The sequence below is a fragment of the Oryctolagus cuniculus genome, chromosome 9, assembly GCF_051225735.1.
Source record: "Oryctolagus cuniculus isolate XC-2025 breed Fujian yellow rabbit chromosome 9, ASM5122573v1, whole genome shotgun sequence".
Lineage (NCBI taxonomy): Eukaryota > Metazoa > Chordata > Mammalia > Lagomorpha > Leporidae > Oryctolagus > Oryctolagus cuniculus.
Window position 1 is genome coordinate 32,690,476 of NC_142875.1, and position 121,896 is coordinate 32,812,371.

The window sequence follows — 121,896 nt, forward strand, 5'->3', positions numbered from 1 at the left end:
TCCTGCAAGGGGTAAACCGAAAGTTAGCTTCAGCATGAAATTATCTATGTGAGTCATTTTACCAGCAGGCCTCACCTGGCTCAAATTTGGGTCGTGAACTGAGGCTGAGCCAATAGCTCCTGTGGACACAAATTGACTTGATTGGCATGTGGGTTCTAGGCCTCTCTTCAGAGAGAAAATGAGGAATGGGACTAAAGAAGGAGACAGAGGTTATGTTTTTGGTGGGCTGAGGCTCCTGAGAGAGGGAATAGAGATTTAGTATAGAGATGCGTACCCGTTTTGTACCACAGGCCCGATTCTGAATCTCACTGAGAAAGTAGATTGAGAAGCAGAGTTAAGTTCTGCGGTTACCATGTTGGTTCTCATCGAATTGATACATTCAAAGTCTATTTTTTTATGGTGGTAAAATATATATAACAGAAGATTTTCCTTTTTAACCATTTTAACTGTATTGTTCAGGGACATTAAGTAGATTCAGTATGCTGTGCAACCATCTCCACTATCCATCTCCAGGATAGTATCATATCCCAAACTGAAACTCCCGACCCATTAACAATAGCTTCCTATTTCTCCTTCTCCCAGGCTCTGGTAACTACTGGTCTTTTTATCTCCTTAGATTGGACTATTCTGGGTACCTTGTATAAGTGGCATCATACCACATTTGTTCTTTTTTGTGGTTCATTTCATTTGGTATAAAGTCTTCAAAGTTCACAGATGTTGTAGAATATCAGAATCTCTTTCCTTCTTAAGAATAATTTTCTTTAAGGGAAAGGGTTTATTGGGGGAAACCTGACAGACTGGAGAGATGGGGTGAAGAAGGAAAAGAGGGAGAAGGAAAGTGTAAGAGAGAGAGATCAAGAGAGAGAGAGAGAGATCAGGAGACACAGAGAGAAAAGTGAATAATTTTTGCATGTACCACGTGTTGTTTATCTATTCATCTCTAAATGGAAATGTGGGACACTTCCATGTTTTAGCTATTGTGAATATGCTGCAGTGAGCCTGGGTGTGCAAATAGCTCTCCCTGTCCTTCCCTGCAGTTCTTTTCTGGCCTTGTACTGTGTGGTGCATTCCTTGGATAACCTTCTCAGGAATTTCCTCAAGTTCCCCACATCTCCAGTTGTTCAGACTCTCCAAGCAAAACCTGACCCCAGATTCCACGTCATCTTCATGGCCCTTCTTGTAGACAGCTGAGCTTCTGGGATGGATCTTACAACTCAGATGTTCTGGAGTACAAGACTCGCGTGTCTCCAGCATCAACTAGGGTCACACCACTGCCTAGATTTTTCATTATCCCAGAACTCTGTTGCCCACCCTACAGTGGATATCCCAAACTCTCATCACATTACTGAAGCTCCACGCCTTCTAGGGCTCTCTTATCTCAGTACTTCATTTCATCGCTTACACCAAGGGTCCCAATCTCCACCATTCATATAGTCCCTTCATGATTCCTGCCCTAATCATTGACTCTAAGACTGCCATTTCCTCAATGGTTTTCCTTAAATTTATTTTAAATTTTGGTATCACTTCATCTATGTTTTCATTGTGCTATGCTAGATGTTTTCATTATAATAGAATTATTAAAAATGCTCATTCACATACCACCTTACTATTACCTTCAGTGAGTATGCTACAACTTGAAAAACTCTAAATGAGATTAAAGCTATCAAGCAAGTGCCTGCCCAACTTCTACAGGCTCTCCTATACCTATACCCCACTTTCTTCCATCACTCTATGCTCAGGGAATGGAGGAGGTGTTCCTCTTTGCACTCAAGTGGTATCTCATCATCCGGCCTCTTGATTCTATCACTAACTGTCCTCTAGAAGCATGGTCCATTGGGAGGCTTTCTACCACTGATGTTCGCTCAGCAACACCACAGTGCTTCAGATTTTAACATGTTGAAGGGGCCTTCAAAAAGATCATGGAAAATAGAATTAAACTATTATTTTAGTACAAACACTTCTGAAATCCATGCATACAAGGAGTCTTCAAAAAGCTCATGGAAAAGGTATATTATGAAAAAAAATGCATGAATTGTGGATTTTATATGAACAATAACATTGTCAAGTCCAAAAATTCACTTCTGACTTAAAGGTAAAAGAAATTCTGAGGGCTGATGTTGTGGCATAGCAGGTAAAACTGCCCCCTGCACTGCCAGCATTCTACCCGGGCTCCAGTTCAAGTCCTGGCTGCTCCACTTCCCATAAAATTCCGTGCTAATATGCCTTACAAAAAAGTGGAAGATGGCCCAAATACTTGGGTACTAGCACCTATGTGGGAGACCCGGAAGAAGATCCTGGATCCTGGCTTTGGTCTGGAAGTCATTTGGGGAGTGAACCAGCAAATGGAAGCTCTCTCTCTCTCTCTCCCTCCCTCCCTGTCTATTTATCTACCTCTCCCTCTCTCTGTAACTCTGTCTTTCAAATAAAAATAAAATAAATATTACAAAAAAGAAATCTCTGGGGCCAGGACTGTGGCATAGTGGGTAAAGCCGCCACCTACAGTGCCAGCATTCCATATGGGTGCTCCACTTCCAACCCAGCTCCCTGCACCTGGGAAAGCATTAGAGGATGGCCTAAGTACTTAAGACTCCACACCCATGTGGAAGACCCGGAAGAAGCTTCTGGCTCCTGGCTTTGGATCAGACCACCTCTAGCCATTGTAGCCATTTGGGGAGTGAACCAGCAGATGAAAGATCTCTCTCTCTCTCTCTCTCTCTCTCTCTCTCTGCCTTTGCCTCTCTGCAACTCTTTAAAATGAGTAAATAAAATAAATCTAACATATATACATAATTATATGTTTTATATATAACATATATTTATATGTAACACAACTTAAAGCTGTAAGCTGTATCTGGCTACTAAAATATGAGTACTCTCTAATGTGACCAATAGATATTAGGAAATGTAAATATTGGAGAGTTTTTGATAATATGTTGACCTTTGATTATGAATTAATAATTATAGGATTACTCTTTATAATTAATGCCTTTTTTTTCCAAATTATTTGACCAATGTCAACCTTTCCTTCAAGACTTTATGTGGGTGAATCCTGTTATTAATGTTTTTCTTCACCATGTTTTCCAAAAAAAAGAAAGAAAGCTAAAGGCCAAACTCAACACTAATTTGAAATATCTTGACAATGTTTATCCCAATGTTTGTCCCTTACAGAAACATCAGCCTCCTGAGTATTATATAAAATTTCTTCCCAGGTTTTATTTTCCAAGTGTCACAAGCAGGATCAGAAAATTTAGTTTACTATCTCAGGGTCCAAATCTGGTACCCATCAACAAGCTCTGTTTTTTGTTTGATTGCAACATTAAAGCAGAAGAAGGTATAGGAAGTTTCTTTTCTTCTGACAAAATTTCCATCAATCCTAGATTCTACCAGATTCTGGGCGGTAGTTATTGAACAAGGTGCATTCAAATAGTACAGATTTATTTCTTATATAACATGGCTATAATAATATAAATCATTTTAATATTGTTCATAGTTACCTTGAAAACTGGTAAGCTAGTAGTTTGTTAAGAAATATCCCATATTTTGTGTTTCAAGGTTCTAAATAGTGTTTTATATTTTTGTTCTTCCACCTCTTTTTTAAAAAAAAGTTTGAGGGAGAGAGAGAGAAATCTTCCATCCACTGGTTCACTCCCAAAATGGCTACAACAAACAGGATTTGGGCTGTGCAAAATCAAGAGCCAGGAGCTTCATCCAGGTCTCCCATGTGGACACAGTGGCCCAAGGACTTGGGCCATCTTCCACTGCTTTCCCAGGTACATTAGCAGAAATGGAGCAGCCAGGACTTGAACCGGCACCCATATGGGATGCCAGTATTGCAGGTGGAAGCTTAACCTGATACATCATAACACTGGTCTCAGCTTCCCCATCTTTTATACCACCATAATCCTGAGTGGTTGTGTGCTAGGTGCCCTCTACCCGGTCCCCACTTTTGTCCAAGAGAATCTTACCATGGTTCACATGTTGGGAGGCCATGTGCTTCAGGGTAGCTGAAGGAGTCCTCATCCCTTTAGCCCAAGTTGGGTCCTTTGTATTGTCCTGCCAGAGTCTGGTTTAGGAAAAGCAAAGAGAAGTGCAGAGAAGTCGCCTAGTGGCCGCTGGAGGTTTTTTTTTTTTTTTTTTTTTTTTTTTTTAGTTTTATTTATTTGAAAGACAGTTACAAAGAGAGGTAGAGACAGAAAGAGAGGTATTCCAATATACTTTTGGCTTTGTCAAAATACTGAGTTTATGGATTAAAAAGGCTTCCATAGCCTAGGCAGCTCATGTCAAGAGCCTTGGGTGGTCATACGTAAAAGTGTCATTTGTTAAATTAACAAGAGTCACTGTGCACTAACTACCCATGCAGGACCTCTATCCTTGAAGAGTTGTATTATAAGAGTTAATTTTAAAACTAGTTCTCAAACAATTTTGTGTGTGTGCATGTGTGTGCAAATTGTAGAAATATTTACTTAGTATAGAGTTGGTCTTCTGTGTACAAAGTTTATTGAAAATGAATTTTAATGGGGAATAGAACTGGGAAGGGGAGAGGGAGGAGAGGATAGGTGGGAGTGTGGGTGAGAGGGCGGGTATGGTGCAAAGAATAACTCTACTCCTAAAGTTGTACTTAAGAAATTTGTGTCCCTTAAAAAATTAATTAGTTAATTAACAAAAAAGAAAGAAAGAAAGAAAGAAAGAAAGAAAGAAAGAAAGAAAGAAAGAAACAGAAAGAAAGAGAGAGAGAGAGAAAGAAAGAAAGAAAGAAAGAAAGAAAGAAAGAAAGAAAGAAAGAAAGAAAGAAAAGGAAGGAGGGAGGGAGAAAGGAGGGGAGGGAGGGAGGGAGGGAAGAAAGAAAGGAAGGAAGGAAGGAAGGAAGGAAGGAAGGAAGGAAGGAAGGAAGGAAGGAAGGGAGGAAGGAGGGAAGGAGGGAAGGAGGGAAGGAGGGAAGGAGGGAAGGAAGGAAAAGAAAGAGGTCTTCCATCTTCTAGTTCACTCCCTAAATGGCTGCAATGGCCGAAGCTGTGCCAATCTGAAGCCAGGAGCCAGGAGTTCTTCCAAGTATCCCATGCAGGTGCAGGGGCCTAAGAACTTGGGCCATCCTCCACTGCTTTCCCAGGCACATTAGCAGGGAGCAGAAATGGAGCAGGTGGGACTCAAACCGGCATCTATATGGGATGCCAGCGCTGCAATGCTGGCCCCTGGAGAAGGTTTTAAAGTGCAACTGGGCAGAACCTCTTTCTTGTCCTGTTTCTGGATATTGTAGTCACAGAGGAAGAAAGTGAGCCCATGGGAGGTTAAGTGTGGGGCTCGAGACCTACATATTAAAGGAAGTGACCAGGAGAAAGTAAACAAAAAGAAAAAAAAAAAACAAAGAGTGAACAATCTACATAAATATACATGTTACAAACATATAATATATAAATGTGTACAATAGCATGCTGACAATAGTGCTTCCAACAAAGCTACAAAGCAATAACACACCTCAACAAGAAAAACTTATGCAAACGGAAAAGACAAGAACCCACCCCACCCCCCATCTCCTCAAGTTGAATGTGGAGTCCTTCCCTGCCTCACACCATCCTCTGGCCATCTCTTTTTCTACTCTCTTTCTTCATACAAACTGTGGTAACATCATCTGGTCTGAGTAGGGGCCACCCAGATCTACTCATTATTCTCCTATGCCTCACTCAGTGGCATAACCTCAATTTTTTAGAGTTCTGGGTTTTTTAAAATATTTTATTTGTTTATTTGATAGGCAGAGTTACAGAAAGAGAGAGAGGGAGAAACAGAAAGATCTTCCATCCACTGGTTCACTCCCCAGATGGCTGCAACAGCCAGAGCTGGGCCAATCCAAAGCCAGGAACCAGAAGCCTCCTCCAGGACTCCCACACGGGTGTAGGAGGCCAAGCATTTGGGCCACCTCCCATTGCCTTCCCAGGCCATTAGCAGGGAGCTGGATCAGAAGAGCGGCAGCCAGGACCAGAACTGGCGCTCGTATGGGATGCCGGTGCCACAGGCAGAGGCTTAGCCTACTATGCCATGGCACTGGCACCCAGAGTTCCATTTTCTGATACTGACTTTCTTCCAACTCAGACCTTTTTCTCTTCCACTGTTGCCATGAATGTCAAATGTGCATTGGAGAACATGAGACTGAGCACTGACTTTTTGTTGGTTAAGATCCTAACTTGTTTGTCTTTGTGGTGCTTTTATGATCATCACACTCAGCACTGTTGGTACCACCTTCCTGGCTGCCTGACTAGGGAGCACATAGGTGGGGCTGAGGCGCCCATGCTTATTAGTCTGCACCTCACACGCTGACTGTCAAGTAAGGTTTTTTAAAGGGACCTCACTGAATGATGACTCAAACTTACTCCAAAGAGCTTGACTATCGGAGCCCCTTGAGCTGACCGAAGGGCCATGATTAAAATGATCATTTTTCTGGCTATTGTTGAAAGCGTATTCAACACCATATTCCATCCAGTTTCTAGGCCATGATTTACCACTGCTGGACATTAATTATATTCACTATTTCATTTTTATGTATGAGGAGGCTACATCTTTTTTTTTTTTTTTTTTTTTTTTTTTTGACAGGCAGAGTGGACAGTGTGAGAGAGAGACAGGGAGAAAGGTCTTCCTTTTGCCATTGGTTCACCCTCCAGTGGCCACCACGGCCGGTGCGCTGCGGCTGGTGCATCACACTGATCTGAAGCTAGGAGCCAGGCGCTTCTCCTGGTCTCCCATGCGGGTGCAGGACCCAAGGACTTGGGCCATCCTCCACTGCACTCCTGGGCCATAGCAGAGAGCTGGCCTGGAAGAGGGGCAACCGGGACAGAATCCAGCACCCCGACTGGGACTAGAACCCAGTGTGCCAGCGCCGCAGGCAGAGGATTAGCCTATTGAGTCGTGGTGCCAACCAGAGGCTACATCTTTATAAAAGTATTTTTTCTGCTGAATTTTTTCCAACTGATAAATGACCATAAATGATGTTATTAAAAATTTTAGTTATGGGGTCAGCACCATGGCTCACTTGGTTAATCCTTTGCCTGCGGCGCCAGTATCCCATATGGACACCAGGTTCTAGTCCTGGTTGCTCCTCTTCCAGCCCAGCTCTCTACTGTGGCCCGGGAAGGCAGTGGAGGATGGCCCAAGTACTTGGGGCTCCTGCACCTGCAGGGGAGACCAGGAGGAAGCACCTGGCTCCTGGCTTCAGATCGGTGCAGCATGCCAGCTGTAGCGGCCATTTGGGGAGGGTGAACCAACAGAAGGAAGATCTTTCTCTCTGTCTTTGTCTAACTCTGCCTGTCAAAAAAATTAAGTTATGACAAAAAAAAAAAGTTAGGATAAGGGGCCAGCATTGTGGCGTAGCAGATTAAGCCTCCACCATATGGGAACCTGTTCAAGACCCGGCTGCTCCACTTTGATCCAACTCCCTGTTAATGTGCCTGGGAAAACAGAGGAAGATAGCCTAAGTGCTTGGGCCCTGTACCCATGTGAGAGATGCAGAAGAAGCTCAGGAACCCTAGTTTCAGTCTGGCCCAGCTCTGGCTGTTGTGACCATTTGGGAATGAACAAGCAGATGGAAGTCCTCTCTCTCTCTTCAAAAAAAAAAAAAAAAAAAAAAAAAAAAAAGGATTAAACACTGTTAAGAAAAAAGAGAGGGGCTGGCACTGTGGCATGGTAGGCTAAGCCTCCACCTACAGTGCTGGCATCCCACATGGTACTGGTTTCAGTCCAGGTTTCCCCTCTTCCTATTTAGCTCTCTGCTATGGCCTGGGAAAGCAGTAGAGGGTGGCCCAAGTCCTTGGGCCCCTGCACCTATGAGGGAGACCGTGAAGAAGTTCCCGGCTCCTGGCTTCAGATCAGCCCAGTTCTGGCCATTGAGGCCATTTAGGGAGTGAACCAGCAGATGGAAGACCTCTCTCTTTCTCTCTCTCTCTCTCACTCTACCTCTCAAATAAATAAAATTTTGGAAAAAAAAAACAACATGGTAATATAAAAAAGAAAAAAGAGAATAAACAATTGCCTGGCTTGGATTATGCCAAGATGAAAATTGTATCAGTATAATGGGATTTTGAATAATTTCCTTTTTACTGTCAAAGCCAAAATCAACTATTGGGATTGCATCAAATTGAGAAGTTTCTGTACTGCAAAAGAAACAGGAGAGTGAAGAGACAACCGACAGAATGGGAAAAAATATTTGCAAACTATGCAACAGATAAAGGGTTAATAACCAGAATCTACAAAGAGATCAAGAAACTCCACAAAAACAAAACCAACAACCCACTTAAGAGATGGGCCAAGGACTTCAATAGACATTTTTCAAAAGAGGAAATCCAAATGGCCAACAGGCACATGAAAAAATGTTCAAGGTCACTAGCAATCAGGGAAATGCAAATCAAAACCACAATGAGGTTTCACCTCACCCCGGTTAGAATGGCTCACATACAGAAATCTACCAACAACAGATGCTGGCGAGGATGTGGGGAAAAAGGGACACTAACCCACTGTTGGTGGGAATGCAAACTGGTCAAGCCACTATGGAAATCAGTCTGGAGATTCCTCAGAAACCTGAATATAACCCTACCGTTCGACCCAGCCATCCCACTCCTTGGAATTTACCCAAAGGAGTTTAAATTGATAAAGAAAAAAGCGGTCTGCACCCTAATGTTTATTGCAGCACAATTCACAATAGCCAAGACCTGGAACCAACCTAAATGCCCATCAATGGTAGACTGGATAAAGAAATTATGGGATATGTATTCTTTAGAATACTATACCGCAGTAAGAAACAATGAAATCCAGTCATTTGCAACAAAATGGAGGAATCTGGAACACATCATGCTGAGTGAAGTAAGCCAGTCCCAAAGGGACAAATACCATATGTTCTCCCTGATCAGTGACAACTGACTGAACACCAAAAAGGAAACCTCCTGAAGTGAAATGGACACTATGAGAAATGGTGACTTGATCAGCATAGCCCTGACTGCTAATGGACAACTTAATACATTATCCCTCATAGTATTTTTTTTTGTCTGTTCTACTTAATATGACTGGTTTAATTCTGTAATTATCACACAGTTATTCTTAAGTGTTGAAAATTAACTGAAATGTGATCCCTGTTAAACATGAAAGTGGGAATAAGAGAGGGAAGAGATGTATAATTTGGGGCATGCTCGGGCTGACTTGTCCCAATTGGTAGAGTTGGAAACATACCAGGGGATTCCAATTCAATCCCATCAAGGTGGCATGTGCCAATGCCATCTCACTATTCCAAGTGATCAATTTCAGTTCACAATTGATCATAATGAAAGGACTAAGAGTCAAAGGAAGCACATAAACAAGTCTAGTATCTGCTAACACTAACCGATAGAATAAATAAAGGGGAGAGTGATCCAACATGGGAAGTGAGATACTCAGCAGACTCATAGAATGGCGGATGTCCTAAATAGCACTCTGGCCTCAGAATCAGCCCTAAAGGCACTCGGATCTGGTTGAAAAGCCCATGAGAGTATTTCAGGCATGGAAAGCCAAGACACTCTGGCAAAAAGATCTCTGTGAGTGAGATCCCAGTGGAAAGAACAGGTCTTCAAAGAGGGAGGTGCCTTTCTCTGAAGGGAGGAGAGAACCTCCACTTTGACTATGACCTTGTCTAAACAAGATAAGAGTCGGAGAACTCAAGGGGCTTCCATAGCCTTGGAAACTCATGACTGGTGCATAGGGAGATTACTGATGCCATAAACAGGAGTGTCAATTTGTAAAGTCAACAACAGGAGTCACTGTGCACTTACTCCTCATGTAGGATCTCTGTCCTTAATGTGCTGTACACTGAGGCTTAATGCTATAACGAGTACTCAAACAGTATATTTCACTTTGTGTTTCTATGGGGGTGCAAACTGTTGAAATCTTTACTTAATGTACACTAAACTGATCTTCTGTAAAAAAAAAAAAAAAAAAAAAAAGAAATTATCAATTCCCAACTTGACTCTCACTGGGATTAAACATGACAATAGGTCTGATCTGATTTCATCATCATTTAAAAAAAATCATCTATTATTTTTCACTTTATGTTTCTGTGTGGGAGCAAACTGTTGAAATACTTACTTAAGGTATACTAAGCTGATCTTCTGTATATTAAGATAATCGAAAATGAATCTTGATGTGAATGGAAGGGGAGAGGGAGTGGGAAAGGGGAGGGTGGTGGGTGGGAGGTACGGTATGGGGGGGAAAGCCATTGTAACCCATGAGTCGTACTTTGGAAATTTATATTCATTAAATAAAAGATAAAAAAAAAAGAATAACACACAAAAAAATTTCCTTTTTACTTTTGAAAATTATAAAATAATGTCATTTTATTGGAATTCTAAAAAAAACTGAAGTTTACTAATTTTAGGAGTACATTAGTTTCTCACTGAAAATTCTTATTCTTCAAAGCATATGTGGAAAAAGAATACCTTTTCTTCAGAGTATTACAGCTTTTTAATGGCATGAACCATATTTTCATTGTCTGCTGGAAGTTCTATTAGTTGAAAAATAGCTATAGAACAATATCCAAAAGATACAGTGCCCATTTTTATTCTGTTACTCTTGGCACAAATATGAACAACTGGGGAGGAGTGGGGTGTTAAAATAGATGATCTACTGAAACAAATGAATAATAATATTTTCACATTTTAGTACTCATTCAGATATCGATTTAACTGACACCTTTTATGTAAATTCCAGAGGAAAGAAAATAAACAATGGAAGGAAATAACACTGAGAGTTAAGTAGTTTTGCTTTATGTGGACAAATGAATATTTCCTCTGTTTGTAAAATGATCTTAAAAGATATCTAAGAGGCATTCATGTGTTCTAATTGCTTGATTTGAATCAAATATAACAGGCCTCAATTCTTTCTTCTTGTTTCCAGGTATCATTATCCATCAGTTTATCCTTACTTCAGCAGTTGGGTTGCCTCTAGCATTTAATAAGAAGCTTTCACATTGAACAACGTCTACACAGACTAAAGCAGATATTTTAAAACCCGAACTGCCTATTCCATTGCATTCTGAAATCACTATATTAAAATGCTTTAGATTGTTATTGTGAATGCAAAATACTTTTCTTTTTACTTTTTAAAAAACCTTTTTGGCTGATGAATTTATTCTGGGGGAGGGAAGGGGATTCCCACTTTGAAAACAATCAACAGGATGAAATACAAGGAAAAGGAGCTTAGTAGGAGAAAAGGCATTGGGATGCCCCATTGACTTAGATCTGGAAGGGAATGTTGCAAACAAATCCCTCAGTAAAAGTTTATAGAAGGCAAAGCTGGCCTTGTGAAGAACAACAGGGAAGGTTTTATGGAGCATTCTGGCTGGGCAGAACCCAGAGTCTCCCACAAATCATTTCTCTGCCAGGTACTCATCTGGATACATAAGAGGCACGCAGTTATTACTTACCTTTAGGTAAATGCATTTAAGTTTGTTTTCTTCTTCTCAAGAGTGAAGAAAAGAAAACTTTGGTGGCCAGCGCTGCGGCATGGCAGGTAAAGCCGCCACTGCAGGGCTGGCATCTCAAATGGGCCAGTGCGAGTCTCAGCTGCTCCACTTCCGCTCCAGCTCTCTACCATGGCCTGGGAAAACAGTAGAAGATGGCCCAACTCTTTGGGCCCCTGTACCTGTGTGGGAGACCCAGAAGCAGCCCCTTGCTCCTGGCTTTGGATCAGCCAAACTCTGGCCATTATGGCTATCTAGGGAGTGAACCAGCAGATGGAAGACCTCTCTCTGTCTGTAACTCTGCTTCTCAGGTAAATAAATAAATCTTTAAAAAATAATAATGAAAGAAAGAAAGAAAACTTGGTTATGATTGAATATACTCTTTTATAGACAGAGGAATGCTAAAGAACATCAGACCCAGGGGCAGTGGAGAGGGATGTAAAATAAATTATTTAAGGAATTAGCAGTATTTTTTTCTGCACTTAAAAATATCATCTCCATTTTAAAAAATTGTAATATATCAAAAAATATCTATAGAATTTATCAATAAAACTTTACTAGAAATGGAAATGCTGTACATTTTTTAAAAAGATTTACTTATTTGTTGTTTGAAAGGTAGAGTGACAGAGAGAGAGAGATCTCCCATCTCTTGGTTCACTCTCCAATTGCATACATCAGCTAGGATTGGGCCAGGCTGAAGCCAGGAGCCTGGAACTCCATCCAGATCTCTCACATGGGTGGCAGGGACCCAAATACTTGGACTATCATCTGCTGCCTTCCCAACTGCATTAGCAGGAAGCTGATCAGAAGCTGAGGCAGAACTCATTCCCAAGGATGGGATGTGGACACCTCAAGTGGCAGCTTAACTTTTGCACTACAACACCACCTCCAAGAAAAACTTAAGAGTTTTCAAGTATGCTTAATTTTATTAACATAAACAACTAATAAATAATATATCCACTTAGGAAAACATAAAAACTTGCTCTAAAGAAAGCTAAAAATACTTACATCTCCAAACATATTGCAAGCTTTGTTTTCCCAAGTTTTGTAGAGAAATTGCCAAATATATAAGTCCCATGTACATCTCAATGCTTTAGTCTCACAATTCAAGACCACCACCATCGTGGTTCTCTGGATAATCTTGCTCCCTTCACTTTACTCTCCTCCCATCTTCACGAAGGCGCCACCTTCCGTCTGTTCAGCACAGCAATAAACTCAGGGTGTAACAATCATAAGGCTTTATCTGCTTCTCTAACATCTGTAAAAGACATTGGAATAAATAATGTGTAACTGTCATCACTAGCAATTAGTTGCTTGTATGATTAATGAATTAAAAGTCACGTGAGCGTTTACTGATATTTCTTCACTGGTTTCAAATTTTAGTAACTGCACAGCTGAAGCCCTTGCTGTGATGGGTGATTTTTGAAAGAAACCTGGCCATTTCGTATGATGCCATCAGACATCTGGACCTGCCTGACCTGACTTTCTCCAGCGCTGGAAGGAAGTCGCTGCTTCCGTCAGTCTCCTACTCAGCTTATGTTGATCCCCAAAGAGGGGCATTCTTGGTTCTGGAGGGAATGGAAGGGAGGGAGCTCCGCCCACTGCCTGGTCTCTGGTGACCCTGGAGGGGTGACTGGTGACCTGGAAGTGCTGATTCGCCGGTTGGCCTCCTCAGACTCCCAGTCCAGTTCCCTTACTTGGCCTTTTCACTCCAGCCGGGGGGGATGGGGTCCAGGCTTCTCATTATGTTACACTGGTGGAGAGTGGTGAGACTGCGGTTTTTTCTGTCTGGTTTAGCTGTAGTAGAGTGGCTACTGTCCCAGTTTTCTGTGTTGTTTGTCTGCCCCTTTTCTGGTCTTTAGATCATAGTTTTGCAGGTTTTTTTGTTGTTGTTGTTGTTTGTATCTGTGCCCTTTGGGTTTCCGGATTGCTAGTTTCTTCAGTTCGAGGTCTGGGATAAATGAGGCAAAAAAAATTTAGGGTCTTCGCTCCCCATGTTGAATCCCACAGTCCCCCCATAACCTGATGCATTCCCCCCACCTTTTGACGTCTTCCTACGTTCATTGTATGTAAAATGTCTAGGCTGTCTAGTAATACTTAGTGGAAAGCAACAAAAGTACATCTACTCCATCTCCCTTGAAGCAGAAATTCTCAATTTAAATCCTTTCGTCTTATCCTTTTATCTAGAACAAAAGCTGACAAAGCAGTATCATTGTGGGAGGACCACACTTTACTCTGAAACTCTACTTAATTTCAGGACCAAATAATCTGTCTCAAACTCAGTTGTGACCAAGTATATCAAAGCCCATTCCAGGTAATGTGGATCCTCCTGCGTGGCAATGTTTCTAGGGGTATGCAATGTGGTAAAGCCCCTTTCTACACAAGAATCTTTCCCTGTCAATACCATTTAAGCGTTTTTGCCTATTGTTCCTGTTGATTTACAGCTTAGTTTATTCCTTAATGCCATCAATGTGCATCCTTTCATGTCTTTCAGAAAGGGGTGTGCTTGGATGAAAGTTAAAGAATCTTACCCGGCCGGCGCCGCAGTTCAGTAGGCTAATCCTCCACCTTGCGGCACCGGCACACGGGGTTCTAGTCCCGGTTGGGGCGCCGGATTCTGTCCTGTCCCGGTTGCCCCTCTTCCAGGCCAGCTCTCTGCTGTGGCCCGGGAGTGCAGTGTAGGATGGCCCAAGTGCTTGGACCCTGCACCCGCATGGGAGACCAGAAGAAGCACCTGGCTCCTGCCATTGGATCAGCGCGGTGCACCGGCCGCGGCAGCCATTGGAGGGTGAACCAACGGCAAAGGAACACCTTTCTCTCTGTCTCTCTCACTGTCCACTCTGCCTGTCAAAAAAAAAAATAATAATCTTACCCTACCATGGTTCCAAATAGAAGCAGATACAGGGGCTGGTGCTGTGGTGCAGTAGGTTAATCCTCTGCCTGTGGCACTGGCATCCCATATGGGCACTGGTTCTAGTCCCAGCTGCTTCTCTTCTGGTCCAGCTCTCTGCTGTGGCCCGGGAGGGCAGTGGAGGATGGCCCAAGTGCTTGGGCCCTGCACCCCTGTGGGAGAGCCAGAGGAGGCTCCTGGCCCCTGTGGATCAGCCCAGCTCCGGCCGTTGCAGCCATTTGCAGAGTGAGCCAGGAGGTGGAAGACCTTTCTCCCTGTCTTTCCCTCTCATTGTCTGTAACTTTACCTGTCAAATAAATAAATAATCTTAAAAAAAAAAGGCAGCACATACAAACTGCCCTTCTTCCAGCGCCAGTGGCACTATGTACAAGTTCAGGTACATGTGTAGCTGGGAAAGAAGCATTCCAGATTCTATCTCCTGGGAGTCTGAGGATGGGACGCAGAAAGACTGCCTAAGTTAGTGTCTAGCAAATCATGAAGTCATGTCAAGTGGAATAGAGCTAGATACTTGAAAATGGCTATCTTGAGCCAAGCACTGAAGAAATCAATCTTCAGAAGGAAAAAAAAAGTAAACAAATCAGCCACTCAGAGAAGCAAGGTGATGAGAAACCACGGAGGTCTGGAGAGAGTTTGTGTTTCTGACTTGGCTCCCAATCACTATTCAGTTGCTAGTTCCAGATCTTTGTGCATATAAGCTATATGACCTGCACTCAATTTTCATATCAGATACCCCTAGTAACCCTGATAGTAACCTGCTTAAGGTTTCCCATCTTTGCACGTTTGCCAACCTCCGCAGAGTGAACCTCTGTGCAGGACTTGAGGTGAGCATGGGTCTTTGGTCCTGCTGCTGCACTGTCTGAATGGAGTCTGTTTCTCATGATGGCTGCCAGAGTCACGCTATAGCCTGAGTTATTGGCACACTGTGCCTTCCTTCCCACACACTTGTCTCCTTTCCTTCCATACTCCCTTCAAGTTTTCCTTCCAGCTTCCTTTGCTCATTTTCTCTATTGTTCTTCAGTATAATTATTGAAATTTGAGAAATGTGAGTTTAAGAGAATACAATGATCCAAGACATACAACTGAACAAAAGTTGCCACAAAGCCTCCAAAGAAGACAAGCCAAAATTAGAAATCACTGTAACACTGGTAGAAAGCAAAATATTTATAAAAGAAGGTGCAGCAGCCAGGTATGGAAGTTCAGAGGAGAGAGATACTAACTGGAATCTCCTTCATCACTAGACTGGAAATCATGATACTGCCTGTAACAAGGACCAGCTAGTACATGTTTGACAAAAGTAACAATAGACTGGAAATGACACGGTGGAACACACTGATTATAGGGCAGACTGAATCCAAATGACTGTGCAGAAACTGCACAATCAAGAAACTGTCTTGGTTCAATTGGTTAAATTATTTGGAGAACAGGTTATTTTTGAGAGGATAACTCCTTGACCTTCTTCTGTACCTCCTACAAAAATGTACATGCCAGGAGGTGTGCTTGTTGCTCCTGCAAAAGGAGAAATCTTATACAAATTTTGAAATATAAGAGTTGAGATAGGCTTGTATTTGAGTCATTTACATAGAAGGTGGCTAATGGGACCTCTGTGGTCAACAGCAGGTCTAGTGGGATGTGCATTATGAGTTTCTAAGGTTACCGAATACAGCGCCTTCGTCATCTGAGATACGCAGAAACAAGTAAGGAAACAAAGCATTAGCACATGGAGATCCCAAACATTAACGTTATTAGCGATAAACCCATATTGGAGGAAATAGCCCAGCTAAATTTACTCCCGGTACTGAACTGGCTTCCCTGGGCAAGGGCAGAGCAGAGCCTGACCTGGAGAACAGAGCACAGCTGGAACTCTTGTGAGCTGTCAAACCCCAGAGGAAGAGGAGAAGCTGAGCAGAGCATACCCAGATATTTACATTTCAAATTTACCCATCAAGTAAATGAGTCCCCTGGGAAGAGCTAATAAAGAGGTAGAGAGAGGTCAAGAGTTACACTAATTACATTCCCTCCACATGGAAGAAACATCAGAAGTAGGGGAGGCACTTCCTCCACCCCTTGTACCTTCCTACAGTACATAAAATCTAAACAAAAACAAAAACCTCTAGTACACAGGCATGTAAGTTCTTAGCATTATAAGAAACAATGTCCTAAAATTTAAGGATGCAGAGATTTGTCAATGTATACGAATTACTGAAGTTAGTACCCTTCTATGACAAGGAATTTCTCTTTCAGTTCTTTTCCAGAATTTCTTACAGGTGGGTTGTCGACTCTTGACTTTGGATAGTGATAAACTAGGTTTATGTGAGCAAGGAGATGGTGAGAGAGAGAGGGAAGAATGGTCAGTAGGGGAAGGAGAACAAAGAAGACAGAAGGTAGAGGAAGAGGAAAGGAAGAGATCACTGATAACAAGTAGGTGCAGACAGTCCGAGACTTCTTCAGCAGAGAGAGCAGGCTGTTTCAGACTCTTAACAGGCAGGCGGTATCTATCTCTGTACTTCATTATATTTTCTTTCCTTCACTCATCTGAGGAGAAACTATTTTTGTCTAGGGAAATAGAATTTGGGCTGGGGAGAAGTGTATTTTTTTAAGATTTATTTTATTTATTTGAAGGGCAGAATTACAGAAACACATACACACACACACACACAGAGAGAGAGAGAGAGAGAGGGAGAATCTTCCAATCACTGGCTCATTCCCCAAATAGCTGCAAACACCTGAGCTGGGCCAATCCAAAGTCAGGAGCCAGGAGCTTCTTCCAGGTCTCCTATGCAGGTGCAAGGACCCAAGCACTTGGGCCATTTTCCATTGCTTTCCCAGGCACATTAACAGGGAGCTGGATCAGAAGTAGACATGAACTGGCATCATATGGGGGTTGGTGCCACAGGCAGCAGCTTTACCCACTACACCACAGCACCGCCCAAGATGCGTATTTCTAATTAGTACTAAGGGGCAGGGTGAAACAGCACAGGAAACCATGGTAAGCACTGCCAAGAGATTATGGGGCAAGTGTCTATGCAAGGCTCTCCACCAATGACTAAGGGTCATCATGCTGCTCCTGACCAGAGGGCAGAACTCACGGCAGGTGGAAGTGAGGGTTCTTTGGACCTACATAAGCAGCAAGGTCTTGAGCCAGAACTATCCTTGGGTCACAAGAATAATCAGACTTTGTTTCAATGGAGGCAGGGAGGTAGCTAGCAAGAGGAGCTATGGATAGCCAGCTCCTGCACCACCCACACCTCAACCCCTTCTGTGCAAACCTGCAAACCGCAGCTTCCAGGGTTTTTCTGCATAAGATCTGGTGCCAGCTGCATCCCACCAATGACCTTTAGTTCATTATAATGTCATTAAAATAAAACTACCATGACCAACACTCCCACACCTATCACACACCTGATGCCAGGACACTTCAGAGATTTACAAAGATGGCAAGGAAATGGGCAGTACTCCAGCCTGCCCCAAACCCCACCCTCTTTGAATATTCAGGTAAGTTTCACCCTAGACACCACTCCCTATGCCCCCAGATCACATAAAAAGATGACCCTAAACCCTGTTAAGTGTAACTCACTTTCTCCCAACCTGCATGCCTTCATTCTTGAATGTGTTCTCTCACTTTAATTCTTGCTTCTCAGCTGACTGTTACCTACTTTCTGCATTGAGATACAGTCTGGACCTAGCCAGGGGCTACTCCACAAGTTTTCACTTCTGAGAATACAACTGAGATCATGCATTTGAGAGTTGGATTACTGTAAAATGGAATGCCTATTTCACCTAGCCATTCTCATATGTATTTTCACCAAGCAGAGATTTGAAAAAGGCACCAGCTTCCCTCGGCAAAGACTTGGTGGTCAGTTGTGTGTAGCACTGAGTGGTCTTTGAGATAGCTGTTGAATATGGCCACTGACTTTTCGCTGAGCTTATCTGTAGAAGCAATTTGGAAGTTAGTCACTCTGTGGGACTTGTAACTGGAGAGTAAAGAGAATGAAGCGGGTAACAGTCAAGTAAATGCAAACCAACCACTTACACACTGCCACTGTAGTGAGTTGACTAACAATCAAACCAGGAGCTCGGGGAGGGTCCTGTGGCACAGTAGGCTAAACCACAGCTTGGGATGCCTGGGATCAAGTCCCGCCTCTACTCCTGACACAGCTTCCTGCTAATGCACCCTGGGAGGCAGCAGATCAAATACTTGGGTCCCCGCCTTCCACATGGGAGACCTGGATGCAGCTCCAGGATCTCTCTTTCAATTTAATAAAATAAATAAATATAAAAATAAACCAGGTGCAAGCAGTCTGAATGCTCAGTAACTCCTGTGGGAAGACAAGATTTGTGACTCTTTACATGTTGGTGCTTCTGAAGGCCTGAGCATCGGTCCCATCACTTCTACAGAAAGAGGGTTACTGTAAACACCTTTAAAGAATTGAGTGAAAAATTTCCCACAGCCTTGTAACCACACACTTTGCCAGTGCAGACACTATGAACCTCACAAGTTAAGAGCAGTTCAAACCATGTCAGGACACAGTACACAGAACCTAGACTGTATTTGTGTCTTACTCCAGTTCCAGATGTCATATGAGAGTGCAGGCAGGAAGAATTAGGGGAGAGGAAAAAAGGGTCTGGTGACAAATGTGTCAACTTTGAGCTAAGGTGGGCACAGATAGCTGATGAAACATTTCTGATTGTATCTGTGAGTGTCTCCAGAAAAGACTAACATTTAAATTAGTAAAGGAGATTTGCCCTAATCAATGGGGATGGACATCATTCAAACAATTGAGGGCCTCAATGGAACAATTTTATATACATACACACACATATATATGGGTAAATTTGCTCTATCTTCTTGGAGTGGGACATCCTTCTTCTTGCTCTGACACTGGAGCTCCTGGTTCTCAGAGTTTTGAACTCCAGGACTTACACCAGTACTACCCTAGCATCTGCTTTTGGAGCCTGTTACACATCAGCTCCCATGCTTGTCAGATCATTAGACTCACACAGAATTACAGACTACAGATGGTGGGGCTTCTCAGCCTCCATAACTGCCTAAGCCAACTCCCATAATAAAATGATGGACGACAGATGCATGCATACATACATATGTAAACACACATGTACACATGTACATAAACCCAGGATAATTTTGGTTTTCTAAATACACCCAGGCAGATTTTCTGGTCAGTCCTGACCCTGTTCTCCCAGTGACCTGGTTCCACAGAATTCCTCACCAAATAGTTATAAGAGGATCACTAAGCAGGATGTTTAAATGCTGCAAATATCAGATTCTGCAACAGTCCAGCTCCCAGAGGACTTGAATCCAGAGATGCAAGGACCAAAGAAATAAACCTTGGTTTCTCAGTAGAAGTAAACTATGTTTGCAGAAGGAAATAGTGCTCTCCCCTGAGTGCTGACTCCTGGAACACAAAGAAAAAGGTACACATTTCCAGACGTCGCACCTGGGATCCTCTCATCTTTATATGAAACCCGAAATTATGCTGACATCATAGAACACAGGATCATCCTAGTAAAACATTTATATGGGAAAAAGCCTGTATAAGAGTGTGTAATAAATTGAGAGGTTACTTCTGGAGAAGGAGATGGAGTTGGGAAATGCATAAAAAGAATGCTCACAATTTATTCTCTATGTTTCTTGTAGCAGCATATTTGGAGAATAGGATGCCTACCCTAATGTTGATGTCTAGTTGGTGGTAACTGGCAGGGCCAAAGTAAGGGACTCACAATTTCACAAAAAATCTTCAACTTGATCTTTTAGAGGTGTTCATTATGTGCCAAACTGAAGACTATGCTGTTACACCAGACACAGATCCTGCCTGAAGCGTAAGTGATGAGGCTCGAACACAAATTGCTGTGACACAACAGTAGAAAAATGGTTTAATAGAGGCTTAATGAAGTGCTATGAGAATTGAAAAGATAATTACTTCCTTCTGAGGAGGATCAAAGGTGGCAGAGAATTGTGTAAAAGATGGAAAATAGGGAGATGTTTATGAAATGTTTAAACACATTGCACATTTCCAAATATTCTTAACAACTACTGTCAATATCACTTATATAGTGAAGGGTGCTGCTTCTTCCAGAATGCAATTGGTCTAAGCCATGATTTTGTTTCTACTTCAACATTAGTACTTTTTCCTAATTATAAATCTTCCTGTGAGCTGCAGGCCAACAAGCATTTCACATACCTGGTGCACACCCTAGCACACACTGGCACTAGCATCCATCCCATACATCCATTCAATTTACTGAGCTTTGTGCTAGGTGTTAGGGAGGCATGCAAAATGGAGTATGATGTAGTGTATCTACCACTGAGGATAGTTAACACAAAAATCAGGAATTACAGCAGCATCTCCTAAGCGTCTTGACAGAAATAAAGCAAAGGGCTTTGCAAACCAAGAGGAATTTCAAAGAGGAGGAGAGAGAATCAGTTATTTAAACAAAGTAGGGAAAAAGGATAGGATATAAAAAGAATTACAAGTCAAAGTTAACAGCCTCAACTCTTCAAGAACTATAAGTAGGTGCTCAAAAATATATAAATAACCTGAATTATGATCAAGGCAGAGTCTAGGGGACTTGACTCTAGCAAAATTTCTTTAAAAATAATGGATCTCTCTGAAAACATATCAAGGTTAGTTTGTGATTAGAGGAAGAGTTGGTGATGTGGTTTATCCTAGAATCAGACTCAGCCTTCTCACTAACTTATTATTTCCTGATCTTCCTTGACCTGGATTTCAGTGCACTGGCTCCCTAAGCCAAAAAGCAAAAACAAAAACAAAGTCACCAATTTTAAAGTAACACAACCTAATCAATTCAGTGGAACTCTGAGGAACTGGCCTGAGCCTTGTAAGCTTCTGCCTGGAGAGATCTGCGCTAGGCTTTAAGGCTTGGTAAACAGGCAACTTCCTTTCCCCTTTGCCTATTGTGTCTTTTAAAATCAAAGGTCACCCAGGCAACTTTTGCTTTAATTCCACTTGCTGTAGAGAGGCTATAAGCAGCAAACTCTTAAGTATCTTTTTCAAAGGGGCTGGCAGACACAACACCCACATCAGGTAAGTGCCCATTTCATCGCCTGGAGGCATTTGCAAAGGCTAACAGGCAGCCAAGTCAGGAAACCCAAAGGGAGAAGTAGTAGTAACAGCTACCTTTTTCGGGAGCATAAATCTCATCTAATCCTCAGGCACAGAGTTTGCTTCCCAATAAACAGGTGAAGAAACTGAGGCTGCAACTTAGCAAACTGCCTGGGCCTGTATGATAGCTGAAGTTCAAGTCTAGAGTTAATAGGGGTCTAATACCCATTCTTAAACACAAATTTCCCTCTCAGTAATCCATAGGCTCCTCAGAATGAAGAAAGGAAGTTACTAGTGGAAAGCAATGTTTGGTGAGTGAACAGGAAAAACTGACTATATGTTAGGGTAATCCAACACTGCTCATTTTCCAGGATTATAAAGTTAACTCAGCACAAACTGTTTGTATCTAAGTTCGAACATATTTAACTTTCTATCACATCCATACAAGGAGCTAGATATAAAGAGGACACAATGATAAGAAAGGAATTGACACTTCTACTCGACCAAAATCCACCACCTCCAACTATGAAAGGAAAAGATACTATCATTGTGGTATTTTTGAATTGGAACTTCTGGAAATTGAGACTGGCATGTGAATTTTCCCCAAAACTTCTAGCTGATTATGATGAATCATATTGAACAGTAATCTGGTTTGGTGGGGGCTTCTTTAAAAATTATTCAATTAAGAATTCATCCTGGGGTGGGCACTGTGGTGTAGAAGGCTAAGCTTCGACCGGCAGCACGGGCATCCCATCTGGGCACCTGTTCATGTCCCGGCTGCTCCTTTTTTTTTTTTTTTTTTTTTTTAAAGATTTATTTATTTATTTGAAAGGCAGAGTTATAGGCCAAGAGAGGAGAGATGGAGAGAGGTCTTCCATCTTCTGATTCACTCCCCATATGGCTGCAACAACTGGAGCTGAGCTGATCTGAAGCCATGAGCCAGGAGCTTCTTCTGCGTCTCCCAAGCGGGTGCAGGGGCCCAAGGACTTGAGCCATTTTCTACTGCTTCCCCAGACCACAGCAGAGTTGGGTTAGAAGTGGAGCAGCTGGCACCCATATGGATGCCAGCACTGCAGGCGGCGGTTTTACCCACTATGCCACAGTGCTGGCCCCTGCTCCTCTTCTGTTCCAGCTCCTGCTAATGCCTGGGAAAGCAGTGGAGATGGCTCAAGTGCTTGGGCCCCTGCACCTGTGTGGGAGGCCAGGAGGAAGCTCCTATGTCCTGGCTTCTGATCAGCTCAGCTTTGACTGTTGCAGCCATTTGGGGAGTGAACCTGTGGATGGAAGACCTCTCTCTCCATCTCTCCTCTCCTGGCCTATAACTGCCTTTCAAATAAAGAAATAAATTTAAAACAACAACAACAACAACAACAAAAAAATAATAATTCATTCCTGAAGATCCCATAGGATTAGGAAAATGCAAGATTCAGATGTCTTTTAAAAGTTCACAATCCCCAATGAACTGAAACTACATGTTTTCCATGGTCTGCTTGTCATGTTAAAGTCTGGAACTTAGAAAGTGATACTTCACACTTATTCTATCACCACCTATTATATCAGGATGAATGGTCACAAATGCTTGCTAGCAATTAAAGTCTTTAGATCACCTCTCTGAATAAGATGGGAATTAGAATTTTACAGCTCAAATCACCCAGACTGCACAGCCAAACAAATCACTATGCCGGAATTCAGATGGCTGAAAAACTGAATTTCATGGAAAAGAAATATATTTCCACACTAGTAATTTGAGCACACATATTGTTCTTGCAACTTTCTCCGCCTGAAAAGTTTATACTTTCCAATAAGGTTATTTGCTTTCCAAATTCTAATGGCAGTGCCTGCCCTCCAGATTTCTTTGGAGCTTTGAGAAAAATTCTGGTTTATTTGCAGATCTTGCTACATTTCTGGAAAAGTTAAGAGAAGAAACTATGCTCCAAGGAAGGATAGTTATGCTCCTCTTCTCTGACAGTGATCATGATGTGTTGATTTAAGCACAGTGTGCACATGCACCCACAAGCACACACACATGCACACACGAGAAGTGGGAAAAGTAATAAAGTGGCTCTTGGCAAGCATGAAGAGATAAGAAAATCTCTAAGAATCTGGGAACAACAAGTGTAATTTTGGCTTGCCACAACCTTAACTGTTAACAGGGTAATACTTAACTGCTTCTTTATTTAGTTACCAGCATTGAGTGTTATTAAAATTAGGTGAGTTTTTTAGAAGCAGGAAGCTCAACCTCTCAAAAACAAAAACATGAAATCTAAGCTGGAAACATCTAGAAAGTAAAACAAGCAAGTATGTTGAGTGCAAAATAAATATTTTCCTTTTAATTGTTAAAAATAAAATGAGCTATTTTTTTTTCTTAGTAATACAAAGGAAATACTTGCATTTGAAGTCATACATCCCAAAGAGGAACACAAGTCCATAAGCAGGTGTGACTTATGGTGACTATGAGTCTTTTACAATGTAGAAATGAACATAAACTATTTTTAAAAAGCTGATCTCTACATCTCCTAAAATTAAATTGTAATCCACCTCCTACCACTGTGACAAGTTCACTGATGTATATTCCCACCTAATTCTATGACACAGTTGTTTTCATCTCAAATCTTCAAAAGTCTGCCATATAAACATTTTAGTGAGGCTAACATGATGGTAATATAATGAGGATCTTAAATTGATTTTCAAAAGGATGCATCACAGGATCACACTTCCACATCTACACAACTTTATTAGTAAGTAAAATACATGCCAGCATGTTTTATATATGGACATTCCTGTAATAATGAATGGAACATTCTGAACTTCATCAAGAATAAGGTTTTAAAAAACAATAATACACCAATATTTCATGATTCTTTGAAGAATAACAATTAAAATAACATTTAATAGCAGTTAAAAATATAAAAGCAATTATTTACTATTTTCTATAAGCTGGAATCATTCAAATACAGCAACTTCTATTAAAGAAAGAAGGAAAAAAGCTATTATGCCTCTTTTACAGATCAAATAGCTGGATAGAAAAGGCTTAGAAAACAATCAGTTCTTGTCTTCTTCTCAGTTCCTTCTTTCCCAGGGCAATGAATTAAGGAAATCATTACTCAAAACAAATGTAAAATTATATATAGGTGATCATATAACTTATTCTTCAAATCAGGGCTTTAAAGAGAGAGAAAACTAGGAAAACAGGAGTAACTATTAGTGTTCTAAGCAAACTCAAGATACATGGCACTTGTTATGTACAGTATCAGTATTATCATTACATGTGTGCTTTTTGAAATAGTACATATCAGTTGAAAAACAAAAACTGTATGAAAATTAAGAAACCCTTATTTTTTCTCCAATTGGATATTCTGGACTGTAGTTTTCTTACTATAGGAGGTATTACTAAAAATATTAGCAATTATTTAAACAGGTTAAAACTTACAAACTTTAAAGGCATGTCTAAAATAGGATATATATCTTACTTGAGTCTGTGTTTTTCTATTAAGCAGAGACTTTCATTTTAACTGTGTAAGAGAATTTTAATTATCTGTTCTGAACACTAAATAGAAAAATGTATTTTGCATAAATATGTAAAAATGGATTATCCTAGCCATAACTAGCTTATTCAAACAATAGAAATAATTTAAGAAACTTTTGCATTAATTCCCAAGCCCCAATTCACAATCATTCAAAAACATTTAGACTCTAACAAGGGTTTTGATTTTCAGTCTTTAAGGCAGAGTGCAAAGGTGGTCAAGTGTCCCTAAAACACAATAGCAACTATTCAAACTCATAGAAAATAAAGGGAAGTATGTAGAATTTGATGAATCTGAAAGGGAATGTTAAATTTTTGAAAATAATGTTCTGATTACCCTACTTGGGTGATGAGATGGAAGGCTAACATATAACTATAATTACAGAGGATAACATGCACACTTGAACCTTACAGATTTTGGAAGACAATCAAAATAAAAGGTGAAGTTTTGATGCTGGGTCAAAGGAGACTCATCAATATTCAAAAACAAAGTATGAATACCATAAACTACAATGAAATTTTAATGAGTTTGATAGCTGAGCTTCCTAGTAATTTAAAACTATCATGTATCAAAGGCTAATTTCATCTAAAAATTATTAAAATTATATAGGACTATGGGATATAAATGATACAGAAGAGATCCAGCATGAGTTTGTATACATATTAATACAATCTAATTATTTCTAAATTAGGCAACTAAATTGAATACTTTGCTTTCTTTACCTCATATAATTGTTTTACTTAAAGGGGTGTAACCTAGATACTTTGATAATAAAAATTCTATGCAGGTAGTAAATTGAATGAGGCAAACAAAAAATAGGAGGCTCAATTAGCAAAACAAAACAGTGATTTATTTATTTAAGACAATGAAAAAATTAGAAAAAACACAGAAATACAAGAGGTTATAAAGCATAGTAAATTTTATTTTTTTCAGAAATGGAAAAATGCCCCTGAATAATCAGATATACCCTTTAGTAGTAGTCAGTGTCTAAAAATAATCAATTTAATATGTTCTATATAGCTGTATCAAATGATTTTTAATTTAAAAGTGATATTCCCATCATTTTAAATGCTGGCATTTTAAAGCAAAGATATAATGGAAAAGAAAAACAGGTGAGACATAAAATGACTTGCAAGATGTGAAATGTAGCTTATAAGTGTAAAGCAGATTCCAGTTGTAATAATGGTTACACACTCTTATCACAAACACACGCACACACACAAACACACCCTACATCCAAATATTCCAGTCATATTTCCCTAACTTAAAAATGAGTATCTCACATATCTCAACTGAAACTGTTTTTACAAATTAATCCTACAATCATAAAGCAAGAAACTATTAATAGAATGGGATTTTTTTTTTGCTAAGCTTAACAAATTAAATATTTAAAAAAATTATTACAATGATATTGAAAGACAATTTTATTGGCTTTTTAAAAGACAAAAGCAAATGAGAACATCTTACTTGGAAAATTAATTTTTAAAATTATCTTAAAGGAAATAAATATAACATCTATTACAATCTCTTTCTGAAAGAATCTCTAAGATGGGCAATCCTAAAAATGAAGTTTCTTATTTGAAAATTCCTAAAACTAGTATGTCCCTTTAAACATTCTTTTAATAGAGGACATTTGGTAAAGCCACATTTTCTTAAAATTTTTCCTAAAAGAAATTCTATCTTTAATACTCAAAGTTTCTATATATATTTAGTTTACTTAATTTAAAATTAATAAAAAGATATCTAGACACAATTTCTAAGAAAACAAGGCAGAGTGTAATTTATGTGTGGTTATTTACAGAAAAAAATTTCCAAATAATATCATATTTAAAAATCTGACAAATTCTTTCTAATAATCAGCACTGCAGGTTTCAATAAACTTTATGTATAACAACAGAATGCTTCATGTGTAGAATTACTAGATGAATCTAAGAGCCAGAAACTAAAGCAAATGACATGGTTAATAATTTCATTTTTATTATCCTAAATGTCAGGTCAGAAGTCAATGGCATTTACATGCTGGAAGACTGTCAATCACTCAACTCTTTCAATTGTATCAAACACTGATTAACCAAATGTGACTGGATTTTACTGCTACAACTTTATGGTTTCTTTCAAGTATATGCAAAATTTTATATGGGCACATACGCAAATGTGCAAAACAAATGAAATACAAATATTTAAAGAATGAACAGAACTGGCTTTTAAGCACAAACCACCTGCCATTCAATTTTGAAGCTCTATCTTTTCTTCACTAATTTGTCTTCTGCTTTTAATAGTCTTCTATTTAAGTTGTAGGTTTACAGATGATCTTGCAATTTCACATTGGTAGAGAAGGGAATGTCAGATTGATGCAGTCTAGGAACAAATAAAGAATTAATTTTAAAATGTATTAAACTGCATTTATCTGAGTCTTTGTATAATAAAAATCCATTTTACAGCAACATTACATCAAGTATACTGTTCTTTTGAAAGATAACACAAACAAGTACTACATATCAGAATACATTCTAAATTGTAAAGCTTTTGGAAAAAACACTTATCTAGAAAATGTTTTTAAGACTCCCCCAACTGAATACAAGATAACCAGACTTACAACTCACAGAGCACCATTCAAATTAGTAAAATTACTCTGCCTTTTATCTGACTGTTAAGATTGACAAACTCCTCATGTCACTGTTTCCAAAGATATTTTACTGGTCAGAAGAAAATGTAACATCTGGGGAGAGAGATCTTAATGGAACATTTTTAAAAATATATTATTTATTTATTTGAGGGGTAGAGTTACAGAGAAAGACAGAGAGAGACAGAGAAAAAGGTCTTCCATCCACTGGTTCACTCCCCAAATGGCCCCAATGGCCAAAGCTGAGCTGATCCAAGGCCAGGAGCTTCTTTCCGGTCTGCCACATGAGTGCCGGTACCCAAACATTTGGGCCATCTTCCACTGCTTTCCCAGGCCATAAGCAGAGAGGTGGATTGAAGTAGGACAGCCAGGACACAAACCGATGGCCATATGAGAGAGATGCTGGCGCCTCAGGCAGAGGCTTAGCCTACTATGCCACAGCGCAGGCCCCTTAATAGAACATTTTAAATGAAACTTCAATATGATCCTGAAACACATCTGTACTCACTGTTCTCTTCAGCAGAAATAGAACCTTACGTGTACCTCACGTAATTTATTAGTAAGATTTAAGCAAACAAATCACGAATTTTATATACATATAATATATATATTAATAAACAGTCCCTCAGTACCCAAGAGAGATTGGTTTTCCAGGACCTTACCTCCCACCCAACTGACACCAAAATCTAAGGATGTTCAAATCCTTTATATAAAATTGTGCAGTACTAGGCACACCCTTTCATGTACTTTAAAAAATCATGTCTACATTATTTATAATGCCTAATACAATACAAATGCCATACAAATAGTTGTTATACCTTATTGCTTAGGAATAATGACAAGAAAAACATCTACATGTTCAATGAGGATGCAACAAGGATAGGCATAACTATTTAGTACACGATCTGGGGTAGGCAGAATTCACAAACATAGCCAGCCAACTGCATTTGCTTATGGTAACCTTTAAATACTTTAACTTGTAGTCCCACATTCAGAAGCGAAGTATTTTAGTGGATATTTTGCTTAAGGAGCTCAAACACTTTAAAAGTTTAAATCATGTATAACTATGAAGTATATGGTACATGTTTTAAACAATAGGACAGGTAGTACAGACATGAAGTTTTCTTTATGTGAAGAATTTACTGGCTACACGATAAAGAAAGGCTGTTAGTATATATACAATCTCTATAAGCTCACTGAAAACTAGTAAGGCAAGCTCTACACATCTCTCTATGCTCTTATTTACTCCAGTTGCAGCCTTCATTGTTGACACAACTTAAAAAAAAAAAAAAAAGTACAGCTGTTCTTTTCTTTGCACTTTTATTCCTTGATCCTGATTTCCAAAATGACTGCATGACAAACTGTTTTCCAATCACAGATTTGCTTTTTGTTGTCTTTTGTCACCAGATGCCTATACGGATTTCACACTGTTTATGCAAAATGTCCAGGTCTTCTGTGTAAGTACTTTGTCATGTTTTGTTTCTCAAACCTTCAAATTTTATGCTATTCACTACGTTGTACACATCCTGTGGTCAATGTTTAAAGCAAGCTTAAAAGGTCTGATTTAAGGATCCAGTTACATATTAAAAGAAAATTAAGATTTATGACATTCAATTTAAAAATATCTAAGTCATCTAAAAGGATCTACAGCTTACTATTAACAGTTTAAAATATATATTAAATTTGTTGACTGACTGAAAAGTTTGAGTACACATTAAACATTTAATAAGTAACTGGTAAATCTGAAAATGTAAAGGAAATAAGCAACTGATATATTCATATTTCTTACCTCTATAATAGGAAGAAATATCTTGTTCTATGAGCAGCTGCCATACTTTCAGACATGTTTCTAACTTTTAGATAATTAACAAATCCTCTGAAGAAAAGAAGCAGGCCTGAGAAAGTTGAAATAATACAGATATATTATGTTCTTACATAGAAAGGAGTCACGATAAACTTAAAATAGACAATTATACTCATTATCCTTTTGGCTCTAAGGACTTTAATCTGCAGGACTCCATATACTCCATAATAATATTACTCTGTAATAATAGCTCCATCATTAGGAAATTTAACAAAATTTTACTGCCACCCCCATTCTTTCAATGTGTTAAGCTTAAATGTATCAAAATTAATGCAAAGCAAATTCAACTATGAAAATTCAGAATTATGTAAAAGTTTATTTCTTTAAATAGTGAACTTACTCATAAATTTTAACTGATTCTCATAGAAAGTTCCATTTTATAGCAAGTTTTTCAATTAATATAACTGAGCAAACTAAGACATATTTAGTTACATAAAGTATAATATATACATATAGTTTTTAATAAACAATAAGCCTATCTAGCAATATCAAGTGCCTGTCATCTCTAAAATCAGTATTTGATGATATACACATTATGTACATATTTTTAATTGTGAGTTTTTATTTTCAAGTAATAATAAAAACTGTGATAAATCTTAAGAAAAGTCAGGAAAAAAGATCTGGGAGGCAGTAACTCCAGTGATTTTTGATTTGGGATACATCTTAAATCTATCTCAGGTTTTCCCTTTGTAAAATAATATTTTGGCCGGCGCTGCGGCTCACTAGGCTAATCCTCCGCCTAGCGGCACCGGCACACCGGGTTCTAGTCCCGGTCGGGGCGCTGGATTCTGTCCCGGTTGCCCCTCTTCCAGGCCAGCTCTCTGCTGTGGCCAGGGAGTGCAGTGGAGGATGGCCCAGGTGCTTGGGCCCTGCACCCCATGGGAGACCAGGAAAAGCACCTGGCTCCTGGCTCCTGCCATCGGATCAGCGCGGTGCGCCGGCCGCAGCGCGCTGGCCGCTGCGGCCATTGGAGGGTGAACCAACAGCAAAAGGAAGACCTTTCTCTCTGTCTCTCTCTCTCACTGTCCACTCTGCCTGTCAAAAAAAAAAAAAATATTTTAAAGTAATAACTATTTATATCACATATATCTTTAATAATTAAAAAAGCAATACCTGTGAGAAGCTTCAAAGCTTCAGATAAGTAATATTAGAGAAGTATAGAAACATTACCATTATTATGATAAGCCTTTGAAATATTTAAGAATATAATTCTTAGGGAAACATTTATTAACTCCAGTAAATTCATATTTAGGAAATGGTACGGGAAAAGTACAAAACCGAATACAGCAGATATGTATATATGCAATTTCATTCACCAGGAAGAAAAAAGGTCTGTGAATTTAAAATAAAAAATCCCAAACTAAATTTGTAATTTTAAAACAGTAATCAAAGCATATAAGAAAGCATATTTGTAATAAATTGGAGAAGACAGACAGATGAGCTATACAAATAATGACTTATACAAGGGGTATAAATTTCAGCTAAATTCAATTCCATATGCTTCCCATATCCAACTCCCTCCATTTGTGATTTCCTCTCTTTGAATTCCACCCTTATGCCCCTTGCAGATGCTGCTCAAAGATAATGGTATTGTTATCCAAATGTGAAAGTATTTTTGAAAAATGCAAACCAAAATTATTTGTGAGATCCCCTCTTTTGTCTATGAAGCTGCTGTTTCTAAGACACATTTTGTTCTGCTCAGGCATTTTCTGAAATAAACCAATTTATATCTGAAAACCAGTCACTGAGTTATTGTTTCAGCATTTTACAATGTGCAATATTCTTTTGCATATGTGTGAGAACAACATTTTTATCAGTGATTAAATTTTCACATTCTCATACAATGATAGATATCACTCTGAGAGAGAACAGGACTTCTGCAGTCTACTCTGCCCCACAATTACCTTCCTAAAATTCTTCTAACTTGTTAATAATAAATTCAAGCAAATACACTCCTTTAACGTGCTGTCTTAACAGACTTTGTAAGTTCTGCACTTTTAGGTAAGAAACTCAGTCAATAACACAAAATTCAGGTAAAACTGGCCTAACCTTATTTAAATCTGATTCCCCAACAAAGTCTCACTAGAGTAACTTCACTAACTAGAAAAAGACTGCTGTGAGCTAACCAACCACCAAAAATTTGCTTTCAAAAAGACCCTAAAGATCCAACAGCATGACTAAATAAAAATTCAAGGGGAAGACTGCCACCTACTGAAATGCTATTATTTTCTAGTTACAATTATTTTCTAACAAAAATGTGATCATTTAAATCTAGGTAGAAACATAACATATTCTTTGTGTCAGTAAATATATTTGAAATGTGGATTAAAGTGATAAAAGTCATTTTAAAGTGAACTTAATTATCAACCTTCTAAAGTGCAAAACACAAGGGAACAGAAACTAAAAATCAATAAAATTCATCAGTATTAGTAAAAAGACATACTTTGTAAGAATACAACAATAGAAATATGGTACTCAAAATGTATGAAACTTTTCCTTATGCCTGAATGATTAATAATTAAAGCAGGGCCCATTTCAAAAGCACAATGTTTCCATGATCTAAAAATAAGAGAATAAATGGAATATCCAAATTGTTCTATTCTCAAATTTTCTGAAATAATTGAAATAAATTTTGCATGTATATTTTCCAAGATAACTGTTGAAGGCAATTTTTTTCTTAATTATGTTGGAATTTTCAAAATTCAATTAACCACTGAATGTTTAAATAGATAATTTCTGGATTTTCAATGTAAAAAATCTGAAGTGATAAACAGAATTATTTGAAAAGCTGAAATAAGTGTTTGAATGAGAGAATTTTACAATGGAAAAATTATTTCCACATAAGTTACAACATAATTTATTTACATCCCACAATTCTACGAAATATCAAAGTTAAACTAAATGCATATTAGTTAAACTAAAATGCAGTAAAAAAATATGAACTTACCAAGTACAAGGAATATCCACCAAAGCCAATATTGTCCATTGAAATATCCAGTAAAATAATCAGAAAACTATGGAGTGAACATAAATATATTAACTTTAGACATCTAAATTTGAAATTCATAGGTTACCCCCAATTTCAGAATGACTTATCTCAAATACATTATAAACCTTGAAAACAGCACAAAAGAAGAAATAAAACAAAACATACTTAAAAGACATACAGTAATGAGATACATACAAGGGAAATCTTCAGAAAGCTCATGGAAAATGCATATATGGAAAAACTATGCATGGATTTAAAAAAAAAATCTGTGCCAAAATAAACATCTTTCAATGCTATTTTCCATGAACTTTTTGAAGTACCCTCGAATATAATTCGAGAAAATATCCCTTATGAATAATTAGCAAACATGTAAAATAGTTGAGACACAAAAAAAATCATTTTCAAACTGCAAGAAAGAAAATACTGTATATCTGAATCAGTTTTTACTAAGGAGTTCAAATGTCAGTCCTTTTTTCATAATCTCTCAAAGCCACAACTACTATTCCAAACACACTACAGCAACCTGCTGCTTCAGATATTAACACCAAAAGACACATTAGTTTAATCTTATCAGATAGGGATGTTCTGCTGACCTCTAGAAAGAAGAGCTTTTGACCTTCCGTACACCCCCTACTGTTAATCACTTCGAAAAACACTAGGCATATAAAGACCCCCAACTAATCGATCTTTTTATTTTTCAAACTAAATGCTCTAGCATTCAGTTCCCAACAGTGAGCAGAGAACAGCTAAATGAACCTTGAAGAGGCATTTCAACAGTTCTTACTAGTGGCCATGATAGACAGTTTCATATTCTTTGTGATGTGGGAACATGAACAGGGAGACGGAAGGCAGGGTTTGATAACACCAGACACAGGTATGTTTTCTTGATTACATCAGACTTCAATGATTTACAAAGGTTTTTTAAAAATCAATCAGATTTCTTCAGTTACTTATTTTTTCCCTATTACTCTTTTGTTCCTAAACAACGCCCCCAAATAATTATTTTTAAAAGCATTTAATATAACCTACTCTAAAACTACTTAAAATCATCTTTTGTTTTACCTACTCTGTCTTTAATGGTCCCCAAACTAATCTAACAAAAACTGATCTTATTAAGCACAGATTTGCCCTCGAATCTGAAAGTATTTAAAAGTGCAATTTGACTTTCAACTCTGACTTTAAAATAAACAATCTTTTAAAAAACAGCTTAAAAATCCTACAGTTTTGTTAATATAAAAATGCTTCAAAACAGTAAATAATATTATCATTTAGGAATTATTATCAAGTACAGATAACTAAATATGTTTTTAAGAATTTTTCTCAGGAAGTTTTTTTTCCCCCAGAAACTTTTTATTTAAGGAATACAAACTTCATGCATTTCATTTGGGATCATAGTGATTCTTCCCATCATACCTGCCCTACTACCTATATTCTCACCCTTCTTTCTTCTCCCTCTCCTATTCCCATTCTTATTTTTAATAAGATCTATTTTCAATTAACTTTATACACACGATTGACTGAACTAAGAGTTCAACTAACAGTATTAAAAAAAAAAAAGCTGTTCAAAGTCATTGCATTTCAAAGTGTCGATTTCAGGGAAATGTTTTCTATTAATAAACCAGAATTTAAATCCTCAGCTTAACAGCTATGACATTTCAAAGATTTAAAATTTTGAAGTACTATTAGAGGTAAATCTCATATTCCTATACCTTTAAAATATGTTCAATGTAGGGAAAACCTGAAAATTGGGAAACTATTGCTTATAAAATAGGAAAGTACTTGGCTAGTTTTTAATCAAGTGATTAATAACTATAAACAAAATCAAGAACAGAGATATCCTTCTCCAAAAACATTAAGCTCTTTATCATTTAGTCCCAAATGAAGGATATATGATGTACCTTTAAGTCAAAGAAAGAACCACTATGTAAAAAGGATAAAGAAATAAGCTTCTGGATTCACTACTGAATGATCAAAAATATTTTCAAATACTAAAATCATAGGGCTAAGTTGTTTTCTTTATTAATCAGTAAATTTGTCATGTTGATTGGTCAATCACAGGCTACAGAAATCAAATTTTGGAAAATAAGTTACTCAACATTAACACCTAGTTTTATTTTTATTAATACAACAGTGGTGTTCTACAGTTTACTGCTATCTTCTTTCAAACAGAATATCAGTTTTTCATAAAACACATACGCATTTTTAACAAACAATAAAAACACCAAAAGCTTTAGATAGAAGTAATATCAGAATCCTGCGCTGAAGATATTTATACAAGATATGAGGTTCATAGCAGCTCAGGGGGAAAAAAAAGGAAGGCAGCAGCATGATTTATAAATTACTTACTGTCTAATGAAAGGAATCCCAGGCTTTTAGGAGAAAACCTTTCAGCACTAACCTCTAAGAGAAATTTATTGCTTGGTACATTATAATAAAAGTCAAAGTACAGTGTAACAGAGGCAGTACAGAGTGAGCACAGGCATTGAATTGAGACTCACTTGGCTCACTTGGTTAATCCTCCACCTGTGACGCCAGCATTCCATATGGGCGCCGAGTTCTAGTCCCAATTGCTCCTCTTCCAGTCCAGCTCTCAGCTGTGGCCCAGGAGGGCAGTGGAGTATGGCCCAAGTACTTGGGTCCCTGCACCCACATGGGAGACTAGGAGGAAGCAACTGGCTCCTTATTCGGATCAGCGCAACGCTGGCCATAGCGGCCATTTGGGGAGTGAACCAACAGAAGGAGGCCCTTTCTCTCTGTCTCTCTCTCTTCACTGTCTATAACTCTACCTGTCAAATTAAAAAAAAAAAAGCCTAAGGCAAATCCTAATCTACATATAAACCATGGGACCTTGGCCAAATTATTAGATTCTTTATATTCTTAGCTTTATTATCAATAAAAATGGCTGGATTATCTCTAGCATCAGAGACATAGACAGGGTTAAACAATTTGGTGTTTGTAACAAGTTATGTCTAGAACACAGGAAATAATAAGTGAATGGCAGCCACTGTTATCTCATACAAAAGGTTTTTAATTTCTTCTTTATTCTCAAGACACACTAAACCTAATAATATCAACCTCAACTCAACAAAGTTATTTCAAGTGGATACCAAACAGTTCTGGTGATCAAACTTGACCCTAGTTTGTACACCCTTCAAAACTGTAAGGAAGTCAAGTCATAATTTAAATTTCTCAGGCTGGCGCCGCGGCTCACTAGGCTAATCCTCCACCTAGCGGCGCCGGCACACCGGGTTCTAGTCCCGGTTGGGGCGCCGGATTCTGTCCCCGTTGCCCCTCTTCCAGGCCAGCCCTCTGCTGTGGCCAGGGAGTGCAGTGGAGGATGGCCCAAGTGCTTGGGCCCTGCACCCCATGGGAGACCAGGAAAAGCACCTGGCTCCTGGCTCCTGCCATCGGATCAGCGCGGTGCGCCGGCCGCGGCAGCCATTGGAGGGTGAACCAACGGCAAAGGAAGACCTTTCTCTCTGTCTCTCTCACTGTCCACTCTCCTGTCAAAAAAAAAAAAAAAAAAAAAAAAGAAAGAAAAAAAAATTCTCATCTCATTAACCAGCGCTAATTAGAAGATAATCTTATCAGTTTCTCAACCTGGTGTTCTACTGAGAAAATTAGGTTCTAATATTTTAAAGGAGTAAGTTATATTTAATGCATTAACCCCTTTCTACCTATCTAGAACAATACTAGCAATTTACCAAACTTCAGGAAAATTAAGAAAATCTTCAGGGCTAATGTTATGGTGTAGCAAGTAAAGCCGCCACCTGCAACATGGGCATCCCATATGAGTGCCAGTTTATGTCCCAGCTGCTCCACTTCCAATCCAGATCTCTAACAATAGCCTGGGAAACCAGAGGAACATAGTCTAAGTGCTTGGGCCCCTGTACCATATGGAATATCTGGATGAAGCTCCTGGCTCCTGGTCCCCACCTGGATAAGCCCTGGCCATTGTGGCCATTAGGGGTGGGGTGTGGGAGGAACCAGCAGATGGAGAATATTTCTCTCTCAAATAAATAAATACATTTTCAAAAACAAATAGATAAAAATAGTCCTAAAATCATTGTAAGTGTTCTGTGATTTAGATGAGAAATCTTATTTGAATAATAGTAATTAATTCTATTAGTATCATAAGCAAGATTGAGTAGATGCATCTAATACATACTCTTTTGAGGTTTCTCCAGTAATAACTTCAGCAAGGGCAAGGATTGTGACTTTAGCTCTGTATGTTCTGTAACACCTAACAATACATGCTGTGGTAAACACACAAGACATCTTTAAAAAAAAAAAACAAAAAAAAACAAAAAAAAACCAAGAAACTGCCAGAAGACATGAATCAGATTTTAATCCTTTTAAAAGAAACTGGTCTTGAGGCCAGTGCTGTGGCATAGTGGGTGAAGCTGCCACCTGCAGTGTTAGCATCCCATATGGGTGCTGGTTCAAGTCCCGTCTGTTCCACTTCTGATCCAGCTCTCTGCTGGGGCCTAGGAAAGTGTGGGAGATGGCCCAAGTCCTTGGGACCCTGCACCTGCATGGGAGACCTGGAGGAGGCTCCAGACTTTGGCTTTGGATCAGCCCAGCTCCAGCTGTTGTGGCCATTTGAAAGTTTACCACTCTCTCTACCTCTGCCTCTGCCTCTCTGTAACTTTGCCTTTTAAATAAAATAAGTAAATCTTAAAAAAAAAAAAACACTTGTTCACAAGTATCAACCAAGAATCAACTGACTAATCCAGAACCTATAATCTGGTCTGAAATAAAACAGGATCCAGGAAGATTACTGAAACCCTGGGAAGCTATAAAGTGAATGTTAAAATAATGAAGATATGCATAAGTATTAATATTTTTGTAATGGACTTTTTAATCAATTTACTAATATAGGTGCATTACCAAAATGTCTGAAGCATTTAAGAGAAGCTGACATATTAGACCTGTGATTCTAATGATTTCGGAATTGGTGCTCATTAAATTAGAAATCAATGTTTAAAGAAATATTTCTATAACTTATGTATTTTACTCAATAAATATATAATAGCATTTAAAATGTGTGAGCAACTTTTCAGAAGCCTTGAATTAATTAATTAAAAGTATACATTTATGAACCCACACAGGGGATTTCGTATCATTTCATTTTAGAGATAATTAGAGATACAGGCTATCAAGACACTTACCCTGACAATAAGGATCCATTTGATCAATGAAAGGCCAAATCCACAGATAGCACCATACCTCCCAGCTATGGTATTAGTGATACAGAAGGATAAACAAAATCCAAGCCAGTTGAAAATAAATGCCACTAAAAGCAACAGAAACAATTATTTTTAAAGACTATAATTTAGAAACAAATTAACATGGACATGGACACAGTATTAAAAAAACAGTTAAGCATGATTTCTTGTCAGTTTAGTCAACAGGAATCAACCCCTTAAGGCTTATACAGTGGCTTTAACTGCATTTTTAAAACATTTTAAAAACAAGTAACAGGGCCGGCGCCGCGGCTCAATAGGCTAATCCTCCGCCCTGTGGCGCCGGCACGCCGGGTTCTAGTCCCGGTTGGGGCGCGGGATTCTGTCTCGGTTGCCCCTCTTCCAGGCCAGCTCTCTGCTGTGGCCAGGGAGTGCAGTGGAGGATGGCCCAAAATGCTTGGGCCCTGCACCCGCATGGAAGACCAGGAGAAGCACCTGGCTCCTGGCTTCGGATCAGTGTGATGCACCAGCCACAACGCGCCAGCCACAGGGTGAACCAACAGCAAAAGGAAGACCTTTCTCTCTGTCTCTCTCTCTCTAACTGTCCACTCTGCCTGTCAAAGATAAAAAAAAAAAAAAAAAAAGTAACAAAGTAGTTCCTATGTAAATCCAACAAGAAGTACAGAGTAAGATGTTAACCAACAAAACTGGCTTTTAAAGGTAAAACAGAATAATAAAATATAATACTTCACAGGTATTTTACAGGCTTCTTAAGGTATAGTTATAATTCCTAGATGTTCCTCTTCTGATTCACTTAAAGTATCTAATTTCATCCAGACTATATAAAAACATAGTTTACGGAACAAGTTATCAAAGTCTTATTTTTCAAAATGTGTGATGTTCAGATAACTCCTTTAAGAACCATAACTTTGGGGCCAGCACTGTGGTGTAGCCGGTGAGACTACCACCTGCGATGCTGGCATCTCATATGGGTGCTGGTTCAAGTCCTGGCTGCTCCACTTCCAATCCGGCTCCTTGCTAATGTGCATGGGAAGGCAGCGATGGATGGTCCAAGTGCTTGGGCCCCTGCACCCACGTGATAGACCCAGAGGAAGCTCCTGGCTCCTGACTTCAGTAAGGTCCTGCCCTGACTGTTGCAGCCATTTGGGGAGTGAATCAGTGGATGGAAGATCTCTCTATCTCTCTGTCTCTCCCCTGCTCTCTACAACTCTGCCTTTCAAATAAATTTTTTTAAAAAAAGTAACTTTTTCTCTCTTGTGTATAATTAAGTGCTCAAAATAATTTACTAAAAAAATTTTCCACATCATAATCATAGGGAAACACAATTTAAAATCACAACGAGATACCATTACACAATTATACAAATGTTTAAAAATAACAGAAACTGTCAATACAGATTGCTGGTATGACACAGAGCAAGAGGAATTCTCTCAATTCCTGCTAGTGGGCATGCAAAATGGTTACAGCCACGTTAGAAGACATCTTGACAATTTCTTACAAATCACAATTCATGCTTCAAAACACTCTTATAATTCATCTTAAGGTTATACATTAATTTCTTTTTAATTATGTTTCCCTGAAGTTTAAAATGAGAATAATGCAAGTGCTTACTAATTTTTACAAGAGCTTGCTCAGGGGAATATCTACACATTATACAAATGGTTAAACTCCTATTTCAAAAAAAAATTTTAGATAGAGTCTATTAAATCTTAAAGTACTGGAGTTCAAGGTCATTTTCATAGACTATCAATTGTCCAGTGAACCAAAATTTAATTTATAGTGAATAACTAAAAAATTAATAGATTATATTTCACTCTCTTAAAAAACTTCTTAAGAATAAGATAAAAGATATTCAGGTTAGCCATATAGGAGACATTCTGCAGTAATACTTTAGAAAAGTATGAAAAACAAAAATACTATCAGGGGATACATACAATTCTACATTTTCTAAACAAGAATATACAGTTATTTTTAAAATATTTTTCTTCAAAATTATCTTACTTGATTTAAGTGTAAAGTGTTTTAGAGTTATCTGAGGTAAAAATGAAATAGGATACTGAAAAAAATGAAAAGCTTAAACCAATACAATCTTTAATCAGAATATTCTTATTGGCATTCACTTTATTTTTATTTGTACAAATTATATACCTGAACTAAGTTACAAATCACATTCCAGAAGTCATTTTCTAGCCCTCCCCCTCTTTTTCATTAATAGTAACTACTAGATAAATTTAAAAAGCCTGGGAAAATGGGCGGGAGGGAGGGGAAGCCCCACTTTGTTTCTAAATCTGTATATATGAAATATATAAAACCTGTATAACTTAAATAAAACTTAAAAATTAAGTAAAACAAACATAGTTTTTTTTTACATAATATACCTCTTGTAATCATCTAAAAGACAGGTACTATATGTATCTATTACCATAAATATTAATTTTTACCCTGATGAAAGAAAACAAGGATATATTGTATATGAAATTTAAAACCTGGAGAAATGAGGTACAGAAAGTAAGTAAATAATGAATATTGCATATAAGATTTTGAAATAACAAAAATATTTGGAAAGTAAATTTATGGTATGATTAATAAAAATTACTAAAGAGAAAATCCAAAACCAAAAACAAAAACAAAGAACCATGGGAAAATGGAGTTGCAATTTTAAGGATACCCACTAGATGGTAGTAATTGCAAATAAATCTAGGATTATCGAAGCAAATAAGCTCTAGGCTTACAGTCATATCAGGAAATAAAGGAGAAAATATAACTTTACAATAATACTGCTGAACATTTACAGAATAGGAAACATAAAAATATGAGATATAGAAACAATGCAGTATAAATTCATTAAAATAAATAATAATTTTGAAATATTTTTTAAATTTATCTTTAAGGAATACAAATTTAATAAGTACAACTTTAGGAATATAGTCATTCTTCCCACCACACCCGCCCTCCCACCCACATTCCCACCCTTCCTCCTCATCCTCCCTCTCCCATTCCCAGTCCCATTCTCCATTAAGATTCATTTTCAATTAACTTTGTACACAGAAGACCAACTCTGTACTAAGTAAAGAATTCAACAATTTGCATGCACAGGCACATACACACACAGAGGGACACACACACACAAAAATTGTTTCAGTACTAGTTTTTTTAATTTTTTTTTTTAATTTTTTTTTTTTTTTATTTTTTGACAGGCAGAGTGGACAGTGAGAGAGAGAAACAGAGAGAAAGGTCTTCCTTTGCCGTTGGTTCACCCTCCAATGGCCACCGCGGCCGGCACGCTGCGGCCGGCGCACCGCGCTGATCCGATGGCAGGAGCCAGGAGCCAGGTGCTTTTCCTGGTCTCCCATGGGGTGCAGGGCCCAAGCACCTGGGCCATCCTCCACTGCACTCCCTGGCCACAGCAGAGGGCTGGCCTGGAAGAGGGGCAACCGGGACAGAATCCGGCGCCCCGACCGGGACTAGAACCCGGTGTGCTGGCGCCGCTAGGCGGAGGATTAGCCTAGTGAGCCACGGCGCCGGCCCTCAGTACTAGTTTTACAGTTAAGTCTCATAATACAATTCACTGAGGACACAGGTCCTGCATGGGAAGTAAGTGCACAGTGATTCCTGTCATTAATTTAACAATTAACACTCTTATGTATGATGTCAGTGATCACCCGAGGCTCTTGACATGAGCTGCCTAGGCTATGGAAGCCTTTTGAAAAAGTCTATGAACTCTGTCATTATTTGGACAAGACCATAAGCATAGTGGAAGTTCTTTCCTCCCTTTAGAGAAGAATACAGCCTTCTCTGATGGCCACTTCTTTCCACTGGGGTCTCACTCACAGAGATCCTTCATATAGAACAGTTTTTGTCACAGTGTCTTGGCTTTCCATGCCTGAAATGCTCTCACGGGCTTTTCAGCCAGACTAGGAAGCCTTAAAGGGCTGATTCTGAGTCAAAGTGTTACTTAAAACAACTGTCATTCTATGAGTCTGCTGTGTGGACTGCTTCCCATGTTGGAACATTCTCTCCTTTTTAATTCTATCTATTATTATTACTAGGCACTTGGTCCTATTTATATGACCACTTTCACACTTAATCCTATCTATATGTTCACTTTAACACTAAATATGATCACTTTACCAAATAAGATGGCATTTCTACCATCAAGCTTAATGGGACTTGGAGTCCCATGACAAGTTTTTAACTGTACCCTTAGAAGTAAGTCCATAGGAATGTATGCAGAACTATACATATTTACAATTATAAACTTCTTTCTCCCTCTCTTATTCCCGCTCTTATTTTTTACTTAGATCTATTTTCAATTGACTTTATACTACTATGATTAACACTATGTTAAGTAAAGAGTTCAACAAATAGTATGAAGAGAAAAATAAAACAAAAACAAAAACAAAACTGTTCTTCAACAGTCAAGACAGGGGCAGTTCAAGTTATCCCTTCTTGAAGGGTCAATTTCACTTCTACAGATTTCATTTTAGGTGCTTTATTAGTTCTCACAGATCAGGGAGAACACATGGTATTTGTCCCTTTGGGACTGGCTTATTTCACTAAGTATGATGTTTTCCAGATTGATCCATTTTGTTACAAATGACCAGCTTTTTTTTTTAACTTGCACTCCATAGAATACATATCCCATTTCTTATCCCATTTCTTTATCCCATATCACAATTTCCATATCCCAATTTCTTTATCCAGTCTTCAGTTGATGGGTATTTAGGTTGATTCCATGTCATAGCTATTGTGAATTAAGCTGCAATAAACGTGGAGGTGCAGATAACTCTTTTGCTTACTGATTTCATTTCCCTTGGGTAAATTCCCTGGAGTGGGATGGCTGGCTCAAACGGTAGGTCTATATTCAGATATTTGAGGTATCTCCATACTGTCTTTCATAGTGATTTTACCATTTTACATTCCCACCAACAGTGGATTAGGGTAACTTTTTCCCCACATCCTTGACAGCATTTGTTGTTTGTTGTTTCTGTATGAAAGCCATTCTAACTAGGGTGAGGTGAAACCTCACTGTGGTTTTGATTTGCATTTCCCTGATGGCTAGTGATCCTGAGCATTTTTTCATGTGTCTGCTGGCCATTTGCATTTCCTCTTTTGAAAAATGTCTGGACTACTGGGTTCCAAGATGATGGAGTAGGGCGGGAGCTTAGTGCTATATCCCAGAAGAAGACAGTTTCAAAAAAGTGTAGAGAGTGTACTCTCAGGGAAGAGTTAGGGAGAAAACAGCAAAAGAAACTCTACTGAAATTAAGGGACATGGTAGACCTATGTGTAGAGCGTGGGCACCCATGAATTGGAACTCCAGCAGCCAAGAGCCTATGCACCAGCACTGGAAAGTGAGGTGAGGTAAGACCAGACTGCAACAGCCTAAGCAATGGTGAAAAAGTTGCAGGAAGAGCCTAGAGGAAACCCAGCTTGCAGCCCCATGGGGGAAAGTGTACCAGCCAAACTAGAGAAGAAAAAAAAAACAAACAAAAAGGATGGGACAGACACATTTCTCTCTCCTGGGTCACTTTACAACGGCGACCTGTAAAACAAGGTAATAGAGCAGGTGCCATTTTGGACATCTGTAACAGTTGCACCAGCTCATGTCTGTGCCTAGCAACCAACTGAGCAGAGACTCCTGACTCTGGTGGGGAGAAATAACAGGGGGCTAGGAGCTTGTGACTGTGTGAAGCTTCTGAATCAGGATTGTGAAAAAAAACTATGTGTGGGAGGGCTCACAGTGCAGCTGAGATTTCGAGTGGTCTCAGTGGGAGATGCCACAAGCATGGGGGTTCCTGGTTACCTGGTGAGACACACTGCTGGGGAATATGAACTTAAACTGAGGACTGCACGGATCCTTTGTGTAGTCCTTGGGACAGAGTGAACAACTATTATACCCACTGGCACTAGTGCTCAGGAACTGGTTTCCATTGAGGAGAAGAGCTCAGCTGAGCAGAATAAACCTCCCTTCTGATTATAAGAGAGAGAGAGAGAGAGAGAGAGAGATTGATTGATTGATTGATTTACTGTGCCAAACCTGGCTGTATCACTGTAGGCATGCCCTTAGCCCTGGAGAACTGAACAGAGCTCTCTGGCCACACCCACTACAAGCTCCTTGAGAGTCACTGAAAGCAGACATTCCACCTATCAACAGAGTCACAGTACAACAATAAAAGCCACCACAGCTTAAAAAAAAAAAAAAGGAAAAAGAGAAAAAGAAAAAACCAACAAGTATCTCCACAAATGCCAAACAACAAACACACCAATCCAAAAAACAAGAATAAGAAAGAAAACATGACGCCCCAAAATAACACAACACTTCAGATTGTGAAGATGATGATATAGAAAAAATGCAGGAAATGGAATTCAAAAAACTGATCATAGTATTACACAGAAGTAATCAAAAGCAAATGCAAGAACTACTGAAATCCATATAGGACATGAAAGAAAATTTCTCCTATGAAATTGAGATCTTAAAGAGAAATCAAAATGAAATGAAGAATTCAATAGAACAAATTAAAAATGCAGTGGAGAGCCTTAACAACAGAATCAGTGAAGCAGAAGAAACAATATTGGACTTAGAGACAAAGCACAGGAAACTATACAGTCAAACCAAAGACAAGAAGAAGAAATTAGAAAATTAAAAAACACTACTGGGAATCTACAGGCTACTATAAAAAAAAATGGGTTCTAGGAGTTCCTGAAGGCATGGAGAGAGAAAAAATATTAGAAGGCCTTTTCAGTGAAATAAAAGCAGAAAACTTTCCTAGTTTGGAGAAAGAAAGGGACATCCAAGTACAAGAAGCACAAAGAACTCCCAATGGACATGACCAGAAAAGACCCTCATCACGACACATTGTAATCAAATTCACCACAATAAAACATAGAGAAGATTCTGAAATGTGCACAGGATAACAGATTACTTTCAGAGGCTCTCCAATTAGACTCACAGCAGACTTATCAGAAACCCCAAAGCTAGGAGAGAATGGCGAGATATAGTCTGAGTCTTAAGAGAAAATAACTGTCATCCCAAAATATTATAAGGTCTCATTTATGACTGAAGGTGAAATTAAAACCTTCCATAACAAACAGAAATTGAAAGAATTTATCACCACTCTTCCAGCCCTACAAAAGATGTTAAAAGATGTGTTACACACAGAACCACAGAAACATGGTCATCACTATGCAAGAAGGTAAAGGAAGAAAATCTCTCAATAAAAGAACAAAGGAAATTCAAAGTATAAATTAGAAATATGTTTGGAAAAATGGTAGGGCAATGTCATTACTTATCAATAGTCACCTTGAATGTAAATGGCCTCAACTCCCCAGTTAAAAGACACAGACTGGCTGAATGAATGAAAAAAAAAAAAACCCCACCTATTTGCTGCCTACAAGAAACACATCCCACCAACAAAACTGCACACAAAGTGAAAGGATGGTAAAAGATATCCCATGCCAACAGAAATCAAAAAAGAGCTGGTGTAGCCATCTTATTATTATTAGACAAAATAGATTTTAACACAAGAACAGTTTAAAAAAGAAAAAAAGCCGGGTACTACATAATGATTTAGGGATCAATGCAACAGGAAGATCTAACTATTTAAACGTATATGTGGGGCCAGCACTACAGCACAGTGGGTTAAAGCTGCACCCTGCAATGCTGGCATCCCATATGGATGCCAGTTCCAGTCCTGGCTGCTCCTCTTCTGATCCAACTCTCTGCTATGGCCTGGGAAAGCAGCAGAAGACAGCCCAAGTCCTTGGGCCCCTGCACCCACATGGGAGACCTGGAAGAAGTTCCTGGCTCCTGGCTTCGGATCAGCTCAGCTCTGGCCATTATGGTCATTTGGGGAGTGAACCAGCGGAATGGAAGACCTCTCTCTCTTTCTGGTTCTACCTCTCTCTGTAACTCTTTCAAATAAATAAAATTCTTAAAAAAAAAAAAAAAAAAAAAAAAAAAAGCATAGGCCGGCACCGCGGCTCAACAGGCTAATCCTCTGCGTAGCGGTGCTGGCACACCGGGTTCTAGTCCCGGTCGGGGCGCCGGATTCTGTCCCGGTTGCCCCTCTTCCAGGCCAGCTCTCTGCTGTGGCCAGGGAGTGCAGTGGAGGATGGCCCAGGTGCTTGGGCCCTGCACCCCATGGGAGACCAGGATAGCACCTGGCTCCTGCCTTTGGATTGGCGCGGTGCGCCGGCTGCAGCGTGCCGGCCGCGGTGGCCATTGGAGGGTGAACCAATGGCAAAGGAAGACCTTTCTCTCTGTCTCTCTCAGTGTCCACTCTGCCTGGTTAAAAAAAAAAAAAAAAAAAAGCATATGCACCTAATTACAGGGCACCTGGCTATTTAAAAGAAATGTTAAGGGATTTTAGGGAGACTTAGACTGCAATACAAAGTATTGGAGGACTTCAATACTCCATTTTCAGTAATGGACAGATCAACCAGACAGAAAATCAACAAAGAAACAGCAGATTTAATTGACACTACAGGCCAAATGAAACTAACAGATATTTACAGAGTTTTTCATCCTACAGTTGCAAAATAACACATTCTTCTCACCAGTGTATGGAACTTTATCTAGGATTTCCATAAAGCAAGTCTCAGCAAATTCAAAAAAATCAAAATTGTATCAAGCATCTTCTCAGACCAAAATGGAATGAATCTGGAAATCTGCAACTCAGGAATTTCTAAAGCATATGCAAACACATGGAGACTGAACAACATGCTCCTGAATGAACAGTGGGTCATAGAAGAAATCAAAAGAGAAATAAAAAAATTTCTGGAAACAAATGAAGATGACAACACAACATATCAAAACTTATGGGTTACAGCAAGAGTAGTGTTAAGAGGAAAGTTTATAGCAATTAGTGCCTACATCAAGAAATTGGAAAAGCACCAAATAAATGACCTATCAATGCAACTCAAGGATCTAGAAAAACAATAGCAAACCATATCCAAAACAAGTAGAAGAAATCAACAAAATTGGGTCCGGCGCCGCGGCTCACTAGGCTAATCCTCCGCCTAGCGGCGCCAGCACACTGGGTTCTAGTCCCGGTCGGGGCGCCGGATTCTGTCCCCGTTGCCCCTCTTCCAGGCCAGCTCTCTGCTGTGGCCAGGGAGTGCAGTGGAGGATGGCCCAAGTGCTTGGGTCCTGCAACCCATGGGAGACCAGGAAAAGCACCTGGCTCCTGGCTCCTGCCATCGGATCAGCGCGGTGCGCCGGCCGCAGCACGCCAGCCGCGGCAGCCATTGGAGGGTGAACCAACGGCAAAGGAAGACCTTTCTCTCTGTTTCTCTCTCTCACTGTCCACTCTGCCTGTCAAAAAATAAAAAAATAAATAAATAAAATAAAAAAAAAAAAATAAAATAAAATAACAAAATTGAATCCAAAGAAAAACAAAAAAATCAGCAAAATGAAGAGCTGATTTTTTTGAAAAACATAAACAAAATTGACCCATTGGCCCAACCAAAAAAAAAAAAAAAAAAAAAAAAAAAAAAAAAAAAAAAAGAAGAAGAAGAGAGAAGACCCAAATCAATAAAATTACAGATGAAAAAGGAAATGTAACAACCAACACCACAGAAATAAAAAGAACCATGAGAAACTACTACAAAGAGCTGTATACCAACAAAATGGGAAACCTAGAAGAAATGGATAGATCCCTGGACACATATAACCTACCTAAATTGACCCATGAAGACATGAAAAACCTAAACATACCCATAACTAAGATGGAAACTAAATCAGCAATAAACACCCTCCCAATAAAGAAAGCCCAGGACAGGATGGCTTCACTGCTGAATTCTACCAGACATTTAAAGAGCAAACTCCAATTCTTCTCAAGTTATTCAAAAACAATGGAAAGAAAGGGAATCTTCCCAAATTCTTTCTACGAAGCCAGCATCACCTTAATTCCTAAACCTGAAAAAGATGCAACAGAGAAAGACAATACAGACCAATTTCCCTGATGAACATAGATGCAAAAATCCACAACAAAATTCTAGCCAACTGAATCCAATAACACTTTAGAAAGATCATTCCAAACGAGGAAATCCAAATGGCCAGCAGACACATGAAAAGATGTTCAGGATCACTGGCTGTCAGGGAAATGCAAATCAAAACCACAGTGAGGTTTCACTTTACCCCAGTCAGAATGGCTTTCATACAGAAACAACAAATGCTGGGAAGGATGTGGGGAAAAAGTTACCCTAATCCACTGCTGGTGGGAATGCAAACTGGTAAAGCCACTATGGAGACAGTTTGGAGGTACCTCAGAAATCTGAATCTAGTCCTACCATAGGACCCAGCAACCCACTCCTCAGAATTTACCTAAGAGAAATTGGCAAATAAAAGAGCTATCTGTACCTCCATGTTTACTGCAACTCAATTCACAATAGTTAAGACATGGAATCAACCTAAATGCCCAACAACAGAACACTGGATAAAGAAATTATGGGATGTGTACTCTACGGAATACTACACAGCAGTAAAAAAAAAAAAAGAAGAAGAAGAAAGAAAGAAACCCAGTCATTTGTAACAAAATGAATGAATCTGAATAACATCATACTTAGTGAAATAAGTCAGTTCCAAAGGGACAAATACCATATGTTCTCCCTAATCTGTAACAACTAACTGAGCACCTAAAAGGAAACCTGTAGAAGTGAAACTGACACTATGAGAAGCAATGACTTGATCGGAACAGCTTATTATTTTATTTTTTTTACTATTTTCTTTTTCTACTTAATACCATTGGTAGAACTCTTCACTGAAAACAGAATTATTCATAGGTGCTTAAATCTAATTGAAAATTGATCCTAGTAAAAAATAAGAGTGGGAATAAGAAAAGGTGGAGACGCACAGTTCGACACATGTGCCCAAGGACTTACCCCTAATGGTAAAGCTAAAAATTTGCCATGGGACTCCAAATCCCATTAAGCTTGGTGGTAGCCATCTTAACTAATTAAAGTGATCATTTTAAGTGTGTAACTGATCATATAGTTAGGAATAAGTGTCAAAGAGATCACATAAACAAGACCAAGTGTCTGATAATAACAATAGAATGATCCATCATGGGAAGCAGGCCACACAGCAGATTCATAGAATGGCAAATGCCCTCAACAGCACTCTGGCCTCAGAATCAGCCCTTTAGGCATTCAGATCTGGCTAAAAACCCCATGCAAGCATTTCAGGCATGGAAAGCCAAGACACTGTGCAAAAACTGACCTACATGAAGGATCTCTGTGAGTGAGATCCCAGTGGAAAGAAGGGGCCATCAAAGAAGGAGGTACTTTTCTCTGAAGGAAAGAGAGAACTTCCACTTTGTTTATGGCCCTATCTAAATACTGATGGAGTTTGTGGACTCAAAAGGCTTCCATAGCCTAGGCAGCTCATGACAAGAGCCTTGGGTGATCACTGATATCATAAATAAGAGTGTCGCTGGCGCCGCAGCTCACTAGGCTAATCCTCCACCTAGCGGCGCCGGCACACCGAGTTCTAGTCCCGGTGGGGTGCCAGATTCTGTCCTGGTTGCCCCTCTTCCAGGCCAGCTCTCTGCTGTGGCCAGGGAATGCAGTGGAGGATGGCCCAAGTGCTTGGGCCCTGCACCCCAGGGAGACCAGGAGAAGCACCTGGCTCCTGCCATAGGATCAGCGCGGTGCGCCGGCCGCAGCGGCCATTGGAGGGTCAACCAATGGCAAAGGAAGACCTTTCTCTCTCTCTCTCTCTCTCTCTCACTGTCCACTCTGCCTGTCAAAAATAAAAATAAAAAAAATAAATAAGAGTGTCAATTGTTAAATCAACCACAGGAGTCACTGGGCACTTGCTACCCATTACCCATGTAGAAGCTCTGTACTTAATGAGTTATACTATGAGAATTAACTGTAAAACTTGTCTTCAAATAGTACTTTATATTTTGTGTATCTGTGTGGGTGCAAACTGTTGAAATTTTACTTAGTATAGAGTTAGTCTGTATATAAAGATAATTAAAAATGAATCTTAATGAAGAATGGGATGGGAGAAGAAGTAAGAGGTAGGATGGGAGTAGGGGTAGGAAGGCAGGTATGGGGGGGAAGAACTGCTATATTCCAAAAGTTGTACTTTTGAAATTTATATTTATTAAATAAAAACTTTCAGAACAAAAAAGAAAAAATGTCTGTTTAAGTCCTTGGCCCATTTCTTAACTGGATTGTTTGTTTTGTTGTTGTGGAGTTTCTTGATATCTTTATAGATTCTGGTTATTAATCCTTTATCAGTTGTAGTAGTTCCCAAATAATTTCTCCCATTCTGTTGGTTGCCTCTTCACTTTCCTGACTGTTTCTTTTGCCATACAGAAACTTCTCAATTTGATGTAATTCCATTTTTAAATTTTGCCTTTGACAGCCTTTGCCTCTGGGTGTTTTCCAAATATTAATATTAATATACTATCATTGGTCAAAAATAAATTCATCTAGTGTGTCTAAGTTATCATACATACATAACACTTCAATCAGTGAAATGTTTAAAATCTAAAAATAAAATTAAAAAGGAAGATGGGTATAAGTAAAATACAGAAATGGAGAAAGAACTAAGCTCTAAGTCAAATAATTAGATGGTGTCAAATAATGTTTTTATTCCTGAGAAACAGATTTTTTTAATGAAAGTAGTAAAATCAATTTAATTCTTTTAAAAGACATAACCATTCAAAGAATGAATGGTTAAGTTATTCTTTATTGTAAACAAAATATGTGGGTAGTTTAAAGGATAATATAAAGGATTACCTCATGAACTAAAATTATGATTAAAAACTAAGGTTCACTAGATTAACAGCATTTTTAACCAGAGTCCATTTTTTTTTTCATTGCACCTAAAATATCCAAGTAGAAATTAGGACTAAAACCAGGGGCCAGCATTGTGATTCACTTGGTTAATCCTCCGCCTGCAGCACCGGCATCCCATATGGGTGCCGGGTTCTAGTCCCGGTTGCTCCTCTTCCAGTCCAGCTCTCTGCTGTGGCCCAGGAAGGCAGTGGAGGATGGCCCAAGTGCTTGAGCCTCTGCACCCACATGGGAGATCAGGAGGAGGCACCTGGCTCCTGGCTTTGTATCAGCATAGCTCCGGCCATAGCGGCCATTTGTGGGGTGAACCAATGGAAGAAAGACCTTTCTCTCTGTCTCTCTCTCTCACTGTCTAACTCTATCTGTCAAATAAAAAAAAAATACTAAAACCAATTTAAGATTTAAATATTGCATATACACTAATTAGTTGATAACCTGAATATAATTTAGTTAATCTGAGAAAAAATATGTAGCTGCCTACCCTTCTTTCCTGACTCCATTGCTTTTCTTCAGCAGATGAAATAAAGGAAGAAACCATCTCAGGATGGAGGTTAAATAGTCTTCCAGACTCTAAAGTAATTCAATGTACAAGTATTTATTTTCTAATTTTAAAGTGGAATATGGCAATTCAAGTATTTCTTTATTTTTTTTTTCTCTCTCTCCTCTTTCTCTTTCTCTCTCTCTCTCCTTCTCTCTTTGAGAGACAGATTCAGACAGACAGATGTCCACAATGGCCTGGACTGGGACAAAGTTGGAAGCTGGGAACACAATCAAGGTCTCCAAATGTGGGTGGCAGGAACTCAACTACTTGAGCCAACATTGCTGACCTCCAAGGTCTGAATTGGCAGGAAGTTGGAGACAGGAGCAGGAGTCAGATACTGAACCCAGGTACTCCAAAGGCAGATACATATGTCTTAACTGCTAGGCTAACTGTCCATCTTTGATGTGACACTTTAACTGCTTCAGTTTTATCAAATAAACCCTTTTAGTTAAAGTATGAAAGCTTAACCACTGATATAGGTTGAGAGCAGAAATCAGCTATATTATGGTCTAATAAGTTTATTTCAATGAATATTGAGTTTCTCCCACTGGTTTTAGCAATTTACAGTTTATTGAGTGCCTCAATATTATTTCATGAGTTTACTACATAACAAACCCTGTGTTAGGAATTAAAGTAATGAGGATTATGACAGTTTTCTCTCACAGAGCTTACATCTACTTTGTAAGTCAAATATTTATTATGAGTTCCTCAAGCTGTTAAAAACATAAGTTAGGTTTTTGATCTTGTAACTAATCCCCTAAGATTTATATGTTCAGACCTTCATGTCTCCAAGAGCCACTGTCCAGTTGCCAAGAATATTCCCTTTCCCAACCCTTTATTTTGGCTTAAGGACATTCAAATCAAAGTCTTCCACCTCAAAAAAAAAAAAATTACAGTTTCATTCTATATATTCCTACAGCACTGAATAGACATCAATATTCCAGGATTTCTCTATAAATTCTTATTTGGCTTAATTAAACATGCCAAAATGCTGTTTAAAAGTCAGCATACCCATAGTCAGCATCTGGCATGATGGCTACAAGGCATAATTATTCAATAAGTGTTTTATAAATTCTAGGATTTGTTCTGTTATTATATTTAACAGTATTCATTAGTTCATGATCAAGACCAATTTATATTTTAAACAAGACAGATATTAAAAATACTTGCTTTACTACGTTACTTTAAATATACAAAAGCTAATATATTCAAAAATATAGTTTGGAAAGATCACTTACTGAAAAATGCCAGCATGAAAATGCCATCATTACCCACTCTAAGCTGGTCTGCATCACTGAAGTCATCCCTCGGCGGACACTCTTCCTCCTGAATCTATAAAACACATAAACATCAGAACAGTTCAGCAAAATAATCACAATTTTTTCATCTTAAATGTAAAATAAGAACTTTGAAAAATCTAATGTTCTCAATTTGTTGTATGGACACTGAAGTAATGAGAACACTGGCATAGGAGTATTATTACTTTTTCAAGTGTCCCTCTGGAAAAAGTAACTATAACAGTAAACACAAACAAATGAAAGTTAAGTAGCATCAGATTCATGAAAATTTTATCAAGAAGAGAGATGCAGCACTGCTGCATCACTGTCAAAGGGAGAACAGGCACTTTCATTTTCAGTGTGGCAATATAAATTGGCACAACTTCTATGGTTGGGGATTTGGTGATATTTATCATAAATAAAAATATACATACCCTTTGATTCAGAAACTCTAGTTCTAATACAGACAATATACACATATTCCCACTTACAAGAAACAATGTATTAAAGGTAATTCATTGCTACAATATTTTTAAGAGCAAAAGATTAGACACAATCTAAGTGCCCCTCATTAGTAGACTGCATTAGAAGATAATTCTCCATGGGCTCTCATGTTTCTGCCCATCTTCCAAGCAGAGGCACTGGCTATCTCTTTTTGGATGTTTATATAATTGAGAGCTTTCAAGAGACAGAGTGTGTGTCTCCTTTCAGAGCACTGCGTGGGTACTCTCATTGACTGAAAAGATCTGGGTTCCCTATACTCAGAGCTCCTTTCCTATTAACACCTTGTGCAGAGGTCATCACTCAGCCCTCTTGGTGTCACCATGTGGGAATTAAAGCTCAGAAAACTGGCACAGGAAAATGCTAATACTCCAGATAATGTGATTACTGTGAATAATAGTCTTTGTCTCTGACCCAGCAGTCTCATGTCTTCTGCCAGAATCCATGAAACAATCTTCTTTCATGTTGGGTAAAATGTCGAAACTGTTGTCAGCTCTTTATGGACTGTTGTAATAAATTATCATGTAACTATCCAACAAAATTTAAAAAGCACTATAAAAATTTAAAAGTATGGGGCTGACACTGTGACATAGCAGGTTAAGCTCCCACCTGCAATGCCAGCATCCCACATGGGAGCTGATTTGAGTCCTGTCTGCTCCACTTCTGACCCAGCTCCTGCTAATGTGCCTGGGAAAGCAGCAGAGGATGGTCCAAGTCCTTGGGCCACTGTAACTATACAAGGGAGACCTGGAAGAAGCTCCTGGCTCAAGGCTTTGGCCTGCCCCAGCCCTGGCTACTGTGACCTTTTGGGGAGTGAACCAGAAGATGGAGGATCTCTCCTCTCTGCCTCTCCTTCTCTCTCTAATCTGCCTTTCAAATAAATAATATCTTTTTTAAAATTCCAAAGTAAAAAGTTCTTGATATTCTTAATATTTTCATAATAATCTTTAAACTATATTAAATGAAAATAATTTATATAATACCTTTTGTGTCCAAAAATAACATATTAATGTATTTATCAGTAAAGAACTTCTCTGAATACATAAAATTTGTTATAACTGCATCCAATATAACAAATGTGAATTAAAAACCATGCTACATATGACTTTGCTTCCTGGCCCTTGGTATACATCAATGTATACACAAAGCAATATGCTTGACCTTCTGGAGTCTCTATTCTAGTGATGTGAGTCAGTCAATAAACAAAATATAATACATAATTTATTTACATAATTGCTAAGTGTTATAAATGCTATTCCCCCCTCCAAAAAAAATGGGGAAAACAAAGAAGTTTGGGAATGCTATGAGGTTAACAATTATAGTTTTCAATATGGTGGTCAAATATCATCACTGAGGTAATATTTGAGCAACAACTTAAAGGAGAAGTAAAAGAATTAGCTATGCAGGTATCTCATAGAAAAGTGTTCCAGGCAGAAAATAAGCCAGAGCAAGCTGCAAGATAGGATCATATACAGTACATGAGAGAAGCAGCAAGCAGAAGAGCATGGCTAGATCAGAGCAAACATGAAAGGAAGTGAGAAGGAACGTGTTCAGAGAGGTCTGAAGAGTCCACTGAAGGACCCTGGACTTTACTGTGTGAAAGGAGAGAGCTTACAGACCTTTGATCAGATGAGTGCATGACCTGATTTACATATACATTAAATCTAAATTACATATAACCTCAGTTTCAGGTTTGTGAGGCTCAGCTGCAGAAGCTAGTGCCCTGCACAAGATCACATAATTAGGAAGGCAAGGGCAAAATTTGAATCCAAGACAGTGATGTTCTTTCCACCCCATCATGGTAGTCTCACTAAGTATAATGTCTTCCTCACTAAATATCTATAAACATTTAAAACTATGTTACTTATTATTTGCATACAAAAATGCCTTAAACTATGCAATGCATATTCTAGGCAAACTATCTGATACATTTATTGATAATGATTAAATGTATATAATGGAAGTATATATAATTTCAAAACAATTCAAGAAATAAACATGAAAGTATAACCCACCTCCCCCAAAAAACTATCCATTTGATGGCAAAAATATATATCAAAGGGCATCATTGTTTAAGACAGGAGACATATGCACAAAGATGTCTTTTACAATACTAACACTGAAAACAAACCACTCACACAAGCATGTGAAAATAATTTCATTGTGCACTAGAGAGAAATGGCCACTAAATTACTATAGTATATTGATTCCATTAAATTTCAATCAACCATTAAATAACAAGGACATATTTATATAAAATGTTTTAGAAATTAGGATCTATGAACTAATTTGAGCAACATTAGATATTGATTTATAAATCCTATAATTGGTAAAGAAAAAGTCTACCAAAACATATTAAGATAAAGAGTTGTAATAGAATACTTGCAGTAATTTCATCTTCCTAATTTCCTTCTTTTGCTAAATAAAAAAGAAAGCATTCATTAAAACTTAATTGTTGGGTCCGGTACTGTGGCATAACAGGTTAAATCGCTGCCTGTGATGCCAGCATCCCATATGAGCACCAGTTCGAGTCCTGGTTGCTCCAGTTCTAATCCAGGTCTTTGCTAATGCACCTGGAAAAGCAGCAGAGGACAGCCCAAGTGCTTGGACCCCTGCACTAACAAGGGAGACCCAGAAGCAGCACCTGGCTCCTGATTTCAGCCTGGTCCAGCCCTGGACATTGTGGCCATTTGGGGAGTGAACCAGTGGATGGAAGATTTCTGTTTCTTCCTCTAACTCTACCTTTCAAATAAATAAACTCATCTTTTTATATTTTAATTTTTATTAACATAAAGAGAACAGGTTTCATGTATTTCATAGGCACAATTCTAATAAGATAACCATACTCCCTTTCTCCCTCCTTCCTCCCCTCCTTCATTCCTTTTTTCCTTTAATTTTTGTACAAACATAATTTCAATCCACTCTATAATCACAGGCTTAATGCACTACTAACCATAATATTCAACAAGTAAAAAGTAGAAAGATTGCAGTTTCATAGGAGTATAAACAAGGGAAAAAACAATCAAATCACAAGATGTTAATTTTATTACTTTTTTTTTTGTATTTTGTATTAACTACCACAAATCACAGAAAACATAGGTTATTTGTCTTTTAGAGACTGGCTTATTTCACTAAGCATAATGGATTTCGGTTGCATCCAATTTGTTGCAAAAGACAGGATTTCATTCTTTTTTATGGCTGAGTAGTATTCCATAGTGTATATATGCCACATTTTCTTTATCCAGTCATCAGTTGATGGGCATCTAGTTTGTCTACATGTCTTAGCTATTGTGAACTGAACTACAATAATGGCAGTAGAAATAACAAATAAGTTCCATATGCTGATTTCATTGCATTAGAGTAAATTCACAGGAATGGGATGGCTGGGTCATAAAAAAACTCAATTATAATTTATTAAATACCAAATATGTGCCAGATAATAACAAGGGGCTAGAAATATCCTGGAGTCCTGCTGGTGCACGGCTCAATAGGCTAATCCTCCGCCTGTGGTGCCGGCACCCCAGGTTCTAGTCCCAGCTGGGGTGCCGGATTCTGTGCCGGTTGTTCCTCTTCCAGTCCGGCTCTCTGCTGTGGCCCAGGAGGGCAGTGGAGGATGGCCCAAGTGCTTGGGCCCTGCACCCACATGGGAGACCAGGAGAAGCACTTGGCTCCGGATCAACGCGGTGCGCCGGCCGCAGCGGTCATTGGGAGCTGAACCAATGGAAAAAGGAAGACCTTTCTCTCTCTCTCTCTCTCTCTCACTGTCCACTATGTCAAAAAAAAAAAAAAAGAAAAAAAAAGAAAAAAGAAAAAGAAAAGAAAAGAAAAGAAATATCCTGGAGTCCTAACTGTTTATTAACTGTTTATCAAGTGCTAGTTCTTAAAACAAGTTACAAAAAACAAATGTGTGTCCATTGTAAAGTTACATGATATGCCTCCTTGATAAACAGGCCACGTTCTAAATGTTTTATGAACTGAATGATTCAGAATTCAAGTGTTTTTGAGTGAATTATTTAAAACAAGTAATACAATTCCATAAATCTCAAATTTTTTTTTGAGAGAGAGAAGGAGAGATAGAGATATCTTCCATCTGCTGGTTCACTCCCCAAATTGCACCAACAGCTAGGACTGAGTCTGGCCAAAGCCAGAATTCAGAAGGTTCCTCTAGGTCTCTCATGTGGGTGCATGGACCGAACCACATGCGCCATCCTCCACAGCTTTCCTAGGCAAATCAGCAGGGAGCTGGATCAGAAGCGGAGCAGCCAGGACTCAAACCTGCACCCAAATGGGATGCTGGCATCGCAGCCTGGGGATTTAACCTGCTGAGTCATAGAGCCAGTCCACTTCTATAAGTCTAATTAACCATTCATAATATGCATACAACCCTACACACTGGAAATAGGACATAGCAAAACACTAACGTTTCAAGGTCTGTTTTTTTTTTTTTTTAATGACTTATCTTACTTATTTGAAAGGCAGAGTTATACAGAGAGGGGAGGTATCACAGAGAGACAGATTGTCCATCTACTGGTTCATTCTCCAAATGGCTGCAACAGCTGGGGCCTGGAAATCCATCTGGTCTCCCAGGTGGGTGTCAGGAGCTTAAGTACATGGGCATCTTTCATTGCTTCCCCAAGCACATCAGCAGGGAGTCGAATCTCAAGTAGAGCAGCTGGGACTTGAACTGGCATTCATAAGGGATGCCAGTGTCACAGGCGGTCAGCACTATGATGCCAATCCCTGTTACAAAGTCTTAACTACCTACTAAATTCTCACAGTGACAATGGATTTAAGAAGTAAAAAGGAGGCTTGCATTGTGGTGTGGTGAGTTAAGCCTTCATCCTAGCATCCCACATCAGAGCGGCAGGCTTAAGTCACAGCTGCTCCACTTGCAATCTAATTTCCTGCTAATGCTCCTGGAAAGGCAATGGAAGATGGAACAAGTACTTGGGCCCTCAGCACCCAGGTGGGAGACCTGAATGTAGTTCTTAGCTTCAGACTGACCCAGACCTGGCTATTATGGCCATTTGCAGGGTGAACCAGTGATGGAAGATCTGTCTCTGCCTTTCAAATAAATAAATATGAAAAAAAAGAGAAAGTTTTTAGGAGAAGACATTTGGTGTAGTAGTTAAGATGCCACATCCCATATCAAAGTGCCTGAGTTCAAGTCCCAGCTCCACTTTTGAGTGCAGCTTTGAGAGGCAGTAGTGATGGCTCAAGTACCTGGAGATCCAGATGGAGTTATGGGCTCTGGATTTCAGCCTGGTTCAGCCCTGGCTAATAACAGCATTTGAGCAGTAAACCAGGAAATGGACATTTTTTTCTCTCTGCCTTTCAAATGCATAAAGTAAATACAGTTTTAAAAAGGAAAGAAACTTTCAGCTCACTCAACTTGAGACTCATTTACAACTGAATGTACTTAAGTGTTAATAAGACCACTTTTTTTTTTCAATGTTTCCAATGACAAATAAATTTTATATACTGAGAATGAAACATGGTTTCAAACCCCCTATTCTCTGTCAGGCAGGCTGAATCCCCACTTTCTTTACTCCATCGCCCCAATTCTGTCCCCCAGTGGCACTGAGATATAATGGGATATGCCACCTGTGATGTGGGCATCCCCTATGGGTACCAGCTGGAGTCCTGGCTGCTCAACTTCCAATCAAGCTCCCTGCTAATGTACCTGGAAAAGCAACGGAAGATGGCCCAAGTGCTTGAGACTCTATACCCATGTGGGTGTTCCAGGTTTCCTGGCTTAGGCCTAGAACAGCCCCAGCTGTTGTGACCATCTGGGGAGTGAACCAGAGGATGGAAGATTTCTCTGTCTTTCTATAACTCTTCCTTTCAAACAAATAAATAAAAATCTTTTTCTAAAAATTGAATATATTTATAATGTGCAGCACGTTTTGAGATTTGTATACACTTTGGAATTTCTGAAATCAAGCTAAGTAACATATACATTATCCCATTTACTGTAATAAGAATACTTAAAATCTATTCTCTTGGTAGTTTTCAAGTACAGATTGGTTTTTTACATGCATTGGGTATGGAGACGCATAAACAAACACTCATACTTTGAAGAAATAGGGTAAAGGAGCACTGGGATAGGAAACACTGATAAATTTTCTTTTCTTTTTTTTTTTTTTTTTTTTTTTTGGCCAGGAAGAGTGGACAGTGAGAGAGACAGAGTGAAAGGTCTTCCTTTTGCCATTGGTTCACCCTCCAATGGCCACCGCGCGCTGCGGCCGGCGCACCGCGGTGATCCGATGGCAGGAGCCAGGTACTTATCCTGGTCTCCCATGGGGTGCAGGGCCCAAGTACTTGGGCTGTCCTCCACTGCACTCCCTGGCCACAGCAGAGAGCTGGCCTGGAAGAGGGGCAACCGGGACAGAATCCGGTGCACCACTGGGACTAGAACCCAGTGTGCTGGCGCCACAAGGCTGAGGATTAGTCTAGTGAGCCACGGCGCCAGCTTCGGAAACACTGATAAATTTTAAGAGTCTTTTTTAGGAGTACCTAAGTTAGTCTCTTGTATACAATTCTACATTGCTTTCTATGAAATTTTCCACAAAGCCTACAAATTGCGGTTACAGTGAAATTTAAAACAGGGAATTTTTTTAATAGACATGTTGTAATTCAGGCTGCTGAACACATTTACATCTTTTTTTTGAAAGTCGGGAAGAAACAATTATCTACCAAATGCTGGTTTACTCCCTAAATGCCCACAACAACTAGGACTATGCAAGGCTAAAACCAGGAACTCAGTCCAAAAGGGTGGCAGGGACCCAAGTACTTGAGCTATCATCTACTGCCTTCCAGGGTATAATTAGCAGGAAGCTGGTTCACATCAATCTGGGACTTGTACCCAGGCATTCTGATACGGGATGTGGACCTCATCAAGCTGCATCTTAACCACTGCACCAAATGCTTGACTCACACATTTTCTTCCAAACCAAGACAGTAGAAATAATAGTAAAGGAATGGATAATACGACTTCGGAGTCCTCTCTCCAAAAATAACAGTCACTTTTATCAAAGCACATATAACAAGTCAATGTTTCCTACTTTCTCTTTAGAATTCTATCCTACTGTATAGAAATTAAGGGAGTAGTCTATAATGCTCTTTAATAACCTTTCTCAACGCTAAGGTCTGTAGGCAGACACCGCCTGAGAAAAGGAGTTTCTGTCAATCCACTTCACTGAGATGCGCAAGTGCATTTACAAACACGTGTTCCAAGCAACCTACAGCTGATTTTTAACATAAATTCCCTACTTTGTAGATTTGTCTTCACACTCTGTGATTCTCCCTGCACAGCATCAAAATTCTTTACTAACCAAGCTATTATTTATGCTATAGTCTTAAGAAACATACTTGGGGCCAGTATTGCAGCATAGCAGGTTAAATCATCATTTGGGAGGCCGATATCCCATATGGGCACTGGTTCAATTCCCAGCTGCTCCACTTCTGATCCAGCTCCCTTTTAATGGCCTGGGAAAACAGCAGAAGGCCCAAGTACTTGGGCCTCTGCACCCACATGGGAGACCTGGTTGAACTCTTGGCTCCTGGCTTTGGCCTGGTCCAACCCTGGCTGTTGTGGCCATTTGGGAAGTGAATCAGTGGATGGAAGATCCCCCCTCCCCCACCCAAGTCTGCCTTTCAAATAAATAAATAAATCTTAAAAAAAAAAGTTACTTTTCCTTCTTAGAGGGAAAATGCATAAAAAGTAAATTTGGTATTTACCATCTTTACTTAACTCTATAACCAAGGTACTTATAATACTTCATATCTAAAGGTAATTATGTTGACATTAAATTACATGTTAAAAGCTAAAGGTGAGAGCAGATCTGGAAAGTGTTGTAGTTGATGAAAAACATTCGTCCAGGAAACATGCTCATATCTCTGAGGATCTATTGGCTGGGTTCTGGCTACAGAGTGGCAAGAGGAAAAAGCCACTCACCTAATTCTGGCTTTCCTATGTGAGATGAATTTTTTATGTCTTTTTCCTGAACAAAATGGGATGAATCCAGGGATCTGAAATGACACCCTTAAAGTGTAAAGCAAAGAAAGAAAAGAAAAAGGCAACAAATTCTAGCCCTGCTTTGAGCCCACTAAAATATAAAAAACTTCCACCTTTTAACCTGGTTGTAGAATAGCATACATGTATCTCACTGACTCTCCATTACTGAGACAGACACTTTTCACCAGAACAAAGAGTAACAGACATGGATCTCACTGGCTTTCTTTGTTAAGACAGTGAGATGAGGGAAAAAGGGCAGGAGAAACGCATGATCACCATTCTGAAATTCTAGGATGGGTTATGGTAAAAGGGGGGGGGGGGAAGCTGGGAAAAATAAATCTAAAGTCTTATAACTTACGAGTATTTCTCTTTGTTTTTCAGCCTACTTGGGGGTTCTTTAACAGTCACTAAACTAGCTGTGCTAATATAAATATATAAAACACGAATAGAAAAAAAAAAAAAAAAAAACACGACTCACAATGATAGACCAAGGAAACCAAGCTATAGAAAAGGGAAAACAAGTATGACAGTGAGGAGGTCAATGGACTTGAGGTTCAGGTAAAAGAGGACTGTTAGGTTGCTGCCAACCCTAGTGAGTTTAGAAAGACAGCAGCTGAAGTTAGTGTATGAGGTACCTGAAATCAAAATTTAGGAAGTGATAAATATATTGGTAAAAATAAAGTGTAGGATGATTATTAAGTTTGGTGGGATGAAGTGGATAGATCAAAAGAAATGATGAGGTCAAGGGATGGAGAAGATTAATTTAACTTGGAGAGTGCCAATTTCACCCAAAAATGACAATACATAATCATTATTAGAAAAGAATGTTTTTACAACTACACATATGCTCTCATACACAGAGAACTACTGTTGATACTATTAAATGCCCAGATCAATTATAAAACTAATATTAGAAGAATCAAATTTTTTCTTACTCTTTGAGATGTTTCTGCTGCTGCAGCCGCCATTGCAGCAGCTTTGGCCTTCTCAGCTTCATCATATGTAGGAAGAGAGGTAGCAACACTGTAGGGAGGTGGCACAGGGTAAAACTCATTGTAAACTTCTGTATCTGAAGAAAAGGGATTTTAAAAAGGTAGCCATTAAAAACAAACTACTTAAAATCATTTTATAGCCACTAATATAATTTAATAATTTACAATATGCCACTGGAGACTACTATTGATTGCTACTGCAATCCTGTATTATAAGCTACACATAACATATAAATTACTATTACAATTTTATATCTTATTTTAGTCCTATATTCTAAAGAAGAAAGACTGATAAATATCATAATTGATATACTAAACGAGAATTCTAAGAAGATTTGAAATGAATGCCAGACAAGGGAGACAAAAATCACACAATACATGAACATCCTCTACACCTTTTTTACTATGTACCAGGAATTCAATTTACAAGTTTCTGTTATCTCAAAATAAGAAGCATTTACATAGCTCTAATCATTTCATATTCTACTTCTATATTCTTCAAGCTTGCAACAACAATAAGTAGCAGACCCAGGGAGTTTTTGAGTCCAAATATTTTGTTCTGATAACATACATGGGTGATTTTTCCTCACATGTTGACTTTAGCAACTCGAATGGCACCTACTTGAAAGGCACACAGAAAGACAGGGAGAAATTTTCCATCCACTATTTCACTCCCCAAATGTGCACAATGGCCAGGGCTGGGCCAAGATAAAGCTAAGGGTAAGGAAGTCCATGCAGGTCTCCCACAAGGATGGCAGAGGCCCAAGCACTTGGAGCATCATGTGTCTCCCCCCCAGGATCCATTATCAGGAAACTGGAATAGAAGCAGAATACCTGGGACTTGAACACAAACACAAACACACATACACACACACACACACACACACACACAGATATGGGATACAGATGTCCCAACCAGTGGCTTAAAACACTGTACTACAATGCTTGCCCCAGATCTGCATATTTTAAAAATATTTACAACATAAGTAGTATATATAAAATGATACATGTCAATCAACTAAATAGACTTATGCTAGTCACTGACATAAAAAAGGTGGATTCTAAAAGTAGAATATACCACAACTTTGGCATCAATTTTTTAATTTCCCCCATTACCTACAGTGAAAAAATATAACTATTTTTATATTTTCTATACTAGCTTATAATTTTCTCTATCTTTATCAACATTTGTTGCATTTACAACATGACACATTTTACTCTACCAATTATTTTTCCTACTGTATTTTTATGTGTATAGGTTTTTACAAAATTTCTTTAATCCCATCAGTAAGAACAAAGAATCTGATTTCAGGTCATCTTCAATCTAACAAAAGAAATGGCAGTAGCAGTATATAACATTGAATATAGGATGTATCCACCAAAAAACACAAGAGACACAAAGTCTTCAAAAGACTTATTATCAGGATATAAAAACACCATATCTAGTCAAGTAAACAGATTTCTTTAGTTCTAAGATCAGAGTAGAAGCAAAATGTAAGTGATAACAATGGTTATCAAATATTAAGGCATTAACACTAAAACTGTAAATTTTTAAATCTGGAATGGTAGTACCCAAGATGTGTTATTTTATATTAACAAATATATAAATTGTGTTAAAGTTTTACAAACTAAGTTAGAAAAACAATCCCTACTACTAAGAGATGAAAGTTGGAAAAGAGCACTTTTAAATTTCATTTTTAACTTTTTGTATTTTAACTTAATGCATTCTTCTATCAGAAGGTTTTTCTTCTGCCAAAAGATTTCTCAATCAGAGGACTTAGTTGCAGAGCTCTAACTCTAAGTCCTCTTAGAAGGATGTGACCACTAGCCAATCACATAAGCAATATGAAGCTCCACTTTTCCATATAAAAAACTGACCCACTATAATGAGACAAAACAGATGATTACTCAAGAGGACTCTGTAACTAGCCATACAGTGACCCAAGGGCAGATATAATCTCCATAGAAAATCAGTACAGCCCATGCTTAAAATATAACAAAACTTTTTAAGAAATTGAAGGAAAATAATATCAATATTTTCCATACAACAGAAACAAAATTCTAGAATTACTCAGTTCTTGTGCTTAATTACAGTTATGAATGACTTTTTAGCATAAGGTATAAAAAGTCAAAAAGAACCAGTATTTGTAGAGACTACAGAATAAATGAATATCTAGGTACCTGGCTCAATTGGTTTTACAGTTGAAATTTATCTAACCTTTAAAAGTGATATGCTTAACCATACTATTTCAGATTATTAAAAAATGAGAAGCTTCTCAATTCATTTTACATTGTTCAATAACCACAAAAACAGTATATAAAGTTATATATCCCATTAATAAAGCTGCAAATAACTGTAAACATTAACAAATCTGAATCCAGAAATGATTAAACAGTTTTACCCAGAATGCAAGAATGGATTAAAGAAATCTAGTACTAACAGTTCATTGTATCAATTATGATTGTATCAATTTTTGAGTTCAGTTACCAAAAATATGACTTACATTGGAGCCATTTATACAAATGGGGAAAACTATAAAAAGAGAAGGTTTGATAGCTGGTAGGAAAAAGAAGTATGCAGTTGTAGGTTGTTCTAAAGTTGTACAAGTTCTTGGACTTCCTTTTTCCATTGGTTCACCCCCGAAATAACCGCCATGGCCAGCGCACTATGCCATTCCGAAACCAGGAGCCAGGTGCTTCTTCCTGGTGTCCCACACAGGTGCAGGGGCCCAAGCACTCGGGCCATCCTCCACTGCCCTCCTGGGCCACAGCAGAGAGTTGAACTGGAAGAGGAGCAACCGGGACTAGAACCCGGTGCCCATAAGGGATGCTGATGCCACAGGGGGAGGATTAACCTAGTGAGCCACTGAGCTGGCCGCCATTTCTTTCTACTTGAATAAAGACTAAACTTAGTGACTTACTTCTTTTTTTATTTTATTTTATTATTTGAAGGAGTTACAGAAAGAGAGGGAGAGGCAGAAAAAGAGAGAGAAACCTTGCATTCACTCCCCAAATGTCCACAAAAGCCAGGGCTGGACCAGGCTGAAGCCAGGAGCCAGGAGATTATCTGGATCTCCCACGTAGGTGCATGGGCCCAAGCACTTGGGCTATCTTCCACTGCTTTCCCAGGCACATGAGCAAGGAGCCGGATGGGAAGTGGAGCAGCCAGGACTCAAACTATTGCCCATGTGAGATACCAGAGCTTCAGGCAGGAGCTTAACCCGCTACACCACAGCATCAACCCCGGTGACTTACCTCTAACAAACTAATATGGCAAAAGTGATGCTAAATAACCTTTAAAGCAACACGGCAATAGGTGATATAGCTTCCATTCAACTTTCTCTAAAAACGTTTGTTCTTAGAACCCAGGTTCTTCATAGAAGAGTTTGGCAAAGTAGCAGGATATAAAATCAATGCACAGAAATCAACAGCCTTTGTATACACAGGCAATGCCACGACTGAGAAAGAACTGCTAAGATCAATCCCATTCACAAGCTACAAAAACAATCAAATACCTTGGAATAAACTTAACCAAGGACGTTAAGGATCTCTACGATGAAAATTACAAAACCTTAAAGAAAGAAATAGAAGAGGATACCAAAAAATGGAAAAATCTTCCATGCTCATGGATTGGAAGAATCAACATCATCAAAATGTCCATTCTCCCAAAAGCAATTTACAGATTCAATGCAATACCAATCAAGATACCAAAGACCTTCTTCTCAGATCTGGAAAAAATGATGCTGAAATTCATATGGAGACACAGGAGACCTCGAATAGCTAAATCAATCTTGTACAACAAAAACAAAGCCAGAGGCATCACAATACCAGATTTCAGGACATACTACAGGGCAGCTGTTATCAAAACAGCATGGTAATGGTACAGAAACAGATGGATAGACCAATGGAACAGAATTGAAACACCAGAAATCAATCCAAACATCTACAGCTAACTCATATTTGATCAAGGGTCCAAACCAATCCCTGGTGTAAGGACAGTCTATTCAATAAATGGTGCTGGGGAAACTGGATTTCCACGTGCAGAAGCATGAAGCAAGACTCCTACCTTTCACCTTACACAAATATTCACTCAACATGGATTAAAGACCTAAATCTGTGACCCGACATCATCAAATTACTAGAGAGCATTGGCAAAACCCTGCAAGATAATAGGTACCGGCAATGACTTCTTGGAAAATACCCCAGAAGCACAGGCTGTCAAAGCCAAAATTAACATTTGGGATTGCATCAAATTGAGAAGTTTCTGTACTTCAAAAGAAACAGTCAGGGAAGTGAAGAGACAACCGACAGAATGGGAAAAAATATTTGCAAACTATGCAACAGATAAAGGGTTGATAACCAGAATCTACAAAGAGATCAAGAAACTCAACAAAAACAAAACCAACAACCCACTTAAGAGATGGGCCAAGGACCTCAATAGACATTTTTTAAAAGAGGAAATCCAAATGGCCAACAGGCACATGAAAAAATGTTCAAGGTCACTAGCAATCAGGGAAATGCAAATCAAAACCACAATGAGGTTTCACCTCACCCCAGTTAGAATGGCTCACATTCAGAAATCTACCAACAACAGATGCTGGCAAGGATGTGGGGAAAAGGGGACACTAACCCACTGTTGGTGGGAATGCAAACTGGTTAAGCCACTATGGAAGTCAGTCTGGAGATTCCTCAGAAACCTGAATATAACCCTTTCACATGACCCAGCCATCCCACTCCTGGGAATTTACCCAAAGGAAATGAAATTGGCAAACAAAAAAGCTGTCTGCACATTAATGTTTACTGCAGCTCAATTCACAATAGCTAAGACCTGGAACCAACACAAATGCCCATCAGCAGTAGACTGGATAAAGAAATTATGGGACATGTACTCTATAGAATACTATACAGCAGTCAAAAACAATGAAACTGGTCATTTGCAACAAGATGGAGAAATTTGGAAAACATCATGCTGAGTGAATTAAGCCAGTCCCAAAGGGACAAATATTGTATGTTCTCCCTGATCGGCGACAACTAACTGAGCACCAAAAAGGAAACCTGTTAAAGTGAAATGAACACTATGAGAAACGATGACTTGATCAGCCCTCACCCTGACTGTTGATGAACAACTTAACACGTTATCCCTCTTAGTATTTTTTTTTGTTTGTTCTACTTAATACTTTTGGTCAATACAGTAATCAATACACAGTTATTCTCAAGTGTTGAAACTTAACTGAAAAGTGATCGCTGTTAAATATAAGAGTGGGAATAAGAGAGGGAAGAGATGTGCAATTCGGGACATGCTCAAGCTGACGTACCTCAAACAGCAGAGTTAGAAACATACCAGGGGATTCCAATTCAATCCCATCATGGTGACATGTACCAATGCCATCTCACTAGTCCCAGTGATCAATTTCTGTTCACAATTGATCATAATGATAGGACTAAGAACCAAAGGGATCACATAAACAAGACTAGTGTCTGCAAATACTAGCTGATAGAATAAAAAAGGGAGAGAATGATCCAACATGGGAAGTGAGATACACAGCAGACCCATAGAATGACAGATGTCCTAAACAGCACTCTGGCCTCAGAATCAGCCCTTAGGGCATGCAGATTTGGCTGAAAAGCCCATGAGAGTATTTCAGGCATGGAAAGCCAAAACACTCTGGCAAAAAAAAAAAAAAAAAAAAAAAATAACACCTAAATGAAAGATCATGAGTGAGATCCCAGTGAAAAGAACAGGTCATCAAAGAAGGAGGTACCTTTCTCTGAAGGGAGGAGAGAACTTCCACTTTGACTACGACCTTGTCTAAATATGATCAGAGTTGGTGAACTCAAAAGGCTTCCATAGCCTTGGCGACTCATGACAAGAGCCTAGGGTGATTACTGATGCCATAAACAAGAATGTCAACAGGAGTCACTGTGCACTTACTCCTCATGTAGGATATCTCTGTCCTTAATGTGCTGTACATTGTGATTTAATGCTATAACTAGTACTCAAACAGTATTTTTCACTTTGTGTTTCTATGTGGGTGCAAACTGTTGAAATCTTTACTCAATATATGCTAAACTGATCTTCTGTATATAAAGAGAATTGAAAATGCATCTTGATGTGAATGGAAGGGGGAGGGAGAGGGAAAGGGGAGGGTTGCAGGTGGGAGGGAAGTTATGGGGTGGGGGTAAGCCATTGTAATCCATAAGCTGTACTTTGGAATTTTATATTCATTAAATAAATGTTAAAAAAAAAAAAAAAAGAACCCAGGTTCTACTGAGTGAAGAAGCACTGGCCACAGTAAGAGGCCACTTAGGTGTTCTGGCCAATTTTCCCAGCTGAAGTCCTAGCAGAAACCAGCATTAATCACCAAACATGAAAAAGGAAGCCACTGAGGTAACTCCAACCTGAGCCATCAGTAGACACAATCAGATGAGACCCTGGGAGACAACAGGCCAATACACTCTCAGAACTATGAAAATTATTAACAAATAATTTCTATTTTACTCCATTAAATGCAGGGCTGTTTGTTACACAACAGTAGCAATGGTTGCCACCATCAAATTGCACTCTTTTTTTAAGATTCATTTTTTTATCTGAGAGATTTATAGAGAGAGAGGGTGAGACAGAAATAAAGAGAGGTCTTCTATCTATTGGTTCACTCTCCCAGATAGTCACAACAGTCAGGGGTATGCCAGGCAGAAGCCAGGATCCAGGAGCTTCTTCTAGGTCTCTGACATGGGTAGCAGGGGCTCAAGGATTTGAGCCATCTTCCACTGCTTTTCCCAGGCCATTACCAGGGAGATGTATCAGATGTGGTGCAGTTAGGAATTGAACTGGAGCCCATACAAAATGACAGCACTGGGACCAGTGCTGTGGCATAGCAGATAAGACCACTATCTGCTATGCCGGCATCCCATATGTGTGCCGGTTTGGGACCTGGCTGCTCCACTTCTGATCCAGCTCTCTTCTAGGCCTGGAAAAGCAGTGGAAGATGGCCTAAGTCCTTGGGCCCCAGTACCAGCGTGAGAGTCCCAGAAGAAAGTCCTGGCTCCTGGCTTCAGCTCAGTCCAGATTCAATTATTGGGGCCATTTGGGGAGTGAACCAGTGGATGGAAGATCTCTCTCTTTCTCTGCCTCTCTGTAACTCTGCCTTTCAAATAATAAACCTTTAAAAAAAAATAAAATAAAAAGATGCCAGTATTGCAGGAGGCGGCCTTAACCTGGTTTGCCACAACACCGGCCATATTTTAACTCTTAAAAACAGTATCTTTCTTTACTCAGGTGCAGAAATCATCAGAAAAAGAACTTATCAAACTGGTTTTTTTTAATATGGGGAGCAAATTCATTATACTACATTCTGCAAACTTTTAAAATACTGAAGAAAATTGAGTGCAAAATAAATTTTAACAAGCATGAAATCAGCTGTGAAATCTTATAGCCAGATATATTAAATTGAAGGAAATCAATATAAAAACTGCATGAAACAGTACTGAACAAACATCATATACAAATAAAAGGATGCATTTAATTTTGTTATTTTATTTTTGAAATTTTTGATTAACACATAACACTTTCATACTTTATACACAGCATGGTATTTCAACATATATACACAGTATAAACCAGGCAACTAACTTTTCCATTTCCTTACGTTTTCTCTGCATTTGGATCCTACCTGCTTCTCTCTCCTAGGTCTTCATACAAGTACATAATACATCACTGAAAACTACAGTAACCCAACTATGCTATGGAACCCTAGAACTTGTTACTTTTATCTGTGTTTAGCATCTGTCATTCAACCTTCTTCTATTCATCACATGGAAGAACACTTCTATGAAGACAAATGCAGAAACTGCATTTAAAAAAAGTAAATGAGTCTGGTGGAAGAAGTATTGGTTCCTCTAACACATCCCAAACACAAAAATGGTAGCCAGAAAAAGTTGGCATAATTCTGAGAGAACTGCCTAACAGTAAGAGAGTAATGAAGAAGAAAGATGAAATATTCTAGCAAAAGATTTTTACATTAAGATATATTTCAACAACTTTTTAAAAATAAATGCTTCATAAAAAGTACATAAAATATTTAAAGAAGTTAATATGAGTATATTTAGAAGTTACTAGGCTACTTAGAGAAGTTATGATAGTATACCATTATACCATAATATAAATTAAATAGTATACAAAACCATAAAAATGTACAAAAATCATCATCATGACTAACTTATTACTAGGGAAGTATAAATTGTGGCCAGAAAAACAGATGAGATTAATCTTTTAGAATAACCTGAACAGATCAGATGAACAGTAGGAAGCAAAAATTATTGCCATGTATTCAAGAATTATTACCATATGAATGAACTAACACTATGTATACCCTTCACCTCTAGTCACATGTTGTCATCACATTCCCACCTACACTCATTATCAGTGACACCTTGTTTTATGACTACATAAATACTATATATATTTATGTACATACGTATACCAGTGTCTGTAAATATATATGTATATGTAGGTGTGTGCACATGTTTAGAAGCTCATTAATAAACCTGATAATTACAATATGCTAGAATCCTCTCCCCCCAAAAATAAATAATTAAAAACATTACTAGCTGTTTCATACCTGAAGTTGTAGGTACTTCCACAGTAATACTACTGTAAGGTGGAGGAGAAGAATCAGTTTCAGGTGCTGGTGCTGAAGGAGCTGTCTGCATGATCTGTGCTGTTGGGTGTGAAGCGGATGGCTGTTCTATAGCAGATGGTTCTGAATTATCTTCTTCATTGTGAAGCTGAGAGAAGAAAACAATGCAATGCTACTTATTTTTTTTATTAAAATTAACTTTTAAAGAAAATTGTAGGCAAATGACCACTTTTTGGCCAAAAACAAAGTAAAATAGGACTTAAAAATTAAACATTAAAAAGAATTTTGATAGCTTCTTTACAGTAAAGATGAAGTTCAAAATTAAGAATTTATAAAAAAAATTGATTTAAATAGATTCAAATTTATGCAACACTACAGTAGATATTAAGTATCTCCCATATCAGTAACTACACATACTGCATAGAAAAGCAAAAATTCTCTTTTTGAAAGATTTATTTATTTATTTCAAAGTCAGAATTACAGAGAGAAGGAGAGACAAAGAGTGAGATCTTCCATCCACTGGTTCACTCCCCAGATGGCCATAGGAGCTAGGGTTTAGCCATGCCAAAGCCAGGGTTCAGGAGTTTCACTTAGGTCTCCCACAAGGGTAGGAGGGGCCCAAACCCTTGCAAAAATCTTTTGCTGCTTTTCTCAGGCCATTAGCAGGGAGATGGATTGAAAGTAGAGCAGCCAGGACCCAAACCTATGCTCATAGGAGATGCTGACATCTCAAGCAACGACTTAACCCACTGTGCATTAATGGTGGCCTGCTCCACTATGAGGACTTTGTTCTTAGCTGTTGTGGTATTTGACAAGTTACTTTAAGTCTCTTCTGATGATAAAAAACAGAATGTCAGATTTGTTGTGAGGATTAAATGAGTTAAATGATAACAAATTTCAATATATAGCTAGCACTTAACGGAGATCACTATAAATTCAGTGTGATGAGCAACATTTTCTAGAATTCTAAATACACATTGACTCATTTGGCTTTGTAATTTATTTTTTGGTTCATGGAAAAATCTATACAATAAGTCACATTTTAGAATATTTATACATTGTTATTTCATTTCATTAATTTTTTCCATTTCTAGTTATACTAGAAGAAAGTGTACTAGAGATGGTATTGTGGCTATGTTTTAAGAAGTTTTGTTTTTCTGGGGCCAAGGACTTGGGCCCTACCAACCACGCAGGAGACCTGGATGGAGTTCCAGACTCTCAGCTTCAGCCTGGCCCAGCTCTGGCCATTGTGGCCATTTGGGGAATGAATCCAGCAGATGGAAAATCTATCTCTGTCACTCCCTTTCTCTCTTCTGTAACTCGGACTTTCATAAATAAATATTTAAAAATATACAAATAAATGAATAAATCTAAGTAATGGAATCTAGCATAACTCACATGGAGAAGGCATTTAATATGGACCAGTATCCCCTTTCTTCCCTTTTATTTAGTATACTTTATCTCATGAACTCAAAACAGAAATAATGTTGTACCTCTATCAGTCCAATAAGTAGTCAATTACTTATCTATAGAAAATAAAAATTATATATGCAAAGCCAAATATGAGGTCAATTTACTACATTAATTGCTGTTTGCATGTTTTGGTAAGTGATCACACTAACATTTTTGTGAGTTAATAAATATATTACAGCATATAACTATCACAAACATATGTAAGATAATTTCCAGAGTGATTAAAACAACTCTTCCCAGACATTACAACATCAAGGTTTAGATTAAAAAAAATCAATTCATAGATATTGGATTCTAAGGCCAAAAAATCAAAACATGAACATTGTGTGGGCTTTATATGTATTTAGAGCACTTTTCCAGGAAGACACTAATTTATTACCCTCTTGTCTAGCAAGAGTTTGTACCCATATTACAAAACATCTCCTATGCTTTCTCATTGGATGGTACCCAGAGAGAGTTCTCATTTAGTGTTCTTTAACTGATTATACTTCAAAGAACAAAAATGTAGATGAGCAAGGTAAAACTAAAGTACAGATACATCCTCGGCAATATCAACTAAACAACTAATAATGAAGGTATCAAAGAAGAGAAAACCACTTTTCCATATCTTCTACTAAAAATGCAAATAGAGATAAAATGAGCTTTACTAAAGAAAAAAAAATCTTATGACTAAGCAGCTCTCCTTCTGTTTCTCACATGAAACATTCCTTAACATATCAACTATTTGTGCTCATCACAAAGACCAACTCATTTTTTTTTTAAAGGCAGAAATAGAGAGATCTTCCATCTCCCAGTTCACTCCACAAATGGCTGCAATGGCCAGAGCTGGGCCAATCCGAAGCCAGGAGCCTGGAGCCTCCTCTGGCTCTCCCACAGAGGTACAGGGGCTCAAGTTCTTGGGCCATCTTATACTGCTTTCCCAGGCCACAGCATAGAGCTGGACTGGAAGTGTAGCAGCCAGAACTCGAACCGGCACCCATATGGGATGCCAGCACTGCAGGTGGTGGCTGTATCCACTATGCCACAGAGCCAGCCCCAACAAACTCATTTTTAAAATGTGTTGGCCGGCGCTGCCGTAGCTCAATAGGCTAATCCTCCGCCTGCAGCACTGACACACCGGGTTCTAGACCTTGTCAGGGTGCCGGATTCTGTCCCGGTTGCTCCTCTTCCAGTCCAGCTCTCTGCTGTGGCCCGGGAGTGCAGTGGAGAATGGCCCAAGTGCTTGGGCCCTGCACCTGCATGGGAGACCAGGAGAGGCTCCTGGCTCCTGGCTTCAGATCAGTGTGGTGCGCCAGCCGCAGTGCTAGCTGTGGCAGCCATTGGAGGGTAAACCAATGGCAAAAAGGAAGACTTTTCTCTGTCTCTCTCTCACTGTCCACTCTGCCTGTCAAAAAAAAAAAAAAAAAAGAAAGAAAGAAAGAAAGAAAGAAAGAAAGAAAGAAAGAAAGAAAGAAAATAGATCTTAGTAAAAAGAATGGGAATAGGAGAGGGAAGAGGAAAAAGGGTGGGAGTGAGGGTGGGAGGGGATGTAGGGTGGGAAGAATCACTATGTTCCTAAAGTTGTATTTATGAAATGCATGGGGTTTGTATACCTTAAATAAAATGTTTCCAGGGAAAAATAAATAAATAAATAAACTCATATAAGGATTTAAATCAAATTACATATTTACCAATTAGACAGTGCCATTTGAGAATAATTTTCCTTAACCATGCTGCCTGATAACTTCATTTTATACTCAACAATAAGAATTACATAAACAGAAAAAAAAAAAAAACAGTAAAGGAGAGAAGTAAGGGACCTACCACTTGTATACAATGATGAACCAGACTCCACTGCATACACGTTTCAACTTTTTTTTTTAAAGATTTATTTTATTTATTTGAAAGTTACAGAGAGAGGTAGAGACAGAGAGGTCTTCCATCTGACGGTTCACTCCCCAGATGGCCGTAAATGGCCGGAGCTGTGCCAATCCGAAGCCAGGAGCCAGGAGCTTCTTCAGGTCTCCAACACGGGTGCAGGGGCCCAAAGACTTGGGCCATCTTCTACTGCTTTCCCAGGCCATATCAGAGAGCTGGATCGGGAGAGGAGCAGCTAGGACTAGAACCAGCGCCCATATGGGATGCTGGCGCTTAAGGCCAGGGCATTAACCCACTGTGCCACAGCACTAGTCCCACATTTTATCTTAAAAGCTGTCATTCCAGCTCTTCCTACTTATGAGCCTCCTGAATAAATGTCAAAACAAAGAACATGAAAATAAAAATGGCTTTAACATACTGACCATAGTAGTGAAAAGCTGCATACTGAATGAGCCATGGTTCTTTTTGTTTTGTTTTGTTTTGTTTTGTTTTGCTTGAGAGAAAAAAATGACAAAAAGACTGCCTTAAGGCCGGCGCCATGGCTCACTTGGCTAATCTTCTGCCTGCAATGCCGGCACCCCAGGTTCTAGTCCCAGTTGGGGTGCTGGATTCTGTCCCTGTTGCTCCTCTCTCAGTCCAGCCCTCTGCTGAGGCCCAGGAGGGCAGTGGAGGATGGCCCAAGTGCTTGGGCCCCTGCACCTGCATGGGAGACTAGGAGGAAGCACCTGGCTCCTGGCTTCGGAACGGCATAGTGCGCTGGCCGTGGAGGCCATTTCGGGGGTGAACCAATGGAAAAAGGAAGACCTTTCTCTCTGTCTCTCTAACTCTGCCTGTCCAAAAAAAAAAAAAAAAAAAAAAGACTGTCAGACTGTCTTAAAAGTATCTGTAGCTGATATTAAAAAAAAAAAAAAGATTCATTTATTTGAAAGGCAGAGTTACAGACAGGGAGAAACAGAGAACCATTCACTGGTTCACTCCCCATATGGCCACAATGGCTGGAGCTGGGTCAGGCTGCAGGCAGGAGCCAGCAACTCGATCTGGGTCTCCCATGCAGGTGGCAGAGCACAAGCATTTGGGCCATCTCCCACTGCCCTCCCATGCTCATTTGTAGCGAGTTTTTATAATATATACTGAATGTTTTTTACTAATAAGAAAACTGTAAGAATTATGATTAACTCTAGTTGGAAGGCCAGAATTCTAGTTATAAACTATTGTTTCTTTTACTTTAATTGGCGAGTCTCCTCTAACACAGCTCTCCTTTCTATCTTAAGGTGAGGAAACATTAATTTAGTAACTGGAAGCTTCACTTTGAGAAGCCAGAGACCTTACTGAATGTTTTCCAAAAGTGACAAGATGAGAATTTATGGATGTGCTATCGTGTGTTCCTCAGCAAGCGATGCCCTGGAGTCAGAGCCTGATGGGCTGGCCAACGCTTTGGCCTTCTTTTTCATCTATCTTCTCATTTCTTCCTGTTTTATTCTGGGCAAAGGTTGGAAATCTAAAAGAACTGCAAGATTTTGCTCAAGAAAAAAATTATTTTAAATTGTAAAAGAAAAAACTATCTAAAGAGTTGATACATTTTGGGGCCGGCACTGTGGCACAGTAGGTTAATGCCCTGGCCTGAAGTGCCGGCATCCCATATGGGGACCAGTCTGAGTCCCAGCTGCTCCACTTCCCATCCAGCTCTCTGCTATGGCCTGAGAAAACAGCAGAAGATGGCCCAAGTCCTTGAGATCCTGCACCCATGTAGGAGACCCGGAAGGAGCTCCTGGCTCCTGGCTCCTGGCTTTGGATTGGTGCAGCTCCAGCAGCTCTGGCCATTGCGGCCAACAGGGGAGTGAACCATCGGATGGAAGACCTCTCTCTCTCTCTCTCTCTCTGCCTCTCCTCTCTGTGTTACTCCAACTTTCAAATAAATAAATAAATCTTAAAAAAAAAAAAGAGTTGATACATTTTGTATGCTACTACATTATGACAAACACATTTAGCATCAGAGGGCAGAATGGAAAATAAGAGTAAATAGTTGCAATGAGATAAATTTTAACACAAGAAAACCTTTTTATTTTTAGAGCTACTGATAGCATTTGCCTCTCTGAGGCAACAAATACTTTCAAGCAGAATTTGGATGATGATCTGGCAGGGCTGACAGCTTACTTGATACCTGATGTTCTAGGCTCTCATCCAATCTGGCATTGTTCCCACTCTTTCAGTTCTCAAAAATGTGCCCATTTGATAAATTATATGGTCAATCTTTTATAATGGATTCCTATCTTAAAGAGGGTTTTAGAGCAGCTGAAGAAGGTTCTTCCTAACTTTAAAATGCTAAAATGCCAACAAAAAACCTACAGTCTCCTCTATTATTTTCTATCATCCTACATAACACCTGATTCAGAGAACAGATTAAGGTTGCAATAAAATCAGACAACAGAGTCAAGCTACTCATCCGAGTCACCTAAGAAAAAAGTGAGCCACCTCATCTGTGCTCCTAGGGATGGGTAACATCAGCACTACAAGATCTCCATAGACAGCCCAATTGTTTTACAACAATAGCTCAGAAGAAAGGATCCCAGTATACACTGCTGCTCGGTAAATGGAGCTACATATTTTGCCAATAAAGTTGAATTACAGCAGTTTTTCTTCATATATAAACCTCATTAAGCAAATTAACAGAATTTTCTTAAATTTAGGTTTCTTTTCCATATATATTTCCTACTAAACCTTTACTGTCTTAAGATACTCTTCTGCTTATGCTGGTATATAACAAAGCAAAACTGTGAACAATTAGGAAGTAAATTAATAAGCAGATGAATATTAATGAAAAAAAACAGTAAATCAGCAACACACACCTAAATTTCAGCTTCATGTTTTGAATGCACACTGAGGTTTGCTATGGTTTTCCATTTCATAATGTAATGCACGCATATTTTCTGCTAATAAAATCATTTCTTATTAACATGAGAGAACACAACGGCATTTGTTGCTGTTCCACAAATTCCAGATGCTCCATCATCTGAACAAGTATGCACAACAACTCTATAAAATGAAGTTTACCCCCCTACTCTGGGGGCATTGTGGTGCAGCAGATTAAGCCCCACCCCCACCCCCCGGCTTGTGAAATTGGTATCCTATATCAGAATGCCAGTTCAGGGTTCAGCTGCTCCACTTCCACTTCCTAATGAAGAACCTGGGAAGGAACCAGAAGATGGCCCAAGTGCTTGGGCCCCTGCCACCTATGAGGGCAACCAGGATGGAGCTCCTGGCTCCTGGCTTCAGTTTGGCCCAGTTCTGACTTTCGTGGTCATTTGTGAGTTAACCAGTCAATGGAAGTGCTCTTGTGCACTCCACCCCCCTTCTCCCTGTCACTCTGCCTTTCAAGTAAAATAAAAAATAAATCTTCAAAAAAACAAAACCAAATGTGAGGGTAGATGTTTGGTGCAACGGTCAAAAAGCTGCTTAGGATGCCGCCATACCATATTGGAGTGCGTGAGTTCAAGCTGCAGCTTTGCTTCTGATCCAGCTTCCTGCCTATGTTAATGTGCACCCTGGGAGGCAGTGCCTCTGACACCTTTGCAGCAAACCTGAATTGAGGAACATGCACATTGTGGTCTTTCAATTTCACTTTCCATGAACCTTTTGAATTACGCTCATATGTATTAGATATAACATATTTTAAGTTTACTTTTAAAAGATGACAGTTTTCAAAGTCTGGCCACTAACGTGGGTTTGTATTTTTCCATAGTAAAATATGCTGATTTCATCAGTGCAAGCAGCTTTTCTGAGATACAGTGACTATGCTATGGTCTTAAGCAACTGAGTAAACATGCAGATTATCTTCCCCAAAGTCCTTTCCATCTCTCTTTCCTTATAAATCCACAGTAATGTGGATGGGAATTAACCCAGCCCACTCCAGGGCTTGGCGCTATGGACATCAATCAGGATCATCCCATGAAATAGCAACTGACTCCCAAAGTAGTCATCTCCTGGGCAGGGGAGCTGGGTGAAAAATAGGCAATAAGATATGATCCAATCAGAAGATTTCCAAAACTGTAGGGGATAGATGGCAAAGAACTGATGACAAAAAAGGAGGAAGAATAGAAGAGTCACATGTTGTGTCCCTGCCCTGCCCTCTCCTCATAACAGACCTGACTATATTTCTTTTCTTTTTTAAAGATTTTATTTTATTTATTTGAAAGGTAGAATTACAGACAGTGAGACGGAGAGACAGAAAGGTTTTCCTTCCGCTGGTTCACTCCCCAAATGGCCGCAACGGCCGGAGCTACACCGATCCGAAGCCAGGAGCCAGGTGCTTCCTCCTGGTCTCCCATGTGGATACAGGGGCCCAGGCACCCTGGCCATCCTCTACTGCCTTTACAGGCCACAGCAGAGAGCTGGACTGGAAGAGGAGCAGCCGGGACTAGAACCGGCACCCATAAGGGATGCCGGCACTGCAGGCGGAGGATTAACCTACTGCTCCACGGTGCCAGCCCCAGAGATGACTATATTTCAAATTATGTTTTACTAGAAATGACAATATAGAGCTTTTATGATTTCCCTCAAGTGGACTGGTGATCATAATTCAGCAAACTAGATAGAGAAGCTATTTCAACACATTTTTTTTAAAAGCAGAATAAATTTTAAATGATAATATTTGTTTATAAAACTACATCAATCACACCTTTTCCAGGCTCTGATTTTTACAGGCTAACATACGGGTATTCCATACAACAAGGTGCTGTTAACAACAGTGGCAATTTGTAATAAAAGGTTTTATTCCTCCTGCCTCCTTAATCAAATTAAATACAATATTTAGATAGCTTCTCTAGAAAGTTTCTGATTTACAGGCACCAAACATAAATCAGCAAATGTGGTTGTTGAGGTAAAATTTAAAAAGTAAAACTGCATAAAGAGTGTACTGAATAGGCGACTCCCCTCCCCCCCCACCCCCCTCCCACCCCCGCTCTGTTGCTCTGTTGGGACCGGGGAACCTCGCCCACGAGTGGAACTCCAATAAAAGCCTGTGAATTTAAAAAAAAAAAAAAAAGAGTGTACTGAATAATAAATGACTGAAATTTCAGACATTAAAGCATGATTAAAAAATCAAAATACATATTATGGGTCTTGGAATAAACTTTCTTTCAGCAATTAGAATAAGAATAGTCAGAAGGTTTTAAAAGCAAAACCATTTAGGCACAAGAACAAAAGATAAGAGCCAGTAAATTCTAATTGCTACCATTTCCTTCCATGAAACACCTACTTCCAAGTTTGTGCTGCTTCATGGGGGGAAATGGAGGGCATGCAGGAGTACCTCAGGGACCAAGGCAACCTCTGTTAGATTTGGGAATGTTTCTGGCTTCCCAAATGGATCACACACAAGCTTCTGAAATTTAGAAAGCACATTTTGTTCACCTTGCTACCCTCTAAAATGAATAGTAGAGTTAAATGCACAGAATGGGAAACAAAAGTACACATCATATGGACAAAGCTTCATATTAAATACACAGTCCTCTAAGCCTTCCAGAGTTTTTCTCTTACTGAGAGGGAACTCAGTCAATGAATGCCTACGTGCAACCCTTGCAGACTTCTATGATTTCCATAGCAGAAACGTGAAATATTTAATCATTCAATTGTTATGGAGAAAGTCATTGTAATTTAAATAAGCAAATACCCCCAAATGTTTACTAAAGTAAAATGTTTTCCAAAAACCACAGGTCACTGAACACATATCCTAATACAAATTCCAAGAATACAAATTCCACTTAAGTCTTTAGAATAACTACTTTTGATGGCAATGCTTAAAACACCTGGACAAGGCAGCTAACAGTAAAGAGAATGTTAAAAAAATTCCTAAGAAGCTCACTCTCTCTTACCACCAAATCAAAGAGTAGGGTAAGATCACCAGATTAGAGATAAATTGCCTAACGCATTCTGTATACTGATGGGAGTAACAACATTTGTCTCAGAGCATAGCACAACACAAAAGGGGAATTTTTATGCAAGCTACTAAAAATGACAGAAAAACTCTATTGGCCTGAACACATAAAATAATGGCACATAGAAGAAATATAATTTATGAGTAAAAATAAGAAAATCTTCCTAGTAACTAAAGAAATAAAATTATGTGCTGGAAAAGAGGGAGCTGAAGTGACTTCTTGCTAGAGTAAAAAGTGGCATAAATTACCACCTTGAAGACCTTGAAGAGTGACTAGTAACAGCTGAAGGTGTGCAGGATCCAATAATTCTACTTTCTGGTGTCAACACTAGAAAATGCTCACAACTTGGGGCCAGCGATGTGGTGCACTAGGTTAATCCTCCGCCTGCAGTGCTGGCATCCCATATGGGCGCCAGTTCTAGTCCCAGCTCCTCTTCCAATCAGCTCTCTGCCATGGCCTGGGAAAGCAGTAGAGGATGGCCTAAGTCCTTGGGCCCCTGGACCCACGTGGGAGACCAGAAAGAAGCTCTTGGCTCCGGGCTTCAGATCGGCGCAGCTCCGGCCATTGTGGCCATTTGGGGAGTGAACCAGTGGAACCTTTCTGTCTCTCTCTCACTGTAACTCTACCTCTCAAATAAATAAATAAAATCTTTTTAAAAAAAAATGCTCACAACTTGAACATAAAGAGATACAAATAAAAATGCTCAAGGCAGTACTAGTTTTAATAGTTACAAACTGAAAACCGGCCAGTTGGCAAAGAATAAAATTATTATTCCATGATTTATATACTACAATTCAACATTTTTAAACAATGAATTGATCTATATTATCACAGATGACACTAAAGCTAAGTGAAAACAAGCTGAGTAAAGCCAAGTTCAAAAAGAGCAAAACAAAATATTACAACAAATACATTTTCAAATAACCTGAAACAAAAGTACATACTATATAGAAAAGTATATACTATATAGAAACACACATGTTAGTAGTAAAACAGAAAAACATTCACAGAAATGACAAATACTAACTTCAGAGTAAGTTTACAGGCAGGACAGAAAGGGGAAAGCATGGAGTATATTTGGCTTATCTTTCCTTAAAAGAGAAAGAAGGGGCTGGCACTGTGGCATAGTGGGTAAAGCCACCACCTATAGTGCTGTCATCTCATATGGATGCCAGTTCAAGTTCCAGGTGCTCCACTTCCAATCCAGCTCTCTGCCACGGTCTGGGAAAGCAGGAGAAGATGTCCTAAGTCGTTGGGTTCCTGCAACTGTGTGGGAGACCTGGAGGAAGTTCCTGGCTCCTGACTTCAGAACTGCCCAGCTCTGGCCATTGTGGCCATTTGGGGAATAAACCAAGCGGATGGAAATCTTCTCTGCCTCTGCCTTTTTGTAACTCTGCCTTTCAAATAAATATATAAATCTTAAAATGTTTAATATCTGAAACAAATATAGCAAATGCTCACATCCATTATATCCATGTTGGATACACAATTATCTTTAACATTATTTTCTGATTTTTCCTTTAAAATGTTTCATAGTTTTAATGTTAAAATTGTAAAAACAGGGGCCATCATTGTGGCATGGTAGGTTGAGGCTGGATGCCTGCATCCCATATGAGATTGCTGGTTGGAGTCCCAGCTCGTAATGCACCCAGGAAAGCAGCGGAAGATGGTGCAAGTGCTTGGGCCCCTGCCCACCCATGTGGAGACCCATATACAATTCTGAGCTCCTGGCTTCAGCCTGGACCAGGCCCAGTTATTAGGCTATTTGGGGGCAGTAAATCAGGGGAAGATTTTTCTCTCTTCTCTCTCCCTCTCTCTGTCACTCTGCCTTTCAAATAAATAAATCAATCTTCAAAAGGAAAAAAATAATAGTTGAGCCAGCCAAGTTGTCTTTGAGGTAAATTCAAAGAACACATGTTCAAATATGAAAGAAAACAAAAAATATATAGCACTTATGGGTCCTAAAAAAAAAAAAAAAAAAGCCCCTAGAGGCCTGCACTGTGGCACAACGGTTCAGCTTCCACTTGTGATGCTGCATTCCATGTCATAGTGCTGCCTGCAAGAGTACTGGCTGCTCCACTTCTGATTCAGCTTCCTGCTAACACGTCTGGTAAGACTGTGGATGATGGCCCAAAAACTGGTTTCCTTGCCACCCACGTGGGAAACCAGGATCAAATAGCAGGCCCTGGCTTCAGCCTGGCCCAACCCTAGCTGTTGCAGGCAGTTTGAGAGTAAATATAGGACACAATGTGGTATAAGATAGCTGCCTACGGTAAAGAATGAAGTTTCTGTAAGTTAGAAAATTCACTTTTGTAAAATTTTTTAATGATATGCAACATCATCACAAACTCTACATCCGCTCAACCTTTAATAATCACTCATCTTCACAAGAAAACAAAGTCAGGTACATAACTCCACATATGATCATGTTTCTTTTTCTATCAATCATTTTGCAGCTCTAATACATAAATTAACACCAGCATGTATCAGTTTTAGTCTGATGATTTTCTAACGAAACAGCCTTGAAATCAAAATGATTCATGAGGGTTTTTTGTCTTCTCATTAGCTGTAGCACGATTCTGTGATATCCTTTTGCTTTAACTACTTACTTATTAACTACATTAAATATTTGTACAATCTTAAAAGGCATTCAGTAATACTATCCATTCTTTTAAACCCCAATGTAAGGATGGAAAATTATCATTATGTGCAAACATACTACTGGTACTACACCTGATCTTAGCAAAAAGGCCGAGAAGTGATCTATACTACTAATGTTCCAACTGCTTTAAAAAAAAAAAAAAAAAAAAGTGGCAGAGGGGGGCTGGCGCCATGGCTCACTTGGATAATCCTCCGCCTGCGGTGCTGGCATCCCTTATGGGTGCCGGTTCTAGTCCTGGCTGCTCCTCTTCTAATCCAGCTCTCTACTGTGGCCCGGGAAGGCTGTGGAGAATGGCCCAATTGCTTGGGCGCCTGCACCCGGGTGGGAGACCAGGAAGAAGCTCCTGGCTTCGGATTGGCATAGCTCTGGCCGTAGTGGCCATTTGGGGGGTGAACCAATGGAAGGAAGACCTTTCTTTCTCTCTGTCTCTCTAACTCTGTCAAATAAATAAATAAATAAATAAAACTTAGCTAAGCAAAGGACTCTGACAAACTTTCCACAAACAACTCTGTCAGAAAATGTCATTAGGCACCCAAGCACAGTAACAGTAAGCTATGGAGCAAAAGCTGTTGTGTTGGTCATTTTTCATAGACTGTTTCCTTATGCATAAACATATGCTTCTTCAATCAAAAGTAAACTCTAGAAATCAGATATTATCTACATATTTTATGAGAATAAAGTGCAAAAAGATACAGCACATTACGAGGATACATGAGCAGATGGAAGAGGCTCCTGCTGGCCAAATCTGGGATGATCTGAGGCTGAAAATAATGATAGCATCAGATTATAACCCATAAAATAAAGTATGAATCCATGAATTCATACTGATATAAATGCGTAAATAGTTTAAGAACAAAGGAAACCTCTTCCTTATAGAATTCTAATAAATAAATTTAGGAAAAATGAAGAATTAGGAAGTAACCATAATTACAACTATTTCAGGTAAGAATAACCAATAAACTTTAATACCAATTGATGAAAAGTATAGATTTTTACAAATGAAGACATTTGTTTGGCATACTACAAAACCACTGATCTGAACCTTTCAAAACAATGTCATAAAAGATAAAGATTGGAGAATTGGTCCAGATAAAGACAGACTTAGAGACCCAATAACTAAGCATCACAAGTCAGATCCCAATTCAAAAAAATATTTTTTTCTTTTGCCCAGAAGGAGAAACCTGGTGAAATATTTATAGATTACAATATTGTACGAATACAACAGAATTTAACAATCACACCATGCTTATGTAAGAGAATGTCTTTGCTTTAGGATACACATTGAAATATCTAGAAGTAAAGGGCAAGTAAATGTCTGCCATTTACTTTCAAACATTTCTGGAAAAAAATGTGTATATGTGAGTTAAGCATACATATAAAGAGGAAATCACAAAGCAAATATGGTAACACGCTAATACTTGGGGAAACTGAATGAATGATGCCTAGGAATTCTTTGTAGTATTTTTACCAAACATCCCTGTAAAACTAAAAGCATTTGAAAATAAAGTTAAAATAAACCAAACTATTATATGGTAAGAAATGCAAACAATATATTATATAAAAATACATCAATATAAAACTCTACACTTCAGTGTCCAACAATTTCTACTCTATCTCTAAAAACCCTATAAGATCATTAACTTTTCTATACCTGTAGCCACTTTACAAAATGATCTCTCCACATTTAATAGAAACCCAACAATACTTGGGTACCATAGCATACTCCAACCTTCTCAAGGAAGAATGTTGATCCCCCATCCCTTACCCTTACCTGGAGCCAAGAAGAGAAGGACATTTTTCTTGGATACTGTCAATTCCAGATAAAGACCTCTCTTAAAAGTTCACGCTGCCCATACTACCTGCCAGACCCCCCTACATACCTTATTTTTATCAGTAATATTTACAAGGGTCCAAATCATTCCAAGAGAATAAGGAAGTCACTAATAAGCTTTTCCCCATCTCCCCCAATATCATCCTTTTGACCTTAAATTCTACTAATACACAACATAGTGAAGCACTCTTAATACCTCAGCCATAAGTGGTTCAGTAACTATCACAATTCTCTACTCCCCTGATGACATTCTGACCTGGTCATCACCTAGAACTGCTTTTTCTTAGAAACATTAAATTTATCTATCTTGCATTCTGATAACATCTTCCTGACCAATACCCTTCTCACTCTCTTACTTCCACCACTGAGTTAATTTTAGGACCCTCTATTTGCCACCACATTTTCCTTTATAGCCTTCGTACACTGGACTATAAAATGAAAAACTTTCTTGACACTCACCAGGCACTCGCAACTTCCTAGTCCTATAACCCTCAGCCACATCTACCCTGAGACCCAATTTGGATCTGCTTTCTGATGGAGGGAGGAAAACAAATTACATGATTTTATAGACTAGTACCACCATCAACAGAATCCAATCCCAGCAGGGCTATCAGAATTATTCACTACCATGGCAGGTGTTTCAATTCTGCTTTTTTCCTTTCTCTACTTCCAACTATAAAATTCACAGTCAAAATTTTTGCTTCCTACTTCACAAAGGAAAACAATCTTTCAAGCAATTTCCAACTTTTGCCCCTGCAGCTCTAAACTTAGAATTATGGCATCCATTCTAACTTAGATTCTTCACTTCCAAATGCCAGACAACTGTACAGAGATCCTGCCTCCCAAAGGATTGCTTTTCTTTTTAAATAATATCTCTCTTGTTTTCAACACTAACTTCTTTCTCTCTACCCACATGTATGTTCTATTCACACCATACTTTAAAAAGAAAAAAAACCTGGCCAAGATAAAAAGAGACTTTTTCTCCTGCTTTCTGAACTGTTTCCATCTCTCCCCTTTCCTTGAGTGACAAACATCCTTAAAAAAAAAAAAAAAAAAAAAAAAAAAGATATCTATTCTCATTCTCTGCACTTCTAGTCTTCTAGTTCTCACTTCCTCCTCAATCCATTACCATCTGGCTCTCACTCAAACAACTCTAAGTGTTAAATCCAAAAGTATATTTTCAGTCCTAATTCTACCTAAAGTCTTTCATGCATTCAGCAGACTTCACTACACTTCCTTTTTTTTTTTTTTTTTTTAATTTAACAGATAAGAGTTAGACAGTGAGAGAGACAGACAGAGAGAAAGGTCTTCCTTCCATTGGTTCACCCCCAAATGGCCACTATGGCCAAAGCTATGCCAATCCGAAGCCAGGAGCTTCTTCCTGGTCTCCCACCCGGGTGTAGGCGCCCAAGCACTTGGGCCATCCTCCACTGCCTTCCCGGGCCACAGCAGAGAGCTGGCCTGGAAGAGGAGCAGCCAGGACTAGAACCGGCGCCCAAACAGGATGGGTGGAGGATTATCCAAGTGAGCCACGGCACCAGCTTCTTCATTACACTTCTAATTATTCTTTTGTTAGCTTCCTGAGAACTATTTCCTTCTGGTTTTCCTCCAATTTTTTTTTTTTTTTTTTTTTTTTTTTTTTTTTTTTTTGACAGGCAGAGTGGATAGTGAGAGAGAGACAGAGAGAAAGGTCTTCCTTTTACCACTGGTTCACCCTCCAATGGCCGCCACGGCTGGCGTGTTGCAGCTGGCGCACCGCACTGATCCAAAGGCAGGAGCCAGGTGCTTCTCCTGGTCTCCCATGCCTCCTACTTTTGAGTATTCATTTTGTTTCTTTTGTAGGATGTCCTTCCTTTCTTCTACTAATAAAGAGTCTTAACTAAAACAAAATCCGTAGCTGTGGATACTGTCTCTAATCTGCTGACTTAATTGTAGCTAGTTTGTATGCAATTAGTTTTATGTTGTTTCATTTGCAAGAATATTGAAGCAACTAACCAACTAATATTGCTAAAAGTCATTATTATAAACATTCACTTTTTATGTTAAAAATAAGCAAAATATACTATCTCATTTGTTTTCACATCCTTCAGTTAGTTGTTAATTAGCTAAAAATAAATTATTTATTGCCAGGATATCTAAATTTAAGATTTTGATCTATCTTCTATGAGTTGAATCACCTTAACTGTGTTATTAAAGTCTTTGAGCTTTCTTTTCTTTGTGAGTCAGGCATTTTTATTCAGCTACTCAATCAAGTTGTTCAACTAACTTTAACAAAATGCCCAATATGGGTGAAGGAGATAGGTAAAACATCTACTTCATCAATCCATAGAACTTACAGCATCTAATAATTAGGAGCTCTGAGGAAACAACCTTCTTGGCTGAGGTGTTTGTTATAGTCTTTCCCTATTTTTAAAAATAAGACTGTTTTCTTACGCTTGAGTTTTAAGAGTTCTTTGTATATTTTGGCTAAGAGTCTTAATCAGGAATGTCTATCACAAATATTTTCTCCCAGTATGTGGCCTGTCTTATTTTCTTGGTAGTGTCTTTTGCAGAGCATACATTTTTAACTTTAATGAAGTCTTTTGTGAACTGTACCTTTGGTACTGTGTCTAAAAGTTATCACCAAAGCCAAGACATCCAGATTTTCACCTAGGTCATCTGTTAGAAGCTTTATAGTTTTTCCTTTTACATTTAGGTCTATGAACCATCTTGAGTGAGTTAATTTTTGTGAAAAATGTACAAGTCTGTGTCTAAGTTCTCCTCCTCCTCCCCCCACCTTCCTCTCTTTCTCTTCCTTCTTCTGCATGTGGATGCCCACTTGTTTCAGCACTATTTGTTGTAAAGTCCATCTTTGCTCAGTTATATTGTCTCCGCTCCCTTGTCAAGACCAAATGACTATAATTTTGTGGGTCAGTATCTGGTTTCTCTGTGCTGTTCCATTAGTAGACTTCTTTCTTTTTTCACTAATACCACACTGTTTTGATTATCACAGCTTTATAGTAAGTCTTGAAGTGAGGTGAGTCAGTCTTCTCTTTGTTCTTCAATTCTGTGTTGAATATTATGAGTCACTTGCTTCTCTACATAAACTTTAGACTCACTTTGCCAATATTCACAGAGGAACATGCTGGGATTTTAACTGGAATTTCATGGAATCTACATGTTGCAAAGAACTATGACATCCTGATAATATTGAGTCTACCCATCTATGAAGATGAAATTTTTTCCATTTTTTCCTGTCTTCATAAAGATCTTGTATATATTTTGTCAGATATGTAAGTAGTATTTATTTTAAGAAGTACTTATAAATGGTGCTGTGTTTTTATTTTCAAATTCTACTTGTTCTTTCACAGTATGCAGGAAAGCAATTAGGTTTCATGAGTTTTTGGGATTTTTTTTAAGTCCTTTTTTTAAGATGTATTTATTTTATTTGAAAGACAGGGAGAGACAGAGAGAGATTTTCCATCAGCTGGTTCACTCCCCAAATGGCCACAATGGCTAGAGCTGGGCCAGATTCAAGCAGGAGCCAAGAGCCTCTTCCTGATTTCCCACGTGGGTACAGGGGCCCAAGCACCTGGGCCATCCTCTGCTGTTCTCCCCAGTGCATTAGCAGGTAGCTGGATTGGAAACCAAACAGCCAGGAATCAAAATGGCACACAGATAGGATGCTGGTGCTACAGGCAGCAACTTAACCTCTGCACCACAGTGCAGAGCCCTTGAATCCATTTTCAGATTCAACCACATCCTCCAAAACCAAAAAGTTTTATTTTTTGCCTTGTCTTACTGTAACAGCTAGGATTTCCAGTATAATGTTTAAAACCAGTGATGAAAGGGGATATCCACACTTCATTCTTGTTCTTATGAGAAAGCTTTGAGTTTCTCAACATTAAGTATGATGTTTGATGAAGTTTTTAGTGAAGTTTCTATTCTTAGACTGTTGGGTTTTATCATGAGTGGGTTTTACATTTTGTCAAATATTTTTTCTGCATCTATTAAATGACCATGTGATTTTTCTTCTTTAAACATGTTAATCTGATAGACTGTACTGATTAATTTTTGAAAGTTAAACTAACCTTGCATACCTGGAATGTAAAATTCAACTTGACTGTTTTAAGTAATTCTTTTTATACACTGTTAGATTCTATTTGTTGATATTTTGTTGAAGATTGTTAAGTCTACATTCATAAGCAATTAGTCTGTAGATTTCTTCTAATGTAATTTTTGTTATATATTAGGGTAATAGTGGCCTCAAACAATGAGTTAAGACGTGTACCCAGGGCCAGCGCTGTGGCACAGTGGGTAAAGCCACAGCCTGTAGTGCCAGCATCCCATATGGGGGCCGGTTCAAGTCCCAGCTGCTCCACTTCTAATCCAGCTCTCTGCTGTGACCTGGGAAAGCAATAGAAGATGGCCAAAGTCCTTGGGCCCCTGCACCCACACGGGAGATGCAGTAGACGATCCTGGCTCCTGGCTCTGGATCGGCCCATCTCTGGCCATTGCAGCTATTTAAGGAGGGAACCAGCAAATGGAAGATCTCTCTCTCTCCCTCTCTCTCTCTCTCTCTCTCTCTCTGCCTCTGCCTCTCTGTACCTCTTTCAAATAAATAAATATATCTTAAAAAAAAAAGTATACTGTTCAATATTCTGGAACAGATTATAAAGGTTAGGAATAACTTTTTTCTTATATTGATAACAATTTACCAGTGAGCCCATCTGGGCTTGATGCCTCCTGTTTCAGAAGTTCATATTTCTTTATACTTATATAAATAATATTTATATTTTCAAGCTACAATGACCATTACAATGCCACTTTCATCAATATAAAAATATTTTAATAGAGTTTTTAAATCAATATGACTGGCATTTTTCTAGTAAAAATTTATACATTTGCAATACAAAAATACACAAAAGAATAATCTGTGCCTTTCAATAAACCAGAGCAAAAATACTATCTAGAGAGAAGCTGAGTAGGTAAGAATTTATGATATTCAAATTCCAAGTATTGACAAACCTATATCAGCACACATACTAAAATGTATTTAACAACAGTTTTGAAAGAAAAAAAAATCGGGTAATCTAAATTTTGAACTTTATTTCTTGAAAGACTGAATGCTGCTTTAAAGAGAAATCTTTACTCATAACTACAATACTCATGAAGAAGATCTGAAAGTATTCTACTGTATGGTAATTTTTTTAACTATATTACCCATAGATAAAAATGTACAGGCTAAAAAACAACAAAATACTATTTGAAAGTTCTGAACTTATCTTCAACCACAAACATTGGGTTAAGAATAAGAATCATACTTGTTAAATATGTAAACTCTGGAATCAAGTTTTCTATATTCAAATCCAGGTCCCAGTACTTACTAACTCTGTGTCCTGATAGGTCTATATAATGGAAAATAGTTTATATGGTTTTGTGAAGATTACAAAATGTAATAACTGTAAAAACTTAGACTAATGTGATATACTAAAGGCATAATAAATACTGGTTTAAAAAAAAGGCACCTTACATATATCATCTATTTTAATCCCTACAACAATCCTCTAAGGCAGATATAGTCTTCCCTTTTATAGGTGATGGAACAAACCTTAAAGAATTGAATTAACTAACACAGGAGGGGCAGCATCAAGAATCAGATTCAGGTTTTACTGTCTCTAAATTCAGACTCTTATTTATTTCTCTCTGTGTGTCTGTCCCTCTCTGTCACTCCACCTTTCAAAAGGAAATAAATCTTTAAAAAGGGAAATAAAATATTCAGATTCTTTCTATTTCAAGATAACTCAAGAAAAATTTCTGGGTAGTAATCTACTATGTTCCTCACCTATCTCCACAAACTTACCTTTATGAATATTTGTAATGATGATTTCAATACACACATACACACATATCTTTGAATCTATCCATCCACTTCTATTTAATGTCACCACTGTAATCCAAGCCACTATTTTTTTCCCAGGATCATTTTGGCAATTTTTTGGGTTAAACTACTGTTCAACAGACACCTGAATTTATTCCTCCTACCTGACTGTAACTTTGAATACATTACCCAATCTGTTCCCACCCCCTCTAAGCCATTAACTACTGTCATAGCTTCCTATCTAAACTACACTCACTGACATTTGGGAAGTTCCCAGTGGAAAGGTTGGCTCACAAGAAATGAAACAATACAGAAACTTGCATATTGGCAAGTCAAGAACATAAAAACAAAGACTGTAAGATAAAAGTACAGAAAGAACATCCATATTTGAAGAAAATCTCCAACATGAAAAGAAAACAAAATAAAAATACTAGGAAGAAAAGTTAAGGTAGGGTATAAGAGGGGAAAAAAATCTCAAAAAACTGTAACTGGTTTTAGTTCCTATAGGTAGTAGCTGACTATAGACTAATATTGCCACTAAGAATAACTGTAAAGTCAGATTAAAATATTAGAAAAAAAGCAGGATGTAAAAGGAAGGAGGTTAAAATTTAAAGAAGCAACCTTTAAAGAACTAGCAAAGTTCTCTTTTTCTTTTTTTCTTTTTTCTTTTTCTTTTTCTCTTTTTTTGAAGCTTTGCTCTGAGATGGAGTCACAGTTGTGGTAAAGAACAGAACGGTGGGCTGCTAAAAAACCAACAGAAACTCTACTACTTCTAGCCAGAGGAATCACAGAATGCAGCCCAGAAGGCCAGAAAGTGAGGGGCAAATCATTAACCCTCGAAACATGCTGTGTAGTACTGATCCAAAAGAGATTAGTAAAGATCTAAAAAATTAAGATTTGACCCACTGCTATAGTAAAATTTTAAAACAGCTCATAGCAGTGATTTTTTGGCATAGCAGTTAAGACACTGGTATCCCACATCACAGTGCCTGGTTTGAGTCCCAGCTCCTTTGCTTCTGATCCAACTGCCTCCTAATTTGCATCCTAGGAGGTGGTAGGTGATGACTCATGTACTTGGGTCCCTGCCATTCATGCGGGAAAAATGGATGGAATTCTGGGCGCCTACATTCAACCTGCCCTAGCCCTGGAAGTGGTGGGCATTGGGGTGTTGAACCAGAGAGCACAGAGAAGGGTAAATATCTAAATAAGTATAATTTTAATAAGTTTTCCACTTAAACTTCTAAAAATATTAAAATTTTTTTAAAATTTAAGATGTATTTATTTATTGGAGAGGCAAAGCATGAAAGATCTTCTGCTGGTTTACTCCCCAAATGACAGCAAAAGGCAAGGCGGGAGGGGCACAAGCATTTGGGCCATTTTCTGTTGCCTTCCCAGGGGCATTAGCAGGAAGCCAGATCAGAAGTAGAACAACAGGGACTTGAATCAGCATTCTAATATGGGATTCCAGTGCCCTTAGCAGCTGTGTAACTTGCCATGCTACAGCACCCTAAAAAGTTTTTTCTTTTTTAATTATAACACTGTTGTAGTCTTCAAAATAATAAATAGAATTACAATAGCAAGGTTAACAAAGCAGTAGTGAATTAAAAGACCTATACGGCTACAAAATTCTATATTTTATATTAAGTGAATGATATTAATGTTAAATATAGATACCTAACCTTTCACTGTTAATAAATATATACATCTAACCGTTCACCATTGATTGTAACCTTAGAGAAACCACAGAAAGCTGAAAAGGGAAGAGAAATACTGAAAGGGACATTTAAAAAAATGGTTTTTTAATACTCAAAAGAACACTGAAAAAGATGAAAAGAGGCCAGAACCGCGGCTCACTAGGCTAATTAATCTTCCGCCTGCAGCTCCAGCACCACGGGTTCTAGTCCCGGTTGGGGCGCCGGTTCTGTCCCGGTTGCTCCTCTTCCAGCTCTCTGTTGTGGCCTGGGAAGGCAATGGAGAATGGCCCAAGTGCTTGGGCCCTGCACCTGCATGGGAGACCAGGAGGAAGCACATGGCTCCTGGCTTCGAATCGCCGCAGTGCGCCGGCCGTAGCAGCCATTTGGCAGGTGAACCAACGGAAGGAAGACCTTTTTCTCTGTCTCTCTCTCACTGTCTAACTCTGCCTGTCCGAAAAAAAAAAAAAAAAAAAAAAAAAAAAAAAAAAAAAGATGAAAAGAGAACAACAACAAACGGAGGAGACAAATAGAAAACAATACAATGGAAACACCAGAAACTTCTCCTTTGTGGGGCTTTAGACCCTAAAATGGCAGCCACAGATTCAGATCAGATCCAGCTACTGCAAGGTTCTGGTTTCCCAAACATGCCCAGTTGGAATGAGCCTGACGTCAAGTCATGGGCCCAGAGCAACATAGAAAACTTAAATTCATGGCCAGCGCCGTGGCTCAATAGGCTAATCCTCCGCCTTGCAGCGCCAGCACCCGGGTTCTAGTCCCGGTCGGGGTGCCAGATTCTGTCCCGGTTGCTCCTCTTCCAGTCCAGCTCTCTGCTGTGGCCCGGGAGTGCAATGGAGGATGGCCCAAGTCCTTGGGCCCTGCACCCCATGGGAGACCAGGAGAAGCACCTAGCTCTTAGTTTTGGATCAGCGCAGTGCGCCAGCCACAGCACTCCGGCCACAGCGGCCATTGCGGGGTGACCCAACGGAAAAGGAAGACTTTTCTCTGTCTCTCTCTCACTGTCCACTCTGCCTGTCAAAAAAAAGAAAAAGAAAAGAAAAGAAAAAGAAAATTTAAATTCTGTTCACTTGATTAGTTTTAATACAGCAGTCCAGCTTGAGCATGTCTCCAGCCCAAAGACTCTCCTCGAGCACAATTTCTTCCAACTGCTTCCTCAGGAGCTCAGTTTTCACTTGTTAAAATGGTTTGGCCCTCTGATTTTACTCACATGCTGCAGCCTTGTCTCTAAACAGTGGAATAGCTTGATAAGTGCCTGTTCAGATGTATAGCAGACCACATGTAAAAATCTGGGTTGGCAGACAGATAATACTGTCCAGGACACTTTGTACTAGAAAAGATTAACATTATTTTGAAAATAAGCTGACCATGAAATGTCTGAGACCTCATCATTAACAGGACAGACATAGTGCCCGGATATGCACTTTACTCAAAGATGGACTTCTTTGTACAGGATGAGTTGTCTTTAAAGCTGTGAGATGTGAGCACAAGTCCATGTATTTATGGAATCTACTTGTGCAACAACAAAGTTCAATGGAAAGCTTGTGATAGGCTCTTTTTTTTTTTAAAGATTTACTTATTTATTTGAAAGAGTTACACAGAGAAAAGGAGAGGTAGAGAGAGGTCTTCCATTTGCTGGTTCACTCCCCTATTGGCTGCAATGGCCGGAACTGTGCCGATCCGAAGCCAGGAGCGAGTAGCTTCTTCCTGGTCTCCCACATGGGTGCAGGGGCCCAAGGACTTGCACCATCTTCTGCTTTCCCAGGCCATAGCAGAGAGCTGGATGGGAAGTGGAGCAGCCAGGACTAGAACCAGCGCCCATATGGGATGCCAGCGCTTCAGGCCAGGACGTTAACCTGCTGCGCCACAGTGGTGATAGGCTCTTTTGATGACTTGCTACGAACAGAGTTCCAGAACCACAACCCAGCACCTCCAGGGACACCTGAAGATAGTGTTTAGCATGAATTACACAGATGAACCAGGTATCTTACTGAGTGGCTCTGCAGACTTCACTGCGAAAGTATGGACTTTATCTGCTGGGACACGTCTGAACACCAACACCAAGCAAATGGAATTGGTCACCAAAGTAGTTTTGGAATACCAAGTCAAGTCTTTCTTGCATATAGCACTATTCTCTGAAGCAAGGATATATATGATCGAGAATCTGCAAAATTTGAGAAATCAACTGCAAGTGCTTCAAGAGATTGTCTTCTGTATTTGTCTTCAGTCAAGATTTCATTTTGACAGCAAATACACTGTCTGTAGTCCAACACTAGGTATTTTTAAAATTTATTTATTAAATATAAATTTACAATGTACAACTTTTGGATTATAGTGGCTTCCCCCCCCCCATAACCTCCCTACCACCCGCAATCATCCCATCTCCCATTCCCTCTCCCATCCTATTCACCTCAAGATTCATTTTCAATTATCTTTATATACAGAAGATCAACTTAGTATATACTAAGTAAAGATTTCAACAGACTGCACCACACAGCCACACAACGTATAGAGTACTGTTCAAGTAGTAGTTTTACCGTTAATTCTCATAGTACAATACATAAAGGACAGAGATTCTACATGGGGAGCAGGTGCACAATGACCTCCATTGTTGAGTTAACAATTGACACTCTTATTTATGACGTCAGTTATCACCCAAGGCTCTTGTCATGCCAAGGCTATGGAAGCCTACTGAGTTCACCAACTCTGATCTTATTTAGACAAGGTAATATCAAAGTGGAGGTTCCTTCCTTCCTTCAGAGAAAGGTACCTCCGTCTCCGATGGCCTGTTCTTTCTGCTGGGATCTCATTCAGATGAGATCTTTCATTCAGGTTGTTTTTGCCACAGTGTCTTGGCTTTCCATGCCTGCGAAACTCTCATGGGCCTTTTAGCCAGATCCGAATGCCTTAAGGGTTGTTCTGATGCCAGAGCAGCAGTAGGTCTTGCGTCTCTGCCAGTTATATTCTCAGGGTCATCAAGAACCCTGAGATAGCAAACTTGGTCTTGCTTGGTTTTGGAGATAACTTTGCCCTCCTGTTTGACAACTGGACTGGCGAGGAGCCTGATAAGCCACTGATCTCTGCCACTTACTTCTGTACAGGAAATCAGAGATGCTCAAGCTTCCTGGCAGGTAAAGCATCCAGGTTGAATGGACTGAATGGGTACAATAACATGGGGAGTGGCTTTGCCACCAGGATGCCTGACCACAGGATGACCCCATGTTGTGCAAAGAATACAGCTGATGCCATGAGTCACCAGCACTGACCGTCTTTGAGTGCTACAGCCACAGGTTTGGGTGTAACCTCCACAGCACTCAACTACATGAACCAAAGTACTCACCTAATGGTATCATCACACAGAATACAATAATTTATCTATGTTTGCCAGGGGCCCAGGGCTGGGGACAAGAGAGCCCTTGTTTGACATATAATGGGGTATAGCAGCACTAAGTTCATTATATTAGCATAAGAAGATTCATTTTGGGTTCATCTTTCCCAAGTAGAAAGCAGGTTTTAAGAAAAACCGGCTATAAGCATTTATTGTTCATTGGTTGCCTACAAAAATCACATTTGTTCTGTTATTCAAGTTTTCTACCTTTAAAAAAAGGAGAGAAAGAACAATATGATGGCAGACATAAGCCAATCCTATTAATAATTACACTGACTACAAATACTCCAATGAACACACAGAGGCTGTCTGTTAAGAGCAGGACTCACTTATAAAATAGCGATAAATGATACTTATAGATACAATGAAAGCAAACAGAAAAAGATGTCAGGCAAAAAAAATAAAATAAAATAAGATGGCTGGAACAGCTATATTAATATCAAATGATAGTCTTGAAGACAAGCAATACTATCAGAGATAAGAGTGGTACATTTCATAATAAGATATCCTCAAAATATACAATGCAAGAAATTAAAGGGAGATAATTCCACAATTTTATTAGATTTTAATACCTCTTGTTTAGCAATTAACAGAATAACACAAAAACAAAAATTAATAAAGCCATGGGGGCCAGCTACAATGTTTGTAAGTGAGGAGTCAAAATTTAAACTCAGTAAGCCAAAGCACAGAGATCATGGTATGGGCAGGGGAAGCAGAACATGTAAGAAAGCAAAGCATGGGGCTGGTGCTGTGACAAAGCGTGTAAAGCCGCCGCTTGCAGTGCCAGCATCCCATGTGGGCACCACTTTGAGTCCTGGCTGCTCCACTTCCCATCCAACTCTCTGCTATGCCCTAGGAAGGCAGTAGAAGATGGCCCAAGTCCTTAGGCCCATGCACCCGCGTGGGAGACCTGGAAGAAGCTCCTGGCCCCTGGCTCCAGCCATTGCGGCCAATTGGGGAGTGAACCAGAGGATGGAGGACCTCTCTCTTTGCCTCTCCTCTGTCTGCATAACTCTTTCAAGTAAATAAATTAATAAATAAGGAAGGAAGAAAGGAAGGGAGGGAGGGAGGGAGGGAGGGAGGGAAAGAGAGAGTGAAAGAGAGAGAGAGAGAGAGAGAAGAGCAGAGCAGAGCAGAGCAGTTGAAAATGCATGTCTTAAAAATGTGGAATTAGGGGCCAGCGCTGTGGCATAGGGGATAAAGCCGCGGCCTGTAATGCCAGCATCCTATATGGGTGCCAGTTCAAGTCCTGGCTGCTCCACTTCCAATCCAGCTTTCTGCTATGGCTTGGGAAAGCAGTAGAAGATGGCCCAAATCCTTGGGCCCCTGCACCCACATGGGAGACCCAGAAGAAGCTCCTCACTCCTGGCTTCAGATCAGCGCAGCTCTGGCCATTACAGCCAATAGGGGAGTGAACCAGCAAATGGAAGACCTCTCTCTACCTCTCCTCCTCTCTGTGTAACTCTTTCAAGTAAAATAAATAAATCTTTCAAAAAAATGTGGAACTAATCAAACTGGCTAAATCAATCACAGGTCTGTTTTCTTCTGAGGAGAAAAATCTGGAGGACAAAGGATGATAAAAGAGACAACTAGTTTCATTATTTGTCTTTCAATATTCAAACTTTTTAAACTGTATATATGCACTATTTAATTTTTTAAAAATATGAGCGCAAAAGAAAACTTGCCTACAAGCTGAATTTAGCTCAATAACAGATTACTGAGTTGTGAGTACTATAAAGCCAGTTGGATTAGTCAATGACCAAATTCTTTTTTTAAACTTTTAAAAATTTATATTTCATTTGAAAGCACAGAGAAAAAGAGAAACAGACAAAGAGAGATCTTCTGTCACTGGTTCACTCCCCAAATACCCACAACAGCCAAGGCTAGGCCAGACCAAAGCCAGAAGCCTAGATACTTGAGCCGTCATCTGCTGCCTACCAAGATGAGCATTAGATGGAAGCTGGATCAGAACTGGAATACCTGCGAGTCAAACCAAGCACTCAGATATGGGATGGAGTCCCAACAAGAGACTTAACCATTGCGCCACACACCCACCCCAACAACCAGACTCTTATGCTTTTATATATATATATATATATATATATGCTCCTTATATCTAGCATCACTATGAATAAAATAACATTAAAATGAAAGTTGTTTCCTAGAATCTTTGATGTATTTTAACTCAGTTGATATGTTTATAAATAATAAGCTTTGCTGCCTAACCTGGAACAGAATCTCCCTCAGTTCTACAAAAAGACTGAAGAGGGGCCAGCATTGTGGTGCAGTGGGTTAATCTATAATGCAAGTTATGGACATTTGCTTCCCATACTAGAGTGCCCAGTATCAAGCCCTGCCTCCACTTAGGATGTAGCTTCTTGCTAAATGTGCATCCTGGGAGGTAGCAGATACGATGGCTCAAGTACATGGCTTCTTGATACCCATATGGGAGACCTAAACTAAGATCTAAGCACCTGGCTTTGGTCTGGCCCACTCCTAGCTGTTGCAACCATTTGGGGGGAATCAATCAGCAAAAGACAGACCTCCCCATTTCCGTCATTCTACCTTTCAAATAAGTAAATATAAGCAAATAAGTAAACTTTGTTAAAGCCCATGGAAAATGGAATTAAAAGATAACTTATGAGGCTGGCACTGTGACATAGCAGGTAACCTTGGGCATCGGCATCCATATGGGTGCCAGTTCAAGTTCCAGCTGCTCCACTTCCAATCCAGCTCCCTGCTAATGTGCCTGGGAAAGCAGAGGAAGATGGCCCAAGTGCTTGCGCTCTTCCCACCAAGGTGGGAGACCTGGAAGAAACTCCTGCCTTCTGGCTTTGGATCAGCCCAGCTCCAGCTATTGTGGCCCTTTGGGGAGTGAACTAGCAAATGGAAGACCTTTCTCTGTCTCTCCTTGTTTGTCTATAACTCCGCCTCTCAAATAAATAAATAAATAATCTTAAAAAAAAAAAAAAAAAAAGAGGCTGAAGAAAATGATCTAAGAATCCTCTACTTCCGGGGCCAGCACTATGGCACAATAGGCTAAAGCGTCAGCATCCCACAAGGGCGCCAGTTCTAGTCCTGGCTGCTCCTCTTCCGATCCAGCTCTGCTATGGCCTGGGAAAGCAGTAGAAGATGGCCCAAGTTTTTGGGCTCCTGCACCCATGTGGGAGACCTGGAAGAAGCTCCTGGCTCCTGGCTTCAGGTCAGCGCAGCTCTAGCCATTGCGGCCATCTGGGGAGTGAACCAGTGGATGGAAGACATCTCTGTCTCTACCTCTCTCTGTAATTCTGCCTTTCAAGTAAATAAATTAATTAAAAAAAAAAAAAACACTCATAAAAATCACACCAACATAATATTTTAAAAAATCCTCTATTTCCTTAACATCTAGAAACACTTTTTTATCCTTCCCATGAACAGACCAAATAACTTAACTGTATTACTAATCTGCAAATGCAAATGCAAATTGTCTGAAGACAATTTACACAAAAATAAATCTGAACCACTATATTTCATTCATCTAAACAGATTCATCAATACTATTCTAAAAGCAAAGTGCATACACTAATCAGGGACAACAAGAATATCAACATGAGGCCAGCACTGTGGTGCAGTGGGTAAAGCCACCGCCTGCAATGCCAGCATCCCATGTGGATGCCAGTTCCAGTCCCAGCTACTCCTCTTGCAAACCAGTTCTCTGCTATGGCCTGGGAAAGCAGAAGATGGCCCAAGTCACTGGGCCCCTGCACCCAAGTGGGAGACCCAGAAGAAGTTCCTGGCTCCTGACTTTGGATTGGCACAGTTCAAACTGCTGCAGCCATCTAGGGAGTAAACCAGTGGATGAAAGACCTCTCTCTCTCCCTCACTCTCTGCCTCTACCTCTCTGTAACTCTGCCTTTCGAATAAATAAATAAATCTTTAAAAAATATATATCAACAATGTATCAGCAATGTAACATATTACTTTTATAGCACAGATATCATTTTATAAATATATCATTATCCCCATGCATACAACTGGAAATGAGGACCAAAAGGTCCTCATTTAGTACTTCAATTATTTCCCACTGAGTTTACAATCTTGTAGGAAAATATACACCATGAAATAAGGGTTATGACAAGGACAATCAAGTACAGTATTAAAAGAACACAGAGAACTGGAAAGTGAGGAGTGTGAGGCCAGTGCTGTGGCATAGCAGGTAAAGCCGTCGCCTGCAGTTCTGGCATCCCATATGGGCGATGGTTTGAGACCCGGCTGCTACAACTTCCATTCCACCTCCCTGCTAATGGCCTGAGAAAAGCAGCGGAAGATGACCCAGGTGTTTAGGCCCCTGCCACCACATGGGAGACTTCCACAGAAGAAGCTACTGGCTTTAGTCTGTCCCAAACCTAGCTGTTATCTCTCTCTTCTTTCTCTCTCCCCCTCCCTTTTTGCCTCTCTCCCTCTCTCTCTCCTCTCTTTCTTTAACTCTACCTTTCAAATAATCAATCTTTAAAAAAAAAAATGTGGGAAATGGGAATGAAGAGGCAAGTGAAGATGGGAGCTTTTCTAAAGAAAGTAAAATATAAACATAGATATGACTAAAAGAGCATAAATTAGTCCCAGAGGAAAAAAGGAGAAGATAAAAAGGGAGTAATATGTTCAAAAGACCAGAAAGCAAGAGAGAGCAGGGTTTGGGGTGGTGGCTAGAAAGTGGCGTGTGCAAGAGCAATAGTATTTCCTTTCAAAACAAGTGTGCCATGCAGTAATATAAGCAGGGAAGCGGTAAGTAGGGGCTCAGGTTGTTCTCTACAAGTTACAAACAAAAACCTAAAAGGTCTCAAGCATTATTTCAAGATCCTTCCCTTTTTGGAAAAATCAAACAAATTGTCATCTCAGATAAATTGAAGTGTTCCTGAGACAAGAACAAATATTCTAAAGTGGCTTCACTATCAGATTTTTTTCAGTGCAACATGTAACAGACTACATGTCTTAATGCCCCAAAAATTAGTAAAGAGGGCAACACCATCACATTAAAAGGTTTTTTGACATAATGAATCCAGTTTATTTTCCTTACTTTAAAAGCTTCTGACCAAACAGCTCAACATCTTTATATAATCGTTTAGGTAATTCTGGAGAAACTTCACAGACAAAATAAACCACAGCACATTCCTGAACCTTTAAAATATTAAATTGTTCATGTTAAAACACATCTTAAAAGTAAGCAAGTTGAAACCTTGAAATAATCTGATAGGTAAACCTTAAACTACTACAGCATTTCCCAACTTGCACTTGGCATGTCTTTAACAAGATTTTACTCACACCTTAATTCCAATTTCTTCTGAAAGAAACTATAACCACATAGCCTGAAAACAGATATTAGATGACTTACAATTACATGGTAAGTAGGCTAGACTTACTTAAAACAATACTGTTAGTAAACCTACATTTAATAAAAGCAGAATGTATTCCACAGTTATTAAACTCAAATCAGAACTACAAATACTTCTATAGAGTATATATAAAATTCTAAACTAAGATATTATTGATACACACGCAATTAGACAACGTTTTAGAATGCAGGTCAGATATTAAGAATGAAAAGAGTTACTAAATAATCAATTAAAAAAAAAACAGATGAAGAAAATCAAAGCCATGTCCCTAACTCATATTCAATGAAGGTATACCAAGCACGGCCACTGCCTTTATGGCTTCATAGGTTTCCTTACTCAACAACCCTAGGACACACCATTCAGAGAGGGAACAGGGAGAGAGAAACTAGACAATATATGTTATGCTGGAAGAAAATGCCAAAAAAAAAAAAAAAAAAAAAAGAACAAACATCACTATCACCTTAGCACAAATCTCAGCAGCAACAGTAAACATAATAAACACATAAACACGTATTAAAAACATAATAATAAACACATATTAAAAATAAGAATAATGGGCCAATATTGGTCTTGCACTGCTACCATTTATTTATTTATTTATTTATTTTGAAAGAGTTACAGAGACAGAGGAAGAGACAAACAGATCTTCCACCCACTCATTTACTCCCCAGATGACCATCACAGCCAGGGCTGATGCAGGCCATAGCCAGGAGCCAGGAATTTCATCCAGGTCTCCCACATGGGCACAGGGGCCAAACGCTTGGGCCATCTTCCACTGCTTGTCCCAGACTATTAGCAAGGAGCTAGATCAGAGGAGGAGCAACCAAGACATGAACCTGTGCCCACGTGGGATGCCAGCATCACACACAGTGGCTTTACCCAATATGCCACAATGCCAGCCCCTAACATTCATTTATTCATTCTTATCAAATACTTACTGAGGGCCTACCATATGCCAGATAAGGAAGTATACAACAGGAAACAAAAACAAAAACAAAACCAAAAGAAGCCCTCTCATAAAGTTTACATTCAGAGGGAAGAAAGGAGGTAGGAAACAAATAAGCAAAATGTTTAAATATTAGACCGTTATAAGTATTACAGATAAAAATTGAAACAGAGAATGCAGATAGGGAGTACCGTGAAGACAGCACAGTGATTTTAAGTAGAGTGGTCAAGAACGGCCTCGATGAGGTGACAGTTCAAACAGAATGAAGGTTCTGTTAGACTTGAGAAGCTTGTCTTTACCATTGTCACAACTGTACTTGGGACCTGGTAGTTCCAAATAGCTGTAATGGAGAACGCATGGCTTCAAAAGCCTAAAATATTTACCATCTTTACAGGAAACATTAACCCCTGATCTACATCATCACCACTACCATAATCACCATTGCCACAATGAGACTGCTTTCAGGGCCATATTCACAGGCGTGTAACTTCCCTCCTGCCTCAGGAGGGCCCCAACCTTGGGTTCCAGGGTCACTGTCTTGAAATTCTTTTTTTTTTTTTTTTTTAAGGGAAAGGGTTTATTGGGGAAAACCAGCTGGCTGGAGGGAAGGGACGAAGAAGGAAAAAGAGAGAGAAGGAGAGTATAAGAGAGAGAGAGGCAGAGAGGAGAGGAGCTAGCGAGGAGAGAAGAGAGAAAGCAGAGAGAAAAGAGAAGGAGAGGAAAGCAGATGAGATGAGAGGAGGAAAGGTGAGCAGACGACAGGAGCCAAGATACGAAATTCTTAATTTTATTTTTTAATCTGAACTGTGTAAGTGAACTCCAATAAGAGTGACAGAACATGTGCCAGTGGCTTAGAACCTCAGCTCACAAGCAGCCTGACTCCCCAGGAAGGGCTGTCAGTAGGCTCAACATCCCCATCCTCATACCATGAGTATGAGCAAGGCAAGTTAAGTGGCCATCCCCATTCCAGACTAGCATCACCATGGCAAACCAGGAGCCTCTAGCTCATTACCTGGTTAATTCAGGTATTGAGTATGTCTTGCTGTGGAGACTGAATCCCTTGGGGGATATCTTTCTTCAGTGAATTGGAACAGTAGGCCTATAGGAAGGGAGTCTGACTTCACCACAGGCTAGAGTATCCTTGGGGGGGGGGGGGGATTGGGACTTGTGCTTTCATGAAACAAAAACTATAACCTGGAGTTATGAGACTTTCAGTCGTCTATCAAATTTAGCATATAATGTATTTCTACTTAATCCATTTCAATTATTAAGCCATCTCCCTTACTTTGCTACAGCTACATGGCTTTCTGGTCCTTTTTTTTTTTTTTTTTTTTATTTATTTATTTTTTTTTTTTTTTTATTTTTGACAGGCAGAGTGGACAGTGAGAGAGAGAGACAGAGAGAGAAAGGTCTTCCTTTGCCGTTGGTTCACCCTCCAATGGCCGCCGCTGCAGCCGGCGCACCGCGCTGATCCGATGGCAGGAGCCAGGATCCAGGTGCTTTTCCTGGTTTCCCATGGGGTGCAGGGCCCAAGCACCTGGGCCATCCTCCACTGCACTCCCTGGCCATAGCAGAGAGCTGGCCTGGAAGAGGGGCAACCGGGACAGAATCCGGTGCCCCGACCGGGACTAGAACCCGGTGTGCCGGCGCCGCAAGGTGGAGGATTAGCCTATTGAGCCACGGCGCCGGCCTTTTTTTTTTTTTTTTTTGAGATTTATTTATTTATTTGAAATGCAGAGTTACAGAGAGGGAAAGGCAGAGATCTTCCATCCACTGGTTCACTCTCCAAATGGCCACAATGACTTGGGATGGGGTAAAGCCAATGCCAGGAGCCAGCCGCTACCTCTGGGTCTCCCATGTGGGTCCAAGGACCCTGGCACTTGAGTCATCTTCCACTGCTTTCCCAGTTATTTTCCAGCATTAACAGAGAGCTGGATTGGAAGTGGAGCAGCTGGGACCTGAACCAGCATCCATATGAGATATATGGGATGCCTGCATTGCAGGTGGTGGCTTAACCTGCTGCACCACAGAGCCAGCCTCTTCCTTTCCATTCCTTAAGACAAAAATTTCATTTCTATCACAATTATCATACCTGCAATATTTGTCATCTAAAACTAGAACTTCACATTTTAGTCAAATCTCAATCTAAATATCACACCTTCAGAGTGGGTAGTTTCCTACTGAAGGATCAAATTGACTGGTGTGGAGTATCATCTCCAAAGATGGCCACCATCAATTGCTTCCCTCCATTTATGTGCAAGCCACTTCTCCCAATAAGAGATGGAGTTTATTCCCTTTTCCTTGCTTTGACCTGAGCCGGTATTGTGGCATAGTAGGTTAAGGCCCCACCTGCAGTGCTGGCATCCCAGATGGGTGCTGGTTCATGTCCTGGCTGCTCCTCTTCCTATCCAGCTCTCTGCTTACGGCCTAGGAAAGCAGTGGAAGGTAACCCAAGTCCTCTGGCCCTAGCATCCACAGGAGAGGCCTGGAAGAAGCCCAGCACCAGCTGTTGCAGCCATTTGTGAGTGAACCAGCAGATGGAAGACCTTTCTCTGTCTCTCCCTCTCTCTGTAACTCTACCTCTTAAATAAATAAAATCTTTTTAAAAAATTAGAAAATTTGTTGTTAAAAAAACCTGCTTTGATCAATAAGATGCAGTGGAAACAACATTCTGAACATGCAAGCCTAGTCCTTTAAAACAAATGACAGCTGGTTCTTCTCTATGATGTAAAAATCAAGTTCACATTAAGACAAAACATGGGGGCTGGCACTGTGCTGCAGCAGGTTAACGCCCTGGCCTGAAGCACCGGCATCCCGTATGGGCAAAGGTTGGAGACCTGGCTGCTCCATTTCCAATCCAGCTCTCCTCTATGGCCTGGGAAAGCTGTGATGGCCCAAGTCCTTGGGCCCCTGCACCCATGTCGGTGACCCAGAAGAAGCTCCTGGCTCCTGGCTTTGGATCGGCAAAGTTCCAGCCATTGCAGCCAATTGGGGAGTGAACCATCGGATGGAAGACCCTCCCCCTCTGCCTCTCCTCCCTCTCTGTAACTCTGACTTTCAAATAAATAAATGAATCTTTAAAAAAAAAGAGAGAGAGAGAGAGAGAGAAAACATAGAGGAGAACAGAAAAGCTCCAATCAACAGTCTCAGCTAAGCTCCTAGACATTGGAAATTCCAACCAACCAGCCTACAAAAATGCCAGCAGTCCTAGCTAACCACACAGAGAACTATCCTGATGATCACAGTCAACTCAGAGAGTCTTGAAAGAGAATAAAATTATTGTGTTCAGAGTAGTTTTTTATATAATATAAAACTAAAACACCGAAATCTAAATACCAGCTTCATCACAGTTGGGCCTATTATTTAACTTCATCATTCATTTTTCTCATTTGCAACAGAATGATAACATTATCTATTTCAGAGTGTTCTAAGGATTAAATGTGCTAACACATGTAAAGTATTTAGCAGTCCTCAGCACATTCCTGACACAATACAGGCAATATTGTTCTACTACTATTTAATTATTGATAAAATGTATTATTTATTCCATATACCTACTTTATTTTCTTCAAAGCACCTATTATTACCTAAAATTATGATTACTTATGTGCCTCCCCCTCCACCAAACTATGAACTGTGAGAACAAACTGACTGTCCTCCTCACCATCACCTGAAATTGTATTTGGCAGGTAGAGGTACTTGATAAGTTATTATAATATTGAGCAGATGAGTTATAGAAACTTTGTATCATAGTTAATCTAGAATGATATCTAAATACTGCTCAGTTGGGGTCGGCACTGTGGCATAGCTGGCTCATGTCCCAGCTGCTGCACTTCCAATCCAGCTCCCTGCTAACATGCCTGGGAAAGCAGCAGAGGATGGCTCAAACCCCTGGGCCCCTGCACCCACGGGGGAGACCCAGAAGAATCTCCTGGCTCCTGGCTTTGGATTGGCTGGCTCAGCTCCAGCCGTTGCAGCCAACTGGGGAGTGAACCAGTAGAAAGAAGACCTCTTTCTGTAACTCTGACTTTCAAATAAATAAATAAATCTTAAAAACACATAAATTTATAAACTATCCATAGTACACTATTTTTATAATTCTAATGCATTTACTTGTTACGGCATATATATTACACCATCTATAGATCAAGTAATGATGGATCATGCTTAAGTGAAGGGCAAGATTTAACACTGTTCAAGTGTGCTGAAGTAGTTTTTACTTATTTTCATAATTTTTAATGAATTCCACTCAACCAAATCAGTGACAGATTTACAGTTAATACATGTGCACAAAAATAACCAGAGAACTAGGATCCCTCTAAAAGTAATTAGCCCAGCAAAATACATTAACATAATACAAGTATTCAAACTATATACAACTTAGTATACAACAGATTTGGTTTCAATTTCTACAAATGCAGTGTTTTTAAGTTTAAAATCCTATTTTAGGTGCCGGCATTGTGGCACAGTGGGTTAAAGCCCTGGGCATGAAGCACTGGCATCCCATTTAGGTGCTGGTTTGAGTCCCAGTTCCAATCCAGCTCCCTAAAGCAGCAGAAGATGGCCTGAGTCTCTGAGCCCTGGCACCCACGTGGGAGACCCAGAAGAAGCTGCTGGCTCCAGGCTTCAGATCAGCTCAGCTAGAGCCGTTGTGGTCAATCAGGGAGTAAACAAGCAGATGGAAGACCTCTCTCTTCCTCTGGCTCATTCTCTCTCTCTGTAACTCTTTCAAATAAATAAACCTTAAATCTTTAAAAAAAAAAAAAAATTTCATCCCATTGGCCACATAAGATTTGTACATTTGGGGCCAGCATTGTGGCACAGCAGATAAAGCCACTGCCTGCAAGACTGGCATCCCATATGGGCTAGTTAGTGTTCTGGCTGCTCTGCTTCTGATCCAGCTCCCTACTAATGGCATGGGAAAAGCAGTGGAAGATGGTCCAAGTGTCTAGATCCCTGCCACCCACATGGGAGATCCAGATGAAGCTCCTGGCTCCTGGCTCTGGCCTAACTCAGCTCTAGCTGTTGTAGCAATCAGGGGGAGTGAACCAGTGATAGAAGAGCTTTTTGTTTCTCCCTCTATCTCTCTGTAACTCTTTCGAATTAAAAAAAAAAAAAAAAAAACTTTAAAACCAATTTGTACATCTCACTAGATAACAATTTTAACTCAAAGAAAAAAACATCAACAAATATTAAACTCTAGTCTTATTAGACTAGTATGTGGTTTGCAGGAAAATACACTGATATTTACAACCTACTTTGTAAACATCAATAAATAAGATGAATTGCTAGATACAAAAACATAAACATAGCAAACTGCTAACTGTAGCCCCTACAATTTATACATGATATATGTGGGGGGGGGGGATGAACTATATAAACTATACAGTTCTTCCTTTGAAAGTCACAATATCAAATGTTGAAGGGAATTCAGTAAGAGATTTCTTCAGTAGAAGGATTTTGAACAAAGAAATGAAAGTCAAATTTATATTCTATAAATGTGACTCATGTAATGCAAACAGTACAGTCAAGAACAGTCAAATGAAGGAAGGAAGAACTACGCAGACTATCACAATATGGCATGCCATGGAAAGAATCAACATTTTAAGTGTCAAGTAAGTATATCAAGAGTTCACAAAGAGAAATCTGGGGTAAGAGAAGTAGGGGCCAGCATTCTGATGCAGATGAAGCTCCTGTTTTCGAAGCTAACATCCCATATTGGAGGGTTACTTTGATTCCCAGTTGCTTAGCTCCCCATCCAGCTTCCTGCTAATGCACCTGGGAAGGCAGCAGAAGCTGACCTAAGTACTTGGGCCCCTAACACCCATGTGAGAGACCAAGATGGAATTCCTGGATCCTAGATTCAGCCTGGTCTAGACTTAGCTGTTGTAGACATCTAGAGTGAACCAGCAGATGAAAGATCTCTCTCTCTCTTGCTCTAACTCTCTCATCCCCCTCCCTCACTTCCATCACTTTGCCTTTCAAATAAATAAATAAATCTTTAAAGTTAAAAGAGAGGGTAAGGCCAGCGCCGCGGCTCACTAGGCTAATCCTCCGCCTTGCAGCGCCAGCACACCGGGTTCTAGTCCCGGTGGGGGCGCCGGATTCTGTCCCGGTTGCCCCTCTTCCAGGCTAGCTCTCTGCTGTGGCCAAGGAATGCAGTGGAGGATGGCCCAAATGCTTGGGCCCTGCACCCCATGGGAGACCAGGAGAAGTACCTGGCTCCTGCCATCGGATCAGTGCGGTACGCCGGCCGCAGTGCGCCAGCCACGGCAGCCATTGGAGGGTGAACCAATGGCAAAGGAAGACCTTTCTCTCTGTCTCTCTCTCACTGTCCACTCTGCCTGTCAAAAAAAAAAAAAAAGAGAGAGAGAGAGAGGTTAAAAAAAGTTTCTTGGTATCAGGAATAAAGAAGGAGTTTCAAGGAGAAATGTCCAGTGTCAATATAATCAAGAAATCAAGCAGGAACTGAAAGGTACCTATTAGATTATGTAATAACGTAATCTGATTTATATAAAAGAGGTATGGTAGGAAAACAAACCAAATAAAGTATATAAGTAAATTCAAAGGAAATAAACAAGTGAGATCAATGGAATCAAGCCGGCGAAGAAAAGATGATAACCAGTATAAGGTAAAAGACCGCAGTACTCAATGAAAAAATGAAAGGAAATGACTACCCTGAAAAACCACCATACATGAGGATACTTGTTTGTGGAAAATATAATCAAAAGATAAGCTTCTTTTTGTGCAAAAATATATTGCATTTTTGGTAAAATTTTTGATGACCCCCTAATCTGAAACACATTCTCTTAGGTGAGGCAGTTTGCTTTGCAGCTGAATGTGCTTGAAAATGCTTGCTGAGTGTGCCGAATACAAAGCTTGCCATTTCCTGATACTAAGCTGTTTCTTGCAGTAAGTAACATAAGCAACAGAGATTAAGGCAACCACCACATGTAAGCTCCCTCCCAAGGAGAAGTGAACTCATTTGTTTGTTGCTTGCTACAGTATTTGCTGCCTGTTTGAAAAAAAAGGGAAGTCGCACTGCATCCTTGACTCCTGAGTTCCTCAGATGTGACATAAACCCATTACAAATGTCCATCTGCACATTCACCACACTGGTGGGACTTGGTAGCAAGAAAAAGCTACACAGATATGCTGATGTTCAGGCTGCTTGCTGTGCCGTGAGTAATGTCAACTGTCTGTGACCTGCGAGTCCCCTGTTTTCTGCCAGCAAACATGAAACATTAACAAACTTACTAGTTTACAAACTAAGTTCTTATGTATCAGTCTCTTTATGTTTTACATTTTACATTATTTAACTCTCACAATAATCCCAGTGAGCTAGGTACCAATATGGAAAATCAGACTTTAACAAACCAAGCCAATGTCTCACAAATGTGCAAACACGACAACCTAAACATAAGCCCAAATACTTTTCAAGCCTATTTTTAATCATTAATAGTCAAGCCTCCTTTCCCAAAAAACTCTCTCTCCAGATAAGTGCCAAGTACTCACATCTTTGGTGTATGAAAAATAATGCAAAATTGTGGACTTCAAATTATGTTCCACAGAAAACTAGCATTTCAGAAATGTTAATATAATCTTAAAATGAAAAAAAAAAAAAAAAAAAAAAAAAACCTTTTGCCAAAGATCAGGGAGAACTGGGGTAAACAAATCCAAATCGATGTCTTTACTGGGCAGTTTCTCTTTGTTTTAATATGTTAATATGTTATAAATCCTCCCAGAACACCTATTATCAGCATTCTGGAATACAGTTTGGTAAACTACTGCTATAAGCAACACCGCCAATTTATCTTTATACTGAATACCTTTTAAATCCTAGTAGTCAGCGTGGTGCAGGTACATAAGTAATCCTTTTAAAAAAAGAACATCAAAGTTAGAATGTGGTGTAACAGCTGCAGGCCACATCTGACTACTTTACAGTTTGGCAACATTGCTCTGTTCCTACCAAGCATAAAATTCCCATAACACAATGAAACTCCACATCATACCTGGCTTTTTTCTTAAATTAGAAGAGTAACAATCAAGACTTTCTGTAGCTCCCCATTGTTATCCACTGCTTTACTTAACAAGATCCAGACCCTTTTAACAATGGAAAGGAAGAATGATGGAAAGGAAGAATGGAGGACAGGAAAACAGTTTCCACATACAGGTTTCCAGCTTGTCCACTGGTTAATGGCAGTAAGTCATTCTGATGGTTTTGGGTATCCCTGCTAACTTTCCAAAATGGAGAGTTTAATTTTTACTGTTTACATAAGTAATCAATTAACATGCTACATCATTTCGCCTCTAAATATACTTGCCTATCTCCTACAGAGTCACCAAATAAAGTTGTTTATTGCTCCAGTTATTAATCATTCCAGAGTCTTTAAAAAAAAGTTAAGGGAGCCACAAAATATTTGTGTTCATCATATGAGGCACAGATGGGATTAAGCTCCAGCTAAAAAGTCTACTGGAAACTTCAATTCACCTGCTTCTTTGGCATATATGTAAACATGGATATAAATCATTCTCAACAAAACTAGTAAGAATGTTCATAGCCAAAAATCACTGAAATGCACAGGAACAGAAACTGAAGTCCAAATTTAAACTGTGCTCAGATTCTATACCCTCTGCCTTAGAAGGAAAACAAGGTGCTATCCTACCTAAGGTGAGCAGTACTTTAGAACTGATTTTTGCCCTCTGCTCTCAAGGAACACATCCACCTATCCAAAGTCTACAAAGGACACTGCTTCCATTTGAAAAAAAGGAGCAATAAAATATGACATTATCCATTCATTTTTAAAGGATTTAGAGGAAAACAAAAGTATCCTAAAACTGAGAGAATAAATTTTAATATTTTGGTAACAGGAACTTTGAAAAACAGTCTAACTAGTCATAACTTTCAACAGCAAATGTGATGACACTTGTATAATAAATTCTTTTTAAGGCACAACTACATCAGTTAAAAATATTTTAAGGAGTAACTTGTGTTTATGAGAACATGGTTGACTACAAGAAGCAAAAGCAACCAAAGAGAAAGAATTTAAGTCAGCTTATACCATGAAGGAAAACAAACAGGAACAAGAAAGATAAGAAAAATAAAACAAGTCTCACTGATAGTGTTATTCAAGACTTACCTTCTGCATTTTATTTTTGCTAACATTTACAAAAATAAGAATACCTTTAAAAAAAAAACAATCAAACCACCAAAAGTAAATATATTGACAACTTTAAAAATGCCTTCCACACTGGCAGCAAAAATATTTTCTAGGTTGTTCAGAAAATACTTATAAATTTTCAAAGCATTCACAACATGGATGGTTTGGCGGTTCTTCAAAATGTAATCCACATGTCAAGGGAGGCATCACATGCTTTCATCTTAGAAAAGTGCAAAATTACATACGCTGAGATTTCAACATCCTTCTTATTTGTCAAAACGTACTTATTAAATGGAAACCCTTAGTACACAATAAATCGTCACAGGCAAGAAAGACTTTAAAGGTGAAATCTGAGACAGCACATCTACATTTGTAAAAGGTGATAAACTAAAAACTACACCATCAGCAGGTCATACTGTTTTTCCCCTCTCCCTCAGTAAACAGGTTTAACCAAATTACCATCTGAAAGTTTGTAGAATACTAGGCTACACAGCTTCAAAAGAATAAATTATTTTCGAGTCCACGTTTAAGTAAGGTTTACAACAGATATCTCCAAACGCCACCAGAATTAAAACGCACAGGGAAAAAATGTTTTTTAATTGACACTGAAAATATACAACACATTTCATACACTGTAACACAGTTAAGATGGAAAATCTTGTGTTAATTAAAAAGGAATTTTTCAAACAAGAATTTTTTTCTAATAAAACTTCCTCTGTTTCCTCTCCCCGTTCAAAGGCGGTGGGCACGGGAAAAAAAAAAAAACGTACACTTTTCAAACTAACATAATGGAAAAAGGACAAAACGACAAGGTTAACGAGAGCAGGCACAAGATCAGCACTACAGCTACCCTCAACAATGCCACAATTCCTAACCCACGTTTTCGCCAGCTCCACATCCCACCCTGCACAGTGCTCACACCTCTTCCCACCACCCCATTAGTGACGACGACGCCTCCCTGGCAGGTACGCGAACGGAGCCCCGCGTCCAGGACACAATCGGCCGGAATGTGTCCGGAGTCAAGCAGCCCGAAAATAAAGAAAGGGTTAGGAGAGAATTAACACACACAAGCTCTAGGATGTGGGTGTGCGGGAGGGTGTCTTACAGGCGGGTACACGGTGCGGCTGAGGGGCTAGCAGGAGAGTTGGGACCGAAGAAATGGGTCTCGAGGAGACAGGAAAGGTGGGGGGAGCAAGCTCAGAGCTTGGAGGTACGCAGCTCGGGCCAGAGGAGCCAAAAAATAATCATCAAAATTGGCCAGCACGTCCCCTCCGGGAATAACCTGAGACGGGAGGCAGCCCCAGGGCCCCGGGAGGCCGGGAACTCACCACCTGGTAGCGGCCAGTCGCCAGCTGGTGATGATCCATCCCGCCCGGCTCGGGATCCGGCTTCGGAGCCGGAAGGTCCCCTCCACGCTCAGCTCCCTCGGCCGCCCCCGTCGACGACGTTGTCGCCGCAGCGCCCCTTCCGCCTCTGCTTCGGCCGCTGCGGTAGCCCGGCAGGGCCGCTTCACTTCCTGTCGCTCCCACAGCAGCCGCAGAGACCTCCGCGTCGCTCGCGGATCGCCGGAGGAGCTCCGGGGAGCAGCGCGCGCTACTGAGCATGCTCGGAACGGTCGCGCATGCTCGCTGCGTCCTCCGGCGTCCCATCCGCGCGGCGAGTGGGAGGGTGTCGCTGGGTGGGAGGAGATGGAAAAAGTCAGGCTAGTCCGGGGGAGCTGTCTCGGTTGTCAGCTTGCCGGGAGTGGGCGGTGGCAAAAGGAGCAGAAGAAGAAGAAAAAAAAAATCACCCTTCGTGATTGGTCTTTTCAGCGTGCACAGGTTTCGCGCAGGGATGAGCCAGTGTGCAGTCACGCCACAGAGAGATGTCAGAGAGAGAGGGGACGCGTTCTTAGAACACCTGAGAGGGCAGGTCGCCCTCTTACCTAACACTTTCCATTATTACGCGGCCTAGGACATCGCCAGGAGATCCGTTTCTAGGGCATTACTAAAATGCTCATTCAAAATCATTAGTGAGTTAAGAGATTTTTTTTCTCAAAGACTGTTAGAGCAGTTTTAGATTTCTCAGCGAGATCCCATATGCCCCTCCACCCCACTCCCCCGCATGCACATTATTATGCACATTATGGTGAACCTACATGGACACATCCTTATCACCCAAAGGCCGTGGTTTATGTTAGGAGTATAGATTCTAGCGATTTGGACCAATGTGTAATGACAGCTATCCAGCGTTATACTACATACAGAGTATTTCCACTACCCAACAAAATCCTCTGTGAGAGAGTGGGGGTTGGGGCAGAATGGGTTAAGCCTGGCTTGGGATGTCCACCTTCCATTTCACAGTGCCTATTCGAGTTTTGGAACTTCTGTTGGGCCCCTGCCACTCGCGTGGGAGACTGGAATGGAGTTCTTGGCTCCCGGCTTCAGCCAGGCCCAGCTCTGGTTGAGGAGCCATTTGAGAAATGAACTAGAAGGTGAAAGATCCTCTCTCTCCCTTTAAAATAGTTTAAAATGATAAACTTTTTTTAACCCTGTGTGAGGAGTTGTTTAGCCTAGCAGTTAAGATGCCTACATCCCACATGGAAGTATCTGGGTTCAATTACCTGCTCCAGCTCCTGACTGCACCTTCAAGTCACCAATGCAGCTGTGGGAGGCAGCAGTGATGACTCAAGTAATTGGGATTCCTGCCACCCACATGGGAAACCTGGTTCCTGGGTTCATTCTGAGCCAGCCCCAGCCACTGAGGGCACAGTACATCAGAGCTCTCCATCCCCTTGTCTCTGCCTCTTCAATAAATATTTTTTAAAAAATCCTGTGTGAGATAATTTAAAGAATTTAAATCTTTTTTTTTTTTCCTCCTTCTTGTCAGTAAGACATTTAAGAATCCAGCAGGCTCCTCAGTGTTTGTTTACAAGGAAAGAGGCCTCTCAGGTTCTGGGTAACTGGAAGGATAGAAGAACATTATGAAATGAGGTAGGGCTATATTTTGATAATAGTCAAACCAATAATTCCAAAGGTTTACTAGTAAGGAATCACTTTGTTTGAAGCACTGTAATACTCCGAGTGTCTAGCTAGCCACACATGACCTACTGTGTGTGTCTCAGGCAGAGCACAAAGTGAGTTTCTTTAGCAAGTACAAGAATATGACAGAGCAGGGAAGAGTCCCTTTTAACCCAAAGACCTGCTTTCTAAAATCTGCAAAGTATGATCCCACATGATCTGGCCCAGATATCTTTTTTAAGATAGTTGAGCTCTTTTTTCCCTAAATGATCTTACAAAGGAGCCCCCTGAAGGGAGGAAGGGGGAGGACTTGGAGTCCTACCCACTGTACTTCCCTCATGAGTGTCCAGAGGAGATTCCCAGAGTGAGTAAGGACACTGGGTTAGCTGGTTAAAATAGCAAGATTTAATAAAGATAGAAATTTCTTGAGAGATCATCAATTTAAAAATATAAGCCTTTCTGATAGAGCTTTTCAAAGCATTTTTCAGCTCTTCCTATTTTTGTCATCTTGATACATCAAGTAGTAAGAGCATTACTAACAATAAGAAGCAATGATATAATCATACTTAAATGTCCTGAAACTTGCTTTCTTGTGACCTAACCTCTTTTAAATTCCATGACAACAAACATATGCCATTTTATAAATTTTATTAGTATAAGCACTTACCCTCACAATTTCATGCCAAATAGTATTGCCTCTCAATATCAAAACAACAGGCAGTATTAGCAAAATAAAATTATATTCCTATATCACTTATGCTCTGTAAGGTTCCACTAAAATCAAATTTTATATTTGCTTGTTTTTTCATTGACCATTCATGTATCCATTTGTTTCTCAAATAGACTGCTCCTTAGAAAAGAGACCATTTTTAATACCCAGCGCAGCACTGAGAACATAATGGTGGAAACCAGAGACCTGACCAAAAGCAGACACCCTGAATCCTGTTAGAGTAACAGATTCTTTCAATTATACCCTCCTCCCAAGTTCTGTGAATGTTTTGCTAACCTAGCATAGCAGGTTAAATAATTCTGCAAGAAGCGTATTTCCTGTGAGAAGAAGCATCAGAAAGGGGAAAGAGAAGCAGCTTACAAATATTGAGTCCTTAACTTAAGGACTACACGTATGTTATTTCATCCTCAGCTCTACTGCATGCTATAGACAGTGGCTGCTCCACGTCTCATCCAGCTCCTTGCTAATGAGCCTGGGAGAGCAGCAGCAGATGGCCCAACTGCTTTGGTCCTCTGCCACCTGCACAGGAGAGCAGGATGGAGTTTCTGGTTCCTGGCTTTGACCTGCACCAGTCCCAGGTGTTGTGGCCATATTGGCAGTGAACCAGTGGATGGAAGATCTCCCTCTGTCTCTCTCTCTCTCTCTCTCTCTGCTTTTCAAATAAAATAAATATATCTTTAAAAAAAAAGAAAAGAAAGAAGGATTCTTCCTCCTCATCCCTAAAAAGGCTGTTCTGAGTGCCTTTTGCCTGTTTCACAACTAAGCCCATCTGACCTGTAGTGGGGCATCACAAGCAGAGGAACTGATTTGTTGATTTGTCCCAATAGGAGCAACTTACTTGTAATGAAATGGAAAAACAATAGTTTTTTTTTAAACCATTTTGGAAGCCTTATGCAACATCTAATAATATTTTCCATCCTGATGTTCTGATCTAGTTCCCTAGTGAATTAGCTACCTCAAGTAGAATTTTAGAATGTTAGAGAACTTCACTAACGCCTCCTGTTCTGATCTAATCAATTTTCATCTCCAAAGACACGGTCACTCAAAATTCTGTTTCACTGCACTGCAGTAAACATGGAAATAAGCTGCCATACTCCCCTTCTCTTTTTTTTTTCTGTCTTTTAATAAAAATTTTTGTTTATTTGGGAGGCAAAGAGAGATCTTCCATCTGCTGGTTCATTTCCCAAATGGCTGTAACAGCTAGGGCTGTGCTAGACCAAAATGAGAGCCAAGAACTTAATCCCATGCCAGGGGCAGGGACCCAACCTCTTCAGCCATCACCTGCTGCCTCCCAGAGCATGCATTAGCAGGAAACTAAATCAGCAGCAGAGTTGGAACTCAAACCCAGGCACTCCAATGGGGGATGCAGACATTCCAAAAGGTGTCTTAACCACTGCATCAAATATCTGCATCCAGATTCCCTTTCAAGAAAGTGCGTTTTACGTGCTGCCTCAACAAATGGGGTTAGCCAATCATTTCCAGCTGTTAGCTTTGTCAGGGTTGCCTTCAGCTTTCAACCTGAAATGTTATTTCTAGAGTAGCACCTAGCCATTCATTGAATAAGGCAATGGTGCAAGACTCAAGCTGATTGTATTCAATACTAAACTCTCTTTGGGGCTGCCTTTGATTCAGAGCTCCCTTTGAACTGGTAGAGACATGGTCAGCTCTATACCATGTTATGACAGTTCCCCCTACTCAATCCTTTTTTCCTTTCACAGATGTCAACCCCCAATGAATCTTTCGCACTCATAACTTTATACCAGCATCTGTTTCCTGTAGACTGCAACCTAGAATCCTATAGAAGTACCCAGAATGTCAAGTGTAGGACAATGTTATTTTTATCAAGAGTGTGTTAAATGGCCATCTTGTCATTTTACATCGTTGATGTTCCATCTCCAGAACAACCTTCAGTGTTATCCATTGACAGCATTTTTTTCAGGTGGAGGCGATGTTTCTATAGCTTTGCCACTAAGAATGACTTTGGTGTTGTCTGTAGAGTGATGCCCTCAGGTCACAGATATGTCTTTGCCTGGGACATACCAAGCCTTAGAAACCACTCTCACTTTCCCAGAAACAGAGCCCTTCCCTCTAGAGGTGAACTAATTTCTCAGCATCTACCATTCTCTCTTTTTACTTATAGCCAGGTATGTTGAAGTTCATACACATACACCAGGATTCTTTGTTGAGATTCCCCCAGTTGAAAGAATAGTAGACATGCCACTGACTGCCAAGGGCTGCCTACACAGGTCTTAAGCACAGGTAGACAGATGCTCTAAATTTTCTTTGCTTTAGTGATGTTTAGCTTTTTTACAACTTCCTATATAACCAAGAACATATAATATAGAACTACTCTTCAGGGTAGATACAGCATTTAATGTTACTACTGATCTTGATAATTAATTACATTTTGGAGTGTTATAATTCCTGTATATTTAGAGAATGAGTGAAAAGAGGTAAAAATTACTTTCTCTATCTGAAGATTTCTGAATCTGCCTAATAAAAATTTATATGCTAGAGTGGGTATTTGGCCCAGTGATTAAGACACTCACATCCCATATCAGAGTATCAGAATTTGATGCCCAACTCCAGTTTGTGGCCCCAGCTTCCCAACAGAGACCTAGGGAGGCAGCTGGTGGTAGTTCAAATGTTTGGGTTCCCACTTCCAACATGAGAGACCTACTCTGAGTTCCCACCTCCTGGCTTTTGCCTGGCCCTGTGGGCATTGATAGGATCTCTCTCTCTCTCTCTCTCTCTGCCTCTCTCTCTCCCTCTTCCTCTCTTTCTCTCCCTCTCCCTCTTTCCTTCTCCCTCTCTCCCTACCCCCCCTTTGACCCCCCCACTCAAATAAAAATTCACAAGCTATCATTTTCTGAACATCAAGTTGTATATTTTAAAGAAATGGTTGCTTTTCACTTCAGTAAATGGAAATAAGTAGTTATTGCTCCTAAGTTTTATCTTTATTACCATATATATGGATTTTTAAAGCTGTTTGTAGGTTGAACCTCAATTTAGCTTCACATAGTGTTCCTTATTTAACTGGTGCTGAGATTTCTGTCATCTGTTCATCTCTATAATTTTAGAGAGGAAACCTAAAGTGAGTGCTTTGATAATCGAGTATCTACTTCCTTTCGGTCTCCTTATTCTCTTCAAGTATCCTAGTAGAATCTGAAAAACAGAGGTAGGCATTTGGCAAAGTGCTTACAATGCCCTTGGGACACCTTTATGCCGTATCAGAGCACCTAATTGAAGTCCTAGCTTTGCTGCTGATTCCAGCTTCCTGCCAATACACACCATGAGAGGCAGCAAGTGATGGCTCAAGTATTTGGGCCCTGCCAACCACATGAGAAACCCAGATTTAGTTCTGAGCTCCTGACTTCAGCCTGGCCCAGCCCCAGCTGTTGCAGGCATTTGGGGAGTAAACCAATGCTCGAAAGATTGTGTTTCTCTGCTTTTCAAATAAGTGAAATCTAAATAAAAATGTAAAATACAGCTAATTTTTTTATCAGTGAGAATTCAAACAGAGAAATGGAATAAGTCGATTATGTATCTTTAGAGATTTAGTATAAGGAATTAGTTTATGCAATTGTGGAAGCTGACAGGACAGGTCTGAAAACCATAGCCCTGGCCACTGGAACTCTTCCTTTAGGAGTTGCCACTGCTGGATACAGGCAGAATTCCTTCATATATATATATATATATATATATATATATATAGACAGGCAGAGTGGACAGTGAGAGAGAGACAGAGAGAAAGGTCTTGCTTTTGCCGTTGATTCACCCTCCAATGGCCGCCACAGCCGGCGCACTGTGTCTGGCACACCACGCTGATCCGATGGCAGGAGCCAGGTACTTCTCCTGGTCTCCCATGGGGTGCAGGGCCCAAGCACTTGGCTATCCTCCACTGCACTCCCGGGCCACAGCAGAGAGCTGGCCTGGAAGAGAGGCAACCGGGACAGAATCCGGCGCCCTGACCGGGACTAGAACCCGGTGTGCCGGCGCCGCAAGGCGGAGGATTAGCCTAGTGAGCCGCAGCGCTGGCCAGAGCCATAAAACTTTAACAGTTATTTACCATAAAACTTGAGATCATCCATCCATCACAATACCTTCATTTTGAAGATAAAAAACTGAGGCTTAAACAGGTAAATACTGCCTTAGAGCTGTATCTGTGAAGCAACTCCCACCCACCTACCCTTGGTTAAAATGTGGTAGGTAACTCATAAAGCCATTCAAAGCACTCCATTGATTATTCCCAACTCATCCAATTAGAGACAGCCCTCCAAAACAGTAAAAATTAAAATTAAAAAGCAGAATTCCAATGCATTATGAATATCAACATGTCAAAAGTTCTTTTGGAAGAAATAGGCAGGGGCCGGCCTGTGCTGTGGCTTAGCAGATTAAAGCCGTGGCCTGTAGCGTCAGCATAGCATATAGACGCTGGTTCAAGTCCTGGCTGCTGCACTTCGGATCCAGCTCCCTGCTAATGTACCTGGGAAAGCAGCAGTGGATGGCTCAAGTGCTTGTGTCCCTGCACCCATGTGGGAGACCCAGAAGAAACTCCTCGCTGCTGGCTTCAACCTGTCCCAGTCTTGGCTGTTGGCAGCCATTTGTAGAATGAACCAACAGATGGAAGATCCTTCTTTCTGTCTTTCCTTCTCTCTCTGTAACTCTGCCTTTCAAATAAAGAAATAAATCTTTAAAAAGAAAGAAATATTACAGGCAAATGCATTGCCACCAAAAAATTCTAAGATAGTTATGAGTCATTACCTAGGTTGCTGCTTTGGAACAAGTAAAACATGTACTGTTTAAAGTACTATAAAATGACTTATCTAAAAATATAGTCTTTAAAAATACAGTAGATACCTAGTATTAGTTTCATACATTCAAGCTTAAACACAAAACAATACCAACACCATATATGTATTTTCATTTATATAAACTTGGGCTATAATACAAAGTGAATGGGACTCTACCCTGCTTAGTTTAGCTTCTACCCCTTGACCAAGGAACTGTACCATGATTCCTGAAACAGTACAGCTGTACTGTCTAACATAGCAGCCCCCTGCCACGTGTCATATAAAATAATATTAAAAATAAATAACACTAAAGATTCAGTCTCTCAGTCACACTAGGCACATTACAAGTGTTTAGATGCCATAAGCATCTAGTGACAGTAGCTATGGACCATTTGAATCATCACAGAAAATTCTAGTATCTAAGCAAAGACTTAAATTACCTTCATTCCTTCATTTCCTGAATTATCCAAATACTTTTGTAATAGCCTTGTCCCAACTGTGTGTATCTTAGCAAAACGGCCCCTGGGTAAATCACTTAACCTGCTGAACTGGTTTGCTCATCTTTAATACCAGAATACCAGAATAATAATCCCTCCCCTATATGTCTCACAGGTTGTGGTAAAGCTCAAGTGAAAATGTAATCACGCAAACATAAAGGACTATTATTCCTGGAGGCTCTTTTCTATTCTTTTAAATGAGCAAGCAAAAAAAATTTTTGTAAAACCCTTAGCACTTAAAATGTAGAATAAATATTGAAACTTAGAAACTTAGAAAGGATAGAAATTACCTAGAATAACACCGAAGCTCATTAACTCTGTCAACATGGCCACTTCATATTTTCTAAGTTAAATGACTGGGCTTGTATTCCATGTTCTGACTTGTCATAAAATAAGCAATAGACTCCAGTATGTGTAACTGGGGAAAATATGTTCCTGGTTGTTTATTTAGAGTAAAACTCTTACATAGTATATTTGATGATCATTACAATTATGATAATAGTAGCTGCCATTTATTGACTGCTGCTAACAATTTTGCTAAGTGCTTCATGTGCACTATCTCACTATATATTCACAACAGACATATGAAGTTAGTACTTTATACTTTTGTTATTGCCATTCCACATATCAATAAACTGAGATTTAGTGTCTTTTTTGTTAGGAAATTTATTTATTTATTTGAAAGTCAGAATTAGAGGGAGACACAGAAAGAGAGAGAGCTTCCATCTGCTGGTTCACTCCCATGATGGCCGCACCAGCCAGGGCTAGGCCAGGCCAAAAGCCAGGAGGCAAGAGCTTCTTCCAGGTCTCCCACCTGGGTGGCAGGAGCCCAAGCACTTGGACCATCCTCTGCTGTTTTTCACAGGCCATTACCAGGGAGCTGGATCGGACCAGCAGGAATTGAGCTGGCACCCATAAGGGATGCTGGTGTCTCAGCTGGGGACTTTACTGGCTAGCGACAACAACGGCCCCAACTTAGAGTTTGAAGAATTTTACTGGAGCCATATTGTGGCGTAGCAGGTAAAGCCACTGCCTGTGACACTGGCATCCCATATGGGCAACAGTTTGAGATCCAGATGCTATATTTCTGATCCAGTTCCCTGCTGATGCTTGGGAAAGCAGAAGATGGCCCAAGTGCTTGGGCCCCTGCACCCACATGGGAGATCCAGAAGAAGCTCCTGAATCCTGGCTTCAGCCAGGCCTAACCCTGGCTGATGGCCATTTGGGGAGTGAACCAGCAGATGGAAAATCTCTCTCTCTCTCTCTCTCTTTCACCTCCCCCCATTGCTCTTTGTAACTCTTTCAAACAAATAAACAAATCTTAAAAAACAAAACAAACAAACAAACAAAAAAAAAAGAAAAAGAAACTTACCAAAGATCACAAAGCAAGTAAGAGAAGGGAGATATACTGGGTTCTTTTTTATTTTCACTCTTTCTTATTTTTTTTATTTTATTTATTTATTTATTTATTTTTTGACAGGCAGAGTGGATAGTGAGAGAGAGACAGGGAGAAAGGTCTTCCTTTTTGCCGTTGGTTCACCCTCCAATGGCCGCCACGGCTGGCGCGCTGCGGCCGGCGGCCTACCGCGCTGATCCAAAGGCGGGAGCCAGGTGCTTCTCCTGGTCTCCCATGGGGTGCAGGGCCCAAGCACTTGGGCCATCCTCCACTGCCTTCCCAGGCCATAGTAGAGAGCTGGCCTGGAAGAGGGGCAACCAGGAAGAATCCGGCGCCCCGACCAGGACTAGAACCCGGTGTGCTGGCGCCGCTAGGAGGATTAGCCTATTGAGCCGCGGCGCCGGCCTACACTCTTTTTTTTATTACAAAAAGGTTTTATTTATTTTCATCTACTGTAAGGGCAGAAAGACAGTGACCTTCCAATGGATAGTTCACTCCCCGAATGCCCACAACAGCAAGGACAGGGCCAGGCCAAAACCAGGAGCCAGGACCTCCATCTAAGTCTCTCACGTGATTAATATAGGCCCAAGCATTTGAGCAGTCATCTGCTGCCTCCCACACACATTAGCAGGAAGTTGGATTGGAAGCAAAGTAGCCCGGACTCAAACCAGCACTCAGATATGGGATGCAGGCGCAGCTTAATCTACTGCATCACAACACATGCCCAGTATTTTACTTTAACAACTTTTTATTGCAATATACAATGCGTACAGGAAAGTATATGATTTATAAGGGTGAACCTCAATGAGGTTTTCATAAATTGAAGAAATCTGTGCAACCATTATGAGATACAATGTT

The 121,896-nt window shown here is 39.6% G+C and overlaps 1 protein-coding gene and 1 pseudogene across 3 annotated transcripts; one reads left to right on the plus strand and one right to left on the minus strand.

Moving 5' to 3' along the window:
• Positions 1-25,809: 25,809 nt before the first annotated feature.
• NDFIP2 (Nedd4 family interacting protein 2) lies at positions 25,810-112,341 on the minus strand. Of its 3 annotated transcripts, XM_089303515.1 has the most exons (9): positions 111,952-112,098; positions 109,292-109,336; positions 70,420-70,585; positions 61,745-61,878; positions 52,253-52,346; positions 37,629-37,753; positions 32,416-32,482; positions 29,394-29,499; positions 25,810-27,339 (listed from the first exon to the last, which is right to left on the minus strand). In XM_089303515.1, exons 3-8 carry the CDS (start codon positions 70,508-70,510, stop codon positions 29,396-29,398), a joined length of 615 nt encoding a protein of 204 aa, XP_089159641.1. In that variant the 5' UTR covers positions 70,511-70,585; positions 109,292-109,336; positions 111,952-112,098; the 3' UTR covers positions 25,810-27,339; positions 29,394-29,395. The 3 variants fall into 3 exon arrangements, 2 of the variants coding, with proteins under 2 accessions (XP_089159641.1, XP_051706534.1); XM_051850574.3 differs by lacking the exon at positions 109,292-109,336 and having other exon boundaries at positions 111,952-112,341; XR_016212816.1 differs by lacking the exons at positions 37,629-37,753; positions 109,292-109,336 and having other exon boundaries at positions 111,952-112,287.
• On the plus strand, positions 91,153-93,327 carry LOC138843726 (F-box/WD repeat-containing protein 2 pseudogene; annotated as a pseudogene).
• Positions 112,342-121,896: the final 9,555 nt, after the last annotated feature.

Coding starts and splice junctions, on each gene's coding strand:
- NDFIP2 (XM_051850574.3), bottom strand. CDS start 112,272: ATGGGACGCCGGAGGACGCAGCGAGCATGCGCGACCGTTCCGAGCATG. Junction 70,586..111,951: donor CGACTGGCCGCTACCAGGTG/GTGAGTTCCCGG, acceptor TTCTTCTCTCAG/CTTCACAATGAAGAAGATAA. Junction 37,754..52,252: donor TTTCATGCTGGCATTTTTCA/GTAAGTGATCTT, acceptor TGTTGCTTTTAG/TGGCATTTATTTTCAACTGG.